This window comes from Cyanistes caeruleus, chromosome 16, assembly GCF_971803275.1.
Source record: "Cyanistes caeruleus chromosome 16, bCyaCae1.hap1.1, whole genome shotgun sequence".
In the NCBI taxonomy this organism is placed as follows: domain Eukaryota; kingdom Metazoa; phylum Chordata; class Aves; order Passeriformes; family Paridae; genus Cyanistes; species Cyanistes caeruleus.
The window spans coordinates 10,583,204-10,705,099 of NC_141716.1; the positions used below are offsets into that span (position 1 = coordinate 10,583,204).

The following is a 121,896-nucleotide window of genomic DNA, read 5'->3' on the forward strand; positions in this document are numbered from 1 at the left end:
GGATTAAGGATTTTTTTGTTTTAACATCTGCTGAACCCCAGTAAAGCTCATTGTACAAGAGCATGAAGCTTTCAAACAATATTTTCCCAAGATAAAGCAGTTTGGAGCATTTTAGAGGTGAGTTCACGATTTCTCATGGCTGAAAACAAATCAGTCTGTGCTAGCACGTCTCTTGCTCTCCAGAACAATAAAAATTAAAGCCTGGAACAACAAAAAATTAAGTTTAAAGATGTTTTCACATTTCTTAGGAGAGCTGCTTTAGAGCCAGAGCCAGCACTGACCTGTGAGGAGCCCTGGCAGGGCAGCAGTGTTGGTTCCCCCACTGTTCTCAGCCCACACCTGTTTCTCTCCCTTCTCTCACTAAAGAAAGCTTTAAAATTACATTTATTCCATTTGTTTTCTTTTCTTTTGCTCTGCTGGCCAAGGAGAACACTGCTGCAGAGCCAGGTGTTATGAGATCAGCACAGACTGTAGATGTACACAGTTTGTGTCTGATGGAGGAGTTGATAATTAGCACTAAAGCAACAAAAAGGGGATTATTACCAAAAATCACAAGTAGTCCCTGTCTCAGTGAGGCCCAGAGTACCTCAGCCTACCAGTGTTCTTCTGGAGGTTTTTAACCTTCCCCTGCATGGATTTTTTAGGAAGAATTATGGGATTACAGACATATTCCCACAGCCCAAGCAGGCGGGCAGGTAACTCAGTGCAAAGGGCATCACGCAGGAGCCAGGGGCTGAGTGTGGCCATCCCAGGCAGCCCCTGAGCCACCAGCAGCTCACTGAGCCCAGCTGAGGAGGCCAGACCAAGCAGCTCAGGCAGGGAATATCCCCATTCCCTCCCTCTCACTGCCTCCAACACTCTCTTCTGTGTGCTGGCTCAAAGGGCTGGCACAGAAATACCCAGCAGCCTGTGGCAGCTCCCTGGTGGGTGCTCTGCACAGAGGGGTGCAAGGATGGAATTCCCCCCGTGCTCCAACACTTGGCTGCCCTTTTCTGCTCCCTCCTCTCCCCTCCAAGAAGTTTCTTTTTCAAATGTTATTGTATTTGCACCATTAATGTCACCATCTGAGCTCCTCAACCTGCACACAGCAGCCCTTACAGCGTGGATTTATTATCCAAATGCCAAGAGTCTTGTTATCCCTAATGAACTTTGGGAAGCAGGAGGACTCGTGCATGATGCTCTGGGTTTATTTTCCCAGCTGTCATCTTTTAACTACTGAAAAATGTTACCCCTTTAAATCATGCAGCCCCAGATATATGTGTCTGCTTAAAGCCTGGTAACTCTGCTGACAGAACACGTGGTGACCCTTCCCCAGAACAGCTGATGGCTTTCAGATATTAAACAGGATCCATTTTCTTAGACTTTGTCTGGAATCAGTTTCATGGCCAGAAATCTGAATTATGCTAGCCCAAAGAAAGGAAATCTGTGAATTTGCCCTGGAGATGAATTTCCTAAAAGACCAGGAATACATGCATGTAGACACTGAGATTAGCAAGCCATTCTCCTCACTTTGTTACAGAAATGAACTGTATCTTTTGATCAGTTAATAATTTATCCCATTGAAAACACTTGATTAATTTAACCTCTTTGCAGCTCTTGTTTCTCCACAGATCCCAGTTCCACAATGCATGAGGCAGCCTTGTGGTTGAACAGGTAAGTGACACTCTGGATGTGTCACGTAATAAACATTGGCTCTGCTCAAAAACTGTGAACTTAATACTTTGGTTCGCACATGCAAACTATTAGTTTGGGATATGGGATACTGCTGCACACAACTTTAAATTTTATAGAAGAAAAGACTCTCATACCAGCAGGGTTTTATAGTCCCAATTTTCATGGGAAGTACTTGACAGAGAGGCGTGAACACAGCTGAAACAAATTCACTTAAGATGTTACACGCTTCCCTCAGATTGCACATGTGTTTAAGGGTTCTGCTGGGCTGTGGACCAAAAATCCAGTCATAGAAATCCTTCTTACTTGCTCTGAAATTTTGTTTTAATACTTCTGGCCCATCCACACACAGGCTGAAGTTTCTGATAGAGGTCTGCAAGAGCAGAGTTAATGTTCACCACAAAATTCTCCCATTTACATGGTGGGGTGAGACCAGCTGCTATAGAACAGATAAAAGGTGGTGGGAAATGTCCCATGCCAGCAATACCCCCAAGTTCAGCCTGTTTCTCTTTAGAAACCAAAAACTTTAGAGATCAAAAACTGTTCTGGAGAGATGGCAGGTATCACAGCTTTCTCACCAAGTGAAAGAGGGTAACAGCACTTCTGTGAACAGAAACCATTCACTGAGAAATTTCTGTGAGCAATTAACTGCACCAACCCTGTTTTCTTCACAAGTATTTACAATGCAGCAGGCTACTCTGACACACAGCAAGTCTTCAGTTACCTCTGGTTGTCCACACAAAGTGTAACATTGTATGACTAACAAAAATAACAGAAACAGAAAAATTCATTTATATCATTTATATAATGTATAGTTTTTGTGTCTGAAAGAAAACAAACCCCCAAACCAGCACTGGTAGAGTTAAGATGTTTTGGACAACAACAATTATTTTTTGACCACAATCATCATCCAACCACCACCATATCCAAACCACTCAAGGTCTCATCACCTCTTGCCCATCCCTTTAGACCCCAAGGTGCATTTCCTCAATTCCAGTAGCAGAAGTTCCTACAGACACTTCCAGCTGGACATGAATTCACCATGAAAAGTCATTTCCAAGCCCAGCATTCAGCCTCTTTTGCACTGGATGTGGAGCAAGTGAAGCAACACAGGAGGAAAGAAGTTTCAAACATTTTTGTTGAAGTTGATGGTAGCTTCTTGCCAATTCTTTACATTGCACGCAACTTCCCCAATGAAAGAAGAGAAGTGAACACCTCCATATATATAATGATATATATAGACATGTATTTTGAGGTATATTGTCCAAGCTCCAAAAACAAAAAAGAACATAAGTAGCTCAAAAATTAATTGGGGTTGTTGTGCTTTTTTTAACTTTTTTTTTGTCTTCTAGTCCCTGCATCTTTACAGTGGAGCCAGATAACATTTTAAAGCCATTCTCACAAACCACAATTACTTGAAACACTTAAAACAATAGCCAAGATGCTTATTTTCACTCTGTGGAGAACATGCCTTTATGCAGTTTTTCTGTTCTGTTTTCATTTTTCTACCTTTTTTTTTTTTTTGCCACCTGATTCCCCAAGAAGAGGTTTCTTGACATCTGCACAAGCTCACATCATGCCCTAACCTGTGATTATAGGGAATTTCATGCTTGTATTGCCCTCAGTGGCTGTGGGGGATCTTGGGTTGCTGTGCTGAGAGGATTCCACTGTTGGTCAGAGTTGTGCTCAGAGAGATCAGGCTTTTGCAGGAGTCCAGCACTTGTGACCCTGCCCCAGGGAGGCAGCAGTGGAACCACAGCTGAGGCACCACACTTTGGGATGATTCTGTGAAAGCACAGCTCCTTCTTACAGGGAATAAACAGTTGGATGAGAAGGAAAGTGCTGGATCAAAACCAGAGGGGTTCCTACCCCAGGGTAGCACAACTTTGTTCTGGTGGTATCTCAAGCAGAAGCTTTGGAGGGTGTTTGGAAACCAGTACAGCCAAACCCCGTGTGATCAAATACAGATTTTCCACAGCAAAAACCACTCCCCATCACAGACCTGTCCCTGTGATAATTGCCTTAAATTGTCTCTCTCCACCCCTCCCCTCTGGAGGTGTGCTCCCTGTAATACCCTGATCTCTGAGAACCATAAATCTACCCCAGGGGGTCTCTGAGGCACTGTGCTGGGAATTTGCTAGAGCAGGGTTGGGAAGCAGTTCTGTTCTTTGTCCTCTGACAGAATAATCCAGAATTATTGAAATTCATGGTGGGTAGGCATGGAATCAGCATTTCTTTCCCTTGAGCAGCTTGTTCTGTTAACTGCTAAACCTTGTAAAGCAAAGCCATCCTTTCCTCTGGGGACAGGAAAGGTTTTGAAGCTCCAGAAGAGTGAAGGCGTATTGTCTCTCACAATCAAAAATCAACGTGTTCAAGCATAAGATCTGCTTGTACTTGAGCATTCCTTGGTGAAGGAATTGGAATTGCTGGCTGAATTTCCCAGCCACTCCAGCCCGTGGCTGAGCATCCCTGCTCTGCCCTTGCCCTGGTGTGCAGGCAGGTCCTGCTTCAGAGACCTCTGGGGCCAGGTTTAACCTGCCCCTCAGTTACTCGATCTGGGAAGGAAAGGAACAAAAGATCTCAGCTCTGAAAGGCCCCAGCTCAAGCCAGTCCGAGGGCACACGATGGTAACAGCCAATTATGATGGGATTATAAAAGATGGCATTACAGCACTGCAAGTATTGATCGAGCCTTTAGCCATAGAGACATTGAGAGAGAGAGAAGGAATGAGTGGGAGATCAATATATGCATCTTTAGGCCTATTTATCTCTGGGTGATTTTTCCATTCCCCTTCCTGTTCAATATGGCATAATTTACCTTCATAAAGTGTTCAGCGTCAGGGGTCCATTATCAGAGTAATCAGTTTTGATTAGTAGAGAAAGGGTACAAAATTGTTTAGCCTCTAGATAGAACTGTGAAGAGTGAGTAAACTATGCTTGACAGCACCTAATGCAGTTAGAATGTAGACTTAATTTGATTCCAATTCTTTATGGCTTTCCATGATTTCAAGCATCTATTGGTTTGTTAGAAAAATATAATAGGAAATGGGCTGTGGCAGGTGGGAGGGGAGAGGGAGGAGAGAGATAATTTAAGTTTGCAGGATGCAATTTTCCTCAATATAAACATTCTAATGCAATTTGATGCCTGTTGTGTTTTGGTGCGCCTGGCAGGAGCTTTTATTTTTCAAATTTATTTTTAGCACTTTGAGGGTACTCAGGGGGTAACCCAGTCTGGGTGGTTGGATGTTTATTCCCAGTGCCATGAGCTCAGCCTCTGACCTGCAGCTCAGAGCTGGGAGTCAGGGCTCTTGTCTTTCCTTCCCAGCTCTTTCCCTTGAGTGGTGCTGCAGCACTGTCTCCTCCTAACTCGTGTTTGTTCCTTTTCAAGTGGAGTGGAGAATCCTGTGAGATGCATTAGTGGTGGCAGAGGTCTTGGAGATCCTCTGGTGAAGGGGCTGTCCTACTTTGAAGTCAATCAGTGATCAGGAGGGGGTTAATGCTGCTGAACACGCTGTGAGTGTCAGGGAAAAGCCATTTAGGGTTTTACTGGGCAATGACTTCACTCTGCTCCAGCTCTCAGGACAACCAGCAGAGCAGTGTGCTGGAAAGGGTTAGCTGTTTTCCCAATCCTCAGTCCATCTCAGTCATGCCTGAGGCAGCTGTTCCACCATTCCACCTCTGCCAGGTGGACACAGAGGTCATTCAGGTGACAATGTGACAGGAGAGGAGTGGGGACAGCCCCTTCCCTTGGCTGGCACATCCCTGCCTGTGGTGGGAAGCCATGGCCCGGTGTCCATCACACCAGGGTGCAGAGCTTAGTCCTACATGCACATCCCAAATGGAGAAATCCTCATCCTCACTGCCCCCTGCTCTTCTCTTACAGTGAACCAACACAAGGATTTAACCTCAGCCCTGAGTTAGGTCAATACTCACCTGTGGAGAGGCAGGAGATGTGGGGGCAGAGCAGACAGGTCACCTCCTGCACACCCATAGCAAGAGGCACAGGGCAGCTGGCTGCCTCATCTGCAGCTCTAAAACTTTATGTGGAGGTAAAATTGATGATAAAACCTGAGTGTGCCAACTCCCATTGCATTTAGCTGAGGCTTTTAAACTCTTCCCACATACCCATCTTGCTCTAAATCCTCCCCCAGTTTTTTTTTCTCTCTGTCTCTTTAGTTTTTTCCCTGTTTTTCCAAGAGAAGTTGAGCAGCTGAAAGGGAACCAAAGAAAATTCTTGAAGTTGGCTGATAAAATCCAGCAAAGGAGCAGCCTGGATCTTGCATCCCAAAGCCAACTGAGCCTCTGGAGCTCACACCCAGCTGGTATCTCTGCCTCTGCCCATCTGTGAGGGTCCCTGGCCCCAGGTGAATTATCAGTAACACTCTGTAGGACATATTTATTTTTCTAGTTTTATTGATAAAATTAGAGCTGCACAAACCCATTTGAGTAATAGGCTCTCCAGTCACAGATCCTGTAGTGTTTGGTTTATACACTCTAGTGGCCAGGGCTTTTAATACCTTTTAACACTGAAATGGAGACAGTGCTGCTTGTTCCTGTGCTTTTACTGAGTCTTGGGATAATTTGGGCTTGTGTTTATTACCCCAGCTCCTGGAGGCAAGGGACTGCAAGAAAATCTTGGCTATTGTTTTAAGCATTTCAAGTAATTGTGGTTTTGTGAGAATGGCTTTAAAATGTGATCTGGCTCCACTGTAAAGACGCAGGGACTAGAAGACAAAAAAAAAGTTTAAAAAATCACAACCCAGCCCCCACACAAGCAAACAGCACACACCAGCAGCTGGGGCTGCCCCTGGATGCTGGGCAAGGTCTGTGTCCTCCTCTCCAGGATGGGATTCCCCATCCCACAAATCTTCTCTCTTCCCCCTGCTCCATCCCTTCCCTCAACCCTCCTCCTCCATTTCTCATCCACTGGAAGGAAATGCCAAAAACAACAATAATTAGACAAGTAGGAATGGCAGGGATGGTGCCTTCCCCTAAATACCCACAGGCCTGACTGTGCTCACAGAGACTCCAGGGCTGGCACCTCTGCTCGTGGTGGCACTGCCCAGCTCCTCGTGTCCCCTCTGTTCCACTGGCACTGGTGCTCCTCAGGAAGGAGCTGTGGGAAAGGCTCCTGTGAGCAGCACATGGCTCAGCTTTGGGAGGGGGGACAGGCACAGAGAAAGCAGTTCTGGGATGGGGTAGGGGACAGCCACACCCTCACCTGCCCTTCTCAACACCTGCAGACAAGCTAAGTGGGATGTCTAAGCTGCATGAAAAAGTTGGTGCTTGAAAGGCAAGGAAAAGTTGTTTGTTTTAAGAGTAGATGTAACAAAACCCTTTGGGATCCTGCTAGCAAAGTTAACAAGTCAGCTTCAGGTAATTTGAGAAAAAAGCCTGTTGCAGGGAAGTGATGCTCTCGGGAGGTCAGCAGCACCTTCCTGCAGCTGGGCTGCTCCAGGGCCATCTCCTTCATCATTTTCTCTCTCTGCCCAAGCATCTCACCTGATTTCCTAGGAAATAAAATTATGACATTTAACAGCCTCAGCAGAATATAAAACTCAACAGCCTGTGCAAGAAATACCTGTGCACCCACAGTCACATGCCCAAAATCTTTTAAAAATCTTGATCATTCCTCTGGACTTAGGTAACGAAATCTGGTTGAAGGAAAACATCTGAAAACACCAAAAGCAGCACAACTGTGCCTTTCTGAAGGGACAGAGGTGCAAAGGGTTGCAGTGGGGTTTTCCTCTTTTCCCCACTGCATGTCCCAGCTTGTAAGGCTGGAAGACCCAACAGCAAAAGAAAAATCCCAAAACAGGTTACCAGTTTTTCTATCACATGAAGGGATGGGGAAATGGGGAAATGAAGAAGTCAATCATTTTTTAAAGCTTTGCAAAAGTATTTCATGAACAAACAGTTGTTCCATTTTATACCCTGCAAATGTAATAATTTTTTCTCTCCAGAGTTCTTATTTAAGGTTTTATTGTGAGGCTTAGCAATCACATGTTGATGCAATTAAATTAATCTCTCTTTGATGGCTGATCTGACCTTGCTGTCTATAAAATGGTCAATGTCCCAGTTAAATTTTGCAAACAAACAAAACCAGTATCCTGCATTCAGGGTCTTCAAACTGGAATTTAAGGTGCAGTTTTTTCTACTATTACAGAAACCTGTTGAATCTAGCAATTTCTTTAAGCTCTCTTCCCTACAGCTGAGCTACATAAATCCCTTCTCCTCTGTCAGCTTCCTTTGTGGACGCCTCTCTTCCCAGAAAAGTCCTCCTCTGGGGGACCTGCGGGTTCCTGTGCTAGTTATTCACAGCACACGTGTTTTTGGGGCTCTACATCACCACCACAACAGGGATCTCACATCCACCTTCAGTTAGCAAGGCAGTATTTATTTCATCTTCCTTTCCTGCTTTGCTCCACAAGGGAGAGGGGCAAAAGCCAGAGGAAAGACAGGAGCCAGGGGAAGTTATCTTTCATAAAAAAACCTAATAAAAGGGTAGAGTTTTTCCTTTTCTTTCCCAAGTAGCTCTGTTTTCTCAGTATTCAACCACAATGAAGGCAGGTAAAAGTGCACGAAGATAACAGTTCATGTGAACAGATAATGGTGCAAATTGTGGGATAACTAAAATAGCTCAACAAAATAACCTAAACAGACCCTCTCTGTTGTTTCTGACAAGTTCTGGGACTCTGCCCTTCCTAGACACACTAAGAACTGGAATTAAAGGTTATTTCAGCCTTGAAGAGCTCAGGCAGAACATTCAGCTCCAAACTCACCTATTTCTAAAATGTCTGAAACAGCAAAGATTTTGCTAGAAGGTAAAAATAATAAACAAAAGGAGCTATTCTAATTTACTGTTTTTTCATTGCACAGATGCACATATCTAAGAATTATCCACTCAAAACCCACATACCTGCAAGGAACTAGCTGGACCTGTGTCAGATCTTTAAATTAGGTATTTCCCAGCAGAGAACAGCCACTCAGGAACTTCACCCATTAAAAACAGGGGAGGTGAAAAAACTCTCCTGATCCCTTTAATTCCAAGAAGAGAGGAGAGGGGGATTCTTCTTATTTAACATGCAACATCAAAACCCAAAAATAAAGTTATTCCATTCCTTCCTGTAGCAAACCACACAGAGCCTCATTTATCTCTTCTGGTGCCTTATCCAGGCAACACTTTTAAACACATTTTCTCCCTTTACAGGTATTTACCTCTCTCCTTCCACACTGTCCTCTCACCATAAAAAGTCATTTTGAAGCATCTTGGAGTCAGAACATTTGGACATTTCCCAGCACACAGCAGTGCCCAAACACCCTCTTATCCAGTTCTGGGGCAGGTTTTATTTCATGAGATGGTCAAGGAGAGCTGCAGGTTGTGCCTACACCCACACAGCAAGCTGACCTGAGCCTATCCCAAACAGGAAATGACAGCATCAAATCCTCCAGGCATAATTTCAAGGGGGAGGAAGCAGGGAATAAACTTCTGTAAATTAAATTATTGTTCCTATTTGAAATGCCTGTCCTCACCTGCCTCCCCCAGCCACGGGCAGGTAAACAAGGAGCACAAATCACCTGCTCTTCCCTGTGAGCACTGGGTGTCGAGGCAGATGTGCACAGGTGTCACCAGGGCTGCTCAGGTGAGCAGAATGATCCATTTAAGGCTTGGGCCATGACCCAAAGCTCAGGTGGCTTCTGCAGGAGTCCTGGCAGAGCTGCTGTCCCTCCCCAGCACCACAAGCTCCTTTTTCTCTCTGTACAGGATCCTCTCCATTTTCAAATAGCACAACAAAGCTCATGCCTCTCCTCTGTGCCTCCCAACAAAGCTGCTTTGTCTCCTTTGCACTTAACAAGACAAAGAAGATGGTTAACAAGAACTTTTGCAGATATGTTTTATTTTTATTTTTAAGACCTTCGGAAGCCAACTCATCTGCTCTCATGGGCTTCTTGCTGATATGTCTCACTTTATTAGTGACTTTGGCCTTGAGTGTCTCAGCTGTTTGATCAATACTGCAGGGGGTCAGTGATATTTTCTCACTTTTAGTGTCTCGCTGCCTTTAACTTTGTCACCTGATGAACAGCACTACCCCTGGAACGCTTATCTCGTATCGATTTTCTCCAGGCTCCTGCTGCATTTCCAGCTGTCCCACCATTTCCCTCCCTGTCACCACATGCCCATTTAATGTTAACTTATCCCCTTTCTCCTAGGCTTTTCATTCTTACGGGGTCTTTCGCCTCCCCCCTCTTGCCCAACAGCAGATTGTCAAAAAAACAATTTCCTTTTTTCACCTGACTCATTGTTATCCTTCAGCCGTTCATTGTTTGTCAGCCCGTGGCCGGGCTCACAGAGAGGGGCTGCCTTGAAGCAGATGTTTGAACCCCCAGCCACACCACCCAGCCTGGGATGGAGGGCTCACATTAACCACAGAAAGTTTGTCTCCCTCACCAATAAAACTTTTCCTCTCAGCCCCATAGCTCAGAAAGGAAAACAAAACCATTTTTGCACAGCGAGGTAGAACAAACAGAGCTGTTTAATACCTTCTAAATGATAGCAGTTTAAAGATCAAAGCTGCTTTTGGGGAGCACCGGAAAGCAGAGCCTTCCTTAGGGCAGGGTGTGTTCAATTCCCCTGTACCTGGCCACAGGATGGAGAAGCCTCTCCAGCCACCTCTGGGAGCAGGGAACTGTTTTCAAAACTAGCAAGGTGCTGTCTGAAAGGAATTAACTCATTCCATTCTCAGCATCTGAGAAATTTGGCCATGAAGAACCACTCCTGCAAACAGGCTCGTTTCCAGAGCTCTGGGATTCCTGCCCTGTGCACTCACTTTGGTGAGGGCAGAGTACTCTTCACACTCAAGATGAGACTGAGAATCATTTCCAGTGAGAGAACCTTACAAACATACCTCAGTTTAGAAATATCTAAAAGCAAACCAAAGCAAACCACCTAGAATTAAAAAATAAATCAGGAGATCTAAACCAATACTCCTGCTTTTGCATTCTAACAGAAAAATATAAAGTAAAATAAGTTTCACCTGATACCTGACATGTAAAAGCTCCATTTATGAAGGAAAAAGAGAAGGAATAATTTACATAATTCTATTTTCAGTCATTTGGGTGGGAGTCCATTGGTTTCAGCAGAGCAGATCTAACAGGTTTCCATGTTTTTTCCCTGTTACCAGCTCTGATCTTCAGCCCTTCAAAGTCCTGAGCTCAGGGCTGGAGAGATGGTGAAAGACAATTGCTTATCTTGTTCTACTTTTAAAGTATGTCATTGCTCCATTTGTAGGCAAATAGCACAGTAAATCTCAGGAAAACTCTTCCACTACCTGAATTAACATAGGAGCTGTCCTCTGCAGTACTCACCCCAACATTTTCCTGATTTATACCTTTTGAAATGTATATTTTCAATGAACACACCACCCTTGAACAGCTGAGTATCCTTCCACGGGTTCAAATGCTGCCAAGGAAATCTGGGGCACTGAGCAGAGAGTGGGGCTGGATCATTCCCACACCCAGGAATTAACCAGGAGGGAGAACTGATTTGGAGCCCAGGCAGGTGAACCATCACTAAGGCAGATGAGGAGGTGCTCACCACGATGCAGGTGAAGCAGCAGAGCTGTCCAGAGCATGCAGCAGAACCAGGGAACAATTCTTACCAGTGAAGGGTTTCACAGAAGCTGGGACTGAGGGAAAGGAATCACAGGCAAGCAGCAGACTCTGGCCAGCAGGACAAGCAGAGTCCCAGGGGGTGGAACAAGAGTGCAATGGTGAGTGCTGCTGCCATCACCTCCCACCAGAGCAAGGATGCTCCACAGACCTGCCCAACTCCCTGCTACCAATCCATTCTGTCCCAAAGGAAGTTATGGACAGGTCTCACCCTCTCCTTTTCTCCTGTGGTGGGTGAGAACAGCACACTCACTCTGGGCTGTCCCTTTGTCCCTGTCCTGCCCATGAGAGGCTTTCAGAGCCCTGGGGTCCTCCTGTGCCTTCCTCCGAGCCATCCCAGAGGATGGAGCTGCGTGCCTGAGGAGCCCTGCAGGTCCCTGCCCAACACTGAGCCCTTCCCTCAGCGCCTTTACCCCTGCCCAGCCCTCTCACCCCCTGCCACTGACCCCAATTTAGCATCCACCTGCTGTTTTATTCACCTAACAAGTTTATTCCTTTGTCAGGTGCAGCCTCGTGTGGGAGCGCTGCGCCGGGACGGGCCCAGCGGGATTTATTGCAGTAACAGGTTTATTCCTACAGCAGCTATTCATTTCTGCAGATTCCCATCTCTCTGGCTCCCTGTGCCTTCCTGAGGAGCTCCTGCACAGAGCGAGCCTGCATTGCCCTCCTGCGGCCGGCACCCGGCTCCCCGAGCCCGCACATTAATCATAGCAGCAGCAGTGTAAAATTCAATTTTACCTCTCCATTCATTCTGAGATGAGTTGAAGGCCGGCCTTGTACATATAAACCACACTTTACTTCATCAGAGCCCTGGTAACAAATGGAGTGTCTTCTTCGGGGAGTTTAACCATCAAAAAACACCGCGCCGTTTAATTCCACGCGTGCCGAGGGTCAAAGAAGGAGCTCTTGGCATCAGCAAATGCTTCAGCCCTCAGCTGCGCAGTAAACTATGTTTTAGAGATTGTTCCTCAATACGAAATGATCAGTCCATTTATCTGCTAAAGCAGCCTGTCTCTTTGTTCAGTCTCCCAATATTTTTTCCGCTGACCTGATCTGGACAATAAACCAAAGTCATCTTAAGATATTCACCGTTCAATTTGTTACTTGAGTGCCTCCGGGCCCGGCTGGCCCTGCCGTCAGCATCCCGGGCTCCCCAGCCTTCACCACTAACCCCAGTGTCCCTGCAGTGTCCCAAACCCCTCCAGATGCTCTCCCTAGCATCCCCCTCTCACCAAACACACCACAGCACTTGCAGAAGGATTTGGGGCTCTCTGGAGCTGCTTTTGCACAGCCACAGCCTTTCCCCAGGCTGGTTCCCTTTCAGGAGGGGGAGCTGGTCTGAGCTCAGGGGTGCCCAGGTCCCCTCTTTGTGCCCTGACCCTCTCCTGGAGCTGCTGAGTGCTGCCACCTGCACTGAACAGGGCTTGGAAGTCCCACCACAGCTTGAGTGAATGCATCTGAGCCAACATGCAGGGCAGGAATTTATCACTTATCTCCTCCTATAGCTGGAATTTTGCCTGTTTTGCAGCAGTGTGGTGCAGGAACTCACCACCCTTACACTTCTTTGCACACTGAGCAGCAAAGGCCAATGAAATGGACTGTGTCCCTCTTCCTCAGAAGGGGATTTAACTCATGCACAGCCAAGTCACTGCTGGCCATCAGCATCTCACTGGTGTCTGCTGTCTGACTGGTAACTTCCAGCTTTAGAACTGCTTTCCCTCTCTCTCTACATCACTTTATGGGAGGCTTTTAGAGACTCAGTTCCACAAGAGGTTTCACAGTACCTCAAGGGGCTGAGCTCACACTGGCACTGCCACCTCAAATTACCTTTTCCTGGCTACCTCAGGTATCTCAGTTGGAAACTGGGTGCCGTGCACCTTATCCCTTGGCATCAGCAGTCCCTCTGCACTGCTTGGAAGATCAGACACCCACACAAGGCTGTGGTGTCCACTGCAGGAGCCAGACACCCAAAAGTCAGCCCTCACAGCTCCCTGACTCACACCCAAAGTCCTTTCATGCATGTAGCTGTAAATAACTAATGCAAGTTTATACTACAGCGATGAGGGATTTAATCTTTAAAGATGTTAAAAGAGCTTCCAAACCACTGAACCATCCTGGCTGCACAGACAAGACACTGCCTGGAAAAGCTGCTCCTCATAATCAGTAATTTTGATCCACTTGCCATTTTTCATGAGGTGTTTGCTCCATGAGGAGCTCTGTATCATCAGTTCAGCATCACATCGAGCAGTGAGATTTTAATATCATCCTGCTGACTGCAGCTTTCTCACTGCCTCCCACCTTGGCTGTGCCACACCAGCCCTTCAGCCAAAACACCAGCCTGCAGAAGGAAATGAGAGGTGCTGGAAGTCTCTAGAAGGACACTTTCATTTCACTGCAACAGCCCAGTGAGTTGGACTGTTGTGGGTGTGTGTGTGTGTGCAAAGCACAGCTTGGAGAGACACCTCAACAGCTGGGCAGTGCCATAATCCTAATTGGTGCTTTTTTCACTGCAAACTTTCATTAAAAACATTCTTTATGTTTTTTCCCAAGGAAGATTCCAACCCTTTATCCGTGTTTTGAAGTTTCACCCTGCTTCTTTCTCAGTTTTTTGAACAGAAAGGGAGGGGAAACAAGCTTTCTTTGCTTTTTTCTCTGGAAAAGCACAGCGAGGAGAAGGATGTGGCAATATACTTTCTGCCACTCAGCCAGAGAGAGTGAAGTGGGGAAAAAAGTGCAACTGAAATCAAGCACAGCATTTAAAGATCAGGCAGCACTGAGAAATATCAGATGTCAGCAATCTGCTCCTTCCAGTTTTAGAAAGAAGAGTTTTCTTTCAAATGGTCTCAGTCAGTTTTGGCAACAAAATTCCAAACACTCAAACCCACTTGCCAAAACCATTTTTGCCTTCCAGAAAAAAAAAACCCAGTGTTTGTGGGTGTCAATAAATCTGACAGACACTGCAGTCTCCTACTGCTGTAGGAGATAAAATTTCACCCATATTTACACTTCAGTAAAATGAACTACAAGTGGATTTATCCAGAGAAAGACAAAGTCAACAGCAAAATTCACATGTTCCAGTTCCTTTTTTCCAACCAAAAAGTCATCCCAGAATAAAATTCTGGAGGGAGGAGGTGAATGTTCAATGTTTATCTACTAAGGCTGGTGAAAATACACAAAGCAGGCTGCTCCAAGGTGGTCAATAATGCCTCTGGAGTTCTTGAGGGGGTTTTTCCCTGGAGAATCCACCTTGGGAAGGGTGTGATGGTGGCAGGCACTGTGCCTGCCTCTGTCAGGCTCAGCTCCACTCTCCTCTCACTGCACCTGATACAGGAATTCTGGCAAAGCCTAAAACTGCTGTCTTGCCAGAATTTATTGCTTGCTCAGGTACAAGGGCTCCTGGAAAGGTTCCAAACCCTAATGGGAACTTCACTCAAATGACAGAGTAGCAGGTTCCCACAGAGTTCAGCCTCCCCAGTCCCTGAGATTTCCTTCTGCAATACATCTTCCCCCTGTCCCACCCCTCACACCCACAGCACAACCCTTAAATAGACTCGAGAGGACTTTGTGACAAAGGAACCAGAGTTAGGAGGTGTCTGTGGAGAGCTTTTGGGTGGAGAGCAGCAGGAGGACATTGAGCAGGTCCAGAGCAGCAGCTGCTCTCACCATGCTCTCACCAGCATGTACCAACCCCTGCTGCCTTCATTCCCTTTAATGACAAGTGCTTCCCACTTGGATCTGCTCACTCATCTTCACAAGCCTTCCTTGTGGTACAGCACATCCTCAGGAGGCCCCCAGATGGTGCTGAGATTGGAAGGTGCAACAATGAACCCCACCAAGGGCACAGACACCTGCAGGGTTACCTGCCCTGGTTACACACTGCTCACCTGCTGCAAATCCTGCCCACAAAATGGCACCAGAGGGGACATTCTGAGCAGGGCTCCATGAGGTGGGAATGGGGACATTTGCCATTTAGAGAATTCACTTAAAATTAGCCTTTTCCTTGTATATTTTGGGGACAGGATGAGAAACAGAACATAACATGAGTCTCGACAGCTGCTTGGAAAATCAGTGCTAGGGGATGTGGGCACCTTACAAGCATCACCATGTGGGGACCCTCGGCCAGACAAAAGGGCAGTGACAGCCTGGTTCTGTCACACTCTATCAGGAATGGCAAAGTGACCACACAGACTCTCAAGCTTTAGCTGCAAAGAGAGAGCACTTTTTATTCTTGCAGATCTTCTTTTATAGACAGTTCTGAGAAGGTCTGAAAAGGCAGAACTTTGATTGGCCATCAAACCAACACATCACCATGTCTGGACAATCAGGAACAACACCCCTCGACCATTTCTTGCTCATAAACAAGGAACAAGGAACAAACAACACCTGCAAAGGTTGTTTTCCTTCTCCAAGGACTGTTTGCATTTCCCAAATCCAAATCCTTATGATTTCCCAGGCCAGAGTGAGAAATCTGTGTATTTGACTTTCTCACAGGCTCAAGCCAGTGCCTGAAGCCTAAAAATCTCTTATTGAACATTGTCTGTCCCCACATGGTTCCTCTCAGCCCAGCAAGAGAGATGTGCCCTGCTGCCAGCAAGAGGCACACACACACCAGAACTGTCTCCTTCTCTCCATGGTGAGCCCTGCAAGGCATTTCAGGTGTCCAAACCCTGCCACAATGGTGCTCAGACAGGCAAGCTCTGAGGGCAGGGTTGTAACAGAGCCAGGAATGACCTCTGGAAATGCCCCAGTGCAGCAGGTCCCCTGTACACAGCTGCAGGAGGAATCACTGTCTGCATCTCTATCTAAACCAAGAGCCTTAGAGGCCTCTCTGGTCGATCCCTCACCACTGTAACACTGCTTTCCCACCCTGCAAAGGGTTAAATCAGCAGCAGCTGTAATTTCCAAAAAGAAATTTGTAAGTCGAGACTTGTTCAACGCCGCTGCAGTTGTGACACAGCCCCCCTCCATGTGCCAGGCTGCCCAGCATCTCCTGGGAGCTGCCAAGAGCCTTCCTGGTGTCCTGGCTGCTGTGACAGCTCCTAATGGCCATCACTATTTCACACTGTCCCAGCCTGTGCTTACATCCAGAGCTGCCTGTGTGATGGATTTCTCCCAGCAGCCCCAGCCTGTGCCAGCACAGCAGCAGGGCCAGGCAGATCCTGCTCCCTGTGGCAGAACTCAACTTGATCCTGGCTCCTCCAGGTCCCAGAACATCCCAAAGAGTTCCTTCCCTGCCCTGGCTGCAGCAGGATCTTTGCACAGCTTGTGAAACCCTGCTATCTCCCCAGACACCAAAGGGAGAAGCAGCTGCAGTTCCATAAAACCTGGCCCATGGAAGATGTTTCCTGACATCAAAACATTCCCTGTCTGATGGGATCCTCTCTCTGCCATCTGCAATAAACAATCTATTTCTTGGCTGAAGGGAGCCAAGAAGCTGCTGTGACTTGTTGCTCTCTGTCCTGCTCTTTCTCCTCTAAGTTTTGACTTTTCCAAGCAAAGCAGTAGAGGATGGAAAGTCTGCCAGGATCTGGTGGGTGATCCCTGGCCAGGTGGGACACCTTGAAGGGAGCCTTGCAGGCAGAGGCTGCACAAGCAAAGCAGGGGAATCACTGCAGGGACACACACCCACTTCCAGGCATCTGTGGGAGGACTCCAGAAACACCCCAAGGACAGGAAATATTCTCCTCTGACTTTTCTCTCCTTCTGCCTCTGCCTGCAGCACCAGCCTGGGAGGAGATCTCAGGGAGCAACCTTGGGCCTGGGAAGCACGGAGAGAGCAGGGGTGGGATGTGCAGCTGGCTCCTGACCCCACTGTGAACTCATCACCTGGGGCTGCCTCGAGTGCTGCTCCTGCTGCCCTGTGCACTCCAGGAAATGTAAGGGAGAATTCAAATAAATCTGAAAGACAAGTTAAATGCATTTAGTTATTTCAAATTCTATTATTCTAGAAAGGAGAAAAGAGGGTTTTGGGGTTTTTTTCCAGGAAATTTTTGATTGTTCATAATTGGCAACACAGCCAAATACAACCCCTGCATCTCACAGCCTTGCACATCCACAGCCCTGCAAAAGCCAATTTTGGAAAGGAGCAGGAAGATATTCCTGCGTCCTCTGAGACAAATCACATCTGCCATGCTGCCACAAACAGAACAGGGAGAATTTTTTGTTTAGTTTGAGGGTTTTTTTGCACTAAACTGTTAATTTTGTTTATTACAATTGTGGCTAGAATCCAAGACAGCTCCTCAAAGATTCCTTTGTAGTGAATATGAAGTGTGGACAAATTGCCATTTTTTATGACTCAGGGTGTAAATGAAAGAGCCACTACAGAATGTCCTGGCTGGGAATTTTGGGGGTTTTTTAGAGCATTTTGTTTGTTTGCTTTTAAACCAGTAGTACATTCAGCCCTCTGGGCTTTTCACTAATCTCTGCAGCCCAAATACTGCCTTTATCCCACAGCCACCGACAGCTTTTTCCTTTACCCTTTCTCATCCCACTTACCATTAAACTAATTAAATGTTAAAACTGGAGAGTAAGGGAAACTTTTGAAGAATTGGCCAATTCGTTTCTCCCCAAGATATTTCTCGAAACCGGTGCCTGCCATCTACTGGCACTTTCCTCAAAATGCAGCCAATTTTAAGTCAAAAACTGGATATAAAAACAGTTTTTCTACAAGTTACTTATGTTTATCTTGAAACTCGTTTATTCCAAGCCCCAGCAGAGTCACTCACTCTAAATGCTGAGTTGTGGTGTGGACTTTCTTGGCCAATTGCTGATTGTATGATCACTTGATAGAGATTAACATTATGAAATTGGAGTAATAAGCCTGTTTCCAAGCTGGTTTCAGTAAAACTGCCTGAGGCCAGTGACAATTACCAGAATCCCGGGATGAGCAGAGTTATCCACGACACTGATGCTCCCAAAAGAAGGGATTCTGAAAGGCTCTCTGCTCCCCTGCTCACTTCTCTCCATCCTCCCCTACAACTAAGGCTCCCAGCTTTCAATTATTTGTCTCCTTCTTCAGATTAACCAGAAAGGGTTGTGTTTATCAGAACTACTTTTAGTCCACAAGATGGGAAATATATTTCAATTAATATTTTCTTGGCTCAATCTTTATTCCAGTTTAACTCCATTTTCTTCTAGAGCTGACAATTCTGAAGTCCTGGGTAGAACCACTGACAGCACTCTCTGAGGGGCTTGAAGATTACACCTTTTTTTTTACCTCACATTTGATGTCAGTGGCTAGTAAATTTACTTTTTAAAAAAACCTGTCTCCTTGCCAGCAGTGGAATGACTTCTATTCCAAGCAGTATTTTGATTAAAGGCTTTGATTGAGGCTGATATTTTAACCTCAGTCTCTAAAAGGCAGGGTTCAAGTCCTTAAATATTTCCTAGACTCCTGACAACCATCTTCAAATGACTCCAACCTCCCCCAGAGCCTGTTAATGCAGCAAAGAGCCACCACCAAGGCTGTGAGCCACCTCCTTACACAAAGCTATTTCAAGCAGAATGCTCTGTACTAATCCAGCAGGGAGCTGGAGGCCAAAGCTTTATAAAATAGAGATTTTCAGGGTTTTTTTAAGTTTTCTGTCTTCCAACACCTTCCAAGGGTCCACAACTCTGATGTGAGCAGTGTTCTCTCTCTAAAAGTGACCTTAGTCTGGATCCTAATAACACTTAGTCTGCATCTCTAGTGTAAGGTCTGCCTGTTCTGGGTGTGGTGATAACTCAATAGTTTGTAAAACTGCTAAAAAGACAAGTCTCAATTTCTTTTTTTTTGTTTTTAAAGATCTACTGTACTTATTCCTACACAACCACCTTGCAGTGTGTGACAAAGCTTGCAGATCCCTGGGTCCTGACCTCAGCAGGAATCACAACCATTCCTAGAGGAAATTTTCCAGCTGTGCAGCCAGGTGAAAGAACATCTGGACAAGACAGGTCTCCAGAGCCCCCCAAAATTCACAGAGCTGGCAAATGCAGTGGCCACCCACTGCCAGCCCAGCCCAACACACCCACCCAGCACCCTGGGAAGTCACCCCTGCTCAGGCCAAAGTGATGCATTCCCAGAGTGATGCATTCCCAGAGTGATGCATTCCCAGAGTGATGCATTCCCAGAGTGATGCATTCCCAGAGTGATGCGTTCCCAAAGTGATGCGTTCCCAAAGTGATGCGTTCCCAAAGTGATGCATTCCCAGAGTGATGCGTTCCCAGAGTGATGCATTCCCAAAGTGATGCGTTCCCAAAGTGATGCGTTCCCAAAGTGATGCGTTCCCAAGCTGCCTCAATTCAACAGTTTTATTTTTCTTAAGAATACTTCCAGAGGACAGAGAAACACAGACAATTGACAAGTTTTCATAATCAATTCTTTCTCCCATCCTTTAAGAGAAAAAAAAAACCCTGCAAATTGAATCTTTTTAGTGAGTTCCAACACTGCTCTCAGCTCTGGCTAGGAGACAGTCCCTGCCCCGAGGAGCTTCCAGTCTAAGAGAGTAATACAAAGGTGAGGGTCACAGGGACAACAGGAAGGTGACACAGTTTTCATGCTGCTGGTGCCATTCCTGGAGACTGGTACATGTGTTTGTGCTGGCAGTCAGGACGGACACACTGAGGAGACCACACAGTGCACGTGGCACATCGTGTTCTCTCTGCAGGTATTTGGAAGGGACACGGTAAAGAAGCTCTCAAGAAAGTTTTCAAGGCAGTCCTGTGATGAGGAAGGCATTTGTTCTATGTAGAAATTTTTGCCTATTTACATCCCTTTTTTTAAGAGGAAAATAAAACAGTTAATATGCAAAAAAAACCACATTCATCAAATCAGTTGAATTACAAAAATAAAATTTTCAAGCGATGTCTTTCTAAAATAAATATCAATAGGTAAAAATGGAAAATGGAAATAAATAATACATCCAACCTATCTTGTTAAAACACAAACAAGCATAATTCCTTACTGAAAAGTAGCCATGGAATCCCAATTAAAGCAGCAACTTTAATTCAGGGGCATCCTTCTCAATAACAGAGGAAAACGAGTCCCAAGCAGTAAAGAACAGATTTGTAATAAAAGAAATATAAAGGACTGTATTCCTAATAGGAAAGTATAGAACATCTCCTTCTTTGCTGATCAACAAAGGCTAAAAAACAGAGTTCCATAATATTCTCCAGACAACATTTACTGGTATTTCCAGCCAGTGGAAGGGTAACATTTTTTCTCTCATAGGATAAAAAGAAAAGTAAAGCCCCGTCTGTGAACATGATTGATTGTGAACATTCATCTTTAGTCCCCTGATTGAGCAGAAAATTAATCCATCTTAAAAATACTGAGCTGCTCTTTCTCCCCCTCCCCAAACAGCAACTCCCACGTGCAGCACCCAGACATTTCAGTACCCAGGGACTGCTCAGCACAGTGAGCCAGACCAGCTCAGCCTCAGGCAGGACACTTTTACTGCTTGGGAGCACAAGCTGCACCAGTTTGGGATGGTCCAACACGAACTCAATGTTTCCATGGCAGCACCTTGCATTTCAAGGGGTAGTTGATTGCCCTGAGCTCCTGCTGGCAGGAGCCAGGCTCAGTTTGGCCGGTGTAAGTCACAGTGCTCTGGGTGACAGGAGGCAGGGTACCCTACTCCCCACGCTCATAAGGCAGTACCATTCCAGGAAATCGGTTTCTTTCTTGAAGGTTTCAGGTTTTTTTTGTGGTCCTGTATGTCCTCTTAGTTTTTAAGTTGTTTTTCTACCTATTTAAAAGGAGCAACATGCCCAGATTAACAACAGAGGTCAAGTAGGCAAAGATTAAAATGTCCACAATGCAAGCTCTAGGTTTACAGTGTACTGGTCATGCATAAACCCCTACAGATCCTGGCAGGCATTTAAACATCTAGGTTGATGGAAGATCAAATTGCTAATGAGCTGACTGCTGAATGGACTGTAGCCAGAAACCACTGGTAGGTTCTGCTTCTGATGTCACAACAACTGAAGTCATGTCAGTGGTCATCTACTTTAGCCCTTTTTGCTTTCAAGGAAAGATGCTGCAAGAAAAGGAAAGAACAAAAAAACTGCTTAGCAGATACACCAAAATTAGGAAAAAAAATCAACTACACAATGTTTTCTATCCTTAATCACAATTTAAATAAATTCTAACACAAATATCCACATCCATCCAAGCTCTGCTTGTTACTGACACAACTGAAATAAACCCATTAAATAAACCCACATGCACCCCAAAGTGATATTCTGCTTTGTAATAAAATATCTTCTAGTTCTTCTGTACTAACTGCAAGGATAGGAACAATTTCCCACTAGAAGCCATTTTCCAGGTGTAAAAATGCACAGAAAGATGTGCTGTCAATAATACATCTGCAAAAAACACCAGGAGAATGTATGCAAAGGATGAGATTTTAACAACTGCATTAATCCTGAAGTTGCACTGTATCTTTGGAACTTCTGTGCCCTTAAAGACCTATAAATGTGGAATGAAATATGAAAAGAGCTCTGCAACTTGGAATGAGAAATAACTAACCAAGATCAAGCTGTAGAAGAACATTTTTAAACACAGAGTCCTATTCAGTGGTATTTGTTTTTAACTCAGTAAATTCAGTATTTGTTTTTAACTTCACAAAGGAATAAAACCTTTCCTTCCTACCACAAAGACATATCCTTCAGTAGAAAAGGATATCAATAAATTAACATAAACCTGTGTGATCTGCAACAGTTCTTATTCAAATTTTACATGCATGACTCAAAGTTTTACACAAGAGAAATATTTCTAATTTCCAAACATTTTATAAGGACACCCAAGGCTTTTGGCTGATATGGATAACCAACCAGACTGGAAGAGAGAATTTTTCTCAAAACCAGCACCATCCTTGAGAGGTTGAATGTTTAATAAAATACCATTTATTTTAGGATGAAAGCAATGATTAGGTCACACTGCAAACAGACTTCACTTGATCAAATCAAAAGGATAGCAATGGTAAAAATTAGGTTTTGATGTCATTTCATAGAATATCCACAGCAGTAGTAGCACTACCCTGAAAAACACGTTCTCTCAGTCAGGGAGGCTGCATAATTCAAGACAAGTCCTCTTTGCTACCACCCCCACCTAAAGGAAAACCTCCCAAACTTCAGCCCATGGAGAGGTCACAACAGCATTTTGTGTGGGTGTGGGCTGCTAAATGCACATTAAGTGACAACTGTAAATATGTGAGTCAAAGGACTAATTATTGCAGGAACAGATTTGATACAACACTGGCTCAGCTCCTTTTTACACCAAGTCTCCAGATCATCTCCCAGCAGCCGAAGGCTCAAGGCTCTGCCCCACAGGGCATCACTGCCTTTGTCAAATGTTTTATAGGAAAAAGGCAGAAAATATTCAGCTACTTAGTAAATCCATTTATAGATGGGAGCTGTCTGGATAATTGAGATGAATTATCTAAGATGAGCATAAAAAAACCCTTCTCTCAAGTCAATCACATGAACAGATGCCAAACTGTTGGGAACCATAACCACAGGTGTCCTAAGGTGCTCCATGCACCACAGGATTCTCCCTTTAGACAAAACCCCAAGGAAGTGAAAGAAAATAAACATGAGATTCTCCAAGAAGTCAAACAGTGAAGCAGATGTATAAATTAGATGTATAAATTAGAAACAGGCCACCTTTTTCATAGGTATGACATGCAAATGCATTCTTTCACTCAGATTTTGGAAATACTTCATTAATCTAAAATATAAAGCTCAGTAGATGTTATTGTCCCATGAGAAATTCAAATACAAGATCAATTTGGTAATCTGTACAGTATTTATAAGCTATGTGGTATCAACAGCTAAACATTTAGATAATTTTCATACCAATTCAGCTCTGAGAATGACCAGTGAATGAGTCTGGATCGACAGATTCATATGGGACAGTCAATAAAGGTTGGTGACAACCATAAAAAGATACCTTTAAATAAATGGTATTTGTATCACATACAACAATTTGCAATAAAGGTTTGCAAAAAAACAGCTGTTTTTTGCCATTTCACATTTGAACAGATCAGAACTGATTTTTCTGCAGTAAACATAATTAATGCTCAAAAAAAAGACTCAGGATTTTCACAACCATGTGCAAAGCATACAAAGACTCTTCTAAAATTATTATGCAAAGTGTGACCACTGCCTACCTACAGTGCTTCTCAGGGAAATGCCACCAAGTGCCTACACAGAAGTGTAGAAATCTTCATTTCCCAAGGTGATGTGATGGTAAATGTAACTTTACCAGCAAATGGATTTCATTATGTAACTCTGAGATCCACTGGCTGGATAATAGGGAAAAACATTTCATGCATCAACTTACTATCATCTTCCTTTATATTAAAAGCACTACAATGAACAGAGCCAACTTAATTTCTGTCCCACGAGACCACAGCAAAACACAAAGCCTTAGAAAGTTCAGATACAAGAGCTGCTGGTGCAGCAATGGTACCGTTTGGCCTTTATGCCGATTCCGTACCGTTCCTTGCTGGTAAAAGTGAGGTGCCAGTTCCAAGAGCCAGGAGGATTCAACAGCTGTCACATCTCTCATGTAGTATTTAGCAGTCTGTATGACTTCATTGTAAACTACCCTGGGAGGAAGGAGACAAAAATGAATAGTGTTTGCTGTCAAGCAATGAGGGAGAGCTGATTAACGGCGTATTTAGACAGTTTCACATACATGCTGCCAGAGGTGGCACTTACAGAGTGACAAGGGAGTCTTTAAGCTGTAATTCAGCCTCTTGCCTCTTTGCCTCTGGCTGGTCAGAGTTCTCCACATGAAGAAAATCTTTGGATTGCCATGGAAACAACCTCACATTCTACCAGCCCAATGGGCGCAAGAATACATGAAAGAATGTTTCTTATAATATGGTCAAAGGGGACTCACAACTGATGCTTTGGAAGACAGAATATGAATTATTATCTGTGGTATCATAAGGGAAGCTGTCCAAAGCACCAAAACCCTGCACCCACAACAAGGAGGGCACGAACCCCAGCAGGACTATCCCCGGCGCCAGTCTGCAGACAAGTGAGATAAGCATCAGAGAAAGAAATCCACTTTAACTCCTGCCAGAACATCTCCTGGGAAGACATTTAGGAACACCCAGCCGTGTGGACTCATCCCTACTGCCAGCACAGTCAGGTTACCAGCATGGACAATCTATTTCTGAGGTCACCTTCAGTAGGTGAGGTCATTTTCCCCAAGGATGTGGAAACCCTTGCACTGAAGGGGCAGTTACCAAATCCTCAAGTCACAATCATCTGCTTTCTACACACAGCGGAGCTGCAAACACCTGAGGTTTGTGGTTTCTTATAAATTAGTATTTAGGTCTCAAAAGCAAAGAGGAGAGTCCAAAATTGTCTTTGCCAAATGCATCCTGAGACATGGCAACTAACACAACTAAAAATAAATCAGAGGAAAACAAGCCAGAATGAAAACACATTTCCCATACACCTGTGGATAGAGAACTGAAGCCCTCAGTGGAGGATGGTTGCCCAGACTGCAGTAGCACTGAAATTCAGGTTGCTGACCAAGTTAAACTCCTGTGTGACAGGATGCCATGACACCAGGCCAAGCATATCCTTCTAAGTCTCAGCATCAGGCAGTGAAGAATTGAAGTCCAAATACTTCAGGTTGATCATGCTGACCTGAGAGTCTGACACACATTTCTGTTTGTTATCTGAGGATCTTTGACCTGAAAATGGAGTGATCATATCCCAACTCATGGGAAGTACAGCCAGTTCTCTCCTCAACCTGCTGGACGGCCATAACTTTTCACATCATGCATTTAATGTGTAAGCCCTTTCCTTGCAATCCATTTGCCATTTGTGCAGCACCTGTTTGACAGGATATTTCCTCAACATTAATAAAACACTTAACAAAAGTAACTTAACCCTAGCTCTGCTTAGGTACAGAGACTACTTGGAGAACAATCTGCAGTGCAAGACATGGTGCCCACTAAACAGGGTCACCTGGCTCAGCTTTCCAACCTCTGCAGGTTCCTTTGACTGTTAAACATCACTCTATTTCCCCCATTTATTTAGATACTCCCTACAAAATGCTGCAAAGGAAATGCCATTTGGATTCCCCCTGTGAGAGCTATGACCTTGTACATCTATTCCTCCACTGATGGAGAGAAGCAATTCAACTTGGGTGCTGCAAATCCCTTAAACAATGCCCAAAGAGAAAGCAGCTCTAACTTACCAGCGTGGAGGTTTCTCTGCATACAGCACCGAGCTGGGGTGGATATGAAGCTCGTGGTCATCACGGATAGTCCTTGAAAGCAAGATACTATTTCAGACTGTGCCTCCCTTTATTGCTTAACATTTGGTTCCTTTCTGCCCCAGTATGAATGTTTAATAAAAGCAAGAATGAAAGGGCTGTAGTAAATTAACAACATTTGCATTTAATGAACAGATGAAACCATGAAAATGCTGGCCAAAGGAACAATCGATAATTTGATGTCCTTAAAGAGTTTTATCTATATTAAATGAAAAAGCAGCAGTTCAGGCTTTTACTCAGTGCTCTGGGAGTGCTACACTACTGCTCTACAGCTGTACTTGCTTAACTTAAAGCAATCTAATGACTACTAGTAGCAGCATCCCACTATTAATAATTTTAGCTGTATTTGCCAAAGAGAAGAGATAAACATCGAGGCAGTTTGCAAATACAGAACTTCAAATATTTACTGTATTGATTGCCACATGTTCCTAATTGCAAATTAGGAGAAACATCTGCTTGTTGATTAAATTTATTCATCAGAGGAGATTTCCAGCCAAGCACGAGTTGCAGTGAAACTGTATATAGTCACCTGTAAGCTCCTGTGGAGTGGAATTTAGCTGCATTAGCGAAGAATCCAGAAACTATGCACCTCAAAACAGGATCTGGATCACCTGGAAAGAAGAATTTTTCTGTAAGATGAATCACTGGAATGAAAAAAATCCCTAAAATACCACTTAATCATCTCGAACAACTTTACAGAGTGCATCAGGCTTTGATAGCAAAGGCAGAAGAGCAGACAAACCCTGAAATTCCTTTTGACTTCAATTTCACAGCAAACCAAAAATTGCTGCCTAAAAAATGAATGTTATCACCTGTGTCTCCATGAAGTTTCACAGTCCCTGAAGCAGCCCAGTGTGACAGCTGAGCATTGAAGGATGATTTTTCAGAGCAGGTAGAGACAAATGCTAAGAACCAGTCTTGGCACCCGTGCACACACAGCACAGCTGGAAATCACATCCCAAAGACTGAACAGCACTTTGAACAAAAACTGCCTTTTTGAAAAGACAAAGAGGGAACAGGGTGACCTATTTATGAGTCTTTTGGAAAATCTGTCCATTCAATAGATAATCAGTGGTTGTAATCTTTGCTGGAAATCTCAACTAATGAAGATTGGACTAAAATTTAATTGTACAAATAGGCTAAAGTACTCTTCTGCAGCCATTTTAAGGAAAAAAATCTGATCTAAATTAACGTTGTTTTGAGGTCAAGATAAAAATACTCCAAAGGTTACAAGAAAAGCAGGGAGCAGACTGACAGTTTGGAAACTACCTTCATTATGTATTAGACAAGAGCTTAAAAAAAGTATCACCTTCACTGGACTTCTTTGGCACTTTAAAGCGGACGAGAAGTTTTTTCAGCTGCTCTCTTACAACAGATGCTCTCACAAGCCCTTTATAGTTCAGAAAGTGATCCTGACACCACTGGGAGCTCTTGCTGTGCTGTACAGTGAGAAGTGAAAAAAATCTCAATGAGATACCATCAGCAAAGCAAACCCAATCTCTTTTGGATAGCCTTGCTCTGTGTTAATTCTGGTCTCTTACAACACATTTGTTGTTGTTTTCCCTGAAAATTACCTATTTGCAGAGCAACTAACAAGGGTATGTAGCACTAATAACTAAAAAACATGTCTCAAACTTGTAAATAGCAAGAGATCAAATGCTATGGGGTATTTTCAAACAGATGTGCTTCATTTCTTCATATGTGGTGAAAGAGGACCAGTCATTCCATTTCATTCTCTCAGATCATAAACTCATCTGTTTTCAGCCTCAAAATGTAAACAACCTGTTCAGTGCTGCTTTAATTGATCTCTCTGCAAAGAGCTACTTCTCCACAAACCAGCACTCCCTCCAAGAACTTTTGTATCTGACTGTTTCTAAGAGAATTACACAGATACAAAATGTGAAGGGGCACATTTGACTTGGTGCTTGCCTGGCTGCTTTGGGGCTGGGGAAAAAAGTCATTTTTAAACACTTGGGTGGTTATACTGCTTCAACTCAGCACTGCTGCAAGTATTCTACTATGGAAGTGTTTTATACCAGCAAAACATACTTCTCCCAAATAGGAGTAGCAACTTCAAAACTATTAAATAAACCTCAGCTTACAGAGCAGTACTAAGGTTGGTGTCAGACCTCAGGGCAAAAATATAAGGTCAGTGAAAAACAGGGTATGATGATTAATGAGTTAATTTAACACCAGGAAAAAGACTGCTAGATTTAAATGCAAATTATCATCAGTAAAACATGAGAAAATATCAATTTCATTGGAAATTTGGACATTTGTTTTCCCCAAGCCCTAAGACAGAATCCCTGTCTCCTTGAAAACACAGCTATCTACCCATGAGTTCAATGCTGTACCCCAACAAAATTCTCCTTTACTCCCTGTTCAGAGGAACTGTGGAAGGTCTGTGGCAAATGGTGACCACAGAGTCTTTTAATGTACAATTATCCCTTTAAAGTCTTGGTAAGTCCTCAGCTTTGAAGACTTTTTGTATCCAGAACTTCCAGATTCAGAAGTGAGAACCTCAAGTTTCTCCCATTCCTGCAAATCCACATCCACTTGAACTGACTTACTTTGACAAAGGCTTCATAAACATTCAGCATGGTCAGATGATCACCTTCCTCCACAGCAAACTTTCTGTGTTGCCTGGCCTGCAGAACAAGAAATATCATTTTACAGGCAGATTGATTTTTTTGCTGAAATCATGTCTGACATGCCCAGTTCCCTTCAGCTCTGTATTTCCTGGGGACTGTTAAAATTCTTACCATCTAGGGCAGCTCCTCTGAGCAACAGCCATACTTTATTAGCCCCCCTATACTCAGGAGCACTTCCAAAACTGAAATTAGAAAAATGAGCAGATAAAGAATCTCCATTCATTAAAATCAGGCTCCTGCTACCTGTTAAGAATTTGCTGCATCCTTTCTGTTTTGTTCATCTCAAAAGGAAGTGGTGTGTGGGAAGGTTTTGGGGGATTTTTTTGCAAACCCTTACACTGACCAATATTGGTTCATAATCTTTCATGTTTCTGGAACTCAGAAGGAGGTTTTTAGCACTACTAAAAGACTCCAAGGTTCCCCTGTTATTTGGTTTATTTTTTCACCTACAACAAACAGACACAATTCAAGACCTTATTTTATTTTCACACAAAGTTGCAGTCTGTAATAGGCACCAGTAAAATACTTGCCAGAAGTCCAGAAATGTGGACCCAACAAACAGAAAAGGAGACACAACTGAACTTACAGCCTGGTTCTTTTGATTTGGAGGGATCACAAAGATGTTTTGAATCTGCATCATGGCAGCAATTGTCAAAATCTCTTGGGAGCAGCCAAAATTTCCTGAAAAATAAATGGAGAAACTCAGTAAAGGAAATCTTCCATTCAATTTACCCCCATAGAGAATAAAATGAAAAATAAGCAGAGTATGTATTTATAGTATTTAAAACATAAATACATAAACTCCTGTATTTTTTTAGGAGTGTATGTTTTCAATTAAAAACTTAAGAGGCAAATGTTAGATTTATTAAACTGTAAAATGTCTTACACTAATTATTTAATAGAGATTTTAACCAATTCTTTTCACTGCAGACCAAGATGAAGTATGGTTTGAGTTTAGCAAATGTCTAACAATACATTACAATTACATGACTGTGAAGAAACTCTGATCTTTTTTCTCCTACCTGATTCCAGAAGCATCTTTGCAAACATAGGATTCAAAGGAAACTCTGCTATTCTCATTCCCAGAGGCTCTGTTAATCGGCAGTGCATATCCAAACCTGCAGCACATTAAGAAATGTAGCTGGGACACAGGCAAAATAGCACAGCAAAACGTATTTTAGACTTAAACTGCACCAAAGAGCAAAATTACCTAAACAAAATTAGCTAAAATATAGCAAATGCACCTTTGAGTTGCTGAATGTACACTAAGCCTATAGGCAATCCATGATACCCATTCACTCTCCCATGGGACACCAGAATTTTCTTTTTCAAAAATACTTGAACACACAAGTTTTTTAATTTTGACCAAGTTTTACTGTTATTTTCAATAATTTAAAAATCTTGCAGTCCAAGTCAATGCCATGGCCAGAGGGGATATTAGCTGTTACACCTCTGATCCCATTTTTAAATATTTAGTAACATCTTTGTTCATGGGGATGTAAAGCAGATGAGAATGAAAATGGGATTAAACATGGAATAGGCATTATTACAGAAACAGGAAGCTCTGCTGATGGTAGGGTGTCATTGTTCTAAGCACATCTACTTAGGTCATGGAGAAAAAGAATTTATTATTATTTAAACAAGAGATACACAGCTGATGAAAGTTTTTTGATGAAAGTTTAGTCTGCTTCGTGTATCAAGCACTGAACTGCCAGTTATGTTCCAGCTGTAGCCTTTCCCTGGGGATGGCACAGGAGGAAGGCCTGGAAGCTGGATCTGTGATGCCCAGCTGTCCCTGAGCAACCCTGCACATTTAGCATTTTAGAGGTTTGGCTCCCTCCAGTCAAACCCTGCAGCAAGGCTGACCCATGCAAAGCACCAGGTCACAGTCTGAGCTTTATGCTGAGATTTCAGGGAAAGATTTAAATGGAAAAACCTCTGCAAGAGGACGTAGAATTAAAAAAATACAATATACATGGAACAAAAATAATAATTAAAAAAACAGTAAGAATTGAAAGAGAAAACTTCAAGAGGCCAAGCTGTATGAGGCATGACAAAGAGGTAAAGCACCAGAGAAAGGCTACACAAGCAGGGGTGAGTGAGAGCCCAGTAACAGGACTTTGGGGCACTGCAGGTTGCATAACCAAGCAGAGCAAAGCAGCCTGAGGAAACACAGCCATGGCTCTCATATGATAAAACACATTATTTGTCAGACTGTGTGGTGGTAACAAAACCACAGCTGCACTGAAGCTCTGCTTCACAGAGAGAAGCAAAACCACAAATCAGGTCAAGGAATGAGATCTCCTATAACTTATGTCAGCATATCTGAATCCACAGATCCCTCCAGCCAGTGTTTATTATTTGATATGCTATCAACTCATGACAATGTAGTAATTCACTCACACATCCCTGCACTGTCCAACAAAACCTACCAGGCTTTTCACATAATGTCACAGTGTTTTCCTTAGAAACAGGTACCAAAGACAGATTTTGTGCAACTGAACTAATATATTTAAATACAAAGTCACAGCACCTGCAAAAATTAAGGTATGACAGCTTTCATCTGACTAGTGCCATATGAGAAGTTTAAGTTTACCACAACTAATAGCTTAGATAGGTTTTCATCTACAGAAAGACAACTGCATTCCTAAGTAGGATAAAAGAGAAATTTCCATATATCTATGCACCACTTTCTACAAGTGCATCAATCCAAAATCCTTTGTATCCTAAAAATGTCAATACAATTTTGCATGATCTATATATGGGTTGTGCAGAGATCTATTTGTAGTAATAAGATTGAATATAGCCTGCAATGGATACTAGTTTGGAATAGGTGAAAGCTTCCTTCAAATAATCATGGAAGCAACCACTGAATCCACATATATACAGGAAATTAAAGATCCTAGAAAAAGATATTACAAAGATTTTAATTAAATGTGCTCAGGAGAGATTATTCAAGTACCATGACACTAAAATGTTTTATGCAACAACCACCAGTGTGTGACAGGCTGAGGGATTAAAACTATCCTTTTTAAACTTAGGTAGAGTGGTTGTTTCTGATAGGTGACAACTCACAAAGAAATCTTCAACAAAGACCTGAAATAACAGTAAAAATAAAGCCCTTTTTGCCTACTTATTTACCTCTTAAATTATGCTTAAAACAAATAAACTCCAACTGACAACTCAGACTCTCAAAAGGGCATGAAAGAAGAAGGCTGAGGAGAGATACTCTGATGTAAATCAGTTTGCACCACTGTAAAAATAACCCCTCCACAAACAGTGATGTGTTTATACAACACAGCTATCTCAGCCTTAGGAACATCTGCCCTGCACGAGTTGGCACCACGCTGGCACAACAGGGCCTGACCCCAAACTGCCTTTGTGCATGCAACTGCAATGCCAGTGATGAAATTCGTGCTCCTACTCACGTAAGAGAAATTGAATCCTCACTGCACCTGCAAATGCTTGGGCAGCCACCTCTGCACCTTGTATAAAATCTTTGTAATAAACCATCTAAAACTTAACTTCACCTTAAACTTCAGCAAAAACCGAAGAGTGAATCCACGTATGACACATATTTCTTTCCATCTGAAACACCAAGATCAGCACTTGTCTGTCCTGCTACAAAGCTATGCAGCCAAGAGAATAAGAGCTCTTTGAAGCTACATGAGCAGAATGCTTCTGCCAGAACATCACCCAGCTAACCAGTGAGTTTACTGAACTCTCCTCTCTGTTTCCCTAGGGTGGTTTTGGCTGTGAATTCATCCTTGCAACACGTTCCCGAGCCACTGTGAAAGTCCTTGTTCCAAGCTTGCAGAGGTTGCCAAGAACCAAGTGCCTTAAGTGAAACTCTCCTTTGCGAGATGGAACCCAACCAGCACAGGGCAAAATCCTGGCCAAGCAGAGATACAGCTCCACGAGAATAAAAAGAGAGCAGACTGCCACAAGTTACAGCACAGCATCTGTGAGTGGTCTAAAAGCAGCCACAAACCTCTGGAAGCTTCCAAAATGTACACAATTTCCTTTATGCTGCCTCATGTTTACATTATGGAGCAAACATTGTCAACTCTGAATTAGCTACAACAAGGAGCTAAAGTCAAACAGAGCTTAGTTTTGATTACTTGGCCTCACAACAAGTTTCTGTTTTGTTTAGTTTGTTGCATTCAAAAAGATTAAAAAGCTGTCAAAAAAACCCCAACAATCTAACAGTTCTTCCTATAAACAAAATTAGGCAGCAGGCATCCCACTCACCACACAAAAAGGAAATGGAAACTGTGTATAAAAACATATTACTACAGTGTGATCTGAGTGTTAAAAGTATCCAACAGCAGCATAATGAATCAAACCAGAATGAACACAGAATCAAAGACTGTCTCAAGTTGGAAAGGACCCACCCACAAGGCTCAAGTCCAAGTCCCTGCTCCTCACAGAAGCACCTAAAACTAAACCATATGCCAATAGTGTTGTTCAAACTCTGCTGAACTAGAGACCAAGCTGTGATTAGTAACACAGAGAATAAAATTTTAAAAAAGTAAACCCTTCCAAGTAACTAAATAGTCAAAAAGTAGTTTTAATTATGCTCTCAAGATCTGTCAGACTAATCTTTTCATCACAAGTTTGTGTGTATCTGTTGACTTGTCCATAACTGGCAAGTTCAATAGTAAAACTAGAGCAGAGTCTTTGCAAGTGGCATGCATTTAAAAGCATGAAAAGCCAGCAAGCTGTGCACTGAAACACACTGCCTTGGGAAAGAGAGTTCCAGTTCATTCAGGAGAAAATGTGCTGGGTTTAGGGATGATCAGGGGTTTTATCAGTGGTTGTATCCTGTAATCACAGCTAATAGAATCAGAGAGTTTGACTTGCTGTGGGTTCGAACTTTGCCTCAGCTGCAGGACCAACATCACAAACATGAAAAGCATTACACTGCAGCAGCTGTAGCCTTTCAGCAGCAGCCCAGCCTGCATCCAGAGCAGAGAACAAACTGGAATTAATTTTAAAAAATGTAATTAAATTAGCTCTTAATAACCTTTGTCAATCAAACCTTCAAAATCATAGCAAGGAGGCAGTTTGAAAACTACATTTTCTGTGGGGTTTCATGCACAGCCTCCAGGGACTGAACTCTCCCGAATTCAGGCGTCACATTTGACTCAAAATGCTTAGGCAGAGTTCCAGCACACATACAGCCAGATCAGATAATGACTGCAACGTGTTAACAGGAAAATTTACAACAGACACACTGTGCTTTTCAAAGTCCCACTAGGGAACAAAGTTGTAATTCTATCAGCCTTGATAACTTCTGGGTCATTGCACTCGAAACTTTGCTTACAACTTTTTTTGTTTATATCTGCAGGTGTTACATGTTTCCACTGCTGGCACAGTAACATGAAATGAAAGACCACCACACTAAGTCTGAGGTATGTAACAACTCATCTAAATGGATGCAGGTAAATTTAGTGTCTAAATCCTCTAGTGGTCTAATTAGTGTCCAAACTCCATTTTTATTTTCATACCACTCTGTAAGAACTGAAGAAACTCAGGATCTGCCAAGGAACAAATATCCTCATCAGCTCAGAGCCCTGTACCTACCAAAGACAAATAGCTGGTTTCCTCCCATGAAATTGCAAGGAAATACAGATAAGACAGCTATAAAATACTCATTTTCCTAATCTAAATATTTAAATTCTAGTTTAAACTCTATTGCTGCTGTTTGCTTGCCTACCTGTCTGAAATAACCAAAAGAAAAGAAAGTAAATCCAGAAGAGACTGAGGTACACTCTAAAAATCCACCAACAAACTTTACACCTGTCACAGCTATGCTTCTCTTTCTTTTTCAAAGCACAGTTCTCAAATGCAAATTTTATGTCCATCCAATCACCAAATAGAAATTACAATTTTTTCACAACTCCTGTAATATTGCTACAAATAAGATAAAGCATTAAAATCTCACCTCCTAAAGCATACAGCAACTCTAAAGCTTGCACCATTGACTGTGCAGGGGGTGGCTGTGAAGAGAAAATGTGCATTGATTGAAGTTATCAGCATAGAACATGAGTTCAGCAAAGAACATGAGTTCATAGATCATCCTTTTCTGCAGAATTCTTAACTACCTACTCTCTGCTGCAAAATTAAGAAGACCTCACACTCTCCCTTCCTCATAAATACAGTGCAAAGGGACCACAGTTACAATTCTACAGAACCTCACAGTTTGTCTTTTTAAGACTTTCCTGACTTCTCAGCAATTTTAACATCAAACTCTGGAATATGAATGGCTGTTTCTAGGTTGTCACACACATTATTTGCACTATTGTTTTCCAGGAACACACTTTGCTGCCTGACAGGGAAAAAAGCTTTCCAGATCAGCAGGGTGAATGATTCTGTGGGCTATCACCAAGTCATCTCCTGATCTCTCTGCAGCCCAAGGAAAGGTGACAGCCTTTAGAGCCTGGCACTCACTGAAAGGAAGGGGAACCTGAGCACGTTGTCGATGCCCAAAGCCTTGAGCTGCAGGATGACAGGGGCCAGGTTACTGCGCTGCATCTCCGGCACCGTGGACTTGGGCAGCTTCTCAAAGTCCTCCTCTGTGGGGGGAGAAAAAACAGCTGAGCTTCAACTCCCATTCTGTGCAGTCACCAAGACAGAATCATACCCATGTCCAGTTATCACACATGGATACTTAACAGGCATTGAAAGATGATCTTTAACGCAAAGATGATCTTTCTCCAATTACTGTATTTTAAATTACTTTTATTTAAATAGAATTTCAATGGTTTTTGCTACAGAGCTGATTCTGTAATTCACCCACCCACATTTCAATTTGAAATGTTATAAATTCTTCACAGAAATCTGGAGATGTTTTGTTTCTCTTCTATTTAATGTTTTTGTCAGAAAATAAAAGGCAGGGTGCAATACTACAAATAAAGCATTTTTTTAAAGAGACATTCCAAAGCAGCATGCTTTTGGTACAATAACACTATTTTTCTAACTACTCAAACAAATGGAGGTTTAAAATATATATTTTATATACAGATTAAGGATGGAAAAACCATTTATTTAACAATGCCTTTTTAAAATCATGTTCACTATAAAGTCCAAGTCTGGAAAAATACTCCATGTAAGGATAAAACCTCTGTAACATTCCACTAACCAACTGCTCTGCAGTGAAAAAAAAAGGAGATTCTATATTATTGTCACCCAAACTATTTTCATATCCTACAGAACCCTTTCCTTCCAAACCTTCCCTAGGACAAAGACAGTGCTGGTTCTCTGTTGTTGTTCACTCTGTGCACTTTCCTCTTTTTTATTTTTTCCTCCCTTAAAAGCTTCCCCTAGACCAACTCTTGAGCACACAAAAATATCTTCAGTGTAGTCATGGTTTCTCCAGTAAAACACTCACAAAGCTATGTAAAGCTAGGGATATTGTGTAGCACATATTGTCCCCTGATTCTTACATGACACATATAAATTCAGAGCACAAATCATGGATTGGTTTAAGATGGCAACTGCTGGCAACCACATACATGTTCTAAAGGAAAATGCTCATCTCCAACATCTCAGAGCTCCAGTAAAACTAGAGGGGACCTGAAGCCCATCAGCAGTGAGAATGCTCAGCTGCACAGCCTTTTCTCATTAAGCAGCTGAGACACTTTGATTGCAGCTCTCTGGACAGTGAGAGGTGGCCAACAGATTTATTTATAACAGCAATTTTTGTGCACTGCCAGGGTCATTGATTCAAGGGAAGAATTTGGAGTTGGCAGCTATTCCTAGGAAAAAAGAGACACAGTTTTCTTTGAGTTACCTAAAGGATTCCCAGAGCCCTTTTGTTAAATGTGAGGTCTGTGAAGACTTCAGTCAGAGAAAACAGCACCACTGGTAAGTATTATAAACTGAAACTTCTCAGGAAGCAAAATCCTTAAAGAACAAACTTCTTAATAAGCTCACCACTTTAAGAGCTGCAATAACATTTCATGTTTGCAGCTGCTGACTCTGCCCTATTTGTGTTTCTGATTCACAAAACGATTCCGTTTCTAACACCTAGCACATAAGAACGAGGTATTTCTAAGCCAGCCAGAGGAACAGCAAAGGGAAATTTTCTTTTGATGAATGAACAAACACAGCTTTTTCTCCTTAATCTCACGGTGTAACCAAAAGCAGAGGGCACAGGAACGAGGTGAGAGCAGCTGCTGACCTGTGTAGAGGCGGTAGCACTTTCCGGAGCGGCTGCGGCCGGCGCGCCCTGCCCGCTGGTTGGCCGAGGCCTTGGACACCGGCACCACCACCAGGCACTCGATGGCTGTCTTGGGGTTGTAGGCACGCAGCTTCACAAAGCCGCAGTCGATGACAAAGGCGATGCCGTGCACCGTGATGGAGGTCTCAGCAATGTTGGTGGCGACGATCACCTGCGGCCACAGGCACATGGAGGATCCCGTGAGCGCCCCACCAGCCCGTGAGACATCTCGGCCCAGGACACGCTCAGGAGCACAAAAAGATATGGTACAAGCAGCAGAAGGAGCTGTCAGCTTGAAATAAGCCCGGTTTGCAAAGCAGCTCTCACAGCTTCACAATCACTTTCTTATTCAAATTTATTCTCTCTTCATAAAAGGAGAGCTTGGCAGTGTTTGCAGAGAAAATCATTGGCAGTGTTTGCAGAGAAAAAGATTAACTGACTGTAAATTAAGTGTTCTCATGTAGCAAACTAAGAATATTTTCCTTCTGCTTCTCAGTTACACTGAACTGTTCTCTGTACACTGGAATGAGGTGGGGGATAGGAGGGGAACAGAGTTGATTAAGAGCTCCAGATTCAGCATTCCTGCAGGGATTCACTTATATATGTATGCCCTAAAATATTAAAAAATAATTGCTCCCAAAGTGGAAAATCTAATGCTTATTTGCCCTGAAATTAAAAAGTAAAATTTGAAAGTTAACTGACTAATGTCATACCCCAAAGAGAAATATTTATATGAAATGTTCTTCAATGCCAGATGAACTATTTCACGTGTCAAACTCCAGCAGGTACAAGAATTACAAGTCACTTTGGTGTAGTTTTGTCAGCTTATTTCAGTCCCAACATAGGCTCTGCATACACAGAAAGCACTAATCACATCCAATTATATACTTCTGTGACATTAAATGTCCAAACAGGATGTGCAGAAGTCAAAACAAAGCTTTTTTTTCCACTAAAATCATGTAAGTTTGAACTTGTTCCTTAGATGAAAATACAGCACTTACCCACACTGTCACTAATTCTTCCACTACTGGTGGAAAACAGCCATGGACATTTAGACCACAAAAAGAAAGAAAAAGGTAGAAGCAGAGGAGTTCAGAGTGCAAGAAGCTGCAGCTGAATAAAGTCAAATACAAACGTCCATGGAGACACTTAAAAATTGCAGATTTGATAAGGCAGACAGGAGAGTTGGAACTGACATGTCTAGGAGTGATCAAAGATGAAAAGGGAAGCCAGGGAACATGTTCTTGGTTCCCAGTTTGAAAGCTGACAGGCACTGATGGGAGATGCAAAAAGCCTCCCCCAAAGCTGCATTTGCAGTAGTCCCATGGTGTGAACCCGATAAACGCAACCTGTGTGCTCCAGACACCCTTCTGGGTGGTGGAAATTGAGACAGACACAAGAGCTCACCTTCCTGACAGTGTGAGGGACTCTCTCAAACACTTTCAGCTGCTCAGGAGAAGGCAACCCAGCGTACATGGGGAGAACACGGAGGTGCTTTTTCATCCCGGTGCGAGCGAGGGCCCGAGCCTGTTCTATGAGCATGGAAACAACAGTCTCCACTTCCTCCTGCAGCCAGAGCAGCACAGGGCACACAGTGAGAGAGGCTGCACTGTAACAGCACATTCCTGTCACCTAGACACAAAACCTGCACCAAATAATACCACTGTAATTGTACAAACTCCAGCACTTTGACTAGCTCGCTCCATATTGTAATATTCTTAAGATAAATTGCTGTTAATAATAATAAAGCTTTATATACATGTTTGTGCTCACTGTTACTTGAGTCAATGTCACACCACAAACACACGAGCAAAATCACAGGGGAAGGACTGAACCAAGCTCAGGAGGAAACAGGTTAATTTTCCTGTCTTTCTTAACTGGTGAGAGCAAAATGGGAGGTCAAAATATTTTGGCAGTGCAGAATGCTGTGGGCCTGGATCAGGAATGGCACAGGAAGAGTATTGACACCTCTTGCTCAGCTTCATGTTTAATCTCAGCTGTGGCATCTTGGTCTTAAAAGACAGAAACCAAAATGTTCAAACACTGCCTCATGAAATACCAAATTCATTATTCCAAAGTTAAATCAATAAAGGGGATGAGGAATTGCTTTTGAAAATATGCAAGATGTTATTGAAACTCTTCACGGTAGCTCCTGACTGGAGACATGAGTTGTCTCCCATTTGCTCTTCCCAGCTGCAAAGTGAGCTGACAAGCATAAATAAAGCAGAAGAGACCAATGCATTTTGATCTCATGGCAATTTGTTTTTCTGTCAAATACTTCAGATGTTAAGCCTAACAAATGGAAATTCCATTTGCCTTAACTATTAATGATGACTCACTGTCAATTTAACAGCGGGGTATGTGTGACTTGCACCAGCAAACCACACAATATTCCACTCACAAACAAGGCTGAGAAAATACAGCATTAAATGACAAAAACTATCATCCATCACCAGCTTTGATAAATTCAGGCCATATATTATTGTCTTCACATCTTTGGGAATGGCCTAATTTTGGTCCCATCAATACAGAAACGCTTGTCATCTTTACTGAGAATAAAGCATGCACAACTAAGGAAAGCCTCAGGAGACTGAGGCAGCTTTGCAAAGCTCACAATACAGCACTGTAAAACAAAAAGAAAATTGTTTATGTCTATACCTGGCCAGTTAAAAATGCCAGTATATCACCATCATTCTCCATCTGATGAATTTTCATTGTAGTTTCCACAGTTGATTTTATATAGTCAGGAACAGGGCTACGGAAAGAGAAAAGAGCAGAGACATGAGCAGAAAAATAGGTACAGATTCCTCCCCTCCAGCAGGGACAAACAGAGAAGTTTTGGGACACCAGAGCTCTAATCTAGACAAAATAATAGCACAATTGCACAGTCTCACTACTGCCAAGACCAGACAGGAACACACCTCTGCAGGTAAAAGATGTCCACTGGAAATGTCCTCCCCTCGACAGTAAGGATCACACTGGTGTCCTTGCTGGGGTCACCGGTATCGTTTTGATTAAAGAAATCCCTGAATTTCTACATTAAAATAAAAACAAACACTTTCAGTTTGACATTTCAAGGAATGGAGAGAAAAACCTAAAGACACAAAGAAGTTAAATTACTACTATGTGGATGTTTACCTCATCAATTTGACAGTGCCAATTAAAAAAGGTGAAAGTTTGATTTTGTTGCCTTCTATTCTGTCTGGGGCTCAGGCATTTAGCACAAATAGTGCTGCATGTTTATTACTTTGAGAAGTAAAAATTGGAAAGGGACATAAAATTAATTATATTTTGATACCATTAGAAGATAAAGACACTTTTAACTGGATCTATCACATGAGTGAAGTCAAAGCTAAGAAGAACTTAGAAATAATTGGTGCAAAAAGGTTTGTGTAGGGCCTGCATATTCTCATCCATTTTTGGATGAGTGAGTAAATTTTACAGCCCTTACTGAACACCAAGATCTCACTTTGTAAAAGCAGAGTTAGGCATGATTTATGAAAGTTTTTGATTTATGTATTGTGAGACACCTTCATTAATTTAGATTTATTGTCATGAAGTATTTTCAATAAATAACAGCAAAAGACAGAACTTAAGAACCCATATAATTCATCTCAACTTCAATGAGCATGGTAGAGATAACCATCAACTCTCTGTATTAAAAAACTGTTTATACAGACACACCAATCATTTTGCTGATATTAACTCATATTAACTGTCATCTATTTGAAATGTGGTTTCTGGCAGTTAAAATTTTGCATTGTAATGCAGAATATACAGCAGTGTAAACACTACCAAAGCACAGCACACCACCAACATTCATGGCATGTGGTACTTGTCCCTAAAGGAAATCTCTGTGTGCTCACATCTTCAGTGCCACATCCTTACTAAGGACAGAGCAATACAAGCACTTTTCACTTAAGAAAAGTGGAGAAGAGGAATGAACATGATATAGGAGATTGAAGAGCTGCCATACGAGGAGAGACTGAAAAGGCTGTGCATGGGGAGCACAAGGTTGAAAAGACACAGCTGAAGTTTACAGAATCAAAGGTGACAAAGCAAATGTAAAACTGTTTTTGAGAGTGTTTTTTTTTTTAAACACAAATCCCCAGTACACGAACTGGGAGGCCCTTGATGAAACTAACAGGTTTGAAAGAATTAGACCAAGTACTTCATTATATAGTAGGTGGCAAACTCCTGAAAATTACTCATGGTGTCCTGGAGACTTGCAGATTCAGAGACAAATTAACAAACAGCAGGCCCATAAACACACAGTAGAGGGGAAACAGCAGGAAGGTGCTGACTAATCTGTACTACAGCTCCTGCAGATGCTGAGGCAGCTCAGAGAACAGACCCACAGCAGGTGCACAGGCTCACGTGCTCTCCCCAAACAGCATCTCCTGTTGCTGCTGCTACAAGCAGAACACACGGCTGGGTGGAACACTGCTTGGCTCTAAAAGAGTTCCTTTTTTGTTCCTACTGAAAATTAAATTAATTATGTTTTTACCAAGTTTACATAAGTGTCCACAGGCCACGAGTCAATCAGGGATGTAGTAAGATCTCACTGAAATTAAATCCATTCATTTATCACTTATTTTTACTGGTCTATCTTTGCCTCAGATTATTTCTATCAGCAAAACTGAGCTAATTCAACATTTCTTAATAAATTAAGCCATGAGAAAATATTTTTATAAATAATACAAATAAGGTGAAAAAATATATCAATACATAAAAAGCAAATTCATATTTAAACTCACATCCAAAACAGTTTGCTAACAGAACATGAAACCAAATAGAGCAACTGAACTACAGCAGATTTTTTTCCTGCAGCCGCTCAAGCAGCAGCACAGAGGATAAGCTGTGCATAAATAGCAGTGGAGCTGCCACCTATGTCATTTCATTTCAGCCCAAATCTCTGAGCTCTACCTCTGCATCCAAGGTGGCTGAAGCCACAATCAGGCGAAGATCCCCACGCTTCTTCTGAACCTGGGAGAGAGACCAACAACACCCAGAGTTAAAACTGTTTTCTGAAATGCAAGACTGGGACTAAGACCTAGAGAACCCAGAGAAACCTCTCTGTAAAACTACTTTAAACTACAAGATAGATGATGAATGAAGCATCCATATCACCCCACAGGTTTAAGGACCCGATGACTGTTTGGAGTTTTATGTATTTACTTTAAGGGCATTCAGTCAGTTATTTTAATCTACTCTTAATTTCTGGTGGGAGTCAGATCTTTAGCAGGTTGAAAGTCAGCAACAAGCCCCTGTCAGATCACTTCACATGATCAACAGTGCATTTTTGGTACTATCAGCTAAGGAGAGATTTCAGCATCAGGGGGAAGAAACAGAGGATCCTGAATGTCAGATGACCAAAGTAAATAGCTGGGTATGTACAATAGGCTGTGGGATAAATGAGGAAGCAGCAATCACACTCCCTAAATGAGGAAGCAGCAATCATGCTCCCTCAATTACCAGCCATCAGGATCAGAGGTTGAATGAAAAGGATGAAAATTAAAACAGTTACAGAAAGAATTACCTTTTTTAGTAAGCCAATAGCAATGTCTGTATAAAGAGTCCTTTCATGAGCTTCGTCCAGCATGAGGACGCTGTGAAAAAAGCAGAAAGGTTTCAGAAATTAATTAACTGACACTAGAATCAGTGTCTCCCTGTCTTCTAGAAACATCATTATCTGAAATCTGATGCTGGGCTATTACTGTTCACAGCCACTTACAGAATTAGGCAAGTTAAAAAAACATGCAGCAATGAAGTAGGGAGAAACATGTACCTGAAAAATGACATCACATGGGACATACACACTGTTCTATACTCAGGCTAGTTTTTGGAATGGAGTAGAAGAAAACAAGTCAATGTTTACTGTATTGCATAGGTTTTCTGGATATCAGAAGAGCCTATTTGTTGTTGATTTTTTTTTATAAGGAAGAAAGAATAATTTAAAATTAGGAAATGAAACAATTTAGGCTCCTTAAGGCCCCCTTAGCTTTTGTCTCAAAACCACAGCATCAAATCCTGATGCTTTTGGTGTCACAACCATCAACTAACAAAATATGTTGTTGCTAAAAACAATGTTTTTACAACATAAAGAATTCAGATTTCTAAAATAATTTTCATTTTTTTGGCATTTAATTTATAATAGCCACTAATATTTTATAAAAGCAGCTTTCATAACAGCTTAAAAAAGCAGGTTTTTACCAAATTGCACTTCAGCAAGCACTCATTCCATGTTTTCTTACCTGTATCTTGTTAATAAAGGATCAGCCATCATTTCCCTCACCAGCATACCATCAGTTAGAAACTAGAAGTGAATGCAAAAAATAAAAGTAAAAAAATCCCTATCATACAGTCTCAACTAACTGTGATCTTTAAAGATGATTTTCTAGGCTTTTGCCTGAATGTTTCCTTGCCTTTAATTTTCTAATCTATCAAATTAGATAGATAGATAGATTTTCAAATCTATCAAATTAGACTGTGACTTCAACTGTGGTCTTGAACTATGCAAGAATTGATGGTGAAACCCTCCACATTTCCAACTCTAAATGAATAATCATCATGCTTAAAAAAAAATTAATTCAGCTCTATTTAATGAACAAGTACCTCCATTTCTTTCACTGTAAAAGGAACATCAACCTCTGAAAAAAGAAACCACAAAGCAAATTGTCTCATTCATCATCACTGCTATTCCAGCACAACTAAAGCAAATCCTCTTCTGCAGAAACACAAGCAACACTAACATTGCTCATAGCACTGAAGAACAGCTGCAAAGTTGCTATTTAATCTACCAAATTATCTCTCAGCCTTCTCATCTTGGGTTTTATCTGTTATTTTAATCAAAATCTATTTTTAGAGGAGGATACTTTCAGTCTGTGACTCACTGCAGCCTTTCCCTATAACTCTGAGTGACACACAGGTCACACCAGCGCTGCACCAACAGCTGGCCATGCCTTGAAATTGTCCTCTAGATTTAAAACAGAGCTTGTCAGACTATCAGAATAGAACAGGTACTCATGTTATTAAGGTTTGGATTGCCAAAGCCACTTCAAGCATAATTTTGAGGTACCCACCTGGGAAACTGAAATGTTACCTATTCTCTTGACTGGGCATCACAAGGTTCTCATTAATTTTGCATAAGTACTTGAAGAGTTTCAACTAATCCCTTCAGAGTAACCACATGGTGTTCGTGTTTCACCTTAATTCTCGTAGCCTGTGGGTCTGTGCAGTCATCAAACCGGATACAGTATCCAACCTCATGTCCCAGCACTGCACCTCTTTCATCAGCAACTCGGCCTGCAACCTGAGAAAAGAGATCCTTGTAAGCAAGAACCAGCTCAGCACGCTTCACTTGTGTCATCACAAACGACAAAGCCGTCTAAAGACACAATAAAACTCCACAATACATAAATTAGTCCCTGTAGAATTCCAACCATAAGTTACTGTCAGTGATTTGAGTGACACTCTAACCCATACCTACAGGCAGTGAATTCATGATTTCCATTGGAATTTTATCACCCCATTACCTTCAGCCCAAGAATTCAGGATGTCAGTCTGGATAATACAAGCAGAAGTTCAGGAATTTCTAAACTATGCCTTATATCTTTGAAACTACCTCTCTTTATTTCTAGCAACTCCCCTCCTCCAGACAGGAGAGCAGGTAAGTCACCTATTAAAAAAAATATCATTTTCAGTTCAAGACAAAGCAATAAATCATCAGTTATATTCCTCATCTCCTGTAACAGCCACAGCCCATGCAGTCTGCAACAGTGTCAAAGAAAAATCCTGCTGAGTCCATGTTCTAAGCCTGAATTGAATAATCTTTCTATTTTAGGCTTAAAAATGACGCACTAAGACGTGAAAGGGAAAAGAGAAGTGAGTTTGCTGGGAGAAGTCATTGCAGCACTCCCAACATCTCCTGTAGAACTTGTGCTCTGTCAGCTGGATGCCCTATGAAGGAGAAAAGGGAGGACACTGCAGGCAGACTGCCCAAAGCACAAGATGCAGAGCACTGCTAGAAACTGTTCCCTTAACCAGGCTGGGTCTGGTTGAAGAATATTGGATTCTACACCAGTAGATAATGGTGTGTTGTAGATACCTTTTACTTTATAATAGAGAACAGGCAAAATGCTGTTATAAAACAGCACCTCAGTTCTCTGTATAAATAGAATGCTGCAGCGGAAACTTCACCCAAGTCAGTGCCTGGCAGCAGTTGTGAAGACAAAGGAGCACTGGAATGTTTTCTGCATATGCTGCTACCAGAGAGAAGTCATTGCCCCAGCATCTCCTTTTCCCCCCTCACAGCACACTGTTATGATCTCCATGACATAATATGTATAGGTAAGAATTTCTCACAATAAAACTGTTTGTTTTTCTGCCTGACATTTTTACAAAGGGAAACCAAAAAACCCACACAAACAAACACAGAAAAAAAGATTAAAAACCTAGTTATGAATTGCTAAAAAGATGTACACAACCTCTTCCACTGGCTGCATAACTATACACAGATTTATATCACTGTTTCACCTTGTGAAGGAAGTTGAGGGTCACACAAGCACAGTTCTAGTCCTGAGTCAATCACAGCTCAGCCCTAACTTCTGTACACAGTTCTGCTGCCATCAGTCAATTTTACTTCAAAGCTTCTACATCTGCAATTCTGGAATGTTGCAACGTTTGGTCAGACCCACTAATCAGGTTTAATTCAGTGTCTAACACCAGCAACTCTTAGAGAAAGATAAGCAGAAACATCTATTCATTCAGAAGCTCGTGCAGATTCCTGCTATTCAGCAAAACCTGCTGATGAACTGGAGGTGATAATGCCAGGACTGGGGAAATGGGGACACTCACTGAAACAGCAGCGACCCGCCGAGGCTGTGTCACCCCAACAACTCTTCCTTCGGCTGTCCAGCCAGCTTCAGCCAGGTACTGCAAACAACAGTGGGGATAAAAGAGACACTGGTCATGCTGTGGTTACATCAGGGTGTTAGTTCCTCACACTTTGTGGTTTTACCTGGTTCTGCTCAATATTCCATGTAAGATCCCCTGAGGGATGACATCATTTCACCAACAGAAACAGACACTTACTTGTGGAATCTGTGTTGATTTCCCGCATCCTGTTTCCCCAATAATCACCAGAGTCTGGTAGTTCTCCACTAAGTAAAGTATGTGATTTCTTAGCTGAAAGAGAAGATGACATTTAAACATAAAAAAGAGATTGCACAAAAATAAAACAATTCAAATTATAATATTTAAATATCTGGCAGACACAGTATCTTCTTGTTACATGGAGTTCACTGCCAAAAGCTAAACAGTCCTTTAAAAACTATAAATTACATGTACAGCATATAGTAAATAACATACATCTACGAAGCCCTTAGAACTGTCAGTGACAGTTGTCAAACAGGACAATAAATTCCAATAAATAGAGAGCAAACTCATAAAATTCTTATTTATATTGCAAAGTGATTTTATACTGCTCTTTCAAAAAAAATAAAAAAAAAAAGACACAAGAACCAGACATCATACAACAGATTTAATGTGTCAAAAAGAACTTCTGTACCTTAAAAACAGGCAGCTTTTGCCTTTGCTGTTCAATGGAGAGGGAAGCATAAGGGTTGTAGATGACGGTCACAGCACTGCTCTCAGCAGGGCTCTGCCTCTCCTCTGAGACACTGACACCAGGACCTTCCGAGCCTACACAACAGGAGTGAATCTTAACTGCAACAATACATTTCTGCCTGCTGTGCCACAATACAATAAAAATGTTTCATACAAATAGGAATCATGGGTGGCAGCATATTAAAAAAAAACCAAACAAGTTTCCTGTGAAAGCAATTGAAACATTACCTAACAATAAACAAAGGATATAACCCTCACTTCAGCTCTGAACTTACCTCAGGAACTGAAACTTGATTTATTGCTGCTGCAAATTATCACAAAACTACTGACAACTGAAACTGTGGAATCACGCAAGTGAATTAGAAACACAAACTCATCTCAGTAACAGAATGTGTTATATCCAGCTGCAGATTCAGCTGGGAAAGTCTGAGACCAAAGAGGAGGATTCCCCTGTTTTGTAGGATTTCCTCGCTTGCACTTCTCCCACTGTTAAAAGGTTAACAAGCAGTTCTACCACAAATCAACAACTACTGTGACTGTTTCCAAGATGCTTCTCCACTGAGCTGCTCTCTCTGGTGTTAATCACATTTATTCCCATCCATAGCTCGGATTTTGCTCCTCCATCAGAACTCCTCAGGATTTCCCTGCACACTGCACATCCCCTCGAGACCGCCGCAAAGAGCAACACACCCACCCCAAAATCCACCCACCCCACACTGGGCAGCACCCAGCTGAAGCCACCAACACCCCCTGCCTTTGGCAGTGAGGGGACAGCCATTTCCTCACTGTCCTCGCTGGGTCATCAAGGTTGGAAAAGACCTTCAAGACCATCCAGTCCAAGCATCAACCCTGCACCACCACTGTAATCCCTAAACCACATCGCCCAGCACCAGATTCAGACGCCTCTGGAAAACTCTCAGGGATGGTGACTCCACCACCTCCCCGGGCAAATTATGCCTGACCACCCGAACAGTGAAATAAAAAATTATAACAGCTAATGGGAATCTCCCGTGTCTCGGCTGAAGAGCCGTTCCCCCGGTTCTCTCACGGCACACACCGCAGAAGAGCCCGGCTCCCAGCTCAGTTCAGCCTCCCGGCAGGGATTAGGGAGCGAAGAGGTCACCCCTGAGCCTTCTCTTCCAGAGACAAAGCAAACCCCGCTCCCCCCGCCGCTCCTCGTAAGACACGTTCTCGAATCCTTCCAGAGCCTTGCTGCCTTTCTCCGTGAATGCTCCAGCGACCCCAAAGAGCCGAGGGGCGCAGCGCCGCCGGCTTTCGCCGCAGCCCTCACCACGGCCAGGCAGGTCGGAGCTCTGTCCCCCACACCCCTCACCACGGGCTGCACTCCCCGCGGCGGTGCTGCACTCCCCGCGGCGGGGCTCCATCCCCCGCACCCCCACATCGCGCACCCCCACACCCCTCACCCGGCTTCCAAAACTTCACCGGCCCCACGGGCGCCGCCATCTTGGGGTGAGAGGGCGGCCGGAAGCGGCGCGCGGTGCCCACGTGACGAGGAGCGCGTTGCCATGGAGCCCGCGCGCCCCGGGCCCCTCAGCGCGCCGGGACCGATCGGGGACCGATCAGGGACTGATCAGTGACCGATCAGTGACAGATCAGTGACAGATGAGGGACCGATCAGTGACAGATCAGGGACCGATCAGTGACAGATCAGTGACCGATCTGGGACCGATCAATGACCGATCAGTGACAGATCAGTGACAGATGAGGGACCGATCAGTGACCGATCAGTGACCGATCAGTGACAGATCAGTGACCGATCAGTGACCGATCTGGGACCGATCAATGACCGATCAGTGACAGATCAGTGACCGATCTGGGACCGATCAATGACCGATCAGTGACCGATCAGTGACAGATCAGGGACCGATCAGTGACCGATCAGGGACCGATCAGTGACAGATCAGTGACAGATCAGGGACCGATCAGTGACAGATCAGTGACAGATCAGTGACTGATCAGTGACCGATCTGGGATCGATCAATGACCGATCAGTGACAGATCAGGGACCGATCAGTGACAGATCAGTGACAGATCAGGGACCGATCAGTGACCGATCAGTGACAGATCAGGGACCGATCAGTGACCGATCAGTGACAGATCAGTGACCGATCTGGGACCGATCAGTGACAGATCAGGGACCGATCAGGGACCGATCAGTGACCGATCAGGGACCGATCAGTGACAGATCAGGGACCGATCAGTGACAGATCAGGGACCGATCAGTGACCGATCAGTGACAGATCTGCTCCGGCCAGTGAAGCACCGGCCCCTTCCCTCACAGCCCCCAGCGCTCACAACCACGAGACCCCCGAGCAGTTCCTCGTACCGCTCTGTAACACCCAGAGCCCGGCAAAGTGCCATGCGAGCGGGTGGCTCGGCAGTGCTACCGTGATTCTGCGAGGAGCAGAGGACTAAAGGAATAAGGTACAAATTGGGATCAGGCGAGGCCCTGGCACAGAGAAGCTGTGGCTGCTCCTGGATCCCTGGCAGTGTCCAAGGCCAGGCTGGATGGGGCTTGGAGCAACCTGGGATAGTGGGAGGTGTCCCTGCCATGACAGGGGCTGGGATGAGATTGGCTTTAAGGTCTTTTCCAACCCAACCCATTCTGTGGTCACCTGGCAGAGCACATAGGATTTAAGGGAATTGAAAGATCACTGCCCAAAAGACCCTGTTCATTAATTTATTAGAGCTGATTCCTTCCCCAGTGAAGGATGTCTCCACACTACCCACAGCACAGCTGCTGCACTTGACAGCAGGCAGCTGAAGGACAAGCCACAAACACTCCCATGAAAGCCCATGGAAGTTGCTGTTGAATCAAACTTAATGTAGGTTCTGAGCTAATTGAATAGAAGCTAAAGGAAATATAAAAAGTAGAAAGCCCAAACTGTTCCTAGTAAGTTTAGTAATACTGTCGTATATTCATGCTTATGGGAAAGTAAAAATCAAATCACATCCTATATTCTTAAAACTTCCCACATTAGCAATGCAGTTATGGTGGTTAAAACAAACTGCACCCCACAACACTCTACCTCTGTGGTCACTTGTTATGCTGAGTGACCACATGTAAAAGAGGTTATTAAGTTATAATTATGATGTTCTTAAAGTTCTAAGTGTATGTTTCAATGTACTTTTGATATTAGGTTCACACTATCAAAAATAAACACAACTTGCAGTATTTTGCATCACCAATATATTAGTAATTGTTGAGAAAAAATCCCACATGGAAAGAGCTGCCTATGAAAGTAATGAGGTGAATAATAAAGTGGAAAAGTTATCCTTGAGAAAATATGTACAGATAATTATTATGAAAATAACATTGCACAAACAGTATTTAGCATAGAGCTCAACACAATATGGAATTTGCCTTAATGGAAAATATAGCTAAAAATAAAAATACATATTTCAAACTTCTTTACATCTGGATGGAAGTTAATAGCACAAACCTATAAACTATTGAATATTTACAAATGAGGAGGGCCAGAATGATTACATTTCCATGATTGTAAGTACAGAAGAAAGAGGGCCCAGATCAGTTGCATACTAATCAGTACATTTTTGTAATGTCCATTTTTGTAAGATCCATCTGTCCAGTTTAATGTTACCTTGCTGCTGCTCAGCTAAGATCCATGTGAAATTCCCCTACCAAGTTTTAATCTTCCCCTCTGAAGCCCAGAGCCCACAAGACACTCACACAAGCACATACCCGACTATTTTGCAGTAGAAGAGCCACAAGAACAACTGAGAAATGGTAAACCTTGGTTTTCACTAGTGAGTATCTGCACTGGCAGGCTGCTGGAGCTTCAGTACCTCAATGTGCAGCTGTTTGGGAGGACAGCTTATCCATTTGAGAGTGGTTTGGGTTTTTTCCTCTATAGAAATTAATAGGTTAACAAATAATAATAAAAAATTAAGCTTCCAAGAAACCTCAAAAATGGTTCCGTTGCCTACTTTGGTGTCATTGCATTTCTGGTGGAATTAGGACTTTTGTGAAGAGGCACCAGCTTCACAGATTTCAGATCTACTCAGCTTTTTCCACAAGATCTGACAGCAGCAGCAGCAGCCACAGAGAAGACACAAAGTCTGTAATGCCAAGGCATTGCTCTCATTTGGCTCTCCTACAAACACAGTGGGTCCTTTAGAATATGATCACTTGCACACATTTATTGCATGATGTCCAACAACCCAAACAGTCTAATATAAAGGCCATGTAAAATACAGTCACTGCTAAACACATTAGCTCATTCTGCCTGCCAGCATAGTTTTGTATGAAAAAAATATAAATTTGAGGAGTAGTAGTGGGGTACCAACCCACTGGTTTCTAGATTAGGGTTACTCCTGTTCCGTGTCATGAACAAGGTGGTGAAGAGTTTGTACAACACAAGACCAAAACTGATTTCAGAGCCTGCTTTCATCTTGGAACAGACTTTCAAGCAATATTAATTTCAATACCTAGATTTGTTAAAAAAGAAAAAAAAAGGTTGAGCTACTGAGCTATGACACTGCCAACCCATCAGCTTAAAACATGTATGAACAGGCTGAGAAATGAAAATTTAACAGAATAGTAGAAGTCAATAATGGCTTTATAGTATTCTTCAAACAAAGCCACAATTCCAGTTTCACTTTCTCTCAGTCTGAGGTTTCTTTCCCAGCTGCCCTCACAAACACACTGCAAGACAGTGCTGGACAGGGATGGATGGACGTGGTTCCTGAGGTTCTGCTTCTTGCTCTGCATGGACATGCAGTTCATCTCTCTATGATCCAGTGTGGCCTCATAACCAGGGAGCCATTCCTCTTAGTCAGCGGGGGAGAGGTGTGCATCGTGTTATTTGGAGTGTACACGGCCTCCCTGGAGGCATGCAGCCAGCTCCTCTTCCTCTTCAGATCTCCTACAAATGCTCTCAGATACAAAAATTCCATTCTCAGGAAGTGTTCCCTGGTCATGTCTCTGGAAGCCACTGTTATCCTGAACAGCTGGTCCCACACCCTGTTCTTCTTGCAGCTGGAAAACTCTTTGAGGTTGATAGGCTTTGACCGTGAATGAAGAATCCGAAATTCCAGGTCAAAGTGTGCAACGGTGGGGCCTGACAGGATCAAAATGTTACTGCTGTTCAGCTTTCCATCTGTCCATGTAAAACTAGCAAAGGAAGAGTGAGAAAATTATAAGTGAATTCAAAATAATCAGTAAAGAAAATGTTCACTGAAAATTCTCCTTCATCGCATTTAGTTATGTTGTTCTTACAACCCAACTGATGAGCAGTGGGCTCTTCTAAGAATAAATGTTAGTCATAAAGTCTGATAAGGAAAGCAATTCTGCAGCATTGCTGGTTTTCCTTTCCATGGAGAGAAATCGTAAAGAGAGAGAAAAAAATTGGCACTTGCCTGTAGGAGCCCGTTGTCACTCTAATGCCATCAATTAACATGAACTTTTCACGGACTTTTCCAATGATTTTGGCACCTGACCTGGTGCAGTATGTGCTCCCGGTGATAATCCGAACCCTCATCAACTGTTAAAGACATGGCCAGAGTCAGGTGGACTGCAAAGTTCAGTGACTGCATTCAAAGGAATAACACAGCAATAACCATCCCTGAGGAACTGTGCACTGGCACAAGAGTCACCCACTGAAAACCGAGTGAGGATCTTGTCTTGTTTTTGTAGGCAAAGAGATGACATTAAAGTGAAAACCCATAAACTGACTGTGCAGAATGCGACTGTGAAAATTCCTGTCACCTAATCATCAGGATCCAAATTCCACAGACTCCTGAGAACCTGCTTCTCCCTCAGCCTTCAAAGTCTTGGCGAGCCCAAGCAACTCCAGTCATGCTTTAGGAACTGGACATTCCTCCTGCGTTTCCTTGAACATTCAATTAGTATCTGTGCTCAGAAAGCAGCTGTAACATCCAATTACAAAGGTTTCAGATTTTCTATTAATCACTGTCTTAGGTAAGAATAGTTAAATCTTCCAAGGTAGAGCTGGAGCAACCTAACACCCATTTTAAGTTGTGGCAGCAGGTGTAATAATTTCTTCTTTTGACAGCTTAAAGATTACAGTTGTAAGAGGCTCAGTTCCCTACCCCTATAAATATGACAAGGCTTACCTTTTCCTGCTCAAGGTCAACTCCCAGATCCTTGCACATTTTTAGAAAGTGGGAAAATGAAGACTGATCTAGAAGGATATACACTTTAACTTGCCGTTGGCTACAGGCTTCCAAGAGGTCTGTGAAGATATCAGTATCTGTGAAGGAATCCATAACCAGAGCAATCATCTGAAACGAGTTTCAGAAGAAATCATTAGGTTTTTTTCCACAGCATCGCAAGGGAGATAGCACATGAGAAATTTGACTTTCAAATTAAATATTCCTCCCTGCCTTTTTTTCAGGTGGTTATGGAACATGGTACAGTTTTCTGTGATACAGTGTATTCTTCCTCACCCTGAGATAGAACTAGATCCCTGGTTTTGACCTATATTAAGTAAATTTGGTCTCTTCCTAAGCAAGAGGGTTTGGTTGGGTTTTTTTTCTTGAGAACAGATGTTTCTCAAAAGCATTTCGAGAAGAAAAAGGTGAGCTTACTTTCAGTGCTACAGTTTTCCAGTCTTTCAACTTTGCAAATACAAAAAGAAACAGTAAGAAAACCTAAAACCACCGGTGTCTGACTGCTCTTTACATCTCACCTAAGATAAAAGTCAGGTTCATCTTCGCTATATTATTCAGATTCTCACATTTCAAGTCAAGATCTGAGTAAAACTTCCCTTGAGAGCCAGCTCCTACCCCTGCAGATATTCCCCGTGGGCTGAGCCCCGGGGTTTGCCGTGGATTCTCCGCAGGATGGGGAAGGAGCGGCTGTTTCAGAGAGCCGGGAATGGGCACGCTCGGGATGTTTCCACTCCCTGAGGGAACTTTGCGGCACCCAGAGAGCCCGGACTCGGTTTTCAGCAGTATGGGAGCGGGAAAGCCGGCAAATAATGAACCTCTTTAAAAAATAACTACAAAAAATGGTGGAGAAGACATAAAACAATACGAAACAGCAGAGTAATTAAAAATGGAAGGTGATGTAAGAGTAAGCGAAGCGGAGAAGGACGAGGTGGCCCCGGGAAGCCGCGCGGGCAGGGCAGGGCAGGGCAGGGCAGGGCAGGGCAGGGCAGGGCAGGGCAGGACAGGGCAGGGCAGGGCAGGGCAGGGCAGGGCAGGGCAGGGCGCTCCCGGGCACTCACCTGGCGGGCGGAGCGGATCTGCCGCCGCACCGCCTCCTTGCAGCCGTAGATGCTGTCCCCGCAGCCGGGCTGGAAGTGCGCCTCTACCCGCGTCAGCCCGCGGAAGGCGCCGCTGGCGAAGCCCGGCCAGCCCAGCTCCAGCGCCGGCGGCTCCAGGTCCGAGCGCTCGGGGAAGTAGGTGAGCGACGAGGCGTCCAGCGAGGCTCCGGCCGACGGCTCGGCCGCCGGCTCCGGGCCGGCTCCGGGCGGCAGCGCGGCCCGAGCGATGTCCTGCACCTCGGGCTCCGACAGGAAGGGCGCCAGCTGCTCCCGCCGCAGGAAAGCCCGCAGCGCCTCGGGGCCGCCCGCCACCAGCTCCTCCAGCGCCAGGCGCTGCGCCTCGCTGTACGGCCCGGCCGGCGGCGGCCAGCGCCCCGAGCCCTCCTCCAGACACTGCGATGCCGCGGCCATGGCCGGAGCGCCCCGGCGCTGCCCCGGCTCTTTATAGCGCTCCGCGGGCTCCTCCGCTCCTCCCGGCCGCTCGCCCACGGGACAGTCACGGGTGGCACAGCCCGCAGCCTTCCCCACGCCCAGGGAAGCGCCCGCAGAAGCGCCAACCTCTAAGGAGGAAGGATCAGCCCAGCCCTGGACCTGCTGCCCTGCCCCATCAAAAGGCTGCTCCTAAGGTTGGAGAGGGCAAATGGCCCAAGCAGGAAAGCACCGAGCGCCGACGAAGTGACTTAGTCACCCCGATTTAAAATGCCAAATAAACAGAAAACAAAGCTCAGCGATGATCAGGCGAAAACCCCATGGCAAAAAGGAGTTTATTTGTAAACTGTTTCTTGTTCCTGTTAGAGTACCTTAACAGCAGCACGGTATAATGAAAAGCACATAGAACAAACAAGGTATTTTTACATACATTCAAGAACTGCAGGACTTGAGCTCTCAAAAATACAACTCGATACTGGCTTTGAAGGTGTAATCTTGGCTCCCTCCCTGCACATTGGTTTGCTGCCAGCATTCCAGATCCACGAATCAAGCAATAAAAGTACCTTATCATTTTGAACAAGTGCAGACAGAACCTTTTTCCCCACCTCCAGCTTTAGTGAAGGAGTGGCTGCTTTGAAATACAAGTAATAAGAGTAGCTAAACCTCTTTGCTCATAGAGATTTCAGACAGAAAAGCCAAAGTTAGTTGTTCTCAACACTTACAGCCTTTTTGAGTTATGGATATTTTTATTCATTCATTCAATATTCAATCCAACAGCTGAAATGTGCCATCTACTGGACACACTTGCCCCTAAATAAAAAAATACATAGCCCAGACTGATTTGATTTGGCAGAATTCAGTGTGGTTGGTCACTGAAGTACTGAGATGCAGGTCTAAAGAAAAACAGTACAGCTCAGATCTCAGGGACAAACTTCACACACTGCTCAGGCAAGAGACCCAGCAAGCATAGACATGCACAGAAATCTGAAAATAATCAGATGAAAGCTTTGCAAAGCAACAAAACCTAAGGTCCACTCAATATGGGAAATCTTCAAAAAATAAAGTGGCACTTTAGCTCCTCAAGCCAAGTTAATGATGGAAAAATCATAGAGGGGCAAAGAGTATTTCAGACAGCATAGTTAAAAAAGAGAAAAATGTTTATTTAACTCCTAAAGTTACTTGTAAATTAACATTACCCAACATAACCCATAACATTTGTTAGTGCATTTATCAGTTTACTTTTGAACAGGGGCTTTGTCACATGCCCCCAGTGATTGCCTCACCTTGGAGTTCACTGCAAAGAAGGAAGCACACACATACACATATATATTTATATATTTTTAACAAAGGCACAAGAGCATGATCAAACTAAAGGGCTAGTTAGTTATTTGTGTTTCAGAAGGCATAAACGATAGAAAAATAATACAGTTGAAGATAACCTGCAACTGTTTCCACAGACTCTTTGCAACTTTAGTGAAAGAGTAACATGTATATCACAGAAGTTAGAATAAAATCAGCTCTATGGTTCTTTGTAAAAGCTGATTCCTCTCCTGTCAAAGATAAAATAGAAATAAAAGCCAATATTGGAAAAAAAAAGATTGAGAATTCCTTGAAATAAGATAGATCTCCAAAGCTACTCTGAGCAAGTTTAGTGTGACTCAGATTTTTCCAAGTTTACATAAATTAAAACTAGGGCATTAGCAATCCCGGAAAGCAATAACAAGTTCCGTTTTGAGGTTAAATACCCAGAATTAAAATGATCTACACCACTAATGTATACAAGAGGAACCTGTAAGTAGTTACCATATAATATCTCTTTTTCACCGCTTGCATTGCATAGTATAAAACAAAGTGCTGGGGAGCAGTGTACAGCATATTAAAAAAGTAAAAGTGCTGGACGGAAGTGGAAGAATCTTTAGGTACAAAGAGACAGCAAGTTGAGATTTGGGGGTTGTGTATTGTGTGGCCAGGACAGGGATCATTTATTCAAGGCAAAGAGCGAGGCGTCGCGGAGGCTGCGCAGGCTGGCGCTGATGTCCCGCCTCTGCTTTAGGCTGCTCCTGCCAGGAGGGTACTGGGTCATGTAGCTCGCAGGGCCACGGCCCCGCCGGGACAGGATATCCACCATGTGGCTCAGCTTCGACCTGATTGTCGAGTAGTGGAATTGCCTCTCTTTGTGCAGTTTTTGGAAATATTGTGACCTGTGACTACTGGGATATTCAAAGGACCGGAGAGAGGATATTGAGCCCGTAGAGTTTGCAAGAGAGCACTGGGATGATGATGAAGACAATGATTGCAGACTAGAACTGGATACAGCCTTTCCAGACAGAAAATACTCTTCTTTTGAAAACTTTCTGGGAAGGAGGGGTGTTTCTGTGCCCTCCTCTTCCTTTGTCTGTGTCACCACTGTCTTCAGCAAAATCGATGTCTGAGTGCCTGTCACTCTGGTTGTGACAGAAGCCTGAGTGCTCATGTCTGCTGTGGCAGTGCTGGCCTGAGTGGCTGCATTACATTTGGTCACAGCTGCCATCTCTCCCCATGGGCCAGTTTGAGTTGATGCACTTTTCTGTTCCACTGTGGCCACTTGATTGCTGAACGATTCCTCTTCACACAGGCAAGAATGCCCCAGCTTACAAAGCTTTCCTGCAGGAGGATATTCCATCTGACCTGTTTTTCCCAGTAATTTCTTTGGAGTGCTAGACAGTCTGGCAAATTCTGCTCTCAAGTTGCCTTCCACAGTATATTCTTTAGAGGATTCTGTTCTGGTCAGCAGGTGATCAAACATGCCACTGTTCCTGCAGCTGGACGGTCGCTTTGGGCTGATGGGCAGTGACTGGGCATAAAGAATCCTGAACTGGAGGTCAAAGTGTTCAACCACTTGACCTGACAACACCAGCAAGTTGCTGCTGTTCAGCTTCCCATCAGACCATGTGAAACTGTTGAAAACAAACCAAGACTCACAGTTAATCTTACATTTCAATAATACAGCTATAGACAGTAAGACTCAGCTTAAAAATGAAGGTAAGGTAAGAAGTCAACAGACTATTAATTTCTGCAGGAAGAACTCTATTTAGCCATGGCCAAGCTCTCTGCTAGCAACAAGTTGTGTAAATCAGTTTTCCAAAGGCATTTTCAGATTTGTGCCAGCTCCACTTTGACTCAGCTAGTCCATGTGCTATTGGCACTCATTAACACAGGGCAAACAGCACAGTTAATGCATCCTTTTACAACAAATCCCCCTTTCTACAGCTTCACTGGGCACCAGCAGACGCCAATACTTGCCTGTAGGAGCCTGTTGCCACTCTAATGCCATCAATTAACATGAACTTCTCCTTGGCTTTCCCGACAATTTTGGCACCTGACCTCATGTAGTAGGTGCTTCCTGTGAGAGTTCGAACTCTCATCATCTGGTTCAGAAAAGAAAGGAAAAAAGTAACATCAAATTTTAGTTAACTTCCAAAAACTTTTGATTAGCAATTCAACTAAAAAGTGGCTACGCACAGTATGGAAGATAGGAATGAAATGAACTTTTTTTAGTTTAGTTTAGGTTTTTTTTACAGTGTCTGTATATGAGTGTTTTTAGTCACACAGTGCTAAATTGCTGATAGATTAGGTGAGAACAGTCAGTTCCAATTAATTACTGCCCAGGAAGGCAGGAGTGTTTTTCCCTCTCCAGAGAAACTTACTGCAGTGAACATAAGCCTATCCAAGCCATAATAAAGCCATGTCCATTTATATTCACAGCAACTAAACAAATTACCTGGCTCACATCATCCAAAGCCTTTTAAAAGAAAGTATTAGGAAAGAAAGCAGATGATACCAGAGCTGTACCACCCTTTAGCTTCCCATGTTTCTGTTTTCCTTAGCAAGCAGTTCCTTGAGCCAAAAAAACCCAGCTATTTAAATATTGCAAAATCAAATCCCTGAAAACTGCTGCATCCTCAGGACATGGATCCCAGTGCACACAGCACATGGGGCTGGTGCACATCGTGGTTGTAGTGTCTTTAGCCTTTCAAGGCAGTCTGATACTTTATAGAAAGGTTTATTTGATATGCATAAACTGTACCACAAAAATAAAAACAAACCACACTGACCCCAATTTAGTACTTACACTTTCCTGCTCAGGACAAACTCCCAAATTGTTGCACATTTCCAAGAAATGAGGTGCAAAATCCTGGTCAAGAAGGATGTAGACAGGGACTTGGCGGTTGTTATAGGCATCCTGAAGGTCACTGAAGATCTCAATGTCTGTGAAGGAATCCATCACAAGGGCAATCACCTGCAAGGAAAGTCACACCACTTACTCAAGGTTTTTATTTTACACAAGGCCACTGCCTCTCCTGGCCATTTTCTTCTGCTGCTATCATCAGGGCCTAATGCACATTTCCTTGTCCTGCTGCACAGGTCCTGGCAAGTTCTAAAAAATTTCTATATTCCCACAATGCTCCTGTAAATGCATTGTGCCCCAGCATGCAAAGCATGGGCCTGAAGAGGTTTTTCATCTGTCTGCTGCTTTTGTACACTTTCACATCCTCCTTTCCTACACAATCCCCTGTAATGTGGCCAAACTGGGGGAGCTATCACAGCAGAATCCAGACTCCAGACAAACTCCTATCTCCACACCTGCTCTCCCAGTGTTTCAGCTACAGGAGAATTAGCTTAAGTGGCCTCCTTGCTGTCAGATCTCACAAACCCCAGCTGATTTCCAGACTCTTCCTGGTTTCTATATTCTTACTGAGTTTCTATCCCTTACCCTCACAGCAAATCCCTCCTCTCACCCAACAGTTCCTTCAAAAAGGCAATTCCTAAGATGTTCACATCTGTGACCCATCTCTCTAGCTAATTCAGAGCCACCTCACACAGATTTGGTGCTAGACTTCTCACCCTTCAAAACCTCTTCCATGGAAGGACAAAAAGGCATAAAGGATTCAGCTTTATGACTGAATTTTCCACTTTTCTATTCAACCAGCATAAAGAACAATGACAATACAACCACTGTGGGTACCTGGCACCTGCCCTTATCAGATGGAGGCTGCTGCAGCACACCCAAGGTGTATAAGCATGCAACACAGCTGCTCTGTGTGTGGCATGTCCTGTACTCACAGGAAACCTTTCCCACAGGAACAGGCTGAACTTTGCATTCCCACCTCTGTCCTGCTCCCTAAGGGACTGCCTCTGTTTGGCTGAGTTCTCATATATAACATGCACAAGCACATGGGTATTTCTAGATAAAGTTACTTTATGCTGGTGCTTGTTGTGTGTGTCCTGAGCTTCTTACCACCCAATCACTTGTCTAAGTGTTGAAGAAGATTAAAAACCAATAAGATGCTTTTGACAAGACCAGGCAAGTAAGAAAAGCACCTCTGAAAACAAATCAATTCCCACTGAATCCTTGGGAACACCGATGCCTTCACATGGCAGCTCAATTCACAGCACGTTTGAGTTCTAGTCCCAGAATTAGCAGCTGAAAAAGAAATACAGTTTTGCCCAAAATATTTAGAGTAAAGAGAAAAAACCCTTTTCTCTACTCATCCATTCAGGATAGCAAGGACAAGATCACAGCAGTCACTTGAACTAACTGTATTTGAGTGCATTAGTTAGAGATGGAATTATGCAGCATCTGAAGTTTTCCCCATCTTCACATTAACTTGAGGAACTCAGAAATGATTGAGAAGTATCACAAGGAATCTGACATTCAGTAAATTTTAGGGTGTCAAAAATGTCCATTTATGTCTACAAAAACGCTCCCTGGATCAGGCAGAGCCACAAAGGGAGCAGGAGCAGCTTGCCTTGTTCTTGGCTCAGTGTGAAGGATGGTGTTTGTCAGGATGCTGCAAGGAATAATGATACGAACAAGTACAGCTTTTGCGGGGAATAAACGTCTTTATGGCATTTACTCGAGTTACCAGACTGGTCTCATATACCTGCAGGGATTGTGTGAGAACAGAGCTTACTCTGTGACCGTTTCTGGCAAGAAGCCCATGGTTCATGTCATCCTCACACACTCCCTAAGCTTCTGCCCTCGGAAGGGAGCAGAGACCAAGCTCGATTGCTGATTCAAGGTGTGCAGTGCACGTTACACAAAGAGACAGGGCTTGCTTCATCTGGCCACCCAAAAAGGAAGCTGTACATTTAAATTTCAGCTGAGCCAATGGAATGGCTGCTAAGGAGAAGGGTGGTTCCCGGCTAGGGATAACTGTTGGAGGCTGTAAACTCCGGGAATGCAATGATTTACAGGGAACAGTTACAAGGTCCTACACCACGTGGTTTTGAAGCCACATTGTGCACCAGAACAAAAAGCGTCCACTCCTGCAGGAGGAAAATCCTGTCAAAAGCAGTTCTGTACGTCACTTGGAGGAAATTAGTGAGCAAAGGAAGGGAAATACAATCATGCTGTTCTATCTATAGGTAACCTTTATAGAAGGGACTTTTTCTGTGTCACACCTTTGTGCAAGCGAATCTGTCTGGCAGAGCACATTAGTGGGGAATTTTGAATAGGAGAGGAGACCTTTAGCTCCGAGGTAAAGCAGGATCAGCTTTCACTGGGTACAGCGGCTGTGCTGGCCATGGCAGCAGCGCTGGGGAACGGGGAGCTCTTGGCGCATCACCTCCAGAGCACCCGGGGAAGGGAGGGCTCGCAGACGCAGCAAACAGAGCACCACTTTTTCTGTATTTTCGAGCTTGTCCTCCTTAATGAGACTGTCTGCTGGACAAGGGTTTTAAAGCCGCTTGTCTTTGCTCGGTGTCCCACGGCGACGCTTAGCGGTGCCGGGACCGAGTTTTTATGTGCTCGCAGACCCAGGGGAGAGGGGCCCCGGGCAGGGCAGGGCAGGGCAGGGCAGGGCAGGGCAGGGCAGGGCAGGGCAGGGCAGGACAGGGCAGGGCAGGGCAGGGCAGGGCGCTCCCGGGCACTCACCTGGCGGGCGGAGCGGATCTGCCGCCTCACCGCCTCCTTGCAGCCGTAGATGCTGTCCCCGCAGCCGGGCTGGAAGTGCGCCTCTACCCGCGTCAGCCCGCGGAAGGCGCCGCTGGCGAAGCCCGGCCAGCCCAGCTCCAGCGCCGGCGGCTCCAGGTCCGAGCGCTCGGGGAAGTAGGTGAGCGACGAGGCGTCCAGCGAGGCTCCGGCCGACGGCTCGGCCGCCGGCTCCGGGCCGGCTCCGGGCGGCAGCGCGGCCCGAGCGATGTCCTGCACCTCGGGCTCCGACAGGAAGGGCGCCAGCTGCTCCCGCCGCAGGAAAGCCCGCAGCGCCTCGGGGCCGCCCGCCACCAGCTCCTCCAGCGCCAGGCGCTGCGCCTCGCTGTACGGCCCGGCCGGCGGCGGCCAGCGCCCCGAGCCCTCCTCCAGACACTGCGATGCCGCGGCCATGGCCGGAGCGCCGAGCCCGGCAGCTTTGTGGCGAGTTTGAATCCAAACAGCGCGGCCGCCGCCGCCGCCTTCCCCGCCCCGCGCCGCCGTTGGCTCCGGCAGCCGGCACCGCCTCCACGGGCGGGACAGCCCCGGGACAGCCCTGGGACAGCCCTGGGACAGCCCTGGGACAGCCCCGGGACAGCCCTGGGACAGCTCTGGGACAGCCCTGGGACAGCCCCGGGACAGCCCCGGGACAGCCCCGGGACAGCCCTGGGACAGCCCTGGGACAGCCCTGGGACAGCCCCGGGACAGCCCCGGGACAGCCCCGGGACAGCCCCGGGACAGCTCCGGGACAGCCCCGGGACAGCTCTGGGACAGCCCTGGGACAGCTCTGGGACAGCCCCGGGACAGCTCTGGGACAGCCCCGGGACAGCCCTGGGACAGCTCTGGGACAGCCCTGGGACAGCTCTGGGACAGCTCTGGGACAGCTCTGGGACAGCCCTGGGACAGCCCTGGGACAGCTCTGGGACAGCTCTGGGACAGCTCTGGGACAGCCCTGGGACAGCCCTGGGACAGCCCTGGGACAGCCCCGGGACAGCCCCGGGACAGCCCCGGGACAGCCCCGGGACAGCTCCGGGACAGCCCCGGGACAGCTCTGGGACAGCCCTGGGACAGCTCTGGGACAGCCCCGGGACAGCTCTGGGACAGCCCCGGGACAGCCCTGGGACAGCTCTGGGACAGCCCTGGGACAGCTCTGGGACAGCTCTGGGACAGCTCTGGGACAGCCCTGGGACAGCCCTGGGACAGCTCTGGGACAGCTCTGGGACAGCTCTGGGACAGCTCTGGGACAGCCCTGGGACAGCTCTGGGACAGCCCTGGGACAGCTCTGGGACAGCCCTGGGACAGCCCTGGGACAGCTCTGGGACAGCCCTGGGACAGCCCTGGGACAGCTCTGCCCGATCCCTGCCCCAGCTCTGCCCCAGCCCTGCCCCAGCCCTGCCCCAGCCCTGCCCCAGCCCTGCCCCAGCCCTGCCCCAGCTCTGCCCCAGCCCTGCCCCAGCCCTGCCCCAGCTCTGCCCCAGCCCTGCCCCAGCCCTGCCCCAGCCCTGTCCCAGCCCTGCCCCAGCCCTGCCCCAGCCCTGCCCCAGCCCTGCCCCAGCCCTGTCCCAGCCCTGCCCGCCTTCAGGGGACGGGCAGGAATCGCGGAGTTTTTGCCCTGAACAGAATTAAACCCCTCCGAGAAAGGCGATGGTAAGGATGCTTGCTAACAAGTGCCGGAGCTAAAGCCTTGAGCACTGCCACGGAAAGCAGGCACAGCTTTGACTTTGCGGTTTGTCTCCAGCTCCAGCTGCCGCCACTTCACAGAATCACAGAATATTCTGTGCTGGAAGGGATCCCCAAGCCTCATCAAAGTCCGATTTCCGGCCGTGCACAGTACAGCACCAAGAGTCCCACCATGGCCTTGACAATATTGTCCAAACGCTTCCTGAGCTCTGCATTTGAAACAAAAAGTTACACCCATCCACTGCCTAGATTTCTTCTGCTTGACGTCCCCTGGCTGTACACAGCTGAGAGACAGAGGTATTTAACAGAGTGCCAAAACTTAAACCAATTTAAAAAAAAAACCTAAAACAAAAACAACAACAAAAAACCCTCAGTGGCATTTTTGTATTATTAAAAGAAATTTAATATAATTTTTAAATTAAAAAATTCAATCTCTCTATTAAAGACACTGAGTCAGGTGCTAATACTGTCAAACATATGCTTTTGGCATGAGTTTACATAAAGTTTAAGATTTTATGCATTGCTTCAACAAGTTAAGAAACCATCTTCATACTTACAGTAGCAATAAAGTCAATTCCATACAATATCAAATATCCTTTTTTAAAAAAAGTTTTAAATATATTAGACTCTGATTGCCAAAATGCCATTTTATACACAAAGCTGCTAATACAATATACAGTTCTTACATTATTTTTTTTTCTTCACATAAAATACATTTCATCAAGTTTTATTTTGTACATTGTTTACTACTGATCAATGGAATTACGAGTTATTGCAGAAGGCTTGCCATCATCTCTTACTGTCCTGTACACACAGCAGTCCCGCCTGCTCCAGGGTTATCCACACTCCTGCAACCTCACACCGCAATCTAAAGGCTGAAGACATTGTGGTGGCAATACTAAGGCTGCATCTGCACTGTTTAAAAACCCGTATCTCCCCTCCAGCTGCGGGTGGAGACCATTGCATTGGTGTAGCTTTGGGATCAGGTATCACGAGCAGAGTCTCCTCTACTACAGCTTCCACGGCTGAAACATGGCAAAACATTCTAGGTCATAATTGTGCCATGGCAGATGTTTCCCAGAGAGCCCAGTGGTACTCAAACTGTGTGAGGGAACTGAGAAGTCCATTACCAGTTTGGCCAACATGAAAACAGAATTAAGGTGAAGAACAACCAGGGAGAACTGTTCTGTTGCACATCCACAGGCAAAACAAAACAAAAAATGTAAATGTGTAAAGGTGTAAGAGGTGAGACCTTGCTGCTGCAAGTGTGTTCTGGATTCTGCCAGCAGAGAACTGACATACCAAAGTAGTCAATGGGATTTGTCAAAATACAATGAAGCTCCTGTGCATTTCCTTTCTGTGTATTTAGGAACAGAGAAGTGCTGATCATGAGAGAAATAAGGAGTAAATAATAATGTCAAAATCTGCCATGCTCTGAACTGTTATCCCCTTGCAAAAGTCTCCAAGTTAAAGATCAGCAAGAACTGTATAGTCACCAGAAACCTTCCAGAGAAGAAGAAACGAGTTACCTTTAGCAAGTATAAGGCACAGAAATAACCCAGGTGTAGGGAGAAACCTTTAGCAGACAGACAACAGTTCATCCACAGCTCACTGGAGACCAGTGCTATTGCTTTCTCAGGATATTCCCTTCTCCATGGTAACTGATTTAGTTTCAGCAGGGATGATGTGGGTAATCACAGCTCCAAGACTGAAGAAAAAAGGACACTAGAAAGAAGTTGTAATGTCATTTGGGAGCTTTTAAGGGATTTCAACCCCATGAAGACCCTGCTCAATAAACTTGAGAATTCACTGCCTCCACCGAGTATTGCACTGAGTCATTATTGCTATTGCCCTGCCATGCTCTTCTCCATCCCTACCAGGAGTTCCTCATCCAGGTGGTTCTTCAACCACACCTCCAAGATGGCACAGAATCACATCAGCTAGAGTCAGTTCTTCCCAAAACTGGGAGGGTTTTAAGATTCAGGAGCACCAAAGAAGTGAAATTAGGTGGGCTGAAATCACATCATGTGGTATGTGAAACACAGATCCAGGTCTGATTCCAAACACATCCCAGCAATGAGACTCAAGCCCTTATCTAACATTGCTGTGCTGGGGCTTCCTTGGCTGAGCTCACTAAAGTACACACATTGTTTTGTAAGACACCTTTTTCTCCATCTAACAAATTTCTTTCAACGTGGAATGTAAAGCTTCTCCCATCAACCACTTAGTTTGCTAGAAACGGTACAAATTCAGCACACAGGAAAATGTTGTGAGGGGAAGGGTTATTCCTGTGCAGCTCTGCCTGCAACAGACCTGTCAGTACATCCACATTCTCAGATCTTTGCACAGTCTCTATGAACAATACAACATTTTTCTCCCTGGTAACTGAACAGTGACTCTAATCTGGCCTTGAATCTGTAATTAGATATTTATTGATCTTAAAACCATTCAGTATATCATAAAAACCTCAAATGCTCCTCTAATAAACTAAGATATGCCAGTCACAACATGATTTCTACGTTCTACAGCTTTTTAGCCACATTAAGATCCAATGAAACAGCCAAGTGTCCTCTGCTCTCTACCTTAGAGCTTTCCTCTGGGATGGCCTTTAAAACACACAGATATCAAAAACCCACTATTGCAACACTGCTAAATTTTACAGTGCAAAGTGTTATTCCTAGAGGTAGGCTGTTACAATGCCTGTGTAAGAGAATCTATGTGGTTTTTATTCCTCCAATAGCCTGTTTTTCTGCACAAAATAGTTCACCAGAAGCAGGTTAATTATCCACCTTACAGAATCCCTCATCCCAGACCTACAACCAACAGCTCTGCCAGTGCTCCACAGGCAGTGACCACTATATCCCAAATGTCACCACACAGAAGCATGAATCCATTCCAGGCCATTCTTCAACAGCCTTCCAGCTCATGCCCTGGTGCAATTTCAGCCCAAAGCCAGTGGTAGGTCAGTACTTGGCAGGGCTGTGAGACACATCCTGAAAGATTTATCCATTACTGCCCCTTACTGTTAATAACTCTCCTGTCTGATTAAGAATTGATTACATTTGATCAGACACCACGAGACTTCACAGTAGGATGATGAGTTCCCAGAGTTTTACTTATGTGAAATACCAATGGAAGCCAAAGAGCTGTTTGTCTAAAATGGACTTGTTTCCTGCAGTTCTAATGTATTAACAGCTCTCAATGAAAGCAAGCCTCAAACTACTTTACACTATTGCATTCGTGATCTCCACTTCCTTGCAATTAGGCAGGGTTCAATACACTTGCTAGCACAAAGTTGCTCTGAGAAGGAAAAGGGCCCTACTCCTCCTTTGCTGGGAGGGAAGGCAACATCTGGGCCCAAATTTTGCACCATATACAACCCAGTAGATAGCGGCACCAAAATTTCTTAGAGTGAGCTCAGAGATCTCATTAGGATGGATGTGGAGTGACAAACCTCTCCACCATGGGAGAAGAGAGGCACCTGAAAGATCATCTCCCCTGTTCTGTAGTAGCCAGGCCACAATTGGTGTTATCCCAGAATAATTTACTCAAGGTAATTAAAGATCCACTGTTAACCACAGTATGGATGCATGCATGCAGTAAAGTCTTTCCAGTTACCAAATCACCCTATTACTACTAGAGAATGACTTTAAAATCCCTTAAGGTCAAGCAGAAGAAGCATTTTCTAGTCCTATAATTAGCATATGTTTCAACAATGGAGGGAGCCTTCAACTTCTCTGCTTTGAACTCTGTCTTTAGCAGAACTGGGGTTTTAAGCAAACCAGATCAACTGCTACCATTTTCTAGTTTGCACCTAAAACTGGCGAGGAAAGAGAATTCTTTCATACAGTTCAAACCATTAAATTATCAGCCTGGTAGCTCACAGGTCCAAGGTGTGTCCTGCACAGCGTGGCAGTGGTGGTGACACACAGCCACCTCTGCTGCCTCGAGGAGAGCCCTGTATGGGAATGTATGCAGCCCCAGCAATGGGTGGATCTGATGGGGGGCAGAGGGTAGCACTTAACAGTCACTGGCAGCCTCAATCAATTTTTTATAGCCTAGAAAAAAGTTAAGGCTGTGAGGATCCCCACAGAGGGAGAGTACATGTGAAGGGGAATATTGATGTCTAACAGGTGCCAGATAAAAGGAAGATGGGTGGAAGCTGCATTTGCTGTTGCTTGGCTGAAGCACAACTACGTGAGCTAGATTTAATCCACTGATGGCTTACAGAGACCCAAACAGGTTTATGTCCTCAGAGTTTTAAGCTGCCCAAGAAGACACATATTCATGCAGGCAAACAGTTAATGTGTGTGACAGCCCCTCTGTGCAGAGGAGTTAAAGATTTACAGTTACTTCTTAAATACAACTGAAGTGTGGCCAGCTCCTCAGAGCTGTCCCACACTGTCCTCACACCTCCCCCACGTATACAAAGCCTGAACTTGCTGCAAAGCCAGTGCTAAACCCCCAGGTTACCCTGTGCCAGTGTTTGCCAGGTGGGCTGTCAGAGCTCACATGAGTACACCAAGACACAGTGTTGGTGCTGCAGCTGCTCCACAGCAGAGAGGCTTTGTTAAATACTGATGGTGTCAGGAAACCCCCACAGACACAGGGGCCATTAAACCTTCCTCTGCCAGCTGCTGCCCACTGCTGACAGCTTCAGCAAGGGAGCTGGAAACCAGAACAAAGCATCTCCTGTCCTGCTGCAGTGTTCAACTACCACAGCAATGGTTAAAGTTATTTCTCAGCCAAAGACTGCAGGTTAATGCAAGTGCTGTCACATCTATGGGATTAGAAATGCTTCCATGGCGTTCCTAGGTTAGTGTTGGCAAGCCTTTCCTTCACATCCCTCCTGAGCCCTGTGGTTCTGGAAATCCAGAAAAAATCAGAACACAAAGCATATTGCCCCTAGTATCTGTGTTGAGCGTACAGAGTAAACAAACAGAATCAATAGGAAAGTGAGATCAACAAAAGTCTTTTCAGTTTTAACAAATTAGGAGTCTAAATAGTACAAATAAGTTTTTTAAATTACTTATTCCAATATAGACCTTTGTCAGTATTTTATTGCAGTAAAATTCTATTGCCAGGGCCCCTTTATTGCAACATCAGTTTTAAAGCCTATTGAGTGAAGCCTGTTCCAGGAAAAGTTCTGCTTCAAACCTGATGGCAGTCTGCAGTGACGAGCTGACAGGAGCAGAACAGGACCCAGCCAGTGCACAGTTTGTGATGGTGAGCTGTCACTGCAAGGAGGTAACGCCTTGCAAACTTCCTAAGTGCAGCATCTGTGCTTGCTTGTTGCTCCAGCCCTGGAAGTGCTGGATCCAGCTGTGTGGAAAACAACTCTGTCCACTCTTGCAAACCTCATGCAGGGGCTGACCTCCCCTCCAGGATATGTGCATCACCCAAAAGTGAAAACACAGGTCTGAACTGTCACCCTCCAGCTGCTCGGTGACTTACAGCAAGAGGCTCAGACACAAAGATTTGAATTCAGATCCTTTCCTTGTTCCAAGGCATCTCATGACTTACCAAGGATGGGGAGGCAGCACACCATACTTTATTCCCCAGGGAGCAAGGCTAAGGAGACTCCTTTGACATCGTATTGATGTGCATCCCTTCCTCTCCTAAGAGCCTTGCTCCACCTGCATTACTCATCCAGCTGCAATGGAAGTAATTGGCAGGGTAAAGTACAATTCGAGATGAACAAGGCTGCCACAGTCAGGATGTCCATAACCAAATTCTCCCTTTGGAATGCAAACAACCTGGCCACTGCGACGGATCCAACCAGCCCACCCACGTCTCGTTTCCTCTGGGGTGAGACACAGGCCGGACTAGGAAATCCTGCAGCACCCGTGCACCTTCTCTTCCATTTCCTCCATGGGAGCTTTGAATTTCAAGAGGGGTGGATCACCACTGGACACTGTGTAATACACTGGGGTCCCATTGGAACTGTAGGGAGAAGTCCTGGATTCGATTAAGTGCGACTTGGGCTCGCCCACGCTCTCAGCAACTCCCGCCACGCCGGCGCTGAAGTGGGTGCTGAGGAAGGGGTGCTGGAGCAGTTTGGCTGCAGCTCGCTGCCGCTTCAGTTCCGACAGCGTTTGGTGGTTGTGCTCCTTGTAGGTGCCCCAGAGCTGCGGGGCCTCGGGCAGCGCGGGGCTGCCGTAGGGCAGCACGTGCCCGGGGTTACTCTCGGGGTCAGCGTGCATGCTCCAAATGTCCCCGTTGGAGAAGGGGTACTGGTAAGGGCTGGCAGATGCCATCAGTCCGTTCTGCAGCGGGATCTCGCTGTCGCACTGGGTGCTTTTGTTCGCTAGCTCCGGGAGGAGGGCGGAGTTCTCCAGCACTGAATTCTGTAACAGCAAGACAGGAAAGAGCATTTTCCCCCATTCCCCATAGCAGGGTTCATCCCTGTGACACCCTGCTAAGTCTGCTCACACTCAGCCTTTCTACCAGACAGGTGCTGCAGCACAAACACTGAATTCCCCCACTAATGCTGCGAGCCCCAACCAGGAACTCTTTCCCAAATAGGACATGGAACCTTAACTTGGAAGGCCTCACACACACACAAAAAAAAATATGCTTACCTATATAACATAATTTAATAATTAATAATTTAAATTTAATTTTAAAAAAGTAACTGCAAAGCAAGTTTACAATTCTTTTGTGCTTACCAGTTTGTGACCTTTAGAATGAAAGGCACACAGTATTTTTTTTGAGCATCCTGGTTCATTTTTACCTCAAAACTATGTATGCAGCTGTAAATCCAAAACAGGCTTTCCACTTGAGTGAGACATCCCACTTTATACCAGATGAGAATTTGGTCTTTTGCTTACACCTGATGGATGAGGCCTACAAATTTTTCAGCCACCTTCCACCTGCTGCTACTGAACCTGCACCACCAGCCCTCCGCAGTGACTCCCACCAGAGATTCCTTACAGGGTCTGTATTCTCCTGGTCAGACCGAGTCTCCCCGATTTCTCCAATGAGACCTGAGTTTCTTCCTTCTTCTGCTGCCCCCAGTTGCTGCCACACCATGGCCTCCTTCTCGCACTCCTTCCTGTAGAGGTTTGTCCTGTCCGAAAGGCTGGCCCTCCTCACCACCTTCCTGTGGGACAGGGACAAGGGGCATCAAAGCTGTGAGCAGGACATGACATTTCCTCTTAGCCTGTAGCTCTTCTCACCTCCTCCTCCTCCTCCTCACACTCCACAGCCTCTCCCTCTGGAATGGAACGTGGATTCAGCTTCCTGGCACCCACACAAAGCCAAGGCACTGGGGTGGATGCTGAAGGTGGGAGGAATTTTATGGAGCTCCAAACTGGCACTGCAAATCTGTGGTAGAGCTCATGCAGGTCACCTTATGGACCTATTCTGCAACCAGTGCAGTAAATGTAGAGGGAAATGGCCCATGGGCTGTTTAGGGAGCTTTGTGGTGGCAAGGACTGCTTTGGTGTCTAGTAAACATCTTATAAAGACCTCTGCAAACTGTGTCTCAGCACTGCATCTTGGCCATGTGACACACTCCTGAAAAGCTCAAGTTAATCCACTTGAAGCACTGATTTCCAACACCAGTTTCAGTGTTTTAACAGGGTAAATTCTTACCATTTGGTCCTGTGCTCAGGCCAGTCCTTAAACCACACCAGCACAAAACTATTGTTTTTGTGTTTTCCCCCCAAGAATTAGCACCCCTTCCTAGGGAAAAAGCCACTCTCCAAAGGAGCTCTGCTTTCAGCAACTGAAGTGAGCTCCTGCCTTTCACAAGTTCATTCAGACAGGACAGAAGGGTGGTTCTCACCAGCCTCAGGGTGCTCTGCAGCCACACCTGGGTGGCCAGGCCAGTGCCCCAGTGACCTGCAGGGAACAGCACAACTCACCCCCGGCTGCCCGTGCTGGAGGTCCTGCGGCTCAGGGAGGATTTATGCCTCATCTGAGACTTCATGATCACATCGTGTTTGTGTTTCAGCTCCAGAAGCAGCACCTTGAATTCCTCCTCTTCACACAGATCTATGGCACACACAGACCAAGCCCTTTGTCAGAGGGTTCTCATTAACACCATGTTACTAATTGTGCCTTCCTAATTAGACACCCAGGTCTTAGGGCTGCACAAAACAGCAGGGGGGCTCCCAAGCACAAGGGATAACATAGGAAACACGCAGCAGGAAGACTTGGTGCTTGAGAAATGTCTTCTTCCTTCTTTTTATGAGCAGGAAAAAGAACTTTCTGTAGTAAAGTAGGTGCTTCAAAACTTCAGTCCCTGTTAAATAAACTTCGATTCTAAAAAGATACCTAAAAAATGACGTTAATGCTTCTGAAAGCACCACATGAGGACTCCAGCCATTTCTTAGCCATTTCTTTCTTTAAGCTTCATAAACTCACCTATTGGCATCTCATCCAAAGATGTCCTGGCACTCAAACTAGCCCCATGGGACACGAGCAATTCAGCCATCTGCATCTGAAGAATGGAAAGAAAGCCAAGATATAGAGGCATTTGAGGCAATTTAGGCTTTCCTCCCTAAAGCTGAAAGGCTGGAATAAGATGAGAGGCAATGGCAGATGGGTTCAACTCGCCCCAAGTACCTCTGGTGTGTGATGTCAAACACTGTTCCCACCATCCACCTGCACAGGCATGCTCTGACTGAAATTTCTCAGCAACCAGTTCTTTTAAGAGCCCATGGGATCTCCTCTGATGCTGTCCAGACAGCCCAGCCCTAGTGCAGGTTTATTTCATTTGCAGAGTACTCCACAGTTGGCCCAAACAGAAAGAAATGCCACCCTCACACACAACAACTACAGCAAAATCCTTACCTGGCCCCAAAAAGCAGCAGCATGCAGAGGTTCCCAGCCATCCCAGTCCTTCACATCCAGGCTTGCCCCCTGGTCAAGGAGCACTTCAGCTGCATGCAGATAGCCATTGGCTGCAGCTATATGCAGCTAGGAGATAAGGAACAGAGCATGAGCCACCTGCAAGGACCACAAATGGTTTTATACACCAAGTTTCAGAGGATTTTCTTGGATAATGGTTGAGCCTAGAGCTGGCCAGGCAGCACATTTCACACTGGGCAGATGGCACCAGGTCAAGAGCAGGTCATTCCTGTTACTACAGCTCAGTATTGCCTGCATGTAATTCTGTTTGGAGAGGAAATTGTTTAACAGTTAGAATAACTTAGATATATGGATGAGAAAAATAATGTATTCCCATTTTAAATCAAGGGCTTTTAAGTGCTTCTCAATTTGTAGGGAAAGCACCATCAAAACATGTGCCTGCAATGCAGAACACCATCCACTGTAAGTTCTGCATTTCTCATGCCAGAAGAACATCTCCTCTTCCCCACTAAAGTGCTGTGGATGTGATTTTTCTGAATCAAATTTACAGCCTGCTTTAGTCAGGACTCTGTGCAATTGCACTTCCAATCACACTATAATTATTTTCACCATTTAAAAGTCAAAAACATTTTAAACCTTGGCTACTTTAACTAAAGGGAATATGATTTTTCAGATATTGGCTTCCAACTACAGCCACCGCTTTGAAGACAATCAATAATGGTCTTTTTTAGTCCTCCAACTTCATGTCTCTGAAGATTTTCATAACTGCAGTCTGCTCTTGCATCAAACATTGACCCATGCACTGCTCTGAAGGGATTAATTCCACTCAGAGCTCCTGCTACTTCAGTTGTGTTAAAGGGGAGAATCAAAGCTTCTTTTCAAAAAATTTTCATGAGGATGCCATCACACGGAGTTAAAACTTCATCTGGAAATAAACTCTGATGCTTTCTGGCAACTCAATTAATTTCTACATACATTTTATGCCACTTTCTAGAGGCCACATGAATTAATAAGGAATCAGTTGGGGATGATACGAAAGGGGGAGGCAAGAGGTCTGCTTAAATGTATGTATATAATCCCTGTTAAAGGAAAAAATGCATTAAAAAATAAGCTGCAATAAAAACTTCAATCATCCAAGCTCACCTTCGAGGGAGCCTGCCCTCCCCTTACATGTCTGGTAAATGCTAAAAATGACATTTAGATTAAGAAACTGGAATGCACTGCCATGGCCTGGCCCTCAAACAATGAACCAAGTGCCTGTATATCAGATATATCTGGACTCAAGCATTAAATGGCCATGGTTGTATGAAATTCCCAACACACATTACCACATTACTGAACTTTCCCTAAGCTGGGACTGCTGTTAGACACAGTTTAGGAGACACATTTGTGGGGTACAAAGAGCTAGGATTGTTCAGCCATCTCAGTCCCTGTCCAGACAAATCAGATGCCAGCTTGCTTTGTGCTGTTCTTGTCCTGGGTGATCACCTCTGCCCAGGGCAGGTGCCACCCAGTGAGAACAAACACAGCGGCCACTGACTCTGTGAGCTAGACCCCACACAAAGCAGAAGGAGGGAGGAAGTCTCCAGGGTTCTCATCACTCATCCTGCTCTCATGGAAAGCAGAGGGCTCTCACATCTCCTCCACAGGAGCCAAATCAGCCCATGAGAAGCAGGAGGTTACTGGGAGGTCCTTCAGGCCCAGCTCCCTGCAGGTTAGCAGATGTGTTATGTTCTATGGGATTTCTCCTCTCAGTGACTTGCACCTGCTGATTTTGTATAACTCCTGCTCCAGGACAGGTTTCATAACCCCTGGGCTGAAGGAAAGCAAAACAGAAGCTGCTGCAGTTTCACTCACCAGCGTAGCACCTTGGGCATCAGTCCTGTTCAGGTCCTGTCCAGTCGCAAGAATGTCATGAATGTCACAGATCATCACCTGCTCCGGAGCAGCTCGCATCTCATTGATCCTCTCCTGGGTAATCCCTGTTAAAATTCCAGTTAGAAAGGTTGGGTAAAACTCTCCACTGGCTGAGGGAAATAAGACATGATCCTGGCTGATATGACCCCACATCCTTCACCCTCATGATCTTTAGGAATCAGAATAACCAGACAGATTCAGGTCCCAAGAAATTATGCCAGGAGCAGCCCTCTGCTTTTCTCCAGAGGCAAATCAAGAGCTGAGAAACAGGGTAATTTATAGTACCATATTGACCCATTTCTGTATTTTACATAAACTCGGTGTCCTTACCTTGGTAGGCCATGCAAGTCTCAATGACATCCAGGGTTGGCTCATCTTCACAGAGGTCATATGGCATGTTGCCATCTGCATTGACTGCCAACAGGTCTGCTCCACTGCAAGGGGAAAACTGAATTACACCTCAGACATCTTAGAGGAGACAGTGCCAAACACTGGGATAAATGCTTAGGAAAAACTAACTGGGATTTGATAGTTGCTCAAATGCCACCAAGGTACCTATGAGATAAGAAAGATTTGAAGCAAAGCTGTGGTGCTATGAATGGAGAAGATTAATTCCAGAACTGGATGAAAGGCAGCACACTACACCTCCTTCCCGAGTCAGTAATGCCATGTTCCACATCCACTCCATTTTCATAACCCTCATCCCAAAATTTCCTAACCCAAGTGGGAACATCCTCCAAGGGATGCTTGACTGCATCCTCTTCTCTCCTTCATTCATTATACAGTCAAAGAAGAGCCAAACTGTCAGTGCTCATCTCCCAGATGACAGCACTGAAGTCTCCCTCCCTGAGGAAGCAGCAGCAGGCACGGCTGTGCAAGGCAGCAGGTTAACAATCCCAAAGCACCAGCACTCTGGGGAAGGGAGGAGAGGCCTCCAGACACAGGCAGGATGCACCTCAGGTGCTCATCAAACAGCTCAAAACACACCTGGTTTCCTCCTCCTTGCTGGCAAGTCTAGAAAGACTTGAGCTTTAGGGACTTGGTCAAGCACCCTGTGTCACCACTGGGGATCAAACATGGCAGGAAATTTACTGATCACTAATTAAGACCCAGAGAGACAGGTCACCAAGTTCACCCAGGCGTCTGAGCTGCACAAACACACTGCTGCCCTCCTACACTGCTGTCTGCTTGACTGGGGCTGGAAGATCTGAGGTGGTATTTAGGAGCTTCAGGGTGGACCCTGCTGGCTGCTCCTGTTTCTACCCCGCCATTGACAACAGTGGGCACACACAGACACACCAGAATACAGGCAAAAAGGGGCAAATTTTGGCCCAGTCTCTAGAAGCTTCACAAAACTGAGCCTAGCAATCTAGGGTTTTATTGTCTCCTCAGCCTTTCTGCTCTTCCTCCTTCCCCCACTTCTCCCCCAAGCAGGAAGGACTCCCATGAGCAGCCTGAAAGCAGGGAATAATCACCACTGCTGCAACCTCCTAAGGTACTAATCAGTCTCAGTTTCCATCCACAGAAGCTGTTGGCAGAATCAGACCTGCAGAAAGGACAGACACAAAAAGCCACCTACTGCTGGATGAGGATCTTCACCAGGTTGATATGACCACACGTGGCTGCTGCATGCAGAGGAGTCCACAGCTCGTTGTCCTTGGCATTGACGTTGGCCCCGTGGCTGAGGAGGAGCTTGACAATGTCCTCATAGTTGTCTATGCAGCACTGGGGAGCAAGAAATGCAGACAGATTGGGTTTTTTTAAACTTTGGGAAAATGAGGGCTCATACTTGCTCAGCTGTGAAATAATAAAGGGCACCTGGACATGGAGACCGACTTTATCCTGCTCTGCTTGGCAAGGAGCATCGCCAGCAGAGTAAAGCACCAAATTGAGCACCAGCAGGTCAAAAAGGCAGAACACCAGCACTGGACACACCAAAGGGTCACTGGTGATTTCCAGGGCCTTCTGGTGTGGGGCAGAACCAGCAGGGAACAACAGCAAACTCGCTCACAGCTTCCATTCCACTGGGTCTTCCATATTCAAGAGCAAACATAGCAGAAATTCAATGTAACCAGTATAACCACATACCAAGGGATGAGCTGACAAGTTGACATTCCCTTTTCTTAGGGAAAATCCCACACACTGGCATGTGATGTGTGAACTCTCAGGAGTTCACCCTACCTACCACAGTTATCTGGAGAGGCACAAATTGGATTCCCAGAATTATGAACTACTTTGCAGGGCACTTTTCGCTTCCTGGAAAAAAATAGCTTCCTTCCTGCATTTAGAATATAGCCCAGCAGGCCAGAAGGGCCTCAACCTCTTTCCTTTGGTGAAGGTGGAATTTGCTCTTTGATCCACCTCTTGTTCACCTCTAGAGATGAATGTGCATGTGATAAAGGCATTAAAATCAGATTTATTCTTGTGCAAGAAGCCTGTTTGTTGCCTGTGCACTCACTGCTGCAGAGCCACACAGCTCAGCACACAGTGCAGGGCTGAATTCCAACACACAGCAAGCATTCCAGCAGCTGAGTGACAAGGACCTTTCAGGTATTTCTATTTTGTTCACCATTTGTACATGGAAGTGGGCTTAAAGTCATGCCTGTCACACAGCCAAGTTAGGACAGAAGTGGAAGGAAGTCACATTCACTGGAAGGAATGCTAATGTGCCCACTGAGGGGCTTCTCTGTGCTCAGGGATTCAGTTAATTCCAGCAGATACAAAGCTCCCATCATAACTCCCAATGCACCTTTACAACCTCTCAGTGGGCAAGGTGGGATTCTCCAGGCTTTAGAACCTGGCTGGGAAAGCAAGGAGGCAGTCAGTGTTTCTCTGAGTGCAGGACAACATCTCTGTGGAGAGGTGATGGTGGTGGGGACCTTTTGTTCTTCCAGGAGCCAGTTTGCATTTTTAAACAAACATTCATCCAGCTTTGAAGAGAGCAGGCGACTGGCAAAAGAATCCAAAATCCCAAGTCAATGGGAGCATTCAAAGCAGGGAGTTGTGGCCAGAAAACCCTGAGTGCTCCTGTGACAACCACGCCACTGTTGTTTGAGGCTGTGGAGGCGGCAGCTGCCAGGCACGGCCAGTCCCACGTGCCTGAGAAAGAATAGAAAAACCCTTATGGAAACAGCACAGAGGCTCCAAGGAAGGCCACAGACCTACACACCACTACAGCAAGTCTGTATTGCTCTGGTGATCAGCTACTGCCATCCCATACAGACTTTGGAAATCCCTGAACCCACAACGAGCAGCAGTGGATTCTTCAAGGATCTTGGGCATCACTTATTTAAATCACTTTCAAAACTCATGGATTGCCAAGGTCTCTAAATTTGAGTTCATCTGCTATGAGAATGTAGAGCCCAGTCCTACAAAAATTAAAGGGAAATTTAAGAAATTAAAGGAAAATGCTGTTCACATGTGAAGTCCAGCCCTGACCCCTGAGCTCTTATTATCACTGAATAAAATCTGGGATACAGCAAGGAAAGGATGTGATCTCAGTTTGCTCCCCAAGATTGCCAGCACAGTGTGGTGAAGTTTTACTGCTTTAACTGAGGAAAAAAAGGGGAATCTAAGAGGTGTCCCTGTTGGAGCTGGCCAGGCTGGCTGAGCGGGCAGCAGGAGGACGCAGGTGAGCTCCTGGCACGCCTCACCTGATGCAGCGCAGTTAATCCATCCTCATTGCACAGGTCGGGGCTGATGTTGCTCTTCAGCAAGTAACACACTGCAAGGCAAGGACAGAGGAGAGTCAGAGCAGCCACCCTGGCACAGCTCGTGCTCTCAGCCAGCCCTGGGCTGTCCAAAGCAAGGCAGATCACCCCACTGCTGTGGGCAGAGCTGCAGGAGCCACAAGCCCAGCACTGGCTTGTAACCGCAGTGAGAGCAGAGCCTTCCTGGGATTATCCAGCAGAGAGCACCAGCACACAATTTTCCCCCAATTTCGCTCCAAAGGAGACTTAACACAGTTACAATTTTCATTCAGTTGTGCTGGAACAGTCTCCATTTTTGCCGTGTGCTTCACAATGGCCGAGTGCAACCTCTGCACTCTGTGGCCCAGGAGAGCCCCGAGGGGATTTTGGGGTCTGGAGTTAGAGCCATGAGAGAGATTCCTCCCACCATGAGAGGGATGAGGCCTTGCCTCAACAAGTGATCTATCCATGATGAGAAACCAAATACATTCAGGGCCCTGCCACACCTAAATACACCAGGGGTGCTTTGGACACTTCACTCCAGCTGATGGGGGTTTGGGGAAAGCTTCCCAGAGGCTTTAATCACTGCTTTGGGGGGAATGGGTAACATTTATTCCATTAAAATGCAAATTTCTGAAACACGTGAAAAGTCATTAGCCCCTAGATGAAATCCATACACAGGGCAATTGCAACAAGATTGGCAGGGAGCATAAATTAATAGCAACACTTTGAAGAAACTCTTCAAAATCAACACTGCTGACAGATTTGGATGATCCATGCCCATTTTCTGCTGTTTTCTTGTTCATTCCCTGCTTTTTCTCCAGAGATTTCACTACTTAATGCTCTTCCTACCTCAAATGTCACTGACAACACAAGCACAAGCCAGAGGTTCATAATCATCTCCCCAGGGCCAGAGCAGCAACAGATATTCACGTCACATCTTATTTGATGGCAGGCATGCAAGCACTGAGCGAAACCAGAGCTGCACAAGAAGGAGCCCTGACACAGCTGAAAGGGCAATAACCATCCTCAGAGCTGGCAATCAAAACCACTGCCAGGCTGCTCACTCCAAAGCATCCTGCAGCCTCTGATCCCTGTCCTGCTGTCAGAGGGAGCTCCTTCCCCAGCACATCCACAGGGAAAACCATCTGCAGGGCTGTCCCTGGGGACTGAGCACTTCTGGCACGCAGGACAGAACATGGAAAACACACCCACCATGACATCAGTGATGATTTATGAGGCTTTGTTTAAAAGATCTGGAAAATGCACTCGCAAGAAAGGCAAATCGAAAGCAAAGTGAAATTTTGATTGGAAGCCACTGCTCTGACGTTATCACAAAGGAAGGCAAAACCAGCCAGAAGTGAAATAAAACACTTCACATCACGGAATTGTTTCACCCAACTCAAAATGGATGCTTGGATTTACTTTTGCTGGAAATAATTTCGAGGCATGGACACCTGCTGGATGAAACTGCTGCAAAAAAGCAGAACACAGCAAAGACAAAACTCATCCAGCACCACAGTGAATCCAAAGCCTCTGGGTTTTTTTCCAGCTCAAAGGCCAGTGCAGGAAGCCCACGCCTACACTGGACTCACAGCCCCAACACTTGCATGCTTAACAGTAATAAGAGCACTGAACCTCAGCCAGTATATCCAATTTAATGACTCTGCTTCTACTGTTTCTGGCCAGCCCTGGGCTCTTGCTCTCCTAATCCAAGCTGAGTGATAGACGATTCACCAGTGGGTCTGTTTGTCTCTTATTTACGTTGGATGTTCTTCCATTAGGGTTTTAATTCAATCTCAGTCAGTTAAGTGCCATTGTGTACTAATGACACACAGCTCCATAATCATGTTTTGCCTGATTATGGAGATTTGGACAAGTAGATGCTGGCAAATTAACCTTGTAAGTGCTGTCTCTCCATGGTAAGAAGCAGCAGCATAAATCCCAGCTTGTTACAGGGTTTTGTGTCAAAGGCACTGTGATCATGGCTTGACAGAGCTTGTAAGAGGCCCTGAAGGGTTAAGGTTCATAGAAGTTTTAATCTTACCCTAAAGAAGCTTTGAATTCTTCACTAACCCCTGAAGCAGCCCTCGTGTTCACAGTGCACCTCCCCTTGGCTCCCTTCTGCCCTCAGGACATGCTCACCTTATTTCCCAGTATCTCCCAACACACAGAAGACTGACAGCCACAAGGCACCAGAAAAGCTCAGAAAAGCCAGGTAGTGAAGCTAGGTGTGGATGTGGAACCTCTGAGTCCAGGCAAACAAGGCACGAAGAAGAGATCATCAGACTGCTTTCTGTCCTGTCCTAAGCTGAAGATTGCATTTCAGGGCTCGGCAGGGGAGTACAGGGTAAGGCAGCAACGAGCCCCCATTCCTGCCCAGCAACCCAAATTCACAGAACACAGCCCCATTCCTGCCCAGCAACCCAAATTCACAGAACACAGCCCCATTCCTGCCTGGAAGCCCAAATTCACATGAAAACACAGCACCATTCCTGCCTGGCAGCCCAAATTCACAGCAGAACACAGCCCCATTCCTGCCCAGCAGACCAGCAGCAGGGCATGGGGAGGCAAAGAGCAGCTTCATCACCCCCTCTCCCTGTGAGCTGCACATGGAGGGAGGACATGGACACCTTCTCCATGCCCCTTACCCAGGAACAGCCTTTCCCAAACAGCCAGGAAGTTCCTCCTTTCTGATAAACTTCAGGAGGAAATGTGAATTTTTGGGTTCTCCACTGCCCTAAGGGTAGGGAAGGGGGGCACATCTGTGATGCTGTGCAGTGCTGGGCCCTCACCTGTGGCAGTGCCACCGACCTGCTCTGCTGCTTCACACACAACACAAGTTACAGGCACCTGAGCGTGCAAAACGCTTCTCTCTTCAAGCCCTGCCGGTGGCACAGCTTCCCTGCAGAGCCCAACACCTTCTCCCCCAGCTCCAGGCATGACTGATGCTGTACAGGTAGGGAGCAAACACTTCAGCTCCAAGGACACAGATTAAGCACTCAGCACCAGCTGATGCCTTCTGTCGGCTCACGGCTCAGCCTCCACTGGTGGAAAGACAATCCCCCCATATGCTCACGGAGCAGAGTGGAAATGAGCCCTCTGCCAGCCCCTGAGCCCACCAGAAGGGGCTCTTTGGGGTCACATCAGCCTGTTCAGCACCAGGCTCCATGCTAACACCACGATTAACTTCTTAGAGAGCTCAGTGCCAAAAACGCTGAGCTCTGTCCAACCTGTGCGCTGCACGTGGGCGGAGGCAGGTGGGGAGCAGGGGCTGGGTGCGTGGAGATTCTTTATTACATGTCGAGCACAACTTGTGGGAAGCAGCTCCAAACGCACAGCAAATGAAGGGATGAAAATGATCACAATAAGAGCTGGGTGAACAAATTGTTGTGAATAATTCATCGCAAATTATATTAACTGAGCGATCACTCAAATGTATTTTCCATTATTCTCCTTGCTCTGCCTATAATTGAACCTCTCACACACCAAGATGGTGTACATTAATCTTCAATTTATATTTTATCATTCACATCTGGGCTGTGTTAAATGGAAAAAGCTCCTACAACAGCTGTAAAAATACAGCCTCGGTCTTAAATCGCTCTCCATCAGATGTCCTGGGGCTGCCTTGGAAAGATTCTCCTCCCCAAACACAGCAAACTGCTTCTCAGGAGCTCCTTCTCCTCCCAGCCTCACTAATTCTCCCCAAAAACTAAAAAGCAGGGGAAAGGCAAAAACAACACTGCAAAGGTCCTAAGGAAAATTCAACACGGGGCAATCGACTCTCCCACCTGAAATGATGTTACAGTGCTATCATTTTTTACTGGTGTTACTTCCCACTGAGTTTACACTGGAAGCAGCTTTTTCAGAAAAGTTCCTAAACCAGATGAAGAAAAAAAAACGCCTTTGTTAGTGCAATTTCCCCTAAGTCAATAAGCTACACCATAAAGTCCTGGATACTGTTACACTCCCATCTATACCAAGCACTTGCATACCTCGAGCATTAATAACTCAAAAGAGGAAAAGCCAGCTGGAACTGATATGGATACCATGGAGGGACAAAATAAAAAACCCAACAGACACCTTCCTGATAGGAGGTCCTGATTCCTCCCAAAAATATATAATGGCAAACTGCCTCTGCTGGCAAGCAGGCTTACCTGTGTGCTCCAAGTTTACACACACACACAGGCCATTACTTTTCAAAAATCCAGGTCTGTCTCAATCTTTTTTACTCAACAATTTATCTTTGAAATCATCCCAACTCTTCAAGTTCACCTTTTGGTGAACCAGGCACTTTCAGGCAACCTTTAAAAGATGGGGTCCCTATGACAGTACAATAATTTCTGTATGTTCACACACGATTTCACTGCATAAAATGAAGTTTCACTTGGGTTAATAAAACATTTCTATGCATCGATCCAAGTCCCTTTCACCTAAATGCAGCTTCAGTCAGAGAGCAGTGCAGCAGGAGCAGCTCCTTCCAGCATTATTTGTAGTGACATACACGCAGGGGTGTTGGCAAATGTCTGCACAGACTGATCCCAGCCTGCCAGGCATGGGACTGTGGATGGGCTCAGCTACTTCAAAGCTGCATGTTTACTGCAGGGCTTTGCAGGGATATTTATTACACAGGAGAAACAATGCCAGGAAAACAGCACTGAAGCTGTGAGCGCTCTGCCAGCTTCCTAGCCCAGCATACAATGATATTCACATTTTACAGCATATCTAAACTCTGAGCAACAACAGGATGAACTCACTCAGCCTTATCCTCCACTCCCTGCAATGTACAACTGATAGCCCATGCTGGTTCATTGATAAACTCCACAGCTCCCTAAAGCTTTTTAAAGACAGAAAAAAACCACAAAAAGCAAAATGCCGCACTCAGACAGCTTCAAACACATAGTACACCTAAAATTAAATATGGCCCAGTTTGCCTGCTGAGCCAGGGACCGAGACATCGCATCCTGATTGATCACTGAGCTTTCTTGGGAAGGTTCAAAGCCTGTTAAACACTTCCCACCCAGTTTATAGCCAGGCACACACACTGCTTCTAAAATCCCCACAAAACCTGGGAAGTCTGGAGAGAGGCCAGCAGAGCCCCATCTGCTTCGTGCCACATTCACAGGGCAGGGACACTGCACGCAGCCACACTCAGTCCAGGTGCTGCTTCTCCCAAGGAAAATCTATTTCTGACTTTGATGCTTCTTAAGAGGGCACAGCCCTCCTCAGCCCCGAGGAGCCTGGTTTTCACAGCAGGGCTGGGGGCCTGGCTTATGCAAGTTTTATTCTGACAGCAAGTCAACAAGTCATACATTTATTTACTGCATAGAGTCCAGTTCTTTCTCCCCCTGTCTGTGAATATTTCAATCCATTTTTTCTTTATGTTTTGACCCTTATCCATCACTGCAGCACCACAGCAACAAGAGCAGTGCTACAAAGGGACGACCTCCTACAGCTGCTTCTCGGATGGATGTGCCACAGCCTGGCCCCCACACCCTGCTGCATCCCACGTTTTTCTTGTTCTGCATGCAGGACTTCAAGCTCTGATAATCCACTTAGTGCTAGTGATGATAAAGCATCTTTCTTTAAAGGCTGCCATCCACCTGGGATTACTGGGATAAGGAAAGGTGTGAGTTACCCATCTGCAGCCACGGTGCTTGAAGGGCGTAGCAGAAACAAAGCCAAATGCATTTCAATTGGGAAAATAAAAATTAGAGGATGCTGCTGCCTGACACACCTTTCTAAAGATGTAGTGTCATGTTCAAAAGTATCCTGATCCTCTTATATCAGACCAACAGTGAAATTGGCCCACACTGGAAATGTTAAATACATAAAGCAAAATTAAAGTCAAAGATTACTTCCCTGGTTTCCCATTTGTCATCTGGTACTGGAAGAATAAATAAATCATTTTGGGATGGTTTTTAAACAGATGATGGGATTTGAAAGGGATGAGTGTTTTATGTAACCTTTGGGCTCAGCTGCCTTCAGCAGGATTGCTGTGGGCAGGGAGCCAGGAAAGCAGATTCCCCAATATCATTGTGACAGAAACACCTGGGCTGCCACAGAGCCTCTTCTCTCTTTACCAGGCACTTCAGAGCAGTTATTTCAACGGTCTTGATTTAAAGAGTACTAAAAAAAATATATTAACTCAGACTTTGGGAGGCATGGACTGAGCAACCCAAGGCCAAGTTTCCCAAGGATGACTCAGGAGCTTGGCACCAGCAGAGCAGAGCTGGCTTTTAGGGTGTGAGACCTCACAAAGGGAATGATCCTGCTGGGGTGGAAACCACATGAGCCAGTGGCCTGAGAAGAGAACAACAACATTCTCCAGCAGCAGCTCCAGGGGCACCTGCATCCCCCATCTCCTGAGTGCACACCTGAAATTTTGGGTTTGGTGGGCCCCAGCAGGTGAGCAGCACATCTCCTCTTTGGGTTTCTGTCAGAGCGAGACAAAGGGCAGCTACAGAGTCAGTAACTCAACCAGGACCTCCTGTTCTACTCCTCTGGCTTCTTCCAGCTTTCTTCCTACAGCAAGCACTTCTTGGAAGGCATGACAACACCTGCAGATCCATTCAGACAACACAAAATCGACACAACATGTGCCTTTTATGTGAGCAGCACAGAGGATCTCACTTGTATACACCTTCAGAAACTTTTGATGTGTTGGACCAAAATCCATCTTCTGAGACAAGGAGCCTCAGCACCTGTTTGTACTAAGTTTAAAAGAAATGAAGTCTTTCAGGGTACCAGAAAGGAAATGCATCATAAAAATTAATTTGCTTTAATAGAAATGACAGCCTGAGAAGTGTTTAAATGAAAGGGAGCAATGGTGCCAGGAGGGAAACTTCTGCAGCTGTCTGAGTCCATGAAGAGCTTCCCCAGCCACATGAACACAATAACCTAACAGGTGATCAGAGGATCAGAATTGCAAAGGCCCCCTCCAACCTCCACACAGAGCCAGACTGACAGGATTTGCAAGAGGATACTCTGATGTGCTCTGTGGAGCAGGAAATAGTTCCTTATTGCCATTTGAAAGTGCTCTTAGGTTCCAGAGCCAACAGCCTCTGCCCCAGCTCGTGTTTCAGGCACCCTATGGCCTCAGCTAAGCAGCTGTATGGTGACCTGAACCACATGAATGTTTTCAAGAGTTTCAATTATAAAACAGGAAACTTTCTACTTAGAGTAACGGAAGAGAGGCTGTGGTGGAGGGTGGGGAAATACAGATCTGCTTTTCAAGCTGCCCTGAGTTCCTGCTGAATGGTTCCCTGCAGTGACAGCCTGCTCACCACATCCCAGGAGCTCGTGGCAGACTGGGCTCTCCTCCTGTGCCCCACTTCAGACACTCTTGTTCTGTGTCCTGCTTCTCTAACCACACCCTGGACTGTCCCCTCTGCTCTGGCTCTTTCAGTCTCCACTCTGACCTCAATCAACACTGCTTATTGTTGTTTTGTTTTCTCCCACCTCCGAATTTGTCTCTTTTTGGTTTGGGATGAGCACACTGGGGATGGAGATCTTCCAGAGGCAGGGATCCTCTCACTCCTGAGACAGGCTGTGAGCAGGACACACACCCAGAGCAGCCCAGCTCTGGGGGACAGTGCCACAGGGAGCTGCTGCCAGCCCAGGGGTGCCTCACACCATTCCACACCTGGGAGGCCACAAGGGCAGGCCAGCAGTGAAAGATGTGCTACACCCTCACCCTCTGCTCCTCAGCAATGCTCCCAGCTGGAAATGCCATGCTGCTGAGCAGTGTGAGAAGGGAAATGTCTATAAAAGCAGAAAATCACCCCTCCACCCCCTCCTTTAATATCAGATAAAGACAGAATATGGTTTCATTTTAAAAAACAAACATTACAGAAAAAACTTTCATGCAAGTTCAGCAGCAACCTGAACTTTACCAGAGAAGCACTGGCAATCCTTAGCAGCCTTTTTGCTTTTGAAACCTCTAATTATTCAGCAGGAAAATTTTACACATTTCAGAGATTTGAATTTCAACAGCACCTTCCATCCAGAGATCTCCCAAAGTGCAGCTTCCATTAGAGGAGTGAGCTCCAGGCTAAAATCTCCTGGGATTTTACAATCAGTTTTTGCCTTGTTTCTCAGCTGTGATATCTCAGCCCTAGTTAGACCAAGGCTCTGGACCTTTCTTTGCCAAGGTCATGGTGACATCCATGGCACAGCTGTGACACTGCCCTTGAGCCCAGGTCCCAGCTCTGCCCTTCAAGCACAAGAAAACTTTACTCTCCCCCATCCTTTCTATTGTTTAGCCAAGAGCATTTGGACACAGCAGGTGAAGCCTCAGTGCTAACAGCAATTTTTTATCCCTATTCCCACATGCCCAAGTCCCAGAAGTTTGCAGTTTTTAAGGGCTGATCAAATCTCACTATTTCCCCAGATTTTCCAACCACTGCTCTTTCAACCTTGATTTCAGCACCTGTCACACAGACAAATCACACAGCCCACAATTTTTTCTTCATATTGACAAAGCAGTGCATTCAAATTTGCTCTCCAGGTCAAACATCTTCAATCCCAAAGCAATCCTTAAATCCAGTATCCCTTGGCTACCAACAAACTCTTGTCAGAGAAGTCAACTTTATCTGTGAACACCATCACCAGAGGTATTCAGCACTGCATAGAAACCAGCTCATACATGTGAGAGTGGAATCAAAACTTAGCACCTGAGCTGGGCAGAAATGCAGGTTTTTCACAGCTACAGTGGTGCTTACAATAAATGAGACAGAGACTACAAAAAGGCCTTCAAATTTGGCCAAAACAAGCAGGCACACAGTCATACAACCTGGCTTGCTCTATAACCTGGCTGTGAGTACTGTGCACACAGGTCACCTTGTTTTAATAATTATCTCATCTGTTCCATCACACAAAGTTGAAAACTCTCTCAAACAACTTCTGCCCCAAGCTCCACGTGATTTCTGCTTGCCACCACTTCAAGTAGAACATGAGCATTCCCAGGCAAGGAGATGCTTTACAGCTCTGTGACTGCTGGGAGGCTGCCCCAGAGCTTGACAGGTCATTTAGACCTTAGAAAGGTAAAATAAAGCCCAACAGGCTGTGTTCACCCATCCCTGCCCCGTGCACAGACACCAAAGTGCAGCCTCATGTGAACTCGGGACAGCTTTTGCTGCCAGCTCTCCTCTGCTGAGCTTCCAGCCCTTTGATGCAGAAAAGAAAGGAACTGAGCATGGGGTTGGCAGCACTTTCCTTTTTCACCTCACTTTCAAAAGCTATCTCCATCAGCTTCAATCTTTCATCTGCACAATACAGCCTGAACTCAGCAAACCCCTTCAGATTAGTGATGGGCAGAGAGAGAAAAGCTCTCAATTTCCTGCCAGGCTAACAAGGATGCTCCCTTGAGGAAGGAGAGGTTTGGGGTCCAAACCTACTGCAGCTCAGGCTGGAGCTCTGAGCTCATGACTCTAGCAGCCTTTGGGACAGTCTGAGAGCCTTTTACTTAACATAAAGAGGAAAAGAATTGAAAGTCTCCTCCAGAAAGTGCTTTGCCTTATGCTTCAAGCCAGGCCACTGACGTGAGACGAGCACTTCAGTTTCTATGCATACACTGATTTATTTATTCTTAATTCTTTGCTTTGTGTTTACATGCTGAGTTTATTATAATTATACATATTATGTGTTATATGAATATATTATTGTAATATATATTAACTAAATGCATAGCTCAAACCACCAAATTAAAAAATACGTCACTCCTGCAGCTCTTACATAGGTTTAAAGCACCCCACTTATCAGAGCAGTATCTCTGAACATTGCAGCTCCTTGATGCTGGGAACAAGGAGTTACAGGCAACAGCAGGGAGCAGAGAGAGCACAACATATCCCACTTAGAATCATAGAATTGCTAAGGCTGGGAAAGACTTTTAAGACCATCAAGCCCAACCATCTGTTGACTTCTCTCCCTTCATCCCTGTGAGAGGGCTCTCACCCCAGGATGAAAGACCAAGTTGGAATTGTAAGTGAAATGCCTCCCCCAGCCTCTGCAGCAAGAGGCAGCTCAGAGGAGTTCTACTTTTCCTTTCTGCACCAGTGGAGAACAGCTTCAGTTTGCCAAAGTGTATCACATTTCCCAATAAAATAGCAGTTTACAAAATAATTAACAGCCATTAAAATTCCCCATTATGTTTTGTCACTAGCAACAGCAGGACCATTCTCCTCCCAGCAGCAGTGAAAACCCTGCTTATTTCTGTAGTAAAGCCAGTGTTGTTAATGAGCCATTTTATCCCATCCTGTTTGTTTCTGAAAGCTCCCTCACCTGCAGATCCCTCTTATCAGGGAGTTTTTCATTACATATTTAACACTACAAGAGCCTGAGTGCCACAGACCACCTTTGAGCTGTCTCAGTGCAGGAATGGTGACATCCATCTTCTGGGCTGGAATGGCAGGCTGTCCTGTGCTCACTGCACCCCTTACACCGAGGAGTAAAGGGGGAGAGAGCCTCCTTACTCCCTTCTGCCGTGCTGCTTGAGGAGAACAGACTACATGATCAAATTAACTCAAATAACCCTGATTTTGAACGTTAAGACAAGAGGAAAGCCAGGCTCCAGCTTTGCATCATCCCCCATCAATTCCACAGCCTAATATTGTGACTTGAACGTTTACAGGAACAACAAAATGCTTTAGTAGCTCAACCCACCTTGATAAGTTCATTAAAGTAATTAAAGCTGAAGTGGCTGCTGACACCGCTCTGCTGACAGCACTAATTACAGCCTGCAGAGGTGGATCCCAGTGACAGCAAAGGGGACCAGGATCTGGGAACACACAGGAATGGGCAGATGTGCAGCCCTGTGCCATCCCTGGGGCTGGACCCAGCACTCCTCTGGTCCCTGCTGCTGCAAACCCCAAAATTCAGCACCTCCAGCACAGAGTGTAACTGAGAAACTCTGGCAGCTTCTGCTGATCTTCTGCAGACCAACAGCCAGCAGAGGAGACCTGGAGCATCCTCCTGAACACTTTTCTGAGAGCAAGCCCTTCACTGACAGGAGTAGGGCTGGCTAGCCAAGGTGACAGGGCTCTTACAAACCCTCACAAAGACAGCAATCCAAGTGTTCTGGTTCCTGGAGTCTTCATGGACCATGTAATCTCCAGTGAAATGAAGTGGGAGGGTTGTACTGTCCCTCACTGAACCAGGCGTATAACCTTTCTCACACAAGAAGTCCTGTCCTGAAGGCATGGGCAGAGACCCCCACATGCTCAGTGTGACTTGTGCCAAGAGCACCTGTGTCTGTTTTGGGAGATGCAGGAGATCCGAGCCTCATTTCTAGATCTCTGATCAAGCACAAGATCCCTCCCCAGCTGTTTTTGGTTCACCTTTCTCTGGGAAAAACACAGACTTAAAGAAAATTACTATTTTTCCAGTCAGTTGTTTGTAAAAAATGCTTTTATTATGCTTCCCACATTTCACAGGCTGAGGCAATCCCACTCCAACCCTCCATCAGCACCCAATTAGCGCTACAACAGAGAAATCCTGTTTCTTTCTGTTCATTTGATCACAAAGAATCATTCCCAGGGAAAGGAGCCCACCCCACCAGGAGCATCAAACGAGGTCTGGATCTCACACAAGCAGCTGCAACCAGTACAGTTGTATAATGGAAACCTGACCTACAAACCCTGAACCAAATTCTAGTTGTTCCCCCTTTGAGGAGTGAGCACGTGAAGGCTGCACTCATCCTCTGCCCTGGCTGCTGCCACTCCCACAGCTGTAATCCTGGCTTGGCCCCACATCCCAACCTCTGTCACCTCTGCTCCATCCAGCATAGCTGAGAGGAAGAGGACCACCAGCAAAAAGTGATTTAAAATGGGCTCTGGCTACATAAACTGCATCATCTGTGCCACCTACAGCTCAGGGACGGACGTGTTTTGGTGGCCAAGCTCTCCACACATCACCACCCACTTCTGGCCTGAAGGACACACAAAGGACCAGCTGGGGCTGCCACTGCCACCAAACAGGGCACCAGCAGCACACACATCCCTCAGGGAGCAAACAGCCTGCTCTGGGGACAGAACAGCTGTCTGGGCTCAAAGGTGACAACCAGGCGACACAGAGCTTTTGGGACAGACAGCATTAACCTCTTTGCTGCCAGAGCCTTGCTCTCCAGCACAAACCCAGCTCCTCAGGAGGGCTCATTCTGTGCACAGACCCAACAAACCAGATTGGTTTGATTTGGTTTTGTGCCTGTGATGCACCACAGCATCAAAGACGTTCAGAAGAACATATTGCACCAGAGAGTCTAACAAATAATGCACCCATAAAAGCAGAGATGAAAGCTCAGCACATGCAGGCAAATCACAACAGCTGGGAACTGCAGTCACCCTGGGAGGGGGACAAGAGGCAAGGCAAAGCCATCTCCTCCTCCACCCCAGCACCTGCCAGGGCAGCCCCAGTCAGATGGGAATTTGGACACTCCTGAGCCCCAGAGCAGCTCTGCAAGATGCACAAACCTTCCCTTGGGTTTCTGTTCTGCAGTAAAATTCCAAAAAGCATTAAAAGGTGTTTTTTCAAAGGACTGTGAAAGGAACAGGAGCTCTCATAAGGAGGTCCTTACACTGTCAGCAGTTTTGAGATGCTTTGCAACCATCTGATCCCTCCTTCCCCATATTTAAATCAAGGAGTTTCTTCAGAGAGTGGACTAGATTTAAATGACAATGTTTCCCAGCTCCCTGGCTGGAATTCCCTTCTTCTCCTACAGTCTTGCTAAAAAAAGGAGAAATCTGCTGTTGGATGAAGCACTTTCCCAGCAGTGATGGACAGGGGCCAGGCTACCCTGACCCACTGACCAGTCCCACTTGGCCACACTCCTGGGCCAGCTGCCACGTGTCTGTGCCACCCAGGGCACAGCATCTCCCCTCACAGATGGCACTGCCCTCTCACAAGGGAAACAGCTGGATAAAAGCTGCCCTGTCCGACTCATCCCAAGAGAAAAAGCAGCCCAGTCAGGAAGGGGCTACATGAGCCAGGTGGGAAGATGCTCCTTTTCACCCCAGCTGCCTTCCCCAGTGGGCAGTTTGTGTGTTACAGACACCAGGGGCACAGTGAGAGAGGTTTCAGCCACCACATGTGACCACAGTGGATAATAACTCACTAAACACCTGATTTACTTAATGACTGTAGCAGCAGCTTCACAAAGCGAGGGTGATTCCAGAGGCAGTGGGAGCTTTGCTGCTGCTCCAAGTCACAGGAAGAGCAGCCAAGCCCCACAGCAAGGCAGGAACGCTGAGATTTCCCCCAGCTGCTCTTCTCTTGTCTCACAGTACTGAAAGCTGGGACTCATGGAGAGCAAGCAAACAAGCCATGGCACCCACTGAACTCTGCTGTAAATCACGTGCAGGGACAGCTCTTGATGCAGAAGTGACAAGGAACACGTGTCTGAAATGGTTTTAGGGCACACCAGCATAGAAAATGGTTTTATGTCCCTAAAACCAAGTGCTTAAAATTCCGAGATGTCACAGATTTTAATCCTGAGCTAATTTTTGCCTCTCTTCTATGCTGCATCTTACATCACTGCTATCAAGAGAGCAGAACTCTCAAAAATCAGATGTCCTGAAGCTAGAGTAGAAGAAAATTATCTTTTCTATGGCAAATCAGTTCAACAGAGGCTCAATAAAACATGATTGATAATTAGTGTTTTCTTTTCAGCAGCTAGTAGCAATTGTCTTCTCCTTAAGCCTAGTGCATTTGCCAATTTAAAACTAATCTGTCCAAAAAGGAAACAAAACATCTGCCAAAAAATTCCCAGTGAATATTGGTTAAGATTTACAAAGTTCTACAGCAGAGTGTCACCTGCTACAGCATCAAACAACTCAACAGTAATTAGGGTAGAGCTGAGACAGCCTTGTGGAAAGAGCCACCAGGCAAATGGAAAATGGATGGGAATAGCTAAATCAGTTTAGATTTCCTTAACAGAGGTAGATCAAAAGAAAACTAACCCGATTAGGAGGGAGAGAGACACTGATCCAGATTCATGGAGTAAAGCAGAACAGCTATAACATGATATTTATGCCTGTTTTCCTTTCCAGGGCTGCACAAAGCATCAGCATGTACCAGTAGATCTGGCCCAGTTTTATGGGCTAAGGGTAGACCCCTTTAAACAAGGACAGCTTCTTTTCTCCAGTTTACTTACCCAGTTAAGCAACTGTCAAAAAAAAAAAAAAAATTGAAATAGGCCATAAAAAAAAGGCTCCCAAGTGCAATTAAATGGAGTAGGTGACAGTCAGTGCCTGCTGGCAGTGCCATTCTCCCTGCTCAGGGCACCTTGTCCTGCTTGCAGCAGGGCAGGGGTCATTGCCAGAGCCTGGCTCTTGGCACAGCCCATTCCAGACAGCACCAGCCCTGGTGCCAGCACTGGCTGTGGCCATGCACAGGTCTCTGAGCACCCTGCTCTGAGATGCAGGCCAGCCTGGCTCCGTGGCACCTCAGTGCTGCTGTTGGGATGCTGCAGCACTGAATGCTGCAGGAACACGGCACACAGCCCCCAGGAGCACCGTGCCTGCCTTCCCAAGGAAAGACTGGCAGAGCCTGGTCCCTGCACCAGCCATCACCTCCTGCACAAACCCTCTGCTGCTGAGGTGAGCCCAGCGCTGCACACAGCCGCCACCCATGCCTCATTTCAGCTCAGGCCAGCTGCTCTGTGATTTTCTGGGTGCCTGGGCTGCTCATGAGCCACCCCCCAGCACCCTGTGCCATGCTCAGCACTGCCACAGCCTCCTCAGCCCCAGGGCAGCCTCTGCAGCCAGACCCAAGCACTGCCAGGGTAAAGAGCTCCCTGGGGCCACTCCTGCTGTCCCCAAACCCCAGGGAACCACTCACTGCCCACAGGTAATGACAGCACAAAAGCTCCCTGCCACCTGCAGCCTCAGACAAGGCCACCCTGGCTGTGTCCCCACATGTTCTTGGCAGCCCTGCTGATTTCCAGAGCTGTGTGTGTCCCAGGGGAGGCGTGAGCACAGCTACAGGCTTTTGTTCAAAGCAAATACACTCCCAAGCCTGGGACACTTTTGTTCAGGTGAAACACCTGTGCCCCCAAGGCAGTGTTTTACAGCATCACTCTACACCACAAATTGTGCCCCATCTAAAGAGGTTTTTGCTGCTGAGGAGGCTGTCCCAGAGCCAGGGCAGGCTGCAGCACTCACCCTGCTCCTGCAGCATCTGCAGCCTGCTCTGACAGCAACACCTCCAGCATTTCCACCAGCAAAGCCCCTCACAGCTCCATGTCTCATCCTCCTGGCTTCTACCCCAGCTGTGGAGAGTTCACACATCCCAACAAGAGCAAAGGGATGCCCATAATAAAAGAGCCCAAAGTCCTCTCATATTTTAGTGGGGGATAAACACGACCGAGATTTTGCATGAGTCCCACCAAACCTCCACATTCCTGCACGTGTCAGATACCACCTGACACCTCCCAGGGAGCAGATATTGCATTGGATATTATTAGGATCTAACACAGAAGCTGTTTGGGACAGGGCAAAACCAGCTTTGCCCACTGCAGTGGCAGTAAACAAAAGAAGTAAACCTCTTGTGCCCTCCAGTCCCAGGGTCCCTGGGGGACCAAACTGTTGTTTTCAGGTCCCAGTCACGCAGGAGCCAGTGCTGGACTCAGCCTGCTGGGTTTGGAAGGCCACTCCAGCTGTGGCAGGTCAGGAGCTCCACACACCAAGAGCTCTTAGCAGAGAGTACAGCAGAGGACAGCTGGCAAACGAGCACGCAGCCGTGAGCAGCACGGGACAAGGAGGAGCTCGAACAGATGTGAGCAGCTCAGGGGGTTGGTAAACAGGATCCCCACTTCTTTCCTGTTCCACAGCTGGAAAACCCACAGGCCCTTCCTGCAGGAAGGGAAGCAGGAGGGTGGGGAGCCCACGGCACTGGGGTCAGCTTCCAAAACTGGGAACTGGCTGTCCCAGGGAACCGCTCCTCCCTCCCCGTGGCACACTCAAGATGTTTCCACTGCTGCTGGGAACTCCTGGTTCTGATCAGGGCGAACCCTGAGGGACTCAAAACGCCATGCAAATGTATTTAAATACCCTGGGGCAGTGATTAATAGGGTGGTCAGTACAGCAGCACGCAGCAGGAAGGAGCTGAGTGTTCTTCATGTGGACCCTGTATCCTTTGGAGCACTGTGCTTTAGGTGACCAAACTGCAATAAAAGCAAAATACCCAAAAATATCTTTAGAGGTCTGTGCCAAAATGCTCAGGGATCCACAGGAAGGCCCCAGACTGTGGTAGCTGAAGGTGCCCCTATCAGAGCTTGGCCCAGGACAGCTGAGTGAGAAACCTGCTTGTGGAAGCTTTGAACCCCACCAGAATGACACGAGGATCAGGCAAAGGCAGATGGCCACACCTCTGTCTCAGCACCCTTGCCCTGCTCTGGGCACAGCTCCTTCCACCTCCACCTGCAACCCAAGCTGTCAATCCCACCTCACAGGAGAAAAATCAGCCAACAAATATTGCCCTTGAGCTACAAGACAAGTCTCTGGATGTAAGCAGAGCAAGAATTATTTCCTGTTCACTTGTTCCCCGTAGGGTAAGTGACAGATCAATGCTGCAAACATTCCCATTACTGAACACGTGGCCAATCCTAGAGCACTGACTGAGAAAATGCAATGATGGCCCAAGTCTACAATTAATGCTACAGATCCAGTGCTGACCTGTACTCAGATGACAGCTTCCCTGGCTCTGAAGAGTGAGAGAAAATTGCCACAAATGAGAGTAATTTGGGTCAGGGGACAGAGCAGCAGCTTTTTCGTAGCTATTTCAGAACTGCATTATTGAAGTTATAAGAATTAAATTTCCTATGAAAGCACAAGGAATGCTGCTTAGGTGCCCTTTCAGATGAAATTTTAAACTCAGCTGCCCTTCTAATAAAAGCAAAATGGACTTCCAGCACCTCTCCATGACCCACTGTCACCTCCATGGTGTGGTTTCGGCACAGCATCCAGCAGCAGGTTGGAAGCTGGCTGGTCACAGCCTGGACTGGAACTTCAGGAACCACATTCAGGCCTTGCATCACCGTTGTGACAGCATCAACTTCAGGAGGAAAGAAACCCCAGTGATATCTGCCTGACAGGCAGAAAGATGTCACTGCAGATCCACGGGGACTGTCCTCCTTCGCTGGAACTCTGGCTCTTTCTAAAACCTGCTATTTCAGGCTGTTACACCACAATTTTAATTAAAACAAGAGGCCCATTTAAGCTCCTGTGGAGCCCTGCTCTAGCCTTGCTAATTAAAGACAAACTGACAGGATCTGAAATGACAAAATAAACCAGGTCTGAAAAGTTGGAGAGGCACAGGACGAGTCTGAGCTCTAAGTAGGTTGGAACTTGCTCTCGGTGGGAGCTCTCTGTGCTGCCCAGCCCCAGGCTCCTGTGTGAGGTCCAGGTCCCTGTGGGGCTCTCCAGAGGGTTAATCACAGCAGCCCAGGTCAGATCTCACCTGTCTCCTCAGACAGCATGTAGGATCTGAACCCAGTGCTGGCAGACAGAAGTTCTCTCCACGTCCCCCAACAGGAGTGAAATTGCTGCTCTTGACTGCAGGGTCGCTGCTCCTTTCCAGCCCCAAGAGGCTGAGAGCTGGGATGGATTTACAGACAAATTCCCTGTCCCAAGTCATTGGGCAAGCCACAAACACCTGCAGCAATGAAACCTCAGTGCAGCAGAGCTGCTCCATTCCTGGGCAAGGACTTTGTGCTTTTCATTCAACATTACTGAACAGGGTAAAAATTTGCTGTTATTGATAAGGATGGGTTTGACACAGAGAATCCTTCAGATCAGATAATTTAAAAGACCATGAATACACCAAGCCATCGTGTCTCAGTCCTTCTCATTGCAACCAGAACCATGGAAGTGTCAGCACCTCACCTCTGACCCTTGCTGCACCAAATGGAAATACTCTGAAGGTGCCACAATCTTCCCCAGCCACTCAAAACGTGGATGTGTCCAGACAGGTGCAGGTGTAACAGGGGACAAAGCAGAAGCTGTGTGCAGCTGCCTCTGCCATGGACACCATCAGCTGCCAACCAGGCTAAAACAGGGCTGGTGCAAGCAAGGAGAAGGGCGTGACAGTGACTTAGAGGTTAATTCCTGCTCTAGTCTCCCTTTTTTAGAGGTGAACTCTATTGCAGTAGCTCTTAGGACAAAAAAAAAACATGAATGGTGTTTTGTTTGGTAGGCGAGTTGCTTAGAGTTTTATTGTGGAATTATTATTTATAATTATTACTATTATTATTTAACTAATGGGATTTCTCTTGTCAGCCCAGGTAAAGGCAGACAAAGATAAATGAGACTTTAGAGGTTTCCCAGTACATTTCAGAGCTTGATGCTCATACATTCAAGGCAGGGACTGTTTTGCCACTTTGAAAGCAAAGCCCAGCACAGCAGACAAGACCACCAGGGAAATGTGAATTAAGGCCTAGCTTGAAAACCTTGCCCAAACTGAGAAATGCTGCAAACTGTTATAAAAACATATTCAGAGCTGGAGAAACACCCCAGAGAAACTAAATCCCATTTCCTACATGAGTGGCATTTGCTGCCAGCCTACCCCACACTATCCAGGGAATCCAGAGGCCAAATCCAGCAACAAACATTGCAAATTGCAGGGACCTCAGTGGAAACTGGATCCTCCTGCTTGGAGCTGCACATGGGCTCTTGTTCCCCGAATTAAAAGGGAGTGCAAGGTGCTTGATTGCATCTTGGCTCTTGATTACAAATGCACCAGCAGCCAGAATTAAACAGTTGGTTTCCTGGCCTATTTAGCATCCCTTAGTGCTGGGTTAGAGGGTGGGCAAGGCTTAGGGGATGTTTTTATATACCAGCATCTGATTTTTTTATTTTTTTTTTAATTTTATTTTTTCTCAAGACATTTGTCATGAATGATAACATTTCCCAAAGATCTGGCCAAGCTCCAGAGGAAAAAAACAAACAGTGGAAGTGTCTGTAGAAGCAGCTCTGCACTAGGCTATAAGGCACTGCCTGAACCAGCTGCCATAGCAACTGCTATTAAAGAAAGAATTAGAGCATTCTTCACGGAAGTAGGAAAACTCCCAGTCAATAAGTGTAAGGATGAGATGCAAAACAAGAAAAAAGGATAAATATAAGCAGGCAGGAAAAATATGCTCAACTGAATGAGAAGCAGGGCTACTTGCACAGGTAGATGTGCTCTGGTGCTGTGGAGATGCCTATAAATACACTAAGATACCTAACTCCACCCTCATTAGCAAGCATTTTAGATACAGTTGATCCTGCCTTGGGGCAGGAGGTGGATTACATGACCTCCTGAGGCCCTCTCAACCTCTATTTTCCATGATTCTAGGAGGGAGAAATCTACACCAGCTGAGCTGAGCTGGCCTCACTCCAGAAAGGCAGGAATTTAAATCTGGAAAAAAAATAGATTTAATCCACTTTTCAAGTTCTCCTTGACCAGGAGAAAGGTGCAGCAAGCAGAGCCTGCAACCACAGCTTACAGGCGAGTTCTTCCTGGCAGGAAATGCATTTTCACCTGTACCAGGGGTAAAGCGGCAATATCAGGTTTCACCCCCAAAAGTATTCATTTCCCCACCAACATTCATTTGCAGAGAACAATCAGACACATGGCTGCAGACCTGTGGCTTTGGTTGGGGGTTGTTTTACGTGAAAACAGAACGATGCTGCAAAAAGCCAGCGAGCTCTTGGGAGCAATCAGCTCCTGTCGTACATCCCCTGGTAGAGCTGGATTAGACCCCACAACACAGCCCCACAGCAGGACAGAGCCTTGGCTCTCAGAGCTCACAGCAGAGGAGAGAAAGCAGACGAAATTTCACTCTGGGTTGTGCTGCTTGTTACACAGAAGGCACCAGAGGTCCCTGATGGAGCTGCTGTTTACGGTCTCCGATTCCTCGCTACTGGAGCGGGACAAAGCACACGGAGAATCGGAGCGCAGGAAACAACACTCACCTGGAAGGCAGCCAGGCAGGCAAGAAACTGCAAGAAAAAAAACCCCCATGTCCCAATTCCTAGGGCAAGGATGTGGCTGGGCTGTAGCACCAGCCCTTGCAGCCTTTATCCCACTGAGCAGGAGCCCTGCTGCTCCCGGTGCTCCATCCCCCCCACAGCCATGCCTTGGTCCCCTCGTGCACATGGCAGGCAGTGGGGCCCTCAGGAGAAAACACAAGCTGGGAAGTTACAGGCTAGAAAGAGCCACTGACATATCAGCAAGTAGTACCAGACTTGGAAATCCTGGCTTTGACATTTGGCAGCTCTGTAGACAGCAGGAAACAAGCGGGCGTGCAGGGCTGGCTCCGCGTCACCAGGAGCAGAGCAGCCAGGACAGGGAAGGGAAAGGTTAAATGCCACTGATTGAGCACCTGTAGGCAGGGACATCTCCAGGCTCCTGGCTGAATCAAGGTGCCATTGATAATCTGCCTTGGGCTCACAAAAGTCTGACGTTCCTGGCGAAGGCTGCTGCTGCATCCTGAGCCCTCCCTGCCGTGATTTGGCCGGGCAGCGTTTGAGAGCAGATGGTGACCTGACATATCCCACCTACTGCACCTTGCAGGCACAGCCTGAGCAGCTCCAGCCTCTCCTCCCCACTGCCCACATCTCCTCTACAGGCAGGAACACTCCTCACACACATTAACACCATTAACAACACCAGTAAACCAAGGAAATGTCCAGTTTGTATTAAGGTGCACGTGGAACCAAGGAGACACCGAGTTTCTCCTCCAAAACACACTGCAGCCAAATGTTGGAAGATGATTTAGTGATTTAAGCTGCCTCTTGTAAGAAACAAAATCCTGACAACAGTGATTGGCCAATCCCTGATTGACTGATTAAAATCCCTGGTTTAATTAAAAACCCAATCCCTGATTGATTAAAAACACCTTAAATCCAAACAGACCATTCTTACTGGCAGGACAAGCAGTTTGAATCCAACGTTTATTCATTACTCTGTAATCCTGTTATAAAATACACCAGAAATATTTTAAGTGGTGTCAGAAATGGTGGGAGGCAGCACACATGTAGAAGCCAGAAAATGAAATTATGTGGAAATTACCAAATTTTGAGAACTAAAAGTATCTCTGATCCAACTTTTTTGTTTAAAGAAAAATTGTTAAATGAATTGTTGAAGTTGACTCCAGATTTGGGGAGGGAGAAGGCTTCATCCCAGGAAAACCTTAGGTGGACTTTCAGTGTTAATTTCAAAAAGGAAAGCTGGTACTTGAAACTCTTATGGATATAAATTCCTCACTTAGTTGAATTTTGAGAGTAGAGGAAAAAAAAATTTAAAAATATTTACTTGTTATGACAGCAGAGAAAGTTGCTGATTCAATATTGCTCATGGTCCCAGATGCCTCTCGTTAGCTGCCATATGCAAATCACCCCGTGCTGGCATCGCATCCAAATTGCATGAAAAAGCCAAATTAAAATGTGGCCAAATACGTGAATCTGCTTTTGGAAGACACAACCCCCATTAACAAAATTAACAGAATTCATCATTGCCAAGGGCTCTCACACACAGCTTCCTAAAGAGGACATTTAGGAATTTCTCATTTCCACACCCGGTGAGCTTAAAACTCAAGAAATGCTTTTGTGAGTGAAAAGAAACTTCTAATTTCTGTCTCAAACCATTCCCAATACCCAGATATACACTCAGACTGATGGTGATAAGAGATCTTTTCTTTTCAGAGCCCTTCAAAAGGCACAAAAGCCAGGGTAAAAACCTTCCCAGACAGATAAATGCACTCACAGACCTGGACATGGAACCCCCATGAAAAAAAGCTTCAGGAGATTAATAATGTGGGTGGAAAATTAAGGCACCTCAAAAAGGGTTTGAAGTAACAAGGGAACAGATCACATCAGCTTGGAAAGGTTAAAGGAAGCAATTTATAGACACTAATTAGGGCCTCTTTTAAAAGTGCCTTTGCCAATGACAAGGTTGGGTTTATTCCAGAGAGGTGCAAAGGGAGCATGGCTAGAGCTGCTTGGAGATGCTCCTGGAAGGGTACATGAGCCATTCTGGGCATCACAGCACAGGAACAGGAGATTTGAGGGGTGTGTTTGAGGAATAAGTTGCTTTCTCCCCAGGGAAATCTTCCCCTCACAGTGAGCTCCAAGCTTTTGCCCTCTGCTCTGTCACCAGGAGCTGTTTGGCCAAATGCCAAGCCCAAGGTCACCAAACCTGAGTTTTCCTTCACTTTCAGGCTCACCAGCCACAAGGATCTGCACAGTTAAACTCCTGCAGAAGAGCTGCTCTGTGCAACACTGGCTCTGATAAAGTTTTGCTTGCAGGGTGAAGGGCCAGGAGGTGGGAGCTGCAGCGATGCCATCACCAGGGGTGCCTGTGGCAGGCAGCTCTCATCTGACAGCAGGAGAAACCAGGGCACCTCTGGCACTGCTGGAAGGTGAATCAATCCTTGGGGTCTCTACTTCTCTGCTGGCTCCTTGAAGGAGCCCAGCTCACCCTGAAGCCAATGCCAGCACCTGCAGTTTGTGTCACTCAAGCAGGAGCTCCCACTGCAAACAGCCCAGGTGTGAGAAGGGAGCTCCAGACAGCAAATGCCACACGTCTGTACAAGCAGCCACTTTACCCACCTCTGGGATCTGGTTTTTTTCAGTTTACAGAACACCAGCTCGTCTCCCCATGCTCTGGGGCTACTTTTAGAAAAGCTCAGTGATGTAGAAAGACCTGGACATGACAGCCCTGGCTGCTTTTGGGGATGAGGTGCTGCTCTGGGAATGGCAGGAGCAGCCTCCTCTCCATGGTTTCAGTCCATCACCTCACAGAACAGCCTCAAGGGCCACAGCCCTCAGCAACCTCTTATCTTCTCAAATCCTCTGCAATCAGTAGAGTAGCTCATAAAGCATTCCTTTATTGCATTATAAAGCAACTCCTTTGCAGCCATCAGAGCAGCCCAGAGGCTGCATCCAGCACCACATTCCCTGTAAGCTCTGTGTGGGCTGGGGGTCCATCCTTCTGCACCATCCCTTTGAAACCAGCTGGGATAGAGCCCAGAGCTGGGTGAGATTTGAGCACATTTCCACTCCCAGTGGTGATGGTGTGTGCTGCCCCTCCCCAGCATTCCCCAGAGGAGCACGGACCAGGTCCAGCCTGGCAGCTGGGAGCGCTCACCATGAGCTGTCAGCAGCTATCCCAGCTTGCCAAACTGAAGGTCCAGGCAGCATCCTGCATCCCAGGGGCCCTGCTGCCCTCAGTCTGGGTCCCTGCCCGTCACCCCACTGTCCCCAGCGTGACTGTCTGCTCACATCTGCCACCAGCGTGTCTGCAGTGTGCTCCCTACCCCGCTTCTGTCAGCAGAGATCCACAGGAGCTTTTAATAGCAGCTTGTTTGTGAAACCTGGCATGGTTTGACAGATCTGTTGCAGAAGATGTGAGGGACAGGCAGACAGGAGCCATCACCCCTTCACAGCTCCTGCCCACGCTGGGGCTGATGAGCCCCTGCCCTCAGTCCTGCTTGGCCACCACACTGAGACCACGGAAACAGAACAATTTTGGTTGGAAAAGCCTGCCAGGACCATCGAGTCCAGCCATTCTCCCAGCAGTGTCAAGGCCACCACTAAACCATGTCCCTAGGTGTCACATCGAGGCATCTTTTGAATCCCTCCAGGGATGGCACTGAACCACTGCACTGGGCAGCCTCTGCCAGGGCTGGACAACCCTTTGGGTGAAGAAATTTTTCCCAAAAACCAATCCAAACCTACCCTGGGGTACACCCTGGGGCCGTTTCCTCTTGCCTTTCACAGGTCACCTGGCACACAGCTCTCTCAATTACAGCTGGGCAAGAGGCAGTGAAAGCAGCATGTCCAGGACCCCTGAAGGGCAGCGCTGGGTCCTGCACCACCAGCTCCACCCTGCAGCACTCAACTCCACCTCAGGAGGTGGTCATACACACCAAGCCTCAGACATCATCTGAAAAGAGCCAGCTCAATACCCAACTCCACCTTCTCCTCCCTGATTTCATTGCCCAGCATCTACCTCCATCCCCTCTCCCACCTCAGGGGTGAGAATGATAAAAATAAACAGAGAAGTCACAAGGGATGGAAATGGCACAGCCGCCCAGAGGCAGCTCGGAGGTGACACGTGCCAGCTGCGCCCCCAGCTCCAGCCCTCCTCACACTGACTTATCAACTTCTTAATCATTTATACTTCACCTCCCCCTCCACATCCCACGTGGAAACAAAAGATGATTCATATATCAAAATAATCACCTGGGAGCTCCGAAAGCCCACGAGTTCCCGCACTTCTGTGATAGGGAATTTTGCCAGTTTGGCACCTGGGTTTGATTCTGTCCCCTCCTCCCTTCATACTGGTCCCACATCACAGAGGGGGCAGAGCAGGTACAGAACCTGCCCACACACTACTTTTAGGACTTAATTGAGCACAAAAAAAAATTCTCTGTAAAAACTTGAGGCATCTGAAAAATCCAGCTATTTGGAAAGAACCTGTGCCCTGGGAATACTGTCCCCTGTCCTCTCCAGAGGGTAGGGGAGGTTGATTTTCGGTCAGCAGGGAAGTAACATTTGGCTTTTATCACCAGCATCACATTGGAAAGAGCAGCTGCTGGTTCAAGCCCACAGCCTGGGCTTGCCCATGGAAAGAGGTCAACAGGATTATGGTGCCAAAAGAGACCTGCAATGATGGATTTTCCCTCACAGGAGGAAAAGAGTGAAGCTGGAAGCTGAAATCTCAACTCTGCAGCTTCAGCAGTGAAGTATCCATGTCCACATGTGGTGCAAGACCACTGTCCACAGGCCCCTGGCACCAGAACACCGGTGTCACACCCTGAACACAAACCAGCCCTGCCACCCTCAGGGAGCACAGCCATCCTTCACCAGGGCCCTGATCACAAACACCTGCACCATTCCTGCATCCCTCACAAAATGAGAAAGCATCTGTAGGACAGACAGTGAGCAGCTTTCCTCCTTCCAAACCCCCAGATCTCAAACCAGAAAGAGCTGAAAGCAAAACTACAAGGTTGGGCCTCTTGCAGATCCATCAGCCACAGTGCTGAGCAGAGCACCAGCCCCACACAAAACAAAGATGATGAAACTCTCATCACCTGTCCCAGCACTGTGACCTGTCACTGGCAGCTGAACAGCTGGGGATGAAACCCAAATCACAGCCTGCCAATATCTGCCAGCACAGGCAGAGGTGATACAAGCCACAAACCTGTCTGCTCAGGCAATGCCAGCAGTCACAGCTTCACAGCTGGTGTCACTGCTGGAGCCCTCCTAGAAGGCCACAGCAGATCTGAGCGAGAAACACAGGGCCACTGAAGCACAGAGCTGGAAAGAAACCTCTAAAGCAAGGAAGGAACAAATAAAAGTCTGCAGTTCCAGGGCATTATCACAGTTCTGCTGTCCCAGGGAGGTCACAAATGCACAAGGAACCATGGCAGGGCTTGGCAAATGCAGTGGCAGTGCCCAGGCAGGGTCAGCCCTGCCCAGGCTCTGTTTCCAAACAGGAACAAACACACAAGGACAAGTTACAGTGCAGAAAAGGCTTGCTCAGAAATGGGGACATGACTTTGGGGAGATTCTTCATGAGACAAGATGAGGTCTTTGCCTTCCACCCCCATTCCTGCCTCTTGTAGAGAGTGCTGGAAACTGGAGCAATGCTCTCTAGCAGAGATGCTCCACTGGCCAGGTTTCCTAAGCACCCTCCTCTGCCATGCCAAGGGATCAGGAAGATCACACCAATTTCGCTGCCTTGCAGAGCACCAACCCCAAAGGCTGCTCCAGCTCTCCTGAAGGAGATATTTTTAGTCCTCTGCAGAGAAACACTCTCTGGTTCCCCAGAGCTCACAGGTTTTCCCCCGTGCTGTGCTGAGGCTAATGGTTATTGACTTTTAGACATATTTTTTCCTCCTCCCTCCAGATTTTGTAGCAGAAGCAAAGCACTTTCATGCACTTTCAAATGGTGCAATTAAACCAATTTTGGAACGATTTGCAGTTCTGTTCTTCAGGAAGCACTAAGCAAAGCTGTGCTCTCCAGTACTTTGGGAAAAAAATTCATACATTCACGTAGCTCTAAATCCATGCCCTCAAGCAGGGAAGCTGAAGAGATTTACACTGACATGTAAATCCTGGTGACAGACTTCTATAAAACCACTGAGAGGCACACCCAGAAGGCAAGGAAGCGTTTCACACCTCCTGTAAGTAGGAAGTGTGAGAAGGAGATGGAAACTGCCTTCCTTCACCCAAAACTCAGTCACAGCTCCTGCCCTCTCCTGGCACTCATGCACCCACTCCTGATGCCAACCAAGGTAACGCTGGTGTCACACGGGGCTTTCAGGACCTCAGAGCTGGATCAGACACGGCAATGCTTTACAGCCCAGCACCACACCAGGGACAGTCCATGGATGCCTCTGCCCACCACAGAGGGCTTCACACCACATGGAGCTCACAGGCAGCCAGACAAACCCCGCCAGGCACCAGTGCCGTACCTTCCTCCACGTCATTCCTCAGAGAAGCCTCCAGCAGAGCAACGCTGGCTTCAAAAGACACTTTCTTTCTGTTCACAGCATTTCTCTTCTTTTCATGCTTCCTCTTCTTGTGCTGCATCTCCTTCTCATACTGGGCCCATTTCTTCAGCTGCTGAGCCCTCCGTTTCTGGGCTGCCCGCAGCCTCTCCAGCGTGGGCACCTTGTCCAGCAGCTGCAGCTCGGTCAGGAGATCCACGTGGGCATCCATGGCTTCTGCCGAGAGAGGGGAGGGGGAGGATGCCCCAGTGGGAAGGGATGTCCCACCACAGGTCCTCTGGATGGCAGCCAGCTGCTGCTATACCAGCATCCTGAGGCCGAGCTGGGGAGGGCCCATGGCAGAGCCCCTGAGAATGTGGTGGGAACCTGAAATGGGGAGAAAAGCAGGAGAGATCAGGTATCATCAAGCACAGGAGTTCAGCCTGCTGGAAAACACAACAGGCAGCATCTAAAGACACCTCAAAGGCAGCTGAGTTAACTGTGCTTTAATTGCTCTAATTGCTTTAATTGTTCTTACCAGCCTTGGTGATTTCCCCCTTCCCAAACTCCAAACATCCCAGAAAACAGCTCTTGATTAAGCAGAAGTTCCACTGTGCACCCCGTTCATGTCTACAGCTCACATTAACCCTCTCCTACCAGCAGAATAAAGTCTTTACAAGAAAAGATCTTCCACGTGCTCCATACCATTTGTCAGCCAACTTGGGAGCAGTTTGAGTGCTGAGACTCCCACCCTTCCCTGGGCTGATCCTCTCCAGCACCCCTCCTTCCAGGTGTCCCCACCCTGCAGTCCTGCTCCAAGGAACAGCAGCAGCCACCCTCCTGAGGTGTTTCAGTCTGAGCAGCAAAGCACAGGTCAGAGGGACCAAGGCTGCAGAGCCCAGGGCAGTCACAGACACCAGACCAGGCCATTACAGCACAAACAACCCAGAAGCCACAGGTTTGAGATATTTGGGGATACCTCTCTGCTGCCCCGAGGCCAGGAAGGTTTTCCCAGAGGAATTCTACCCACCAGCAGCATCATCTGGGCTGCTCTGCCTCATCCATCCAGCCCCAGCTGAGCACAGATGGATAGACCTGGCTCCCAGGTATAAACAACACTTAAACCACCTCAGCTCTTAAAAACAAGGGGGTTGTGTTCATTTCTCTCTTCCTTCAGGCTTTCTCTTCACCACACACTAAATCACTCTGGTTTTGCTGTTTGTGGTCCACAAGCACAGCAGTGAGAGCAGTCAGTTCACAGCTCCTGACCCTCGGTGTGACCACAACAGAAACCTCTGAGCAGGGCTAGCACAGAGTGACCAATGCCACGGAGTGACCAACACCAGAATGACCAACCCCATGCAGTGACCAACCCCATGGAGTGACCAACCCCATGGAGTGACCAACCCCATGGAGTCACCAACCCCACAGAGTGACCAACCCCACGCAGTGACCAACCCCACGCAGTGACCAACCCCAGAGTGACCAACCCCACAGAGTGACCAACCCCAGAGTGACCAACACCAGAGTGACCAACCCCACGCAGTGACCAACCCCACAGAGTGACCAACCCCACAGAGTGACCAACACCACGCAGTGACCAACACCAGAGTGACCAACCCCACAGAGTCACCAACCCCACGGAGTGACCAACCAGGGACCCATGGGCACCTGCCCAGTCACCTGCTGCACGGGAGGAGGAAACACACCCCAGATTTCAGGGCATGTCCAACAGGTGCATTTGAAATAAAGCCAACATCACAAAGCAAATTGAATTATTCCTTTCCAAACAGACCTGTGCAAAGCACATTGAACATGCAAAATCCAGGTAAGCAGCAAATAACCAGAGATGAGATGAGAGCTGGTATGCTTCAGCCAGCTTGGAGGGGACAAAGAGGAAAAGAAAGTGTTGATGGGAAAGGGTGACTGAAGAACTCCAGTATTCAAAAGCACCTGAGAAAATCCTCAATAAGGCAGCCAAAGCTCAACTGTGCTGCTGCAAAAGAGAGGAAGCAACAGCCTTGTAAGCACTGGATGCAGAGAATCTGTGGGGAAAGCAGCAGAGGAGAGGCAGCTGGACTTGGTTGGGAGCCATGGTGAGGATACCAAACCTCAGCCCAGCCAGGAAAAGCCACGGCTCATCCCTCTCAGAGGGTGAAGCAGCCCATCGAGGAGACTGAGGGGCTGCAGGGCCACACCACACAGCACATCCCAGGGAATCCCACAAGGCTGAGACATCCACACCTACTAAACACTGCTGCAGACCTTCCACAGGGGTTTGACCTTACCTATAAATATCTGGGCAGGCTGAGAGCGAGACACTTCATTTCCTCCAACAGATAATTGAAAACAAACAAACTCAGCCAGAGCACACAGGCAGGTTCAGGCCTTTATGCAGCTGCTTTGTCCAGCAAATGGCCAAGGACAGCTTCAGCAGCACCTGCAAACCTTATTTTGAGGACTTCACAACAGACCTGAACAGAAAGAAAAAAAACCCCTGTTTAATCCCATAAGAATTTAAGAGTGCAAAAAAAATGCCTTAGTACCACACAGAAACAAACCCAAATCCTTGCAATGTTTTTCATAAGGGAGCTACTAACTCAAAATTCAAATTCAATTCACTTGCTTGAGACGGAAAATACCACCTTGTGGCTTTAGCACGGTGCTGGAAAGCAAGGGAAGGGTGCCACAGCTCCTCCACAGCACAAGAGCCACTGACAGCTCTCCCTGACCCCTGCCCACAGCCCCCATGAGCTGGGACTCAGCACAGCCTCCAGAAACCCTGCAGAAAATGCATGAATGCACTTCCCCAAAAGCTGTTCTTTTGGGACAGACGCATTTCCCGAGCGCAGGCGCTCGGCTGGAAAGCTCTTCAGCACCTCTCCTGAACCGAGCTCCTGCCCCTGGCAAGCATTCCTGGGAAGTATCTTTGTTGGCAATCTCAGTCTCTGCTGCTGCAGCACAGCCTGCAGATCTGAAGCCCCAGTTACAATACCTCGAAGGAGGGGAGATAAGGGCAGGAAATGCCTCTCGGAATACCGCACAGGCACTCCCACCTTGCTCCTTTTCCAGGCCACTTCTGCCATTGTTTGCTCAAAGATGAACAAATATTTTCCAAAACACACCTGGAGTAGAAACCAGGACCTAATTCTGCAGGATTACTAAAGCAGGAAACTTTTATTTCAGCATTTCACAAGACAGGCTGGAAGTTTTTCTTGTGGCTTTAGGACTGCACCTTGGAAAGAGCAACACGATGTTGATTTATAAGTGGAGGACAAGTGTGGCTGGGCTTGCCAATGTTTCAGCTTTCCTGCATGCACCTCGTCCTCCAGCAGCTCCTCTGCTCTCACAACAGAAGAAATGGGAGATTCAGGTGGTCTGCAAAGGGAGTGAAATGGAGAGGGGAGATCCACAGGTATCAAGACATCTCTGGAAGTACCAAACACCAGCATGTGCTCAATCCAAACTGAACCTCTAAAGGAGCTAAAAGGTCATCCTGAGAGCTCTTCCTGAAATGGACACAGCTCAACTTCTCCCAGACATAATTCCCTACCACTCTCACAGCCCCCAGTGCCACAGAAAGATTTTGGCCCCATCGCTGTGGCTGCCTGTTTTCCAGTGACCTGGTTCCTCCCCTGTACCTAGAGAAATGGCACATTGACTTCTGGCACAAACAGGTCAGGCTAACTATAGCACAGGTTGAGGCCCCAGCACATGTTTACCTGCAAAGTGACACAGCAGTGGCTGTGTGGGCGTCTGTGGCTTGCGAGGCATCGCGTTTTGGTTTCCGTTTTACTTGGAGAAGAAGAGGGGGCAGAACAAAAGCACCATTCCTCGTGTTGGACAGAGCTGAGCAGTTTCCATGAGCTCAGCAGATCTGGTGTCACCAGCTGAGCACATCCTGCCGCATACACACAGCCCCTGGCCCTGCAGGGACAATGGGGACTATTCCAGGGGCCAAAAGGAAGGCACTGGTGCCATCCCCCTCCTCCCAGCACTGCAGCAGGGAAAGGTTCACTCTCACCTGGTCAAAGATTGGTTCCTGCAAAGAGCACACAAGTGCTGGCCAACACCAGCGTGGGGTTTTTTTGTAAATTTGCATTTCCTGTACATTTTGTCTCACCTGACTAAACCCAAAAGGGTTTTCAGGGCAAGGTTACTCACTGCCAATACAAGAAGAGACAGCAGTTCCGTGAAGGGAGAGTTCTCTGAGTCAGGGGTTGCAGCTTGTGCCACCAGCCCAGTCTGAAGGCATCTCTCACACACTCCTTCCCATTTACCCTTTAAGGCTGGCAGCTGCATCCCTCAAAGGGGAAAACCAAAGGTACTCATTTTCCTCCACTGCTGCATATAGGTAAAGCCTTATAAAATAAGAGCCTTGTTACCCTTGTAAGATCATGGCTCAGGCCTGCTGCTTTGGGAAAGTACAGCTAACAGCCAGCCTGGTAAGTTCCTGTGAGAAAGGAACTTGCACCTGTGTCAAGAAAGATTTCTACCCATGTGAAACATCTATACAAGAGACAAGAATGTAACATCACTAGAGAGGAAAGCTTTTGACAGACACATACACTAGCAATTGCTAACCAATGAACTGAGCTGCAATAAGTTACTAACCAGTTAGAATTAAATATGATGCCTTTAGAAAACCATATCAACATGGGCTGTGAAGAATGAAGAGTGGCTATTGTGCATGAAGAAGCAGGTGTCCTGCCCATCTCTCCTGTGACACTCCACCAGCACACACTCAGAGCTGCCCCCCGACCTGCCTACAAAGCATTCAGCTTGCAGACAGTTTGCCATAACACTGCTGGGGCTGGAGCTGGATCTGTGAAAGCAGCTGTGCTGCTGAGTGAGGCTGGAGACTCTCCTCATCTCCCCACCTGATGATGAAGCTGGAGCTGAAAGCTGAAAATCCCCTCTCACATCTTCCTAAGGCAGCAGTTAAAGCACAGCATGACACTGATGCAGAACACAAACACTCACAGAAGTCCTTCACTGAAGTGTCATCAACTGATTTCAGTTTTATTTTATTCCACTTTAAAAAAAACCCAAACAAACACAAGCCATGGAAGAGCAACCCTTGAATGGGACACCTTGAAGTGAAAGACTGGAGATATCTTAAAGCTTTTGAGCAAAGGGAAAACAAGAAGGCTCGGAGTAGCCACTGCTGAAGTTAAGGAGACGTTTCCCAGCCACTGGATTGCTCGTGGTGAGACACCTGCACAAGTGGGCCTGGATGATGAAGTGTCTGCAGCACAACGTCAAGGCAGTGGCATGAGGAGACAGAAATAGCCTCTCCTCCCCACGCCAAGCTAATCTCTCCACTGGAACTGGAAACCAAGCACGAAAGGCTGCAGCAGGGATCTGAGTGCAGAAGCAGCCAGCAGAGGAGGTGGTGCTCAATTTATTAATTTCATTAACATCAACTCCTGCACCATGGCAAGGTGAGGAGCTGCCAAACTCACCTCTTCTGCTCCCTGTGAGGGCCAAGGCCCATCTGTGTGTTCCTGTCCCATGAAATGCAAGGTGACCAGCCCCCTGCAGCCCTTCTGCTGAACCCATCCTCTGGCAACAGGCACCAATGAAGAAGTCACAGACTTTTCCTCTGGACATCACCTTCAGCACTGTCCCTGCTTAGGGACACAGACCAGCCAGAGATGCCTGTCCTGCATGGGTGCTCCTGCTGTTGGCCAAGATCTTCCCAGGGTCTGGAGGAAGCAGCAGAGCACCTCTTCATCAGCTGGTCCCCAAGGAGGCAAGAGCTCACCTAAGCCCAAAAGCCAAACACCATCCACAGCCAGCCAGAAAGCCACTGAGAGAAGGAGGTGACAGCCCAAGGGTCAGGCAGGACCAGCAGGGAGAGGCAGGCACAGGAGGTCAACCAGCCCCAAGGGAGGACAAGGTGTGGGGCTCAGGGGATGAGCCCTGGGGCTGACCCCACACAAGGAGCTGAGGTTCTTTCCCTCCCAGGCTGGGTGGGAAGGGCAGCAGTGTCACCCTCCCACCCTTCCCACAGGAACAGGCTCCAAGCCATTTCCTAAGCCATGTCCCTGCAGAGCAGCCCTGCCAAGGCACTCCCACCCCAGCACTGACAGGGGAGCTGCTCTCATCTGCAGCACCCCCAGAGAAACAAACCCCTCTCCTGTGCTGCTGCTGCTGGGAGCAGCCCTGTGCTGGCTAGGAGCAGCTTGTGTGGTTTATTTCTCTAATTAGTAGGGAGTGCATCACATCAAGAGGGTCCTTCATGCTTAGACCACCACAGCCTGAAGCTGTTTTTTATCAAACTGCCTCTGTCACTCCCTGCCTTTTGGGAAAACATTTCATTAGAGCACCATCAGTAATCACAGCACCCACTGCACCGAGCCCCAGCTGTCAGCCCTGCACAGGGGACCTGGCCACCAGGTTTTAAACCAAGACACACAGAGGGGTGGATACCAACAGTGACCACGTGGCAAACTGGAAAGGGGACTTCAAATCACAAGAGCTATTCCTCCATGGAATCACAGCCCCAAAACTCTCATTTTCACCTGCAACTCCACAGGACACATGTCCCATTTCCTACAGAGCAGCATTTCCAGCCTCCTGAAGGGTTTCCTTTTTTTTCTGAAGCCTCAATTTTTATTTCTCCAACATCACCCTGACAGACATGTTGTACCATCTCCCTTGCCTGGGTCTCTGTGCACAGACTTTGTTATTTTTTTTTATAATTTTTTTGTTTGTTTTTTTGTTTGTTATTTTTTTATAATTATATATATATATTTGTTGTACTTTGTTATCATTGTTATTTCTAGTCCTGTGCTGCTGCCACAAGGTGCTGGTGGAACCTACCTGTCCCTCAGTGCTACTCAGAGCTCTGGCTATTGCTGCTGGTGGCAGATTCTTCTTGCACACACTGTGTGATTCTGTGTTGTGCTGTGAGCCCCACAGCACCCACAGGTTAACCACACAGGGGAGTGAAAACTATGAACACTATTGCTGCCTGGTTTAATTTCACTGGTATCTCAGAAGCAAACAGCTCCTTTCCTCACTCAGGACTTCAGCTACACTTTAAGCAGCAGATGCTCAGCACTTCCAGAAGAATGGTTCCTCCTGAAGGAATGACAGGGAAAGTGACAGGAAACATCACTTAAAAAATAAATATATATAAATATATATATAAATATATATATATATATCTCAGCCAAGATCCCATAGGGAACACAACTCCTACATCTGCCCTGGAGTGCTGGTGGGGAAGAGCAGGTACAGAAATATTCTGGGTGAGAGATCTCATCAGAAATTGGGAGTTTCAGGAGAGATTCTTGGCTTTCCCACAGGTTTCTTGTATGCAAAGTAAGTAACTTAATCTGTGCCCCAATTACCTTCTTAAAGTGAAGATACTGTTTTACCATCTGCAGCAAGGGAGCTTTCATTGCTGCCTGTTGCAAAGGTGGTGAAGGTGCACCACTGTAAATTATTCTCCTAGATTGATGGAAAGGTCAAAATTTCAAGCTAAATTCTTCTCCAGAGAATAAAAAAACATTTTGGTTTGGCTGCTTAATCTCTAATTCTAGATAATCTCTCTGTCTTTAATGAGCTCCTTCCCAGCAGAAGGAATAAAATACAAGCAAGAAGAAAAAAAGTAAAGCAGAAAGTCAAAAAAAATCTCTTTGGAGCCAACACTGGTAATAGAAAATTTTAAGTGTCTCTTTCTTTTCTCCTCCCAACTGTTCCACTCCTAACAATACTGGCAGTTGTTTGAGGAAAGCCCCTTAGTATTTTCACTATGTATTTCCTGTAAACACCCAACACAGCACAATATACATTCTTTTTTCCTATCAATATTTCAACGTGGGCTTCCTTAAAAAAAATTTAATAAATTAAAAAACCCCCTTTGTGCCAAGCAGTCCTCCCCCACATCAGTGTGCAGCGAGGAGAAACACAAACCTGGTGGTGGTCCCCAGCCACAAAGGGCTGGAGAGCTCAGCCTGGGGGCTCAGCAGACGCAGCAGGGAAGGGCTTTGGGCACAGTTCACACACAGGATTTAGGAGCAAGCCAGAGCATTAAAGCTAAACCAGCTCAGATCTCGCTCCCTCCACGTGGCTCCTGTGCAAAGCTGCTCCTGGAGCCCCGTTCCCAGTACAAGGCAGCAGGACCTGGAGGTGTTTTAAAAAAACCTTCCTCTGAAAGCTCTGTAGAGCAAATGCACCTTCCTGTTCCTGCTCCAACACAGCACTTCAGAGCTGCCACCTTTCTGCACTGGACTGCCCTTCCATGGAAATCTTCAAATCTAAACTTCCATGTGGATGCTTTTCCCACTCACTGACAGCTGGGGGTTTCACCTCTCTGTTTTCATTCCCCATCATCTTCCTCCCCAGCCTAGCTCCACTCTCTGGTTCTTCCTCCACATCCATGGGCAGCACAGGCTGTTCCAGCCCCAGCTGGAGCTGCAGCTCTACACCAGGCACTGGGGACAACTTGATGGAGGTGTAGGAGCTGTAAAAACTGCCCAGCCCCTTTGTGCTTCCCAAGGGGGACACCTTGGGCTCCCTTCAGCTTTCAGGTCCATCAGTGAAGCAGTAAAAACAGACACCCTGGGCTCTTGGCCATGCAGTTCCACAGGGAGAAGGGCGAGGGGCATTTATGCCAGCTTGAACTTGAAAGAATCTCAACAGCGATTTCAAGTCGAGTTAAAAATCACAAAATAAGTTCAGGGCTCAGTTTCAAACTACACCAGAACAAGGAATTCTCCTTTAACCCAGTAGAGAAACCCTGCTCGACAGCAGGTAAAGCTGCAGACAGCACTCACTAATTGTCCTGATTCCTGTTTTCCCCGAGCTGAGGGCTGAGCTCTGCCCTGCTCCCCTCTGAGCCTGCCCCAGACAGCACAGGCGGCTCCAGGGAAGATGATGCTTGAAGACAAGGAAATTTTATTCCTTCAAGAATCCAGCACACACCACTCCCCTCCGCTCCCCTTAGCAGAAAAGTGTCTGCTAACAAAATTTATCTCCAACATCAGAGGAGCAGCAGGATCCCTGCCCTCAGGCAGAGAAAGAAGGATCAGAATGGGATTTCTGTGCAAATATGAAGCGAATCCCAACTTCCCTCGCACGAGAGCAGCCCCATCCTCTGAGCCAGGCAGTTAAATATTGAAGGAAAGGCATGCAGCAGCTCCGATTATGTGGAACAAAAATTAATTGAGGGCATAAGTCTCCGATTGGGCTCTCCATTTATTTTTTCCACAGCACATTATATGGGAGTGGGGGTTGCAATGCAGACACCTGCAGGGAAAGCAGCCCAACCCATCTGTGACAGTGATATTACCTCTTTTTTTTATTTGTTTTTCTGGTTAGAGCTTCCATTTTTTATCAACCCTGCCACAGACAGATGTGTGGAAGCTTCCAAAACTGCATCCCTCTTCCTGACATTCTCAGCTACACATTGAGAGATCTGTAATTTGGAAAACAACAGTTTTCCCCTCGAAACAGGCTTAAAAATAAGACATGGGAAAAATAAATTAAAAAGAAAAAATAAAGCAAACCCCAAGCTAATTTCCAACAGAATCTCAAAAACACCACTGGAAGAGCCCACACCCTTCCCTCAAGATGTAAATTAAAGCTCTATTCGCACCCCACTCTTTTAAACAGAAATCCTTCCATTGTTTAAAGCCATTTATACATATTTTGGCCCACAGAAAAATAATAATAATCTCGGGAACAGCCCTATTCTGGCACAGCAATAAGCTAGATAAGTGCCTGGATTTTCCACTTGCAGCTCCAGGGATGTGCCTTTCCCTGGGAATACCCACACCAGGCACCCCACCTGCCCCCATGCAGATGTGCACCCCCAGGGCTGCGCCTTCTCACAGGGAGTTCCCATCCAGTGGGACTACATTCCTCAACTTCCAGTGATTTTCTGGGCTTTTGGCCACCAAAAGAAAGTCCTGCCTTGCTCATCTCTCTGCAAAGGTGTGATTCTGTCAGCTTTATGGCACCACAGTGACAAAGCCAGAGATTGGCAGGACTTAAAAGCGTTTGCTGCACACCTGACAGGAGGAATATTGATTTTGTGGGAGATTTATGAGAGGATTCTCTTCCCAACCATCTGATCCATCCATTTTAAATAGCGGTTGCATTTAATTACTGCTAACAAAATGCTTTCAACTCTAAGGCTTATGGACATTATTGAGCGGATCTATAACAATTCCAATAATCCCCAAAAGGTCTTGACAAAATAACATAAAAAGACGCCCCCTGACCCATCCTGCATCCATCAGGGAGCTCCTCAGGACGGTGTTACCCTCCTGCCTCTGCTGGGCAGGGACCAGTGGGGTGCCCACAGGCTCTGCTGGGAGAGTAAAGAGCGAGGCTTTGGGGAAAATTAATCATCCATGTGACAGTGTGGGATGCTTTGTTCCAGACAGCTCAAACATCTGGATTTGTTGTCAAGGGTTTCGCCCTTATACCTTGGTGAACTCCACGATGACTTACTGACCTGCTCAACCACACACACGTCACCAAAAAATTCATCCTCCTGTCCCCCTAGATTTTGCAGGTCAAGGTTAAGCACCAGCATGCAAGAAGGGGGCTCTGAGGCTGCTGAGCCAACACTCACAGCCTGGGCCAGGCCTCCTGCAGCACCCTGGAGCTGCTAGAGGGTACCAGGACCAGCCCATTCACAGCCACGCTCTGCACCCCCAGATCAGGGCAATCCCAGCCATTTACCCTGGAAGCCTGCAGGAATATTACAAGAGCATCTTCTAGAAAGTGGAACCACAGCACTTGAAGAGGACAAAGGCTCCTTAAGATGCAGATGGGCAGAAAGGCTGCACGGGAAAAGCAGCACCGCCTCTCACTTCCACCTCTGCCCACCCCGCTCCAGAGGAACTCGCCTTATCTCAGATGCAAGCCATGAGATTGAAACGAAATGTTTTGCTAGCAGAATGCTAACAAAACCTTAGCACAGCTCTCTGCGGTGCCAACATCGCCAGTTTCAGTCTGAAATCAGACTCTGGGAGCAGCTTGCCACTGCCATGCTTGCGAGGCAGATTTTCTGTTTCTGAAGGACCTTATTTTTAGGCGCAGCTATCAACCCCCACGTCACCACACATGCCCTACTTTCTGTGTTTCCTGCATCTCCTCTTGGCCACAGTCGGGGTGGTTGTTGGCTTGACTTGCTGCTCTGACAATACAATTGCTCTGACATCCAGTTTAATCAAATATTTACCACTTACTCGTTTGAAAATAGGATTTTGGATACTTTAGATTAACTTGGCTTACGAGCATGGAACCAGAATTGCTGGTACAGCTTTCCTCCTCACCAGTCCAGTTCTTACTTTGCTTCTGCCATTTCTGGGATTACCAGCACAAGGGCTCTGCTGCCACAGGTCAAGGAGGACCAAGGAAAAGCTCAGCCACTCATGAGCCCAATGTTCAGCCATTCTTCTTGGCTGTCCCTAAGTGCAAACCGTCAGACACGTCCAGGAGAGGTTCTCCCCAAAAAGAAATCAAGATTTAAGGGCCAGAACTCAGCTGGGAAGAATGGCTGCTCTTAGGGAAGACTTTCTGGAGGGCTTCCTGGGCAGAGGTGCCAAGCCTGCCATTCAGCAGGTACCTCACCTGAATGTGCATTCTGAGAAGTGTTATTTGGATGGCAGAAAAACCAGTGCAGAAGTCAAATTCAAGGGGCACCTTAAAGCCCAAAATCTGATCCGATCCAGAAGATGGTGGGGACAGCCCTTCTGCATCCCACTGGAGCCCCCTGACTGCTCCCACCCACTGCTTTGGGTGGCAAACAAAGCCCACCCAGTACAAAACCCACTGCACTTCACATACCAGGTGAACTCTTGCTCAAGATCTCACTAATAAAAAGCCAGGTCCTACACAAATCCCTAAATCTCAGCTTAGCCCCACCAAGGAGAGAAAATGAAGCTCTTACTGGACACCTCCCAGGCAGCACAGGGCTCTCCTGCCTTCCTTGGATGGGTTTTTGACCTTTGAGCTGCTGTGCCAGTCATCAGGCTCAATCTGTGCCCAGGAAGCGCTGCCAAACTCCAACATCACCACATGGAGCCACCCAAGAGGTTCTCCCATATGGATCATCAAGGATGCCGTGGCTATGCCATAACATCACATGGAGCAGTTGGGACAAAATTAAGGCAACTGGTCCTGATGAGTGAAGCTGTGCATCTGCATCCTTCCCTCCAAGGCTGTCCTCTCTCCTCTCTTCCAGAAATACCCAACCTGCAACTCCTGTCCCTGCCAGCTCGAGGCAGAGCATCAAGACAAAGCAGACCCTCACCTAGAAAGCAGGGACAAGAGCAAACTCACAAGGAAGGTCTCTTGGCAACTCAGGGTGAGAGAAAAGGAGGGGGGAAAATTGCTGCCAGCTTGTTTGTGTGCACTTAGGGTGGCATTTCCAACCCTGTAATTGTTGCATAATGAATTTAGCAATGGAGTTCAAGAGCTATGAATCATTCAGGCCAAGAAAGCATGAGTCAGCCCCCAAAGAATCAGGGGATGTTAAAATTACATACATTTAACTTGAGCTTGACAAATCCAGAGGAGCACAACTCAAACTGTCATGCCAACATCCCCACTGCTCCTCCTGATGGACACAACACCAGAGCAGAGCCTTTGGCCACAGCAAATAATTTACAGCTGCCACCCCTGCCCAGCCCAAGTTATCAGCCCCAGCTCCAAAAAACCACCTGATGCTGCCTCTTAGCTGGTGCTCACTCACTGAGAAAGGTGGTGAGGCCCCAGCCAGCTGAGAAAAGCTCTTTGCACAGTCCTGGCATGCACTGAGCACTCAGGATGCCCATTTCACTGTGTGTGACCTGCCCAGGAGCTGGATGGGGACAGGGGGACAGCAGAGGTGGCTGTGGGAGCTGGCAGTCAGGGCAGTCAGGGCTCTGGAACAAAGCACAGAGCTGGGGGTGGGAAAGGAGCTCAGCTCTCTGCAGGGCACATTCCTGACAGAGGATGCCTGAGTTAAGGAGTGTGTGTGGATGCAAAGAAGACCTCAGGGAAAAGCTGTTTTCCTGGCTCTGTTGGGGATCCTGCTTAAGCCATGCCCTGTATTTTGTATTTACAGGGCCTTCATATATGGAAGGAAAGTTATTTTGAAGGGAGATAGGGCGCAAATTCAAAGCAGAACAACTATTCTGGGTTAACTCCCCAGGTGGCTTCTTATTCTAGAGTGGCAGTACCTTTTTCTAGTTTAATTCACTGTAAAAATAGATTAGGCCAGTGGTTCTCATCTGCAAGGCCATGGTAGCTGGCCTGCTGCTTTTAGAGCATCCTAAATTGGAGCCTGGCTGTGGGGACATGGGGGGCTCCGGGATGGAGGTGTGGTAGTCTCAGTTTGGGAACATCATCTTTAACATCATTAACTTAAACCAGAAAGGAACCACGGCCTGCAGGAGTGTCTGCAGAGCCCCAGGGCTGTCCCTCAGCAGGTGCAGGGACACACAGGCCAGGGGACCGGCCCTCTGCTCCCTGTCCCCCACAACCAAACAGCACCACTCTACCCACAGCCTGCCCTTTACACCAAGGCCTCCTCGTAAAGCCATTTTTGTTTGAGGTTCCTTTGAATTTACCATTTATCAAGCTTCCATTTAGCCCCGTTAATCACAGCCTATCAAGCTCTTTCAAATGCAAACAAGGAAATGTGCCCAGCAACTGCACACTTCTCCCGTTTATCCTTCTCCTGCTGGAATTAAGGAGGGCTACAAAGCAGGAATGCCAACCCACCTGTCTCATGCTTTTCAACCTCTTCCCATGGGATGAAATCAGCTGACTATTCTGGAAAAAAACAGACTGATCTCTTTCCCTGCCAGCTAGCACCATTCAAGGAGAGCAAACAATGTGTTGTGCAGGAGAAAGAGCATCCCTGTGAAAGTCAAGGGGAGAGGCAGATGGGCGGCTCCAGCACCTGCATCAGCACATGCACTCTTGTCTCTGGAAGCAGGGACAGCCAAGCCACCTTTGTCAAAGCCTGTGGATTTCCTAGCTGGGCCTCTAGAGCCAGAGATCTCACAGCTCACTTAATCCCCGTCAAACGATACACCTTTTTTTTTTTTGCTTTGTTTGGGTATTAAGGCTTAGCCTTCCTCAAGCTATTCATTGTTTTTGCTCAGTGCCTGCGTGGCTGTTAACCCCAGTCTGACATGGAGCTGCAAGGAAAAGCTCTGTCAGGAACAGCCACATCACCCTGCAGGTGTCACTTGTCCCAGCCAGCAGCGCCGAGCTGTGACTCGGTCCTGTGTCAGCAGCTTCCCTGGAGTTGGGGTGATGGATTCACTCCTCTCACCCCCAAACTCTGCCAGCTTTTCTGCTGCTCTTTGCTCAGGCCCAGTCCAGCAAATCGGGAACTCCCCCGGTGCCAGGGGTGAGGTGCAGGTGATTCCCACCTGCCATTCCCTGCCCCTGCTGCTGGCCAAGCACCCCGTGCTCCACCCTCCTTAGGAGAGTCACCTTCAAAGAAAGCCTTTCAAAATACAGTGTGTCTCTCTCTAGATAAAGAAAAAGCACGTTGGACAGTAAGAAGTGCCAGTCCACAACTGTGCATGTCCTACAGAAGGCTCTGGCGAGCAGCAGAACGGGGCTGTGGAGATGAATGTGCAGGGGAGCGCTCGGGAAGGAGACAAGGAGAGACAAGCAGATTAATAGAAGACGACAGATTTCTAGTAAGATTGTGATAAGCCTCTTGAAACTTCCCTAAAGGATGAGCCAGCTGGCAAGACCATCCTAGGAGGTGGTGTAAGTCGACTAACAGCCTTGCAGAAAGCCACCAGCTGACCCCTTTCACACATCCCAGCTCACTCCTGCGGCTCCTTAAGCAAGGAAAGCTGCACAGGCCACACCTGGATGCTTCCACCCTGGCACTCACCTGCAATTCCAGCTCTCCTGGCAGAGGAGCCCCTGGCCCTGAACTGCTGTGAGCAAGCAGCGAGGTGGGGCCAAGCACAGCACCGGCAGAGCTCCTGCTGTCCCCAGCCGGACACCCAGCACTGCCCACGAGGGGCTAACCCTGACCCCTGTGCCCAGGGTCGGGCCACAAAGCTGCCAGGCATCCTTGGCAAGTGGCACATGGCTCCTGGAAAGGGCTTTGCCAAAGCAAGGATGGGAATGACAAAATGATGAGCAGGGCCCCTGCATTGTGCTTCCCCTTCCCAAATTCAGCTCTGCTGGGATCCCCCCAGAGCCAAGTCCCCCAAAAACATCACATCCCAGAGAGCAGTTTAACCTCTGAGGAGGAAGAGGAGAGGGCTATCCACAGGGGGAGGCAAGACTGAAGTGTTAAGATTTTTATCCTTCAAAGGACAATATCTTCAAAACCTGCTGGAGGTGGACACCACCCCCAGGTATGGCCAAAAGAAGGAGCTCACTGTGTCCCTCTGCCAGTGCCACAACAAAACCCTGCCACTGTTTGAAACTGGAGCTTTCACCTGGAGCACCTTCTTCAGGATAATGAACAGCAGCAGCCAGTTTATTTGATATCAGGCAAGTTTTCCTTCTTAGGCCAATTAGCTGCTGATATAATTTGCCCACTGAGGTCACTGAATCATCATTTAGCAGTTTCAAAGGAGATGAGATGAACTGCAGGCCAATTTCCCCCCTCCAGCTCAATGAGTGATTCAAAATGCAGTTAATGATAGTGGCTCATAAGTATCTGGCAGAGGATTTGAGAGAGCAATTTATTGCCCAAAAAGAGGCTGATCTCTTTCAGTCAAAGCAGCTCAGCTGGTGAACATGTAGGATCTGATTCTGCCATCTTACTTGACAGTTGTTAAATACTCCAGAGCTGCTAAACTTGAATCAGACACAGGAAAAAGGAGAAGAAGACCAAAAATCAGGCTAAGGAAGGTCACAGTTAAAAATCACTTTGTCACCGGCAGGCAAGAGACCTTTAAAGGATGGGGGAAAGAACTCATAATAATGTAATAACCAACAAAACATTCAGCACAAATCCTGCATTTTTGTGAGTTTATACAAGATAAAAATGAGACATCCCCTCATCCACAAAAGCTTCATTATTTGTCAACCTCAGGCTCCATAACCAGCAAACACTGGTTGATGTTTTTCTTCTTGCTGGATGAAATGTGCCTAGAGGCAACAGGCATTTTATAAATTATTAAACCAAGGGAAAATAAGGTTCCAACAGTGACTGCAGAAGTGATGCAGAAGCTGGAGCTGGTACAATTGGTACCAGCACATTTACACAGAGTCATTTTTCCTGCAACAACACCACTCGACAAGAAGACATTGTTAGAAATGCACATCCTGGCCACGTGGTCTTGATGGCAAAAAGAAGATGTGGTATCTCAGCATTTCATCACATTCATCACACATATCTGAAGTTCAACACTTTAAACCTTATTTTTCTTATTAATAGTCACTTATGTTTTCCAGTCAGAGGGAAAATAAGTTGGTTTTTTTTTTAATTTCAACTTCATGAGAAATATCAGGACATGAAGCAAAACCCATGAAAAAACTATAATAAGAGTATTTTAGTATCATCCACAGTTTTTGATCCAACCCATAGCATTAAGAAGGAAAGAAAACATGAATGAAAAAGCATTCTTCACTTTCAGGATTTAATATATTACATCTTTCACAACAAACACAACCCAGACTAAGTTTTGTTCCAGCCAGAAAAAACCCTTCTGCTTTCTGCCATAACAGCACTTGGCCCTTCCATCTGTGAAAAAACCACTTAACAGTAATGGCAGGGCTCAGGACAGAGGGTCAAGGAAGGCTGGGTCAAGGTGAGAGCTAGGGCAGCCCAGGCAGCCGCTGCTCCCGAGGTTCCCTCAGGGTTTGTCAGGGAACAGGAGGGCTCAGAGATGGGTTTGAGGTTTTTTCCCCCAGGTTTGTGAACCCTCTCATTTCCATTTTTCCTGCTATTACTCTACTGCAGCTTGAAGCATCTTCCTCCTCCTCGAGTGTTTTTTCACCGTGCAAGAAAAGATCCTTTCATGATAAGCAAGCAGAGAGATAAATCAAGAATTTGGTGGCTTGTCAGTCATCCAAAAGCATCTCTGCCATCACTGACACATCAGGCCCTGGAGCTGGGACTGAAGTTCCGACTGAAGTTCCCCTGGTGTGCCAGTGTCTGAAGGAGACTGTCCCCAAGAGCCTCGCACAGAATCCGGCACTTGCAACCCCGATGCCATTTCAGGAATTACGGCTACTTTTATTTGTGCTACCTCGAGTAAATTTCTTCTGCACCCCTTTCGTGCCAGGAGGGAGAGGGATTCTACATGCCCTGAGCAAAACGCACCCACGAGCAGCCCAGCACATCCCCATCCCCATCCCCATTCCCATCCCCATCCCCATCCCCATCCCCATCCCCATCCCCATCCCCACGGCTCCGGTGCCGCACGGAACAAACGGAGCGACAAAAGCTGCGCGGAGCCAGCGCCGCCCGGGCGGGGGAACCGCGTCCTCCTCGCCCATGTGCCTGGGGAAGGGCTGGCCGGGGAGCGCTCCGCAGCCCCGCTGCGGGGCTGGACTTCCCCAAACTCCGCGGTGACTGCGGCGGGGACCGCACCCGCCCGCGGCACGGCAGAACCGCGGCAGGACCGCAGCATCCCCGGGCCGAACCGGCCCCGAGCCCCCTGCTCATCCCCGGGCCGGACCGAGCCGGGCCAGCCCCCTGCTCATCCCCGGACCGAGCCGGACCGGCCCCGAGCCCCCTGCTCATCCCCGGACCGGACCGGCCCCGAGCCCCCTGCTCATCCCGGACCGAGCCGGGCCAGTCCCGAGCCCCCTGCTCATCCCCGGACCGGACCGAGCCGGGCCAGCCCCGAGCCCCCTGCTCATCCCGGACCCAGCCGGGCCAGTCCCGAGCCCCCTGCTCACCCCGGACCGAGCCGGGCCAGCCCCGAGCCCCCTGCTCATCCCCGGGCCGGACCGGCCCCGAGCCCGCTGCTCGCCCCCCGCCCGGTGCCGGTGCCGGTGCCGGTGCCGCACTCACCCGCAGCCCCCGGCGGGCCCGGCCCCTCGCTCCCGCAGCAGGAGCCGGCGGAGGGAAGCGGAGGGAAGCGGAGGGAGGCAGCGGCGCCGCGCAGACCCGGTCCCCGCCCGCCTCCGGCCCCGGCTGCGGCCGCAGCTCCGCCCCGAGGCGGGGCCGGTGCCGGAGGCGGGCGGGGACCGGCGCCCGCCCCGCAGGTGAAGGCGCGGAGCATCCCCGGGGATGCTGCGGGAGCGGCCGCTGCGGGCTCTGGGAGCGAGGGCTCGTCCGCACGGGGCGGGGGGGCTGATTCTGTCCCCGGGAGGGGGAGTTAAGTTAAATAAATAAATAATTTTTACAAAAACTCTTTGAATTTCGGTGGAAGGTCGCACCGCCGCCTGCCTGCCCAGCTGCCTGTGGATAAGACTTGCCCCCGACTTCTGGCTAGGTGAGGGATGCTGCTGCCCCCACTGAGGCTGGAAGGTGGATATGTGGTTTAGAAACTGTTTTGCCAGGGTTTCTGGCATAAATGTCTGAGCCTGGCAGTAGGTTCCCATTTGCCACAGAAGGATTTGGTGTGAGGGACGGCATCCCAGAGAATTTTTTAAGAA

At 46.5% G+C, this 121,896-nt stretch overlaps 4 protein-coding genes and 1 long non-coding RNA gene across 10 annotated transcripts; all 5 read right to left on the minus strand.

Annotated features, from left to right (window-relative positions):
• Positions 1 to 6,065: 6,065 nt before the first annotated feature.
• LOC147650186 (uncharacterized) lies at positions 6,066 to 9,214 on the minus strand. The gene is made up of 3 exons (XR_015277106.1): positions 8,889 to 9,214; positions 8,590 to 8,708; positions 6,066 to 7,180 (listed from the first exon to the last, which is right to left on the minus strand). It is a non-coding gene; the product is annotated as an uncharacterized LOC147650186 (long non-coding RNA).
• Positions 9,215 to 19,610: 10,396 nt separating this feature from the next.
• DHX35 (DEAH-box helicase 35) lies at positions 19,611 to 47,908 on the minus strand. 2 transcript variants are annotated; one of them, XM_023939918.2, is made up of 22 exons: positions 47,547 to 47,908; positions 46,064 to 46,197; positions 45,589 to 45,681; positions 45,352 to 45,429; positions 43,703 to 43,807; positions 42,750 to 42,811; positions 42,035 to 42,104; positions 41,422 to 41,481; positions 39,417 to 39,529; positions 39,154 to 39,250; positions 37,903 to 38,061; positions 36,457 to 36,667; positions 34,725 to 34,849; positions 34,219 to 34,273; positions 29,294 to 29,389; positions 28,858 to 28,952; positions 28,191 to 28,268; positions 26,930 to 27,059; positions 26,150 to 26,231; positions 25,543 to 25,614; positions 23,818 to 23,929; positions 19,611 to 21,355 (listed from the first exon to the last, which is right to left on the minus strand). In XM_023939918.2, the coding sequence occupies exons 1-22, from the start codon at positions 47,584 to 47,586 to the stop codon at positions 21,311 to 21,313; spliced, it is 2,112 nt and encodes a 703-aa protein (XP_023795686.1). In that variant the 5' UTR covers positions 47,587 to 47,908; the 3' UTR covers positions 19,611 to 21,310. The 2 variants fall into 2 exon arrangements, with proteins under 2 accessions (XP_023795686.1, XP_023795685.1); XM_023939917.2 differs by having other exon boundaries at positions 23,791 to 23,929; positions 47,547 to 47,644.
• Positions 47,909 to 49,318: 1,410 nt separating this feature from the next.
• On the minus strand, positions 49,319 to 54,009 carry SACK1D (scaffolding CK1 anchoring protein D). Its single transcript, XM_086853308.1, has 4 exons — positions 53,355 to 54,009; positions 52,240 to 52,407; positions 51,523 to 51,647; positions 49,319 to 51,277 (listed from the first exon to the last, which is right to left on the minus strand). The coding sequence occupies exons 1-4, from the start codon at positions 53,802 to 53,804 to the stop codon at positions 50,887 to 50,889; spliced, it is 1,134 nt and encodes a 377-aa protein (XP_086709434.1). The 5' UTR covers positions 53,805 to 54,009; the 3' UTR covers positions 49,319 to 50,886.
• Positions 54,010 to 54,130: 121 nt separating this feature from the next.
• LOC111944410 (protein FAM83D-like) lies at positions 54,131 to 61,262 on the minus strand. The gene is made up of 4 exons (XM_086853307.1): positions 60,739 to 61,262; positions 57,934 to 58,101; positions 57,105 to 57,229; positions 54,131 to 56,758 (listed from the first exon to the last, which is right to left on the minus strand). The coding sequence occupies exons 1-4, from the start codon at positions 61,186 to 61,188 to the stop codon at positions 55,801 to 55,803; spliced, it is 1,701 nt and encodes a 566-aa protein (XP_086709433.1). The 5' UTR covers positions 61,189 to 61,262; the 3' UTR covers positions 54,131 to 55,800.
• Positions 61,263 to 62,833: 1,571 nt separating this feature from the next.
• On the minus strand, positions 62,834 to 121,453 carry PPP1R16B (protein phosphatase 1 regulatory subunit 16B). Of its 5 annotated transcripts, none has more exons than XM_086853310.1 (12): positions 121,310 to 121,452; positions 105,636 to 105,821; positions 103,333 to 103,734; positions 76,842 to 76,912; positions 74,768 to 74,913; positions 73,519 to 73,622; positions 73,129 to 73,253; positions 71,254 to 71,379; positions 70,825 to 70,900; positions 70,323 to 70,452; positions 69,388 to 69,556; positions 62,834 to 68,801 (listed from the first exon to the last, which is right to left on the minus strand). In XM_086853310.1, exons 3-12 carry the CDS (start codon positions 103,577 to 103,579, stop codon positions 68,280 to 68,282), a joined length of 1,716 nt encoding a protein of 571 aa, XP_086709436.1. In that variant the 5' UTR covers positions 103,580 to 103,734; positions 105,636 to 105,821; positions 121,310 to 121,452; the 3' UTR covers positions 62,834 to 68,279. The 5 variants fall into 5 exon arrangements, with proteins under 5 accessions (XP_086709436.1, XP_086709437.1, XP_086709435.1 ...); XM_086853311.1 differs by having other exon boundaries at positions 103,333 to 103,584; positions 121,310 to 121,448; XM_086853309.1 differs by lacking the exon at positions 105,636 to 105,821 and having other exon boundaries at positions 121,310 to 121,453.
• Positions 121,454 to 121,896: the final 443 nt, after the last annotated feature.

Excerpts from the sequence above, each read along its gene's own strand:
- PPP1R16B (XM_086853309.1), bottom strand. The coding sequence starts at position 103,579 with ATGGATGCCCACGTGGATCTCCTGACCGAGCTGCAGCTGCTGGACAAG. Across the intron at positions 71,380-73,128 it reads ATGCCCAAGGTGCTACGCTG|CTGCATATAGCTGCAGCCAA; the intron begins GTGAGTGAAACT and ends CTTATCTCCTAG. Across the intron at positions 68,802-69,387 it reads ACCAGGAGAATACAGACCCT|AATTCAGTGCTGGAGAACTC; the intron begins GTAAGGAATCTC and ends TTGCTGTTACAG.
- LOC111944410 (XM_086853307.1), bottom strand. The coding sequence starts at position 61,188 with ATGGCCGCGGCATCGCAGTGTCTGGAGGAGGGCTCGGGGCGCTGGCCG. Across the intron at positions 58,102-60,738 it reads AGATCCGCTCCGCCCGCCAG|GTGATTGCCCTTGTGATGGA; the intron begins GTGAGTGCCCGG and ends CTTTCCTTGCAG. Across the intron at positions 56,759-57,104 it reads GTGGCAACAGGCTCCTACAG|TTTCACATGGTCTGATGGGA; the intron begins GCAAGTATTGGC and ends TGTTTTCAACAG.
- SACK1D (XM_086853308.1), bottom strand. The coding sequence starts at position 53,804 with ATGGCCGCGGCATCGCAGTGTCTGGAGGAGGGCTCGGGGCGCTGGCCG. Across the intron at positions 51,648-52,239 it reads TTGACCTTGAGCAGGAAAAG|TTGATGAGGGTTCGGATTAT; the intron begins GTAAGCCTTGTC and ends TGTCTTTAACAG. Across the intron at positions 51,278-51,522 it reads GTGACAACGGGCTCCTACAG|TTTTACATGGACAGATGGAA; the intron begins GCAAGTGCCAAT and ends TTCCTTTGCTAG.
- DHX35 (XM_023939917.2), bottom strand. The coding sequence starts at position 47,586 with ATGGCGGCGCCCGTGGGGCCGGTGAAGTTTTGGAAGCCGG. Across the intron at positions 34,850-36,456 it reads GTGCTACCGCCTCTACACAG|AGGAGGACTTTGAGAAGCTG; the intron begins GTCAGCAGCTGC and ends CTCCCCCCACAG. Across the intron at positions 21,356-23,790 it reads ATCGGCATAAAGGCCAAACG|CATCTTTCCTTGAAAGCAAA; the intron begins GTACCATTGCTG and ends CTTTTCTTGCAG.